The 129,295-nt window shown below is 44.1% G+C and overlaps 7 protein-coding genes and 1 non-coding gene across 11 annotated transcripts in view; 3 read left to right on the top strand and 5 right to left on the bottom strand.

Annotated features, from left to right (window-relative positions):
- Positions 1–7,736: 7,736 nt before the first annotated feature.
- On the bottom strand, positions 7,737–21,312 carry LOC112229624 (nuclear receptor subfamily 1 group D member 2). The gene is made up of 8 exons (XM_024395561.2): positions 20,727–21,312; positions 16,119–16,322; positions 15,892–15,980; positions 13,726–13,882; positions 12,632–13,494; positions 12,088–12,273; positions 8,991–9,201; positions 7,737–8,651 (listed from the first exon to the last, which is right to left on the bottom strand). The coding sequence occupies exons 1-8, from the start codon at positions 20,743–20,745 to the stop codon at positions 8,455–8,457; spliced, it is 1,926 nt and encodes a 641-aa protein (XP_024251329.1). The 5' UTR covers positions 20,746–21,312; the 3' UTR covers positions 7,737–8,454.
- A 3,339-nt stretch (positions 21,313–24,651) lies between these two features.
- Positions 24,652–27,521, bottom strand: LOC112229626 (60S ribosomal protein L15). The gene is made up of 4 exons (XM_024395566.2): positions 27,460–27,521; positions 26,565–26,746; positions 26,044–26,180; positions 24,652–25,009 (listed from the first exon to the last, which is right to left on the bottom strand). The coding sequence occupies exons 2-4, from the start codon at positions 26,734–26,736 to the stop codon at positions 24,704–24,706; spliced, it is 615 nt and encodes a 204-aa protein (XP_024251334.1). The 5' UTR covers positions 26,737–26,746; positions 27,460–27,521; the 3' UTR covers positions 24,652–24,703.
- On the bottom strand, positions 25,486–25,575 carry LOC112230050. Its single transcript, XR_002950267.1, has one exon. It is a non-coding gene; the product is annotated as a small nucleolar SNORD12/SNORD106 (small nucleolar RNA).
- Positions 27,522–27,883: 362 nt separating the features above from the next.
- On the top strand, positions 27,884–33,945 carry LOC112229627 (NF-kappa-B inhibitor-interacting Ras-like protein 1). Its single transcript, XM_024395568.2, has 4 exons — positions 27,884–28,038; positions 28,205–28,315; positions 31,642–31,883; positions 32,209–33,945. The coding sequence occupies exons 2-4, from the start codon at positions 28,222–28,224 to the stop codon at positions 32,449–32,451; spliced, it is 579 nt and encodes a 192-aa protein (XP_024251336.1). The 5' UTR covers positions 27,884–28,038; positions 28,205–28,221; the 3' UTR covers positions 32,452–33,945.
- Positions 33,946–34,124: 179 nt separating this feature from the next.
- On the bottom strand, positions 34,125–48,681 carry LOC112229310 (ubiquitin-conjugating enzyme E2 E1). The gene is made up of 6 exons (XM_042310529.1): positions 48,527–48,681; positions 47,558–47,706; positions 46,962–47,012; positions 37,615–37,747; positions 34,907–35,054; positions 34,125–34,714 (listed from the first exon to the last, which is right to left on the bottom strand). The coding sequence occupies exons 2-6, from the start codon at positions 47,698–47,700 to the stop codon at positions 34,617–34,619; spliced, it is 573 nt and encodes a 190-aa protein (XP_042166463.1). The 5' UTR covers positions 47,701–47,706; positions 48,527–48,681; the 3' UTR covers positions 34,125–34,616.
- A 1,829-nt stretch (positions 48,682–50,510) lies between these two features.
- On the bottom strand, positions 50,511–101,885 carry LOC112229629 (ubiquitin-conjugating enzyme E2 E2-like). 2 transcript variants are annotated; one of them, XM_042310528.1, is made up of 6 exons: positions 101,851–101,885; positions 99,422–99,625; positions 96,387–96,437; positions 64,889–65,021; positions 54,540–54,687; positions 50,511–51,711 (listed from the first exon to the last, which is right to left on the bottom strand). In XM_042310528.1, exons 2-6 carry the CDS (start codon positions 99,616–99,618, stop codon positions 51,614–51,616), a joined length of 627 nt encoding a protein of 208 aa, XP_042166462.1. In that variant the 5' UTR covers positions 99,619–99,625; positions 101,851–101,885; the 3' UTR covers positions 50,511–51,613. The 2 variants fall into 2 exon arrangements, with proteins under 2 accessions (XP_042166462.1, XP_042166461.1); XM_042310527.1 differs by lacking the exon at positions 101,851–101,885 and adding an exon at positions 101,176–101,719.
- Positions 101,886–101,951: 66 nt separating this feature from the next.
- On the top strand, positions 101,952–112,884 carry LOC112229628 (splicing factor 3A subunit 3). The gene is made up of 15 exons (XM_024395569.2): positions 101,952–102,175; positions 102,547–102,594; positions 102,749–102,801; positions 102,907–103,012; positions 104,560–104,632; positions 104,718–104,809; positions 104,895–104,977; positions 106,481–106,619; positions 106,723–106,859; positions 110,172–110,279; positions 110,376–110,445; positions 110,649–110,813; positions 110,903–111,013; positions 111,221–111,311; positions 112,096–112,884. The coding sequence occupies exons 1-15, from the start codon at positions 102,080–102,082 to the stop codon at positions 112,227–112,229; spliced, it is 1,506 nt and encodes a 501-aa protein (XP_024251337.1). The 5' UTR covers positions 101,952–102,079; the 3' UTR covers positions 112,230–112,884.
- Positions 112,885–120,891: 8,007 nt separating this feature from the next.
- Positions 120,892–129,295, top strand: part of LOC112229630 (metal regulatory transcription factor 1) — a 22,966-nt gene continuing 14,562 nt past the window's right edge. For 2 of the 3 annotated variants that reach the window (XM_024395574.2, XM_024395572.2), the window contains exons 1-2: positions 120,893–121,074; positions 123,437–123,948. In XM_024395574.2, the coding sequence (XP_024251342.1) occupies positions 123,481–123,948 (468 nt within the window). In that variant the 5' untranslated portion in view covers positions 120,893–121,074; positions 123,437–123,480. Of the gene's footprint in view, positions 121,075–123,436; positions 123,949–129,295 lie in introns of all 3 variants that reach the window. The other variant, XM_024395573.2, reaches the window with a different exon arrangement.

The raw sequence follows: 129,295 nt of genomic DNA, 5'->3' as shown, positions 1-129,295 counted from the left end.
GCACGCCTCAGCTAACATGCTAACCAACTTCGAAATAGAGAAACCGAAACACGTAACACAAACAATCTTTGGATTCGATTTTCGACAGTCAGATCTACTATATACTGATCATGATATTGCGGTGAAGATGGTGTTTAATGACAATTCAGTTCATGAGTCAATGTGATAATTGTGCAAATCTCCTGCCATCCATGAAAGGCTCAGAGCCCTAAAAGCCGCTCTCTTTTTGTGTTTTTTTATTTTGTCATTTTACCCCCTTCTCCCCATTTTCGTGATATCCAATTGGTAGTTAAGTTCTTGTCTCATCACTGCAACTCCCCAACGGGCTCGGCAGTGGTGAAGGTCGAGTCATGCGTCCTCCGAAACATAACCCACCAAGCCGCGCTGCTTCTTAACACCTGCTCGCTTAACCCGGAAGCTAGTGGCACCAATGTGTCGGAGGAAACACCGTTCAACTGACGACTGAAGTCGGCGCCCGGCCCGCCACAAGGAGTCTCGCTAGAGTGCAATGAGACAAGGAAAGCTCCCCGGCCAAACCCTCCCCTAACCCGGATGATGCTGGGCCAATTGTGTGCCGCCCTATGGGACTCCCGGTCACTTCCGGCTGTGACACAGCCTGGGATCGAACCCCAGTCTCGAGTGATACTTCAATGCTGCACCACTAAAAGCCTCTCTTGAATGAAAATGAAGTGCTACAGGTGTGGTATCTTAATTTGATCCCTTTCTCACAGCAGAAGAATAATCCTGCAGCAACAGGAAATGTGAATTATTGTGTGGATTATAATTCATGGGCATTTTTGTAGGGGTTGATACATTTTTGGTTGGGCAAATCAAGTCTGGCATTTTAAAGTGGAAATTACAAACTTTAAAAGCCTTTTTAAACATTATACACTACAAATGTGCATTTCCTGCGCAACCGGGTGATCAAATTATGATCCTACACCTGTAGGGCAGCCAGCTCTAGGAAGAGTCTTGATGGTTCCAAAAATGATGGAGGCCAATGTGTTCTTGGGGACTTTCAATGCTGTCTCGGAGCTCTACGAACAATTCCTTTGACCTCATGGCTTGGTTTTTGCTCTGACATGCACTGTCAATAAAGCTACATTTTGTTCAGTGGTTCATTTTCTATAAAAAGACAGACACAGGATCAAAGATTCACCTTGTATCTGCTGTCTGTAAAAATAAAAATAAACTATTATTTCGGTTGGTTATAAGAGCAACACTGCTCTCTGCTGGTGGAAGGTTGTACCAGGCCGAGGGACGATGGCGTCATTCTGGCGGGGTTGCATTAAATTATTAATTACGTTCAAATCAATAATTCGATTTTGTACTTGAATTGTTAAAAGCTAACTCTGCTAGTAAAGTAAGTGTGAGAATTGCTATCAAGAGAAGTGCAATAAAAAGTCTGATTCCTTTTTATAGCTATAACCAGTTTTCCATCCAACATTGAAAGTAAAGTAGACTACATGTCATGGCAGGCCTGATGGAAACAGCTCATTTGTAGGTAAACTTTCCAAACGTCAACAAAATACGCTAGACAATGTGGGATCTTTTTGTGTCAGTAAAATGTATTATACGAGAAATGGCGGTGGAAATGCTTATATGAAAGTAAACTTGGAGTCAGTTGCGCGGTCCTCCCACTACGACTCGTGAAAGCATGCAGTTTATTAGGCTACAGATTAAATCATTTATGAATTTCACAGGATGATGAAAAAGAAAGGTGATGAGTTTGATGCTTCTTTCCAATAAATAGCGTTTTATTCTGGTGTTATGATGATCGATGCTTGGCTGCCATTTAATAAATAAAAATAATTTTGCTATTTTGTCCATATTAATCTCATCCACTATATCTAAGAGTTGTTGGCTAGAGCGCATGTGCCAATACCAGATTGGGCACATTCGCTATATAACACCATTTTGGGGTGACAAAACCACCAGCCGAGTAGAAAATGCGTTGGAAACCAAACTTGTATTTTTTTAATCTATCTAACTACATAAAAGTTATTTTTTGTGCACTATGCCCCGAATTCCGATCCGGAGTTAAACTTTCGGGGTGGAGGTACCTTAATTCCCTCATAATTCAACCACCTTTATGCACGACAAAACCGTGAATAAGGTCCAGCGATCCTGCCTGTTGCAAGTGGGAAAAGCATATTTTCCCCATAGAAATAACAGAATTCTCCATGCACTGTAATTTATAAATGGATAAGAGCTATTGATAAGACCGAGGTAAATTACTAATCAGTTTATACACTATGCCCTCCGACGAACCATCAAACAGGCAAAGCGGAAATACAGGACAAAGATTGAATCCTACTACACCGGCTCTGATGCTCGTCGGATGTGGCAGGGCTTAAAAAATATACAAAAGGAAACCCAGCCGCGAGCTGCCCAGTAATGCGAGCCTACCAGACGAGGTAAATGCCTTTTATGCTCCCTTCGGGCAAGAAACACTGAAGCATGCATGAGAGCACCAGCTGTTACGGACGACTGTGTGATCAAGCTCTCCGTTGCCTATGTGAGCATTAACAAGGCCGCGGGGCCAGATGGATTACCAGGACGTGTACTCAGAACTTGCACGGACCAACTCCAATTTGCATACCGCTCCAACAGATTCACAGATGACGCAATCTCAATCGCTCTCCACACTGCCCTTTCCCACCTGGACAAAAGGAACATCTATGTGAGAATGCTGTTTATTGAGTACAGCTCAGTGTTCAACACCATAGTGCCCATAAAGCTCATCAATAAGCTAAGGACCCTGGGACTAAACACCTCCCTCTGCAACTGGGATCCTGGACTTCCTGATGGGCTGCCCCAAGGTGGTAAGGGTAGACATCAACATACCTGTCATGCTGATCCTCAACACTGGGTTATCTCAGGGGTGCGTGCTTAGTCCCCTCCTGTACACCCTGTTCACCCATGACTGCATGGCCAAGCACAACTGGCTACCCGGACTATTTGCATTGTGTGTGCCCCCCCAACCCCTCTTTTTAAGCTGCTGCTACTCTGTTTATCATATATGCATAGTCACTTTAACTATACATTCATGTACATCCTACCTCAATTAGGCCGACCAACCAGTGCTCCCGCACATTGGCTAACCGGGATATCTGCATTGTGTCCCGCCACGCACCACCCGCCAACCCCTCTTTTACACTACTGCTACTCTCTGTTCATCATATATGCATAGTCACTTTAACCATATCTACATGTACATACTACCGCAATCAGCCTGACTAACCGGTGTCTGTATGTAGCCTCGCTACTGTATGTAGCCTCGCTACTGTATATAGCATGTCTTCTTACTGTTTTATTTCTTTACTTACCTATTGTTCACCTAACACATTTTTTGCACTATTGGTTTCACATTAGCATTTCACCGATAGGTTCACACCTGTTGTATTCGGCGCACATGACAAATAAACTTTGATTTGATTCCAACACCATCATTAAATTTGCTGATGACAGAACGCGTCTCCTTCCTGAGCGGTATGACGGCTGCGTGGTCCCATGGTGTTTATACTTGCATACTATAGTTTGTACAGATGAAAGTGGTACCTTCAGGCGTTTGAAAATTGCTCCCAAGGATGAACCAGACTTGTGGAGGTCTACAATTTTTATTGAGGTCTTGGCTGATTCTTTTGATTTGCCCATGATGTCAAGTGAAGAGGCACAAAGTAGGCCTTGAAATACATCCACAGGTACACCTCCAATAGACTCAAATGATGTCAATTAGCCTATCAGAAGCTTCTAAAGCCATTACATAACTTTGTGGAATTTTCCAAGCTGATTAAAGGCAGTCAACTTAGTGTATGTAAACTTCTGACCCACTGGAATTGTGATACAGTGAATTAATTTGCCTGTAAACAATTGCAGGAAAAATGACTTGTGTCAGGCACAAAGTAGATGTCCTAACCGACTTGCCAAAACTAGTTTGTTAACAAGAAATGTGGAGTGGTTGAAAAATGAGTTAATGTCTCCAACATAAGTGTATGTAAACTTCAGACAGTATCTCATGTTTCCAGTCATGTCTTTCTCTCCCTGCTGAAAGTTGAACAAACCCAAAACTATTTTTCAATTATATAATGGTTGAGTGTGTGTGTCCTGAATAGAACTTCTAAGAATCAAGCTCTTCAAGTGAAAGTCAATTGAACTGGATCTGTGAAGGACTCACGCTTGTCAAGTTGATTTCTAAATAGCAGTGAGATTTAACCTGAGTAAATGTTGCCTATGTTATTGGTTCTTAAAGTTTCCTGATCATTCTTGGACTGTGGAGAAAAATCCACTGCAAAGGAATGACAACACTATATACAGATATTCATATATATATATATATATATACACACTGCTCAAAAAAATGTAGGTAACACTAAAATAACACATCCTAGATCTGAATGAATTAAATATATTCTTATTAAATACTTTTTTCTTTACATATTTGAATGTGCTGACAACAAAATCACACAAAAATTATCAATGGAAATCAAATGTATCAACCCATGGAGGTCTGGATTTGGAGTCACACTCAAAATTAAGTGGATTAAGTGGAAAACCACACCTTTGCTCAATTGGATTCAGGTCTGGGGAATGGGCGGGCCAGTCCATAGCATCAATGCCTTCCTCTTGCAGGAACTGCTGACACACTCCAGCCACATGAGGTCTAGCATTGTATTGCATTAGGAGGAACCCAGGGCCAACCGCACCAGCATATGGTCTCACAAGGGGTCTGAAGATCTCATCTCGGTACCTAATGGCAGTCAGGCTACCTCTGGCGAGCACATGGAGGGCTGTGCGGCCCCCCAAAGAAATGCCACCCCACACCATCACTGACCCACCGCCAAACCGGTCATGCTGGAGGATGTTGCAGGCAGCAGAACGTTCTCCACGGCGTCTCCAGACTGTCACGTCTGTCACGTGCTCAGTGTGAACCTGCTTTCATCTGTGAAGAGCACAGGGCGCCAGTGGCGAATTTGCCAATCTTGGTGTTCTCTGGCAAATGCCAATCGTCCTGCACAGTGTTGGGCTGTAAGCACAACCCACACCTGTGGACATCGGGCCATCATACCACCCTCATGGATTCTGTTTCTGACCGTTTGAGCAGACACATGCACATTTTTGGCCTGCTGGAGGTCATTTTGCAGGGCTCTGGCAGTGCTCCTCCTTGCACAAAGGCGGAGGTAGCGGTCCTGCTGCTGGGTTGTTGCCCTCCTACGGCCTCCTCCATGTCTCCTGATGTACTGGCTTGTCTCCTGGTAGCGACTCCATGCTCTGGACACTACGCTGACAGACACAGCAAACCTTCTTGCCACAGCTCGCATTGATGTGCCATCCTGGATGAGCTGCACTACCTTTGCCACTTGTGTGGGTTGTAGACTCCATCTCATGCTACCACTAGAGTGAAAGCACCGCCAGCATTCAAAAGTGACCAAAACATCAGCCAGAAAGCATAGGAACTGAGAAGTGGTCTGTGGTCCCCACCTGCAGAACCACTCCTTTATTGGGGGTGTCTTGCTAATTGCCTATAATTTCCACCTGTTGTCTATTCCATTTGCACAACAGCATGTGAAATGTATTGTCAATCAGTGTTGCTTCCTGAGTGGACAGTTTGATTTCACAGAAGTGTGATTGACTTGGAGTTACATTGTGTTGTTTAAGTGTTCCCTTTATTTTTTTGAGCAATGTATATATGTGGCAATGCTTTCAGAGAGGAGAAAACAGACTGACAGACCACAGGGCAGGTCAGCGATGAAACGATGCACACATGATTGACAGATGAAGAGCAGGCGAGTTGATAGAAGAGAAACTAGCGGTCTGAAATCAATCAACCTAATAACGGGAATTCCTGCAAGTCAATTGATTACAGGCCGTGCAGACTCTTGCTGTTATTTACAATCATACTGTATTTGAGTAGAATCCACCTATTTACATTACTTCATGACTATATCTGTAGTCTGTGTGTACAGATTTGAAAAAGTATGGTAGAGGACAAAAGCATCAATCTATTCAAGTTTGGTGGTCCTCTGTTGAAACATTTGAGACAGTGGTATGTATAAGAGTCCAACTGAATGACAAAAACATTCCTACAATGTTTCTCTCCCTTCTCACAACCACCGACCCTACAGCAACATCTGCATAGCCTCCATGTGTTTATGTGTAATGATAGGAAAAAAAGTCGTACACCAATTGGTGCCCAGCCTGAATGGGCTTCGAAGACACGATATCAAGTATGTGCGCACAAAACATTTTTACAGTAAACAAATTAAATGCATAATTAGCAATCAAAGTACAGTTTTCACCTGTAAAATCAAACCGCATGTTTTGATTTAACAATTTGCACAAAAATGAAAAATATGAAATGGGTATAACAAGTGTAAAATATGAAATGTCTCCTTTTGACATGGAAATAACTAAAATGTCTCCAAGTGGAGATGTGTTGATAGGTTATACTGGTTAGCAACGTTAACCTTTGGCAGTTCGAATAACCTCCATGTATTTGACTTCCTGTCTGTTTGCTCCCCTATTCTTCAAATGGGAGGTCTATCACAATACACTATAATGATTAAGTGACGGGAACACGTCTGTCAATGATGGACTTCAGTTAGTTCATAACCCAACATCATTACCTACAAGAACATTTCATGATTTACAACATAACCCCCTCTGGAAAATGATAGCGTGTAAAACATATACACCAAAGGATGTTGCTGAGGGGAGGACAGTTCACAATAATGTCCGGAACGGGAGCGAATGGAATGGCATCAAACACATGGCCATCCTCCCCAATTAAGGTGCCACCAACTGTCTGTGATATACACACATACAACTGCTGCACCATCAACTCAAACTGTAAGCTTGAAATTAGAGATTCCTCTCAACAACAAATAAAAGACATTCAAAGCTCTTCCTCAGGTGACTAGCTAAGGCCACACTGAGACAGATGTGAAGTAGCAGTGTTTACCCTGATTACATAGGTCTACCTATGCTTTTACCACATTCCCCTTGTCTCAACACAGTTTAGAAAGGAGGCTTAACACTTCTCTGTGGTCATTCATTGTCATTGTCAGTTTACTTTGAACTAGAGGGGTTGAGTTTAACTAGCCCTAACCCCCTTTAGAATCACCCTCTCTTTAGGCAGTAAGCACAACATCCTTTTGGATTAGTCTGCCTAAATAAACCTCAGACATACACCCAAGGTGTAGAACGGGGCTCTCTAATCCTGTTCTTGGAGAACTAGCTTCCTGTAGGTTCTAACACCAACCCCAGTTGGACCTAACCTGATTCAGTTTATCAACCAGCTAATTGTTAGAATCAAGTGTGCTAGATAAGGGTTGGAGTTAAAACCTACAGGAGGGCATCTCTCCGGAAACAGGGTTGGAGTTAAAACCTACAGGAGGGCATCTCTCTGGAAACAGGGTTGGAGTTAAAACCTACAGGAGGGTATCTCTCCGGAAACAGGGTTGGAGTTAAAACCTACAGGAGGGTATCTCTCCGGAAACAGGGTTGGAGTTAAAACCTACAGGAGGGTATCTCTCCGGAAACAGGGTTGGAGTTAAAACCTACAGGAGGGTATCTCTCCGGAAACAGGGTTGGATTGGCGCAGCGGTCTAAGGCACTGCATCTCAGTGCTAGAGGTGTCACTACAGACACCCTGGATCGAATCCAGGCTATATCACAACCAGCCGAGATTGGGAGTCCCATATGGCGGCGCACAATTGGCCCAGCGTCGTCCGGGTTTGGCCGGTGTAGGCCGTCATTATAAATAAGAATTTGTTCTTAACTGGCTTGACTAGTTAAATAAAGGTACAATTAATAAAAACCTACAGGAGGTTAGCTCAACAAAAAAAACAAAAAGTCTAAATAGTCAGTCACATATCATATTGCACAAATGATGCAAAAATGCACATTACACAATGTTAATAAAAGATTATTCTCTAAGAAGAGTTGTACAGTCGCAAACGTGTCCTGCACACACAGAAACAAGACAAAGAAACATTACACATCCATCTTCTGCTTGCGTCTGAACGTTTACATTCATGGTTATTACTTCAACAATAACAGTACAATAACTTTTAAGGCTTAAGCCTCCCTCCCCTGTAACCGTGACACATTTGCCCACTAGTTCAACTTGCTTGTGAAGGAAAAAGATCACGTGAAGTGAGTGGCAGAATAAGAGGGTTCTCTTGGGAGGTCAGGGTTCATAGTTCATTGGGATAGCTGGTCGAGGTGTGTCAGGGTGGGTGGATAAATGGGCTTTGTGGTCCTCAGGCCCAGTGTCCATGGTCATATTCATTAGGGTACACCTTAGCAGAAGGTTTTGCAATGGGGGGTGGGACGACGACAACGACAAGCATTTCTTATTGGACAAGTTCAGGTAGTACCTCCCCATTTCAGTAAATGTTCTTCCATTTGGTGCCTAATGAATACACCCCAGGTTCTGACCTTAGTTCTGGTCTAGGGATGGACCTTGAAGGCCAGCAGCTGCTCAGAGTGCATGTTATTGAGGGAGCGGAGGTCGGGCAGTCTGAGGAGCAGCTTGGTGAATATGGCCGACTCGTTAGGGTGGTTCTTAGTGATGAGGCCCCTCAGGTGCCGGATCAGAGTCTCCTGAAGAGCCTCCACAGAGTTTATGTTCTCAATCCCTGAGCGATCTAGAACACAAAAACCACAGTAGAACGTTATTAGACTTGGTTCCTATACTTTTCTCTGATCACCATGCATCCTGTATGTCTCTATGACATGAAGCTCGACCAACTGATATGGATAGAAGATGTAAGTAAGGAAACACTCACTATAATACAATGCATGCTTTCCAACACAACAAACATAGATAGTTACACTACTCTCTTGGTAGGAAGCCCTACACAGCACCATAACAATTCACAGTATTAAGTCAGTTTTTATGGGACCTATAAGAAAGTCTATATAAAAAGGGACAGGAAGTGCGAATCCTGTGAGTGGGGTCACAATGTCACAGTTCGTGAGCCTACCGGCAGAGATGAGGACGACAGCGGTGAACAGGCTCATTTCCTCCTCGCTGAGGCCGAGCCCCATCAGCTTGTCGCTGAAGTCCATCATGGAGGTCAGGAAGTCGCCGGCGCCCATGGCTTGTAACGTCTCCACGCTGTACTTGTTACCACCCAGAAACGTCACTATGCGGTCTTTCACGTCAAACAGGGACGCAAAGCGAACCACTAGCACCTGGTGAAGTGACAGCAGACACTGGGATAAGTCTGGGTGAAGTGACTGCAGACGCTGGGTGAAGTGACAGCAGACACTGGGATAAGTCTGGGTGAAGTGACTGCAGACGCTGGGTGAAGTGACAGCAGACACTGGGATAAGTCTGGGTGAAGTGACTGCAGACGCTGGGTGAAGTGACTGCAGACACTGGGATAAGTCTGGGTGAAGTGACTGCAGACGCTGGGTGAAGTGACTGCAGACACTGGGATAAGTCTGGGTGAAGTGACTGCAGACACTGGGATAAGTCTGGGTGAAGTGACTGCAGACGCTGGGTGAAGTGACTGCAGACGCTGGGATAAGTCTGGGTGAAGTGACTGCAGACACTGGGATAAGTCTGGGTGAAGTGACTGCAGGCACTGGGATAAGTCTGGGTGAAGTGACTGCAGACGCTGGGATAAGTCTGGGTGAAGTGACTGCAGACGCTGGGATAAGGCTGGGTGAAGTGACTGCAGACGCTGGGATAAGGCTGGGTGAAGTGACTGCAGACGCTGGGTGAAGTGACTGCAGACGCTGGGTGAAGTGACTGCAGACGCTGGGTGAAGTGACTGCAGACGCTGGGTGAAGTGACTGCAGACGCTGGGATAAGTCTGGGTGAAGTGACTGCAGACACTGGGATAAGTCTGGGTGAAGTGAATGCAGACACTGGGATAAGTCTGGGTGAAGTGACTGCAGACACTGGGATAAGTCTGGGTGAAGTGACTGCAGACACTGGGATAAGTCTGGGTGAAGTGACTGCAGACACTGGGATAAGTCTGGGTGAAGTGACTGCAGACACTGGGTGAAGTGACTGCAGACACTGGGATAAGTCTGGGTGAAGTGACTGCAGACGCTGGGTGAAGTGACTGCAGGCACTGGGATAAGTCTGGGTGAAGTGACTGCAGACGCTGGGATAAGTCTGGGTGAAGTGACTGCAGACGCTGGGATAAGGCTGGGTGAAGTGACTGCAGACGCTGGGATGACTGCAGGCTGGGTGAAGTGACTGCAGACGCTGGGTGAAGTGACTGCAGACGCTGGGTGAAGTGACTGCAGACGCTGGGTGAAGTGACTGCAGACGCTGGGATAAGTCTGGGTGAAGTGACTGCAGACACTGGGATAAGTCTGGGTGAAGTGACTGCAGACACTGGGATAAGTCTGGGTGAAGTGACTGCAGACACTGGGATAAGTCTGGGTGAAGTGACTGCAGACACTGGGATAAGTCTGGGTGAAGTGACTGCAGACACTGGGATAAGTCTGGGTGAAGTGACTGCAGACACTGGGATAAGTCTGGGTGAAGTGACTGCAGACGCTGGGTAGGTCTGGGTGAAGTGACTGCAGACGCTGGGATAAGTCTGGGTGAAGTGACTGCAGACGCTGGGTCGGTCTGGGTGAAGTGACTGCAGACGCTGGGAAAGTCTGGGTGAAGTGACTGCAGACGCTGGGTAAGTCTGGGTGAAGTGACTGCAGACGCTGGGTAAGTCTGGGTGAAGTGACTGCAGACGCTGGGATAAGTCTGGGTGAAGTGACTGCAGACGCTGGGTAGGTCTGGGTGAAGTGACTGCAGACGCTGGGTCGGTCTGGGTGAAGTGACTGCAGACGCTGGGTCGGTCTGGGTGAAGTGACTGCAGACGCTGGGTCGGTCTGGGTGAAGTGACTGCAGACGCTGGGTAAGTCTGGGTGGAGTGACTGCAGACGCTGGGTAAGTCTGGGTGAAGTGACTGCAGACGCTGGGTAAGTCTGGGTGAAGTGACTGCAGACGCTGGGTAAGTCTGGGTGAAGTGACAGCAGACACTGGGTAAGTCTGGGTGAAGTGACTGCAGACGCTGGGTAAGTCTGGGTGAAGTGACTGCAGACGCTGGGTAAGTCTGGGTGGAGTGACTGCAGACGCTGGGTAAGTCTGGGTGAAGTGACTGCAGACGCTGGGTAAGTCTGGGTGGAGTGACTGCAGACGCTGGGTAAGTCTGGGTGAAGTGACTGCAGACGCTGGGTAAGTCTGGGTGGAGTGACTGCAGACGCTGGGTAAGTCTGGGTGAAGTGACTGCAGACGCTGGGTAAGTCTGGGTGAAGTGACTGCAGACGCTGGGTAAGTCTGGGTGAAGTGACAGCAGACACTGGGTAAGTCTGGGTGAAGTGACTGCAGACGCTGGGTAAGTCTGGGTGAAGTGACTGCAGACGCTGGGTAAGTCTGGGTGGAGTGACTGCAGACGCTGGGTAAGTCTGGGTGAAGTGACTGCAGACGCTGGGTAAGTCTGGGTGGAGTGACTGCAGACGCTGGGTAAGTCTGGGTGAAGTGACTGCAGACGCTGGGTAAGTCTGGGTGGAGTGACTGCAGACGCTGGGTAAGTCTGGGTGAAGTGACTGCAGACGCTGGGTAAGTCTGGGTGGAGTGACTGCAGACGCTGGGTAAGTCTGGGTGAAGTGACTGCAGACGCTGGGTAAGTCTGGGTGGAGTGACTGCAGACGCTGGGTAAGTCTGGGTGAAGTGACTGCAGACGCTGGGTAAGTCTGGGTGAAGTGACTGCAGACGCTGGGTAAGTCTGGGTGAAGTGACAGCAGACGCTGGGTAAGTCTGGGTGAAGTGACTGCAGACGCTGGGTAAGTCTGGGTGAAGTGACTGCAGACACTGGGTAAGTCTGGGTGAAGTGACTGCAGACGCTGGGTAAGTCTGGGTGAAGTGACAGCAGACGCTGGGTTAGTCTGGGTGAAGTGACAGCAGACACTAAGTAAGTCTGGGTGGATCAACTGCATTTCAATGATAGCCTTATCAGTTCGGTTTTTCTACTGTTTTCATTCACATACACGTGAGACAAAGGGGTATAGAAGAGAATACAATAAAAGATTGTAAGTGAGTGTTCTGAGGGTGGTCTTTACCTCAAAGGTACCAGCCTTGAGCAGGCTGACCTGGTCATGTTGGGAGAGGTCTCTGAAGCCTGGGATCCGCTTGGCAAATTCCACCACCTCCCTGACAGCTGGGGTGAAACTGTGGCTGAACTCCTCCCAGATCCCATGGCCTGAATTATGGGGGTTCACATGGGGAGACGTGTTCATGGGACACAGCTGAGGATGGAGAGAGAAGGGAAAGAAGGACTTGGGTTAGGAGGAGGCATACGCGACATATCATTCACATACTTATTAAATGGTAGATAAGGCGAGTACCCCAAATACAATGTGTTTTGTTAACCCAATCTAAAAGGTGTGAACACGCCCCCTCTAGAGATCAACTGTGGTGTTCCACAGGGATCGACTCTTAGACTCTTATTTGATGTCAAATGCATCAATACTGCTTTCTCAAGTGCTTTGAGAATAAAGTGTTATATAAATCTAGTTGATCATTATATGACAAATCATAACATGTATATTAAATTAATTATAATATATCATACAATCCTTCTCCATCTGTCTATCTTGGACTCACCAGATGCATCCTGTTGCCCCTGTTCCACAGTAGTCCACTGAATCCTCCATGGGAATTGGAGGTGGCCTGGCTAGTGCTGTTGTTGCCTCCTCTCAGGCCATGTTGGTCGTAGGATGGGCAGTGGCCACTAGGGGAGCAGGTGGGCAGTCTGTCCCTGCTGTAGGGGCAGTAGTTCTCGCTAAGGCTGGTGGTGTAGTCCTCCTGGCGATGGTGGCTGTCAGTACCCTGAGGCCCAGTGTTGGTGGGCCTCTCCTGAGCCTGGTAATGGGCCTGAGCGGCTGTGAATGAGGCCAGGTCATTTTGGTGGTTCTGGTTCTTAATCTGCTGGTTCCCGTCCTCCTGTTGGTTCCGGTTCCTCTCGTCTATCCTCTTTCCAGTGTCACTGACATGTTGCTCCGCCCCCGGGGAGGTCAGCTGGGCGTAGGCCTGGGACTGGGGGGAGGGGCTACCTTGCTCCTGGTTGTAAATTAAGGTCTCCTGGTGGGCCCGGGTCACCGAGCCAATCACCTCCTCTGACCCGCAGTCTGAAGCACTCGATGGAGACACAGAGTTAGGGCTGGGGCTTTTATTCTTGGTGACCGCAGGCTCGCGGTCAGAGCTGGTCTCCTCAGATTGGTTGGACCTGGGGGAAGCGGCGGGAGAGGTGGAGGAGGAGGGGACGGAGCCTAGGCCAGAATCAACATATTGGGGGCGGGGCTCCACGGGGCAGGCTGGCGACTGAAGCGGATTGGCCAGGGGGAAGGGTGTGTTGCAGTGGAACTGGCTGTGTAGCTGGCTGTTGTTCATCATGTTGTTCACGGCACTCTGCATCTCTAGCAGCATGCGCTGCTTCTCACGCTTTGGGATGCGGCCGAAACGCACAGCTAAGGAGGAGAGAACATTTAGAAAGGGTCCTTGCCAAAATATATGCTTGTCTACGGATAATCAAATACTGTAAATCCCGGTTTGAAATTATCAAACTAACTCTTTTCTTCATCTACTTCTTTCTCAATCATATATTTATCTAACCCATGACAACCAACAATAGCGGTAATACACCATGTATTATTGTAACTGAAGAGGAGATGTAGTTATATAAGGTAATAGAAACATACAGTCCTTGGACATGCCGACAAGCAGACACTTCTTGAAGCGACACTGCTGGCAGCGGTTCCTGTTGATCCTCATGATGGCACAGCTCTCGTTCTTCAGGCATTTCTTATACTGGATGTTCTGCTGGATGTTCTGCTGGATGCTCCGACGGAAGAAACCCTACAGACAGACAGACACACTGGTTAAGTCAGAGTTTTCATAAATGTTTTATAAGTGGGCCTTTTTCTAGAGTTACATCTGTGTTGGGGGGTTTTGCACTTTGTCGATTTGTATGCTGAAATCTAGAAGATATTATTTATATGAAAAAGAAAAACGAGCCCCCTAAAACAGAGTGTATTAGGGTGCATGGCGCCTCTCAGCTTTAGAGGTAGAGTACATGTATTTATTTAGTGGGTAGATCAGCTTTAATATTGCAGATTGGTTGTGGCTTCCATCAATGTAATTGTCTGCATCATTTCCAATCCTCCATATTTATTATTTTGTAAATAAATCATTTATTTTGTGTATATATATATATATTTTCCCCAAACCCTACCACCCCTAATAGGAGTAAACTAATGGAAAACAATACTTAAGCTTCTACTTTTAGCTTATACATACTATACACATTTTACGGACACCGTATATTTGACAATAGTTATATATTGTTTGTTTTTAGTCCCATCCTTCAGCTCCACTCAAACCCTCCCATCATTCTCTGAAGAACATCACTTTTTGATTTATATTTGCCATATATTTTTCAACTGTGCTGTGATGTTTCACAAAAGTTATGAACCTTTCTCTTCTACAGATTGTAAATTAAAGATAAACATTTTGCTAAGAGTATTATTATATTATTGATCAATTGACTATAGCTGTGTTAAAATACCCATACTAACATACTGTATAATACATACTTAATGATTATATACTACATACTATTAGTTAGTTTGTTTACAGTATACTAAAACTATCATTTCAGTTGAGTGTACTAGCGCCTCGCCCGTCTACCGGAAGTTGATGCTCTTGCTATGCAACCTCTTACTAGCTTGTTAGTTTAACAAATGACTAGATAGTTGAAATTTCTTCCGAAGTCATAAAATGTCTAACTTTCTATGGCTTGTTTTAAAAATAGCAATATTTCGGAGATTATTTCATTTTCAAATAACCGAAAGTGAGATGTTGTAATCAGAATAAAGGGGAAAAGGCCATTTTAGAACATGGGTGAGACATTCATACTAATCTGCTACAGAACCAGTTCGGATTTAAGTACAACTTTTGTATGACTGAAGCCTTTAGTGAGAGGTCTAATGCTTTAATCATTTCTGCCCTCTGAAAGCATATTCATTATATAAATAGGCCAGTTTAATTTAGTCTGGCTTGCCGTTCCAAATAAAATGGAATATATTTTCCTCATATAATTTGAAAAACAAATCTCTAGGTGTAGGTAAGGCCATAAGCAAATAGGTCAACTGGGATATGACTAAAGAGTTAATCAGGGTGATTTTTCCACAAATAAACAGGTATTTTCCTTTCCATGGCAGCAAGATCTTATCCATTTTTGCTAACTTGGGCGACGGGGTAGCCTCGTGGTTAGAGAGTAGGACTAGTAACCAAAAGGTTGCAAGATCGAATCCCCGAGCTGACATGGTAAAAATCTGTCGTTCTAGGCCGACATTGAAAATAAGAATTTGTTCTTAACTGACATGCCTAGTTAAATAAAGGTAAAAAAAATAAAAAATCATGTTAAAATGTATTGTAGCAAGATCGTTGTTTTTCTTTTGGATATGAATACAGAGTATATCCACTTCACCATTAGACCATTTTTAAAAGCTGTATATTTTCGTGATCCAATACGTAATATTGCATTTATCATAATTTGGTTGTATTCTAGAGAGGTTAGAAAAAGTATCTAGATCCGCTAGATGAGGGGGTGGCAGGGAGACTTTTGCTTGTCCCAGTGCTCTGACAGCAGAACTAGGTCATTAAGAGAGGAAAGAGTTAGGGGCTGTGGATAAAAATAAGGCAGAACTACTTAAAGTTGTATGGGTTCGATGAGGATGGCTGCTGTGATGATTTGACCCAGTTAGGCTACCATACCATTATGTCACCATGCCCTCTCTCTCACGTAACTATGATATTGAGGAACAACATGATGCAACATTGATTAGGCGTGTGTGTGTTCTCACCTTGCAGCCCTCACAGGCATGAACCCCATAGTGGAATCCAGATGCAATGTCTCCGCACACCTTACACAGCAGCACCAGGCTGTTGATTTCTGCAAAAACATCTCATCAGCACCCACTGAGGAATTACCTCTACAAAAATGTAATAGACTTTATTCATCCACAAATGATATAAGCAAATCGTAATGGAATAGACATTCAAGTTATTACACATCAGAGAAACCACTCACTAGTAATGTCGCATTTTGCAGTGGAGGCCGTGCTTCCGGTCTTTGCGATAGTGTGGGCCAGCGGGAGGGTGAGGCCTGCCATGTTTAGGGGCTTGTTCACCACGTTGTCCTGGTGACAGCTGTGGGAGGAGTTATAGCTGCAGTCATTTGAGTCACTATGACATGACTCAGGGCTAGAGGAGCTGATGTAGGCTATTACACCCCCTAAGTGGAGAGAGAGACATGAAGATTAGGCTAATAGTTTGACAGGATTAAATCTCTATGGACAGGGTTGCCTACTGGGGTAGCAGAGGTTCAAGTTACACAAAGAACAATGCATTTACATGATCATATAGAGTGAGTGTTTGAAAGGAATTGAATAAATGTTGTTTCTGAACATTTTTGCAGACCGAAGGATCTGTAAATGGTACAGTCCAAAACTATTCTTAGCATTGAATTATTCCATCTATAAAATACTGCTGCACCTATTCAATACAACTATCAGAACCACCCCACTCCAAACTATCATTAACAGCCCCCATTTTACAAGCACTCAGTTTCCCTGAGTCACATATAGCAATCAAGTGACACTGTCACATGTTTCTCCTATAGAAACCAAATCTGATCCTGATTGAACCATAGCATAAAGAGGCTGTTTTATATTCGTAGCCTAGTGCCTACCCATAATTCCCTGGTGCTAGTAGCTCTGAGCCAGGAAGAGAGGCTGAGCACCCGCCCAGTCAGACAGCCTTGTTTTTTTATTCCCCCTTTTCCAGATCAGACTGACCTGGTTTCTCTCCCTCAATTCGGGTTAGATAACGCTCCTGTTACATATTGTCAGCAGGGTGTGTGGAGAAAAGCCTGGCTATATGGCAATTGTTAGATTCATTGTTAAATATTGCTGCACTGTTGGAACTAGAAGCACAACCATTTCGCTACACTCAGAATAACATCTGCTAACCATGTGTATGTGACCAATAACATCTGCTAACCATGTGTATGTGACCAATAACATCTGCTAACCATGTGTATGTGACCAATAAAGTTTTATTTGTTTGAACACACACACGGCTCAAGATGGAAGCTCATCATCATTCAATCAAGAGGCAGGGCCAACATGGACGGATTGCGATTAATGCCTGCCAAATGTTATGTGGTCTAATGGAAGTATAACCTAATGTGATGTGTTCATGAGTTGGTCGTCTGCATGTTCCTTGTTGATCGAATTGCATTACAGAAGTAGTTTAGGCAAAATTCTAAAACAATCTCAAAAGGCACAACCGCCCTATTTTCAACAACCGAGGTAAAGTTGGTTTTATAGTAACACATTCAGACATTCGCCAAAAGCCATTTAAAAATGTAAAAATCAATAACTAAATCACTGTGTCACAGAAACATCAAACTATGTATGATTTATTCTATAAATGTCTAGCATACCTTTACAACATTTGTTTTGAGGTAAAATTTCAGTTGACTTGATTGAAATAAATAATATATACACTGCTCAAAAAAATAAAGGGAACACTTAAACAACACAATGTAACTCCAAGTCAATCACTTCTGTGAAATCAAACTGTCCACTTAGGAAGCAACACTGATTGACAATACATTTCACATGCTGTTGTGCAAATGAAATAGACAACAGGTGGAAATATGCAATTAGCAAGACACCTCCAATAAAGGAGTGATTCTGCAGGTGGTGACCACAGACCACTTCTCAGTTCCTATGCTTCCTGGCTGATATTTTGGTCACTTTTGAATGCTGGCGGTGCTTTCACTCTAATGGTAGCATGAGACGGAGTCTACAACCCACACAAGTGGCTCAGGTAGTGCAGCTCATCCAGGATGACACATCAATGCGAGCTGTGGCAAGAAGGTTTGCTGTGTCTGTCAGCGTAGTGTCCAGAGCATGGAGTCGCTACCAGGAGACAGGCCAGTACATCAGGAGACGTGGAGGAGGCCGTAGGAGGGCAACAACCCAGCTGCAGGACCGCTACCTCCGCCTTTGTGCAAGGAGGAGCACTGCCAGAGCCCTGCAAAATGACCTCCAGCAGGCCAAAAATGTGCATGTGTCTGCTCAAATGGTCAGAAACAGACTCCATGAGGGTGGTATGAGGGCCCGACGTCCACAGGTGGGGGTTGTGCTTACAGCCCAACACCATGCAGGACGTTTGGCATTTGCCAGAGAACACCAAGATTGGAAAATTCGCCACTGGTGCCCTGTGCTCTTCACAGATGAAAGCAGGTTCACACTGAGCACATGTGACAGACGTGACAGAGTCTGGAGATGCCGTGGAGAACGTTCTGCTGCCTGCAACATCCTCCAGCATGACCGGTTTGGCGGTGGGTCAGTCATGGTGTGGGGTGGCATTTCTTTGGGGGGCCGCACAGCCCTCCATGTGCTCGCCAGACTGCAATTAGGTACCGAGATGAGATCCTCAGACCCCTTGTGAGACCATATGCTGGTGCGGTTGGCCCTGGGTTCCTCCTAATGCAAGACAATGCTAGACCTCATGTGGCTGGAGTGTGTCAGCAGTTCCTGCAAGAGGAAGGCATTGATGCTATGGACTGGCCCGCCCGTTCCCCAGACCTGAATCCAATTGAGCACATCTGGGACATCATGTCTCGCTCCATCCACCAATGCCACGTTGCACCACAGACTGTCCAGGAGTTGGCGGATGCTTTAGTCCAGGTCTGGGAGGAGATCCCTCAGGAGACCATCCGCCACCTCATCAGGAGCATGCCCAGGGGTTATAGGGAGGTCATACAGGCACGTGGAGGCCACACACACTACTGAGCCTCATTTTGACTTGTTTTAAGGACATTATATCAAAGTTGGAGCAGCCTGTAGTGTGGTTTTCCACTTTAATTTTGAGTGCGACTCCAAATCCAGACCTCCATGGGTTGATACATTTGATTTCCATTGATAATTTTTGTGTGATTTTGTTGTCAGCACATTCAACTATGTAAAGAAAATAGTATTTAATAAGAATATTTCATTCATTCAGATCTAGGATGTGTTATTTTAGTGTTCCCTTTATTTTTTTGAGCAGTGTAAAATGCCATTTAAAACTGTTTAATTAAATAAATCAATAACTAATTTCCACTTGAAATTAACATTTCTTTAAAGTTATTGCAAATAAATGCATAGTTTAACTTTTTTCTGTGACAATCACTGAATTAGTTATTGATTTCTTCATCTTTAAATGCAATATTTGAGCTTTTATGCATTTCCATCAAATCAAAACTGGAATTTCTACTCAAATTGAAGGTTGTAAACTAGACAGTTATAGAATAAATCCTACCTAGTTTAATGTTTGTCATAATCAGTGAAAAGGTTATTGATTTACACCACTTTAAATGGCATTTTATAGATTATGTATTTCTATCAAATCAAAACTGGAATTTGCATTAAAAAAAGGTTGTAAAAGTATGCTAGACATTTATAGAATAAATCATATCTAGTTTGATTGTGACAAATGGTGAATTAGTTACTGATTTATACAGCTTTAAATTGTATTTGAAAGATGATTTTAAAATGTAAAAATCAATAACTAATTAATTGATTGTCACAGAAACATAAAAATAGATGTTTTTTTCTATAAATATCTAGCATACAACATTTGCTTTTAATAAAAAATAAAGTTTTGATTTGAAGGAAATTTTGTCTAATGTCTATTGAGTGCCTGTTGAGTGTCCGAATATAAAACCAACTTTATCTCGGGTTTTCACCGTTCATAAAGCATGAAAACCATAGCAATCCCATATAAGAGTCACTTACATAATGGATAGTTGATTAGGTTGTGAACGTTTTGGCCTAATGATCAACTATAATTAACTTGGCTCATTGATGACGTTTTTGGAACGTCATTGGAACCCACCCCCACGTGGAACAGGCATTCTTGAAATACCCAGTGGTAGAAAACTATGGTACGCCGTTTGAGTCTTTGCAAGTTAACACTATTTGACGAGTCAAAATAACAATATGTAAACTATATGCAAATGTTGGCCAATCACTGTATGAAAAACCTTGTCATTCATTATCACCAACAAACTATGAAAAATGGGTGCAATCCTATAACTGCATGCAGTTTCACGTGTATCTACACCAGCTCCCAGGGCAGGATCTTTGGCAGAATTATGCAATGGTAACTTCACATCGCTTCTTCGCCAACCAGAGGACGCAAGGGGAGTGTACCTCACAGCGCTCCTCAACCAATCAAATAGAGCGTATACAGAGTCGCACATGGCTAGCGACCGGTCCATGTGAGAAAAGGGACCTGCAACACTGTCCCAGCCTATTGATTCTAAAATAATACACTCATTGACACTCCTAACCCACTTTAACCCAGTTTGCATTAAGGCTGATTACAGTAAGAAAGATCGGACATTAATGAGCAGGTTATTGCAAACCATTAGCTTATGTTTTGATTCAGAATATCACGCAACCCTTTAAAATCAGGATACTGACAAGAAGACTTGAAGTTGTAACATTCATCTAGGTCACAAAAAAACAAATTAAACACAATCAAGATGCAATGTCACAAACAGTTATTGTGTAGACACTAAAATATGCTATAGGCCTACAAATACATCTTTATAAATATATTGAGCATAAAATGATCTTACCTGCTTTTGTAGATTCCATGTCCTCTGAATGAAATCCCCTTCTAGCAACCTGAAGTCTGATGACGTGTTAGCTTGTTTTCAGCAACTTTTTCGGTCGCTGGTTGATACTATGATCAATGAATTGAAGCGTTCAGAAAATAGTCGGCAAACGCATTTAGGCCTACTAGTTCCGCAGATTACATCTATAGACTGATTCGGACTGAAATCAGACTGATTTCGCACCGTGATATTTGACTACAACCATATGTCAAAACTAATCACATAAATTCAAATGTATTCGTTTTTTTTTTTAAACGCCCCGAATCAAACCAAAGATTGTAGCCAATTTTTTCGCTTCCGAATGAATCGAACCTTAGGAATTCCGTATCTTTTTCTTTCCGTAGAGCGCTCCAAAAAGCTGTCCGTCTGATGCTTTTTTTCTGTAGGCTAAAGATAGGCCTATGTATATCTATAGCATACAAAATATGTATTTTCTTGAAGGAAACGATAGCAAGGAGTAGAAAGTTATCCTCTGCCAGAGAGATTCGTTGGATGACTGTTTCGATTAGAGCTCTCGACTCAAACTGCTATGCTACCATGTGACCCATTACAGCGGCTCCTCCTTCACACACACACACTAGCGCTGGTGTCAATGGGTAGATTAGCTTTGCATGGCCCGGTTCCCCGGGGGCCTAATTTCGCTTAAGGACCAATGGAATTGTCTCACCCGGGCACCGGACCATGCAAAATGAACAAGCCCAATGTAACCCACTGACACACTTTTTACAGTTCAAAGTGGGGTGTGGCTATCCCAGCTTTGATGCACCTGTACTGACCTCGCCTTCTGGATGGAAGCGGGGTGAACAGGTAGTGTCTCGGGTGGTTATTGTCCTTGATTACCTTCCTGTGATATCGGGAGTTGTAGGTGTCCTGGAGGGCAGGTAGTTTGGCCCCAGTGATGCGTTGTGCAGAACGCACCACCCTCTGTGGTTGTGGGCGGTGCAGTTGCCTTACCAGGCGGCGATACAGCCCAACGGGATGCTCTCAATTGTGCACATGTAAAAGTTAAATGAGGATTTTCGGTGACAAGCCATATTTTTTCAGCCTTCTGAGGGTGAAGAGGCGCTATTGCTATTGCGCCTTCTTCACCACACTGCATGTGTGCGTAGACCGTTTCAGTTTGTCGTTGATATGTACACCGAGGAACTTAAAACTTTCCACCTTCACCGCTGCTGTCCAGTTGATGTGGTCAGGGGGGTGCTCCCTTTGATGTTTCCTGAAGTCCACGATTATCTCTTTTGTTTTGCTGACATTGAGTGAGAGGTTATTTTCCTGACACCAACACTCCGAGGGGCCTCACCTCCTCCCCCTAGGCTGTCTCGTCGTTGTTGGTAATCAAGCCTACCATTGTAGTGTCGTCTGCAAACGTAAATATTGAGTTGGCGCGATCATGGCCATGCAGTCGTGGGCGAACATATATTGCTGATGGGTTCCAGTAGTATATCGTATAGCATCAAAACACATGATAACATTTCTCCAACATATTGAATGCACTGAGGCATAAAATCAGAAATGATTATAACAAGATTTTTCCCACATATATTGAGCTCTCAGGATTTTAAGAACGAATAAAAGAAGAATAAATATATCAAGCAGTTTATATTTATTCTAAATGGCATATATTATTATTATTATTATATTATTAAATGCATTCTTACATTGGCAGCAAAGGCTTCTTCACACAGTCCAATATAAAACATTTAAAAATTCAAATTATTTTGATTATTAAAAAGAATTCAACAATGTAATGTGCGTAATAGAGCATGCCAGCTTGTAGTCCTAAAACCCGGTTCGTTCAGCCTTTCCTATGGGGGAAATTAATTGGGAAAGAATAGTTTGGGATAAATGGCGAAAATAAGGTTTGAGATTAACACCGGTTTAGATCTTATACGTTTTGTTCTTTGAGCTAATATCAGTCAGTTAACACGGCCTTTATTAATTATGAAGACTTTATGTGCTTTTTATTTAATTTTTTACATAAGTGCTTAAAAATTCACAGAAAGTGACATTAGCTGATTTAGATTATCTCATAGAACCACAGACCTTATCTTCAGTAAAGCTGTTTTGATACTGTAACAATTCTTCTCACAGTCTCTTTGGTAACCTACACTCTCACTGTGCCCCCAGATAGGGCATGTTAGGAGAAAAGTGGTCCTCCTGTCCAAGAGGTGAGGCAGAGGCCACAGAGAGGGGAGGAAACATGCAGAATGACACACACACAGGTAACAGCTTGGTTCTTTACTCAGTAACGAGGGCAAAATGTAGATATCTGGGTGTAGGTCTGCATGTGCATTCAAAACACATGCAGCAAAGTAGATGTCACATGTAGCAAAGCACAGCAATCACAGATAAGTACACTAGTGTTTTCACATAGCTAACCAAGGAGGAAAATAATGAAGTAGTTGTTTATCAGGACATTGAGTAGCTGGTTGACTTTACTGCAGCATCCTCTGGATATATTGGAGGTGTTATGTTCAACCGGACAAATGGAACCCAAAGGGTTGTTGAAAACCTCTCATATCTTCACACACTTTGTTCCTGAATCCATGCACCTTGGTTGAAATGGGATGAACCACATAATTTCTCCATCAGCACCCTCTGTCCCAGAACAGGTCAAACTGACTCTGACATGAGCTGTTTCACTAGATCTCCCACTTTCTTGTCATATTGTTCAACAAGAAAGAATAAGGTGTCTACCTTTTCAACCAAGGTCAGCGAAATAATGAGGAGCAAATTTGAAGATAAGTAAAACAAGGATTTTTAAACAACTCAGAGGACAATGGAAGTTCACTTCAAATACGACAGCTTTATAGATTCCCTGCTTCACTCAGTTGCCTGACAGACATGCAAACCACCACCTCACGGTATCAAGCTGCCTTGATGGGTTTGGAAGTCCCATAGGGTAGCACACAATTGGCCGAGCGTCGTCCGGGTTTGGCCGTCATTGTAATTAAGAATTTGTTCTTAACTGACTTGCCTAGTTAAATAAAGGTTAAAAAAAGGCAGGGAGAAATGTGAGAAAGTTCTATAAATAACCACATCGTTCTCCAACTCAAGACCCTTGCTCCTCTAGCTTGAGTCCTTTCAAACAGTGTTGTCTTTGAAGCTTGCGTCTTTACGTTGAACTGAGTAGTGGTGCAACAGGTTAGGGGAAGAGGGCAGCGCTTCACATCGTGTTACTTTACCATTTATCTGAAAACCTGTGCTTAACGTTGAGCAATTTATGATATTAAGGCGTTATCTTAAAACGTGAAAATTTCTTCCAGTTTAGATGAATTAAACTGACATTTAGCCCTTATGTCAATTGAGCAAAAAATATATTTTATTCAATGAGAAGGCAACTATACTTTTTCATCTTTGAAAATACATTTTCCCTTCTGACCTGGGACTTGAACCAACCACCCTCCAGATGCTGTCCCACTTCTTTAACCTCTAGATCAGGAATCTTCAACAGTTCCTGGAATGCTACCCTTCTGTAGGTTCACTCCAACCCGTTACCACCAACTTGATTCAGCTCATCAACCAGCTAATTATTAGAGTCAGTGTTAAAGAGAATCTATAGGACCGTAGCACCCCCGAATCGTGTTGAGTGCTCTGCTCTAGTACACTCACAAGGTCACTTACTATTATCCCTAAACACACTTTAAACCCATCCTGGGGATAACCCAGATAATGACAAAAATCCATTCCACTCAGTCATATTGGTCAATTGTTTTTACAGGGTGCCTTTTCATGAATCACTTCACAAGTTTGTGAAAACGCTAGTATGTCAATGTTGCTTATCATAGTTACTAACCACTATAATCACTTCCTCGCCTAAGACATCAAATAGCAGCTTACACCCAAAATGAATAGCCCTTACAAATACAACACATCAGACCAACAATTTGTCACCATAAAAAGGCATATGTTTATTTCTTTAAATGTACAGACACCCTCTAGCGGTAGCGGTGCAGCTGCAGGGTATTGCGTCTCTTCCAGGCTGCCCGGCGGGAACCACCCATGGTCAGGTGGAACTTGTGGCCCTTGCCCAGGCCGCGGCTCTTCTTGCCCGCGGACGTCAGGCCACGCATCTCCCTGTGCTTGTGCACAGGCCTGGTGATCCATTGGGTGTCGGGGTTGCGTCTGATAGTCTTGTGGAAGGTGTCGATCAGGATCACCTCGAAGAACTTGTAGGTGGAGTCCTCTCCTACCCAGTAGGAGGCCAGCACCCTCAGGCCTCCACAGTGACGTCCAGCACGCTCCTGTTGGGGAGACCGAAGACCAAACAGGTCAGACAAGTCACATCCAGAAACATAGGTGTAAATGTAAATCACTGATATGCAGAGATGTTACACAACCACAATAAAAGCAGGTCAAACTACTCAACAGATAGAACGTTATACCAGGGGCTGGTCTAATGATGACACTGCTGACCCCAGACTGCTCACGCCCCCCAAGGCAGTAGGGTTGTTATCCCCACTTACAGCACCTTCAAGTCTGTCTACCTCATCCACACTATATACCATCCGTTGAGAAATTCTAGCTGTATGCCTCAATCTAAACTGCATGGGAAAGATCTGAAATGATGAAATCAGTGGCCAATGTCACATTAATTTGAGAGTGAGGCACATACAAGATAAAGTAATCACAAAATCCAATGTGAAGAGAATATTATTCACTTAGTTTCCAATACAGTTTTAAATACAACCAATAAACTTTTGTGAATGATGCATTATTTTCTGTGGTTTCAGACAAATTGGCTTATTTCAGACAGGTTTCACCATAGTCGATAAGATGGGGAAAAAAGTTGAGCATCATTAACCACATTGAGAGAATGCATTATTGGTGTTGAAGAAAGGGGTACCATTTGGAATATGAGCCTTGTTCCAGAAAAGAAACAAAGCAAAAAAAATGGCAAATTCCAACATGCCTATCAGAGGGCAATGGTGCCAATATGAAATGACTTGTACTTATCCTATGAACTAATATCTGCACAAGTGTCGAGAGGCAGGGGGAATGGTAGATTTGGAATTGAGCATAAATTTGTTAAAATGAAGACAGATCAGTGACATACTTATGCAGTTCTTAGTAACCTCCCCGAAGCGTGCAATCATTCACCACCCTCATGGATTTAAAATAAATACGGAGTAAAATTGTATAGAAAAATTAACTGTAGCCCAAGTTTACGCCAATCCTATGCTTTAAGTCCTAGAACAAAGTGAGCAAGTACAACATTGGGGAGAGAGATGAGAATCAGACCACAACCTGGGAGATGCACCTGTACAGGAGCTCTTACCTCAGCAGTGGACTGGAGGCTGCGGGCGAACTTGATCTGGTTGACACCATGGTGGACGGGCTTGCCGTAGGTGGCACCCTTGGGCACGGGGCGCTTGCGGCCTCCACGGCGAACGCGGACACGGTAGATGACGTAGCCTGTTATATGGAGAGAAGTCAGGAAGAGAACAATGATGTAAATAACAATCTGGCATAAGAGATCAGCAACACGTCAAATAATAAAATACAATATAAATGGCACAACCACTTGGTCCACCTTTAATGTGAATAAACACTTATAAACGGATAAGTGACTCACAGATATTAATGAAAGCACAAACAAGCGGTCAGAATACCATTACTGCCTAATCACATCAATAGGGCTCCAACACTTTACATATTTAACTTATCACACCATTGCATCTGACAACATCTTATGCCCTGCCTCAGACATGTGGCAAACTTGAGGAGCAAAGGTGACATGATAAACGATCAACTATGAAGCACAAGCATGCAACAGATTTGAATGGAACAGACACCCACCTTGTTTGCACTTGTACCCTAGTCTGCGGGCCTTATCGGGTCTGGTGGGTCTAGGCGCACGGTGGAGACCAGAGAGCTGACGGTACTGCCAGCAACGGACGCGCAGGAGGAAGCGCATCACGTCGGACTGCTTCTTGCGCCATAGCTCCTGCATATATTTGTACGCTCCCATGTTAGACTAACTGTGAGAAAAGGCAAAGCGAAATATGTAACCAATGACCACCATTCAATGTTGCGATTTAGCAGTTAGAGAGAAATAAAACACCGACAAGTAACATTTGGTAGTTAGCTAATCTTCATTAAAAGCCATGATTTGGCCAAGTTGGCTAGCCAGCCATCCAGCACGTTTAGTTTGTTTACAACGTACCTTGAACTATTCAAGTCATGAATGACATCTTCGGGATACATTTAATTTAGCGGGTATTAAATTGGAGTCTACGGGGAAGTGCTTTTGGGCTAATTTCTGTTAAATTCCAGACCCGCTGGAAATCGGTCTTCTGGAAGCAGGAGGCTCGCAGTAGGCCCCGATGCTTACAGTCCTACACACTGGATAGATGGCCAACACTACATAGTAAGCAATCACTTAGCACAACAAAAACACACCAAATAGACACAAGAAAAACCTCTTAACGCACAAAATACACACATCTTAGAAACACAGAATGTCAATGGCTATCAACTTTCTAACCTCGCTCCGTGGCAGTACATAGAAGACAGATCCGTGCACAATGCAATATTCAAATTTACATCAATTCAAAATTAGAAATTGAGGTACTGTGTTATTAACGACGAACCCCACCAACTAAATCCACAACTATACAACCTGATGGTAATGATTTAATTCTGATTTTTGATGGATTGTACATTCTGAAAAACCACAAAAATACTCGCTTACATGATGGCGTACCAGCCGGAAAGAAAGAGAAAACGTACCCAGCATGCTTTATGAAAACGTCAGTGACACCGTTCAGGTCAGACACGCCTGGGTATTGTAGTTTATTACAATGACGTTAATATTTTTCATATACATTTCACCTAACTTCATAACCTGGGATGTTGATGCTTTTTAAATTTTAGAATTGAAAATCACCACCAGATTGAAAGAAAATAAACTAATTTTGTACATTGTGCGTTGAAATTTGGTCCACTACACTTTTATCAATTTTACCATTATCATTGGCAGCTGGTAATATACCCTTTTTTCTTTTACATTTATCTATGCATATTACAAATAACATGTATATATTTTATTTATACCGTGCATTTTTTCCTCAAAGTTTGACCCCCACCCCTTGCCTCTGCACAAGCGCAGATAATCATTGGGATTTCCTTGTTGTCAAAACACAGAATGGATGCTGTGATTTTAGCTAACGTTAGCTAGCTAAATCACTTCAAAGTTACGTAGATACCCAGTTTATTGCAATAATAATTGTAATCTCTCCATTTGTCCAACTCTGTCAGCTTTTAAACCAAGGTACTTATTTTATTGCATCAAGCTAACGTTAGCTAGGTAACTTTGGATGCGATGTTTACGAAGATGCTTCCATAGATAGAACAATGAGCAAATATTTGATGCTTCCCGCTAGTAGTTAGCCAGTTTATCTTCTAGCTATTTTACGTTTCATTTTCTGCTGTTGCAGGTTTTTGCGTTATCGAAATGGGGAAAGGTTGCAAAGTTGTGGTGTGTGGTTTGGCATCTGTAGGAAAAACAGCCATCCTTGAACAGCTGTTGTATGGCAATCACGCTGTTGGTAAGTTGACTGTAAACTTGAACTTGCCTGTGGTTGTGAGAGATGAACACTGTAAAATGTGCTTGTAGTGTTCAAAGGGAATTCGCATTGTATTGGAAAATGTAGCCTATAATGTCCAGTTATTTGGAGCAAGACAGCGTTCTACTTTTCTTTCACTGTGCAACTTTAGCAGGTTAAATCTGTGACTAAGTATATGCATGGCTTCATATGAAGGTGAATTGAAGACCATGATCTGGGGTGAAGCAGAGAACTGATAAAGACCATCCAGCATGGTGTGGGCTTGTTGTGGCCTTATAACCAATGAAGAGACAATTTATGCTTGATCCGAAAATGTGGTCAGAGGCGCCTTATGGATGGTGTGACCCAATGAGCTACATACTACATTGCTGTGCTCATCTCAAATGTTGTAACAATGCAGAGGGCTCCACATAACTCTGCATTGACATGATTGGCTGATGGTAGGGGAGGGAGGGAGGTCCTGTTTAAACACAAACTCACTTACTTCACAACAGCTCTGCATTGCTCCTCGAAGCCAAGAAGTATGAATGCCCTGACTTCTGCAGAGGCCGTATCACTGTAAATGCTGCACGGCCAATGCAGACGTCGGATTGCTGTTCATTTACTATAGCTCAGGCTTCAACACCACAGTACCCTCTGTAATATTCATATGTGTAAACATACTGAATTGTAATTGGATGCATTTTACCGCCATATCATACTGTGCTATGATTGGTTAAGACCACCCAAATGGTTAGGTCATGGTCAGTTTGATCCTGGTTGGCGATACGTGAACATGCCAGTTATAGCTAGCTAATAAAGAGCTACGTTAAGAAATATCCTGTAGTACTGCATTTTATTATTTTGTACAAAGTGTGCAAAACAAGACACCCTCCAAGGTCATCATTAAGCTCTGGGACCTGGGTCTGAACCCTGCCCTGTGCAACTGGGTCATGGACTTCCTGACGGGCCACCCCCAGGTGGTGAAGGTAGGCAACAACACCTCCACTACGCTGATCTTCAACACAGGGGTGCCATAAGGGTAAATGCTCAGCCCCCTCCTATACTCCCTGTTCACCCCTGACTGCATGGCCACGCATGCCTCTAACTCAATCATCAAGTTTGCAGACGACACAACAGTAGTAGGCCTGATTACCAACAATGATGAGACAGCCTACAGGGAGGAGGTGAGGGCCCTGTCGAAGTGGTGCAAGGAAAATATACTCTCCCTCAACGTCAACAAAACAAAGGTGCTGATTGTGGACTTCAGGAGACAGCCGAGGGAGTACCCGCATTCACATCATGAAGGTGAAAAGCTTCAAGTTCCTCGGCGTACACATCACTGACAATCTGAAATGGTCCAAACATACAGATAGTGTGATGAAGAAGGCGCAACAGTGTCTCTTCAACCTCAGGAGTCTGAAGAAGTTTGGCTTGGCCCCTAAGACCCTCACAAAATTTTACAGATGCACCATTGATAGCATTCTGTTGTGCTGTATCACCGCCTGGTACGGCAACTGCACCGCCTGCAACCGCAGGGCTCTCTAGAGGGTGGTGCGGTCTGCCCAACAGATCACACTGCCTGCCCTCCAGGACACCTACAGTACCCAATGTCACAGGAAGACCAAAAAGATCAAGGACATCAACCACCTGAGCCACGGCCTGTGGCCAGTACAGGTGCATCAAAGCTGGAACCGAGAGACTGAAAAACAGCTTCTATCTCAAGGCCATCAGGCTGTTAAATAGCCATAACTATCCGGCCTCCACCCAGTACTCTGCCTTGAACTTAGTCACTGTCACTAGCTGGCTACCACCCGGTTACTCAACCTTGCACCTTAGAGGCTGCTGCTCTATAGACATGGAATCACTACTCACTTTAATAATGGAACACTGGCCTCCCGAGTGGCGCAGCCGTCTAAGGCATCACTAGATACCCGGATTCGATCCCAGGCTGTGTCACAACCAGCCGTGACCGGGAGTCCCACAGAGCAGCGCACAATTGGCCCAGCGTCGTCCGGGTTAGGGGAGGGTTTGCCCGGGGGGGCATTACTTGTCTCATCACGCTCTAGCGACTCCTTATGGTGGGCCGGGCGCCTGCAGGCTGACTTCGGTTGTCAGTTGAACAGTGTTTCCTCCGACACATTGGTTCGGCTGACTTCAGGGTTTGGCGGGTCATGTATCGGAGGATGCATGACTCGACCTTTGCCTCCCCCAAGCCAGTTGGGGAGTTGCAGTGATGAGACAAGATTGTAATTGGATATGACGAAATTGGGGGGGAAAAATACAACAAAACATCTAAAAAAGAATAATGATGGAACACTGGTCACTTTAATAATGTTTACATACTGTTTTACTCATTTCATATGTATATACTGTATTCTAGTCAATGCCATCGTATTCAACTATTGGTGTATATGTACTATTCTATCCTATGTATTCTACAGATATACTAAATATTCTATCCACATACTGTCCAGTGTCTATACATTCCATCATATATACATATATACACACACAAACACTCCGACATTGCTCATCCTAATATTTATATATTTCTTAATTCCATTGTTTTACTTTTAGATTTGTGTGTATTGTTGTGAATGATTAGATATTACTGCACTGTTGGAGCTAGGAACACAAGCATTTCACTACACCCGCAATAACTACTACTAAATACAGTGGGGCAAAAAAGTATTTAGTCAGCCACCAATTGTGCAAGTTCTCCCGCTTAAAAAGATGAGAGAGGCCTGTAATTTTCATCATAGGTACACTTCAACTATGACAGGCAAAAAGAGAAGAAAAAAAAAAATCCAGAAAATCACATTGTAGGATTTTTATGAATTTATTTGCAAATTATGGTGGAAAATAAGTATTTGGTCACCTACAAACAAGCAAGATTTCTGGCTCTCACAGACCTGTAACTTCTTCTTTAAGAGGCTCCTCTGTCCTCCACTCGTTACCTGTATTAATGGCACCTGTTTGAACTTGTTATCAGTATAAAAGACACCTGTCCACAACCTCAAATAGTCACACTCCAAACTCCACTATGGCCAAGTCCCCCTGCTTAATAAGCCAGTACATGTCCAGGCCTGTCTGAAGTTTGCTAGAGAGCATTTGGATGATCCAGAAGAAGATTGGGAGAATGTCATATGGTCAGATGAAACCAAAATATAACTTTTTGGTAAAAACTCAACTCGTCGTGTTTGGAGGACAAAGAATGCTGAGTTGCATCCAAAGAACACCATACCTACTGTGAAGCATGGGGGTGGGACTAGACTGTTGTGTTGAACACAACCATTGAATGATCCATTGTCTCCTGTCTGTTGCAGGTTCAGAGTCCACTGAGACCCAGGAGGATGTGTATGTGGCATCGGTGGAAACGGATCGTGGTGTAAAGGAACAGTTACGTCTCTATGACACCAGGGGGCTCCACGACGGCCTGGACCTTCCCAAGCACTACTACTCTGTGGCAGACGGCTTTGTGCTGGTCTACAGTGTGGACAGCCTGGAGTCCTTTAAGAGGGTGGACGTCCTCAAGAAGGAAATAGACAAGTCCAGAGACAAGAAAGAGGTACTGGGATTGTGAATGATTGAAACTCTCCCTAAGGATTGATAAGTGTGTGTGATTTTATCATTGTAGTCAAATGAGCCAGGTTTCATTTATTGTTTTGGTCACAAACAGCTAATCAATCAATCAATCAAATGTATTCATAAAGCCCTATTTACATCAACAGTTGTCACAGTGGTTTTATTCTAACCCGGCGTAGACTCCAAATGGCAAGCAGAAGCACATTGTCCAGAAAACCCCCAAATGTAAACCAAAACACAAACCAGAACCTCATACTATTGTTGTTGAGTTTAGTTGGAGTGTCCCCTCTTCCGCCGTCTTCCTCCAGGTGATGGTGATCGTGCTAGGGAACAAGACAGACCTGCGTGAGCGTCGTCAGGTGGAGCAGGAGGCAGCGCAGCAGTGGGCGCGGGGGGAGAAGGTCAAGCTCTGGGAGGTCAGCGTCACTGAGAGGAACTCTCTCATCGAACCCTTCACCATGCTCACCAGCCGCCTCACACAGCCTCAGAGCAAGTCTGCCTTCCCTCTTCCAGGACGCAAGAGCAAGGGCACGGCGTCCAACGACATATGAACTGAACTCAACCTCAAGAGCACCTAAGTTCCAAGTACTTCAGGGGGGAGATGTTACAGAGTAGGGTTGATGAGTTAGCCAGCCAACTTCAATTAATATTCTGACTTCATATCACCATGACTCTACATTCCATAGACAACCAACAACCCATATTAAGAGCTTTTTATTTAATTTTTTATTGACTAGCAAATCAAGAGATGTATCTTAATGTTTATCAAAGTGAGCTGGCTAAATGAGTGAGCCTGCTTTGTGGTGTCATACACCCCTCTGGTTTCAGTGTGTCCCATCCTATGCGATGGCTATAGTAGCCGCTGTACAGCAAGGTCTAGGCCCATCTAATGCGCCTTTAGAGTGAGGCATATTACCTAGTGTATGGCCTACTACCATATAGTGTACGGCATATTACTAGATACTACCTAGTGTATGGCCTACTACCATCTAGTGTACAGCATATTACTAAATACTACCTAGTGTATGGCCTACTACCATCTAGTGTACGGCATATTACTAGATACTACCTAGTGTATGGCCTACTACCATCTAGTGTATGGCATATTACTAGATACTACCTAGTGTATGGCCTACTACCATCTAGTGTACGGCATATTACTAGATACTACCTAGTGTATGGCCTACTACCATCTAGTGTATGGCATATTACTAGATACTACCTAGTGTATGGCCTACTACCATCTAGTGTATGGCATATTACTAGATACTACCTAGTGTATGGCCTACTACCATCTAGTGTACAGCATATTACTAGATACTACCTAGTGTATGGCCTACTACCATCTAGTGTATGGCATATTACTAGATACTACCTAGTGTATGGCCTACTACCATCTAGTGTATGGCATATTACTAGATACTACCTAGTGTATGGCCTACTACCATCTAGTGTACGGCATATTACTAGATACTACCTAGTGTATGGCCTACTACCATCTAGTGTATGGCATATTACTAGATACTACTTAGTGTATGGCATATTACTAGATACTACCTAGTGTATGGCATATTACTAGATACTACCTAGTGTATGGCCCGGTAGCAATAAAAAAAACAATGGTACGACCTTGATCAGGTATGTTGCTCATGTCTGATTATTAAATGTCTGTAAATGGTTGTTTTTGTGTATTTGTTAATACAAAAGCTGTGTAGTTTAGCTTTGTACATGTTTTATTTACCTAATTTATTTGTCACTTTACTAAACTTAATTCCTAGCGGGTAGGAATGGGATGAAATGTGGCTTCTGTCATGTGTCCAAATAATATCCTCTCTCCTGAGGTGTACACTCGTTCAGTACTACAAACGTAGAAGCATTGGATTGGTGGAGGCATAGGCCAGGAGTTTCCACCATATTTCTGAAAGTAGTTTTCTTTCAATTCAGTGAATTGAACACTGAGGATGGAGGGATAATTTGAACATTGCCTGTGTCCTTCATGTCTTGTGTGAGACCTAGCTAAATAAATGTAATATTTTATGCTGCTACTTAGTTGGTTTTGTTTGTTGCTGTCCATCTGCTTCCTGACATATGCACATTTCTGTTTGAACGTCATTGAACAATGACTGTATATCAGCAACACACCTAGACATTATCTGCTGTATAGGCTAAATACCAATGTTTCAGCAATATGTTATAGCAGATGAAATGATAGATATGCAAGAGCTCTTACACCAACGGTTACTTTATTATGTGAAATTCACGTTGACATGAGATTAGGAATTCTACCAGAAAACCAGTGTCACACCTTTATACAAGCAGTCCAACAATTTCAAATTAATTTCATTTCGTAGTACAATTAGCAAAAAAATCATTTACAGAACGTTAAGGAAACATTGAAAAGCATTATTACCAAAATCTTCATTATAATATACGGGCCGAGAACTTAAAGACCATGAACAAAATATCAGGAGATAAGACAAATTTCAAGAAAAATCCTTCCCTAGTCTCCAAGCTCCCGTTTCCCCCAACCTGACAGTCCCCGAGTCATCCCAGAAAGACGACACCTCCCCCTCATGTTGCCCCGGATTGTAGTCATTAGGACATGCAACAGAAAACGTTTTGCAATGGGAAACAGAAATGAACGTTTCTTATTGGACAATTCCAAGTAGTTCCTCCCCGTTTCAGTCCCTAATGAATACGACCCAGTCCTGTGTGTCTATGTGGCGTATCTCTTGGTCCACTGTTTGGCTATCCTGTCGTGCTCTGGTCTGTTGGTTGTGTACTGGGTGGCGATGCTTCCTACCAGAGGGTCAGCTGTGAGGGGTGGAGATAACAGAGTTATAGATAAGGCATCAACTATAGCTTTGACCAGCCAGCACGTATACACATGGAATTCCACATGACAATGTTTGAAATAAGACTACCATGCTCGTCAAATCAGCCACTGTAATTAATTCATTTAAATTGAACACGCATTACAGTAGTATATGGTGTCTTAATTCTTACCAGGGTTGCAGTCAGTGAGCAGGGAGCAGATGGACAGCAGCACCTTGGAGATGGTGAGGGCGGGGCTCCAGTTGTCCTTCAGGATGTCCAGACAGATCACACCCTGACTGTTGATGTTACAGTGGTAGATCCTGGTACGGAATGTCACCTAGGAAACAACATTTCTCTAGAAATCAATACACCCGACTGTCATTGGTGTTACACTGGTAAATCCTGGTACGGAACGTCACCTAGGATACAACACAGTTAATCTACAGTTGAAGTCAGAAGTTTACATACACATAGTCATTAAAACTTGTTTTTCATCCACTCCACAAATTTCTTGTTAACTATAGTTTTGGCAAGTGAGTTAGGACATCTACTTTGTGCATGACAAGTCATTTTTCCAACAATTGTTTCCAGACAGATTATTTCACTGTATCACAATTCCAGTGGGTCAGAAGTTTACATACACTAAGTTGACTGTGCCTATAAACAGCTTGGAAAAGTCCAGAAAATTATGTCTGGCTTTAGAAGCTTCTGATAGGCTAATTGACATAATTTGAGTCAATTGGAGGTGTACCTGTGGATGTATTTCAAGGCCTACCTTCAAACTCAGTGCCTCTTTGCTTGACATCATGGGAAAGTCAAAAGAAATCAGCCAAGACATTAGAAAAATAATTGTAGACCTCCACAAGTCTGGTTAATTCTTGGGAGCAATTTCCAAACGCCTGAAGGTACCACGTTCATCTGTACAAACAATAGTACGCAAGCATAAACACCATGGGAACACGCAACCGTCATACCGCTCAGGAAGGAGACGCGTTCTGTCTCCTAGAGATGAACGTAATTTGGTGCGAAAAGTGCAAATCAATCCCAGAACAACAGCAAAGGACCTGGTGAAGATGCTGGAGGAAACAGGTACCTAAATCCACAGTAAAACGAGTCCTACATCGACATAACCTGAAAGGCCACTCAGTAAGGAAGATGCCACAGCTCCAAAACCGCCATAAAAAGCCAGACTACGGTTTGAAACTGCACATGGGGACAAATATCAGACTTTTTGGAGAAATGTCCTCTGGTCTGATGAAACAAAAATTGAACTGTTTGGACATAATGATCATCGTTACGTTTGGAGGAAAAAGGGGTAGGCTTGCAAGCCGAAGAACATCATCCCAACAGTGAAACACGAGGGTGGCAGCATCATGTTGTGTGGGTGCTTTGCTGCAGGAGGGACTGGTGCACTTCACAAAATAGATGGCATCATGAGGTAGAAAAGTTATGTGGATATATTGAAGCAACATCTTGACATCAGTCAGGAAGTTAAACCTTGGTCGCAAATGGGTCTTCCAAATGGACAATGGCCCCAAGCATACTTCCAAAGTTGTGGCAAAATGGCTTAAGGACAACAAAGTCAAGGTATTGGAGTGGCCATCACAAAGCCCTGACCTCAATCCCACCGAAAATTTGTGTGCACAACTGAATAAGCGTGTGTGAGCAAGGAGGGCTTACAAACCTGCCTCAGTTACACCAGCTCTGTCAGGAGGAATGGGCCAAAATTCACCCAACTTATTGTGGGAAGCTTGTGGAAGGCTATCCGAAATATTTGACCCAAGTTAAACAATTTAAAGGCAATGCTACCAAATACTAATTGAGTGTATGTAAACTTCTGACCCACTTGGAATGTGATGAAAGAAATAAAAGCTGAAATGAATCATTCTCTCTACTATTATTCTGACATTTCACATTCTTAAAATAAAGTGGTGATCCTAACTGACCTAAGACAGGAATTTTTACTAGGATTAAATGTCATGAATTGTGAAAAACTGAGTTTAAATATATTTGGCTAAGGTGCATGTAAACCTCTGACAAACTGTAGATCAATGCACCCTGTGGTTTATGTGCTTTTTCCAGTCCTTCGGGAGCTGAGCATCTCTTTGTGCCAGTAACACAGAAGAAGAGGAGTGAAACATTAGGAAGACAAGAGACTAAACATCATTAGGGAGCCACCTCTGACCTCCGGGCTGCCTGCCTGAACAGTGGAGGGATCAGAGTGGGAGTGACATTGGAGACGCACCCATTGACTCAATCACACTCTCCCCCTCTATCTCCCTAGCTGACTCATTCTCTCTCAATCACTTCATGAGTGACTAACCATGCTGGCCTGCTTGTGGAAACTGTGCTCCATAACTGTGCTCCCAGGCTATCCCTAGGTGTGGAGTGGATCTGCTAGTCTAGTCTGTGGTGTTTGTGTACCCTGTTCTCAGACAGCAGCTATAGGAGTGCGTGTGTCTGTCTGTCTGTCTGTATGAAGCCCTGTGCACAGCCAGGCAGTAAATACAAGGAAACAACTAAGTTTCTCTAGATCAATACACCCTGACTGTTATTGACGTTACACTGGTAGATCCTGAAAGAAACACCAAAATAATCTGCTCAACAATGCTTGGAGGATGGAAACTCAGTCTAATCATGGAAGCCACATTTCTATTCAAGCCTTTGGAGTCTGGTTTGGTTGGTTGGTTTGGTTAAATTGACCATTAACTGTTTGCAATTTGCAGAAAGAACTAGAGACCCTGCATTTCAATAACATCCAAGTGCAATCGCTCCCTCCAGCGGTCAACTTTGCAATAACAAGTTCCCTTCTCTAGTGAGAAAGTGGTAGCCTACAAAGCTGTGTAATCGAGGAGTGTTCTATTCATTGTTTGAGTTGTTTTGACTGGAGTCTTTACCTTGGGTGGTTTGAAGGGGTAGTCTGGTGTGAAGGCGATATCTAGGAAGAAGACTCCTCCCTCGTATACAGAGCCTGGTGGTCCCAGGATGGTGGATCTCCACTCATAGATGTTGTCTCCTTTTGGACCCGCACTGCAAACACACAAACAGGCAACATAGGTACATTGCACTGTTTCATGGCATTGGAGAAATGAAGGGTGAAAGACAAGATGACAGAATGTGATGAAGGAATGCAATAATATAGTGCTTTACACTTGGTTTCTCTGTAGAACATACAAACACACAGGCTATATGATTTATAGAGATTGAGGCTTTTAAAATATCTGATCTCAAACTAATAACTAGCTCACAAAAGTGAAGGTTAACTAACACATTAAAATGCTAATACTTGTGTATCAGAAAACAGAAAAACTGAAATGTAGGCATCATTGTAATAATAATTCCTTATATATATATATATATTAATATATATAATCCACAGCATTATCGATGTAGCTCATTACCAGCGCAACCTGCCACGAGTCAGGTCATCGCCTCGTAGTAAAACCAAAACAAAGCTATAGTGCTATGCAGTTTATTTGCTCAGTGACATAAGACAAGTTGACAGGGGTTGAATGGAGCTTCTGATAGTCCACTGGATTAACGCCACCCACCAGTATTGAGTAATGTAAACACAGAAATAGTCTACGACGAAAAACGCCTTGTCATTACTCATCGACCAAAATGCATGTTTTGCATTGATGCTAACAGCAAAGCTAATTAGAAATCAATGTGAAAACATAACACTTAATTTTATGCCTATCACCCCCCAAAAATACTTTGATGCCAAAAACACAGGACAGTTTCTTTATAAAATACAGTACTTATTTCTATGCCAAAAACACAGGACAGTCTCTGTATAAAATACAGTACTTAATTCTATGCCAAAAACACAGGACAGTCTCTGTATAAAATACAGTACTTAATTCTATGCCAAAAACACAGGATAGTGTCAGCCTAAAATACAGATCCTAATTCTATGCCAAAAATCTGTATATAGAAGTATTGTATCATTTCACATGAAAACATCCAGCCTGTGTGGTTTCTCTGCCTGACAACAGATGTGTGTGATACACAGCAGAGCCACAGAAGAGAGTCTGTTCTCCACCCCAACAGACAAATGTCACGTAGTGTTCCCGGCAGGGGTGATATGGCATGCTGCAGTCAATGTAGTCGTTCAGTTCAATATGCCACACTAATAGTCACTGTTGTGTTGTCATTCAGTTCAATAACAGGCAGGGGCTTCTTTTCTGACCTCAGAAAGGATACAGACAGAGAGAAAGGAAAGGTGGGGCAAGATCAGTCCACATTTCAGCTGGGAGACTGTGTTTGTGATGAAGAACCATCAAAATGTCTACACTCAATGCATCAGTCAGGTAACAAGTGGAATAACAGCTTTTTCTGATTCTCCAAAACGCTTTTGTTTACTTCTGTGATACTGTGTCTTGTTTGTTTATTTGGACTCTTTTTGCAAACAACAGGGGATAATCTTCCAAGTGTAAATATAAATGGTCATCCCTGTGAGAGTACAGGCCAGTTGTATCAGGGGCCAGCATAATGCATGCAACTCCTGACTTCAGTCTGTATCTCAACTCTCACTTGACACCTTGGCTTGCCAGGGATATGTCTAAGTGCAGATACTGTCCTCTTTATGTGTCATCACATCATCTCGAACCCATTAGCAGCTGCTAGCACTACCTCTTTATATAGCACTAACCAGAAACAGTGCAATGTACACTAGGCTGTCATAACAAAATAGATAGCATAATGATGCCACTTCAACAGAGCGGCTGAAAGACTGAAGACACACTACCCATTCCTGATAATGGCAATCGCACAGAGATGCAGTATACATAGAATAATATCTAATATTTTTTGGGGGGGGTAATCGGCCTGTGAGTGAACCTTCTTTTCAGTAACGTAAAGATAATATTTACCAAGCATTCCAGGAGTAATGGGAATGCTTCAAGGCTGTTTTCTTCATTCAGAGATTTTATAGGAATAGGTCATGCCTTTCATTAAATAGGAGAATACAAATAATTCAGTCGACATTCATATTATTATAGACTATGGGGATATTGTGTATAGGATTATGAATACAGCTGCCACTGTATTGAAGCCAATGGACAGTTTATCATAGCGCACTACATTTTATTACGGGCAATAGGCTGGCCCTCTTTGAAGTCTCGTAGATCGATGCGTTGCACTCTAGTTTATAAAGCCCTCCTGCTTTAACAATGAAGTAAGATACTTCCTCAGTATCTTACTTCATTGTTAACTTCTAGAAGTACGAGATACCAGACCCGGCCTCAGGGATGGCCATCTCTGGAGATCCCTTCCAGTTCCACTGAGTTGGGTCCAACTGCTTTTTGTTTTTTTTGCACCTTACATGTGGAATGATCGCCAATGCCCTTTAAAATTGACGGAATTGGTGCCTCTAGGGCAGGGGTATACAACCGGGGTCTATAGGCTCCCTATGGGTCTATATAGGTACTGCAGTGAAAATATATATACTGAAGAAAAATATAAAACGCAACATGTAATGTGTTGGTCTCATGTTTCATGAGCTGAAGTAAAATATCCCAGACGCATAAAAAGCTTATTTCTCTCAAATTGTGCACAAATTAGTTTACATCCCTGTTAGTGAGCATTTCTCATTTGCCAAAATCATCCATCCACCTGACAGGTGTGTCATATCAAGAAGCTGATTAAACAGCATGATCATCACACAGATGCACCTTGTGCTGGGTACAAAAAAAAGTCCACTCTTAAAATGTGCAGATTTGTCACACTACACAATGCCACAGATGTCTATATTGAGGGACTGCACAATGGCATGCTGACTGCAGGAATGTCCATTAGCGCTGTTGCCAGATAATTTAATGTTAATTTCTCTACAATAAGCCTCCAACATTGTTTTAGAGAATTTGGCAGTACGTAATTTGAACCGGCCTCACAACCCCAGACCACGTGTATGGTGTTGCGTGGGTGAGAGGTTTGCTGATTTTTGCTGACGTTGTGAACAAGTGCCCCATGGTGGCGGTGGGGTTATGGTATGGGCATTTTATTGATGGACATTTTAATGGCAATTGTCGTGCCAGTCATCTGCAACCATCACCTCATGTTTCAGCATGATAATGCATGGGCCCCATGTCGCAAGGGTCGGTACACAATTCCTGGAAGCTAAAAATGTCCCAGTTCTTCCATGGCCTGCATACATACTCATCAGACATGCCACCCATTGAGCATGTTTGGATGCTCTGGATCGACATGTACGACACCGTGTTCCAGTTACCGCCAATATCCAGCAACTTGGCACAGCCATTGAAGAGTTGGACAACATTCCACAGGCCACAATCAACAGCCTGATCATCTCTATGCGAAGGAGATGTGTCGCACTGCATAATGGTGGTCACACCAGATACTAACTGGTTTTCTAATCCATGCCCCTACCTTTAATTATTATTTTTTTTTTCATCTGTAACCAACAGATGCATATCTGTATTACTAGTCATGTGACATCCATAGATTGGGGCCTAATGAATTCATTTCAATTATCCGAGTTCCTTATATGAATTGTAACTCAGTAAAATATTTGAAATTGTTTCATGTAGCGTTTATATTTTTGTTCAGTATTGTACTAAAGCGATTAAAAAACAACTCATGTGTTTTAATGTGTTGTTGTGCTAAACAGGGCTCTTCTGGAAAACAGACCTTGGTCTCAATATTGACTCCCTGTCAAAATAAAGGTTAACTAAATAAAATAAGGCAACACTTTCCCAACGGACCATGAACACAGCAAGCAAAACAGCCTCCATTATCCCAACACTGGGTCCCACTCCAATGATCATGACTCCCGAATAAACACAACTCCTTTCAGAAATACCAGCTCAGAGGTACAGTAGGTAGCAGCAGTACTTTGGGTTTTTAACGCTCGCTAACAACACAGCATGGGCTAGACACTTCCTCCCCAGTGGGGAGTCCTTTTTAGAGATATGAAAAGCTTTACAGAGACTTAGACAGCAGCCATCACAGTCACACATACAACAACTTCAACACTCTGGAACAGTAACACTCCATTTTGTGTCAAGAGGAGAAAAAAATCCTTGGCTCGCAATCTCTCACTCTAAACATTAGCTCAGAGTACACTAGAGGGAGTAAACAAAGAATCACAAGCACCTCAGATGGCTTACAATAACTACTGGCACGCTTCCTGAAGTGAAAACACCTTTAGAAGCACACACACAGACACAACACTCATTAGCCAGCAGTCAATGCTGGGGCTACACAGTGAGGGGGGTGAGAGTGAGGGGGTGAGTAAGAGGCAGTAAGAACACAATTGGAACCCACTGTTTTCTCTTCTCATCTGATCTAGGAAGGTAAGCAGGGTCGGGCCTGGTTAGTACTTGGATGGAAAACTGCCTGGGAATACCAGGTTCTGCAAGCTTAGGGCGGCAGGTAGCCTAGCGGTGAGAGCATTGGGCAAGTAACCAAAAGGTCACTGGCTCAAATACCCGAGCCAACAAGGTGAAAAAGCTGTCCATGTGCCCTTGAGCAAGGCGCTTAACGCTAGTTTGCGCCAGGGGTGCCGTACTACTATGGCTGACCTTGTAAAACAACATTTCATATTTGTTTTTTTGACCACTATCCCAGTCACAGAGCAGTCACACACACACACACACCAAGCTTTCAATGTTCAATTACTATCATGAGCCTTAACTCTGAGAATGTCAAGAATCCAATGAGACGCCACCGCAAGGCCAGACACCCAGGGGCTACATCCTGAAGGGAGGGACAGGGAGGGAGAGTGTGTTTGTCAAAGAAAGGAAAACAAGTGCTAGAAAAAAAAGTGCAAGGGAGTAGTAGCCAAAGAGCAGCTAAGGAAACAAATGAAGGTGAGAGAGCATGTGAGGGGGAGGGAGAGAGAGCATGTGAGGGGGGGAGAGAGCATGTGGGGGAGGGGGTGAGGGGGGAGAGAGAGCATGTGAGGGGGAGGGAGGAGAGAGCATGTGAGGGGGGAGGGAGGAGAGAGCATGTGAGGGGGAGGGAGGAGAGAGCATGTGAGGGGGAGGGAGGAGAGAACATGTGAGGGGGAGGGAGGAGAGAACATGTGAGGGGGAGGGAGGAGAGAACATGTGAGGGGGAGGGAGGAGAGAACATGCGAGGGGGAGGGAGGAGAGAACATGCGAGGGGGAGAGAGAGAGCATGTGAGGGGGAGGGAGAGAGAGCATGTGAGGGGGAGGGAGAGAGGGGGTGAGAGAGCATGTGAGGGGGAGGGAGAGAGAGCATGTGAGGGGGGGAGGGAGAGAGCATGTGAGGGGGAGGGAGAGAGAGCATGTGAGGGGGAGGGAGAGAGAGCATGTGAGGGGGAGGGAGAGAGAGCATGTGAGGGGGGGGAGAGAGAGCGGAGGGGAGAACATGTGAGGGGGAGGGAGAGAACATGTGAGGGGGAGAGGGAGAGAACATGTGAGGGGGAGGGAGAGAACATGTGAGGGGGAGGGGGAACATGTGAGAGGGGAGGGAGAGAACATGTGAGGGGGAGGGAGAGAACATGTGAGGGGGAGGGAGAGAACATGTGAGGGGGAGAGAGAACATGTGAAGGGGGAGGGAGAACATGTGAGGGGGAGGGAGAGAGAACATGTGAGGGGGAGGGAGAGAGAACATGTGAGGGGGAGGGAGAGAGAACATGTGAGGGGGGGAGGGAGAGCGAACATGTGAGGGGGAGGGAGAGCGAACATGTGAGGGGGAGGGGGAGAGAACATGTGGGGGGAGGGAGAGAGAACATGTGAGGGGGAGGGAGAGAGAACATGTGAGGGGGGAGGGAGAGAGAACATGTGAGGGGGAGGGAGAGAGAACATGTGAGGGGGAGGGAGAGCGAACATGTGAGGGGGAGGGAGAGAGAACATGTGAGGGGGAGGGAGAGAGCATGTGAGGGGGGGGGAGAGCATGTGAGGGGGAGGGAGAGAGCATGTGAGGGGGAGGGAGAGAGCATGTGAGGGGGAGGGAGAGAGCATGTGAGGGGAGGGAGAGAGCATGTGAGGGGGGAGGGAGAGAGCATGTGAGGGGGAGGGAGAGAGCATGTGAGGGGGGAGGGAGAGAGCATGTGAGGGGGAGGGAGAGAGCATGTGAGGGGGAGGGAGAGAGCATGTGAGGGGGAGGGAGAAGGAAACGAGTGTGTGATGTTAGCACTATGACGACACAAGACCATTTAAAAATAGAACAAGGCTGGAGTGTGTGTGTGGCATTCCCCGTGTCAAGTATAATTAGCTTTTGATGAATGTCATCTGAGGAACTTGCCATGTAGTGGCCAGAAAACATGACATGCTTGCTATGGCAGAAAACATCCAGTTCAGGAAAACCAACTGATAGATTAATGAAAACTACTGACTAAACCACTATATAAATTCCCTCGTGCAAAGAATGTATAGTGTATCTAAAGATAGGTCCAAGGCCACAAATATCCTTTTCACACTCACTACCTGCACTGTAGGCATACTGGGCTGGCTTGGATGTTTTCACATTGTCACTCCGAGCCATAAGACTGTACTAGTCTGATGAGCTAAAGCCTAGGCATTAACTCAAGAAGCTAATGCCCGTCTTCAGGTCTCAGGCAAGGCGACTCGTCACACAAGCATGGTTCACTCAATTACTTCCATTCTATGACACAACCGTCAAGTCACTAAGGTGGCAGCAGAATGTCTGGTTGGAACATAGTTCACTGGGTCAGCCCCTCCAAAACCCCCTCTTTAGTTCACTGGGTCAGCCCCCCCAAAACCCCCTCTTTAGTTCACTGGGTTCCAAGCATCTGGGCAACACGTGGTGATGTGGTTATAAACCCCCATAATCCCTCTGGATTAACCAGAGCTCCTTCCACTTTCCAATACCACAGCAGCACCATAGTAGCCCACTACACTAGACTAGAGCAGGCCACAAAACCCACCAATGGATAGAATGACTAGAGTCAGTCAAATAGGATTCCTTCCTTCATGGTCCTTTCCAGCTGCAGAGCACAAAGCTCCTGTCTCAAAACATGCCATTACTCTCTGACATGTTGAGTGAGCCAGCCTCTGCCAAATCCATAGCAGTCATATGCCAGGGTCATCAGCTAGCTAAATGTCTGTTTTGGAACTGGTTTGTATGTGTGTCCAACTGGTGGTCTGGAGAGCTGCGCCAACATGTAATCAGCTCACTTCTCAGGGTCTAGACAGGATCATCATGACCCACAGTTCCCTAAGTGTGTGTAGACTGGCAAGTGTAGACTGACCGCAGCACAGCAGCTTGTCAGCAGGTGAGCATAAATTCTGACCTCATTGAAGATATACATACAGAGATTAACTCCCTCAGTGGCCTTCAAGGTTCAATAACACACGACAAGGAACTGCTTGTACATCTCCTGTCTCTCTAGAGAGAGTGTGTGTGTGTGTGTGTGTGTGTGTGTGTGTGTGTGTGTGTAGCACATCTCTTCTCTCCCACTTTACTGGCCTTCCAGGATGCATGTCAGAAGAACTGTGTGCATCATGCCTCTGAAAATACGGAGCGTAGGGGTTAGTAATGTTCTCTAATTGCGCCGGGATTGGCTCAATGTTCTGTCACTCATGGGGACACTAAGTCACCGGCAAATCTAAGGCCAGAGGTCGAAAAATTCAAGCCCCTTGGGTGCTGCCATAGAGTTACATTAGAAGTGCCCATCCAAGAAGGCTCAAGGTCATTGGCCACAGATAAAATGACGTCAAATCACATTATATCTACAGTAGCTTTGATTGGACATCATACTTATAAAATCTTAGCTAGCAGTCACCATCAAAGTCGACAATCTACTGGCAAATCCTTTTTGATCCTTGTCATATGAAGAGAAATTATAGATAAAACGTATCGGTGCTCCTCGGCCATTGGACATAAACATTACACAACAAGTTGGAAATAGCAAATTCAACAATGAGTGGTTTGGAAGGAATCAGTGGCTAACTGCAAGCATTTCAAAGCAATCACTAGCCTACTCTTCAGTGGAGTGGGTTGAGTGGATTTATGGTCCCAATTCTGGGTTTAAAGGGTCTTCCAATGATAAACATTCAACATTGGCCATGCTGTCAATCGAGCATGATTTCTAAAAAAACAACTTAACTCATAACTGGGAAATCTGACTTCAGTGAGTGCAAGACAACTGGGAACTCAGGAAAAAAAACTGGCTCCGACTGGCAAAATACGTTTTGTACGGTCATCCAACTCGGAAATGTAAGTCGGAAACTCAGACCTCTTTCTAGACCTGAAGATCACTGATGTCATTGTGATTCGACCTTGTTTTTTTCAGAGTTCCCAGTTGTCATGAAAGCACCATAAATCCAGAGAATGCCAGACTTTGATGACAAAATTTGCCCATGAAGAACCGCCGCGCCACCTTCCTGTTCAAGTGGGCACAGCACATGGTGAGTCCAAAAATGTATTTTATACTGCTGTATAAATTATGTAATATGCTGGGGAGATATATATACTGTAGCTAAGAAAGTAATATTAAGTATGTTGTGTAGTAAGCTGTTAGTAGCCCATATGCCTCACCCTAATAATTTGGTCTATTTTCCCCTCTTAATTTCACCTATTGTTCTGACTAGGTGGTGCACATGAAGCCTATAACCTGTTTTAAAGAAATGTAATCATCAAATATTTTAAGAGCTTTCAAATCAAATTTTGTTTGTCACATACACATGGTTAGCAGATGTTAATGCGAGTTAATGCGAGTGTAGCTAAATGCTTCAATGTCTGCTTCTATGCCCCCTTTATTTATCCTACAGTTCTGACTTGGTGTACAGAGAGAACACTGTAAGAACGGCCCATGTTCTGAATTCTGGTACTGTACATTTCAAAAGTGCTGAACAAATAGTTATTTTGACTACGTCCGTTCTAGCTCGCTCATTAATGTCTTAATCGAAAATTACGGATTGCCTCTTATCCGCTTGTCATCCACTTATGCCATAGTTTGTGCAACTCAATTGACAGTAGAAACCACATTTGTTGAAGCAAGTCAGCCATATCTGCTATGTTTTTAAAAAGGCAGTAAATGAGGCTGAATAAACTGTTTCGCTGTCAGACAAGGCTCCGCTGATAGCCAGGTGTAGCAGTGGTAAGGTGTTTGGACTGCTGTTGGGACAGCTTTATGTAGGCGCTAACAGTTTGTGTGCACCGTTATAGCGCAATTAATCTATTGTTCAGAGTTGTGTAGTGGCTTTACTAGCATGCACCCCCCCCCACCCCCCCAAAATGTTGTTTTCCCCACCAACATTTACATGCTAAAATCACACACACACGCGCCTACCTGCAGTTCGGTGGCGGATCCAAAGTAATGTCAGCCAACTCCTTCTGAATTCTGAAATAATGCACAAAAATGAAAATGGTCACTCACATAGTCCTTCTTGATTCTAACAGAAGATTAATAATAGGGAACAAGATACATTGTCACGGCAGACACTCAAAATATCCTGAATGTTAATTTTACCAAAGGATCAAGACAGACAGTAAATCAGGATGAGGACAAATATAACTATAGATAAAAAAATCTGGCACAGTGCAGTCTATTTTATTTCCTCTAGTCTTACCACAATAAACACTGAAAATAAATATGCAAATAAGTTAGTCATCTATTGAATCATAGGCTATTTACAGTTTGACAACAATGCACTAGGAAGGTTAAGAACATATTCAAAACGGTAAACAAAAAAAAACATTATTCGGAAGTTCATATTTATATATACAGAACCGAATTCAGAAAATGGTCCACTGTAAATTAAACACTATAGTGACACGCGCCAGTCAATGACAAGACGATACATTGTAACAAAAGTGGCCGCGAGTGAGCTACGGTATTATAAAATATCAACTCAGTGAAACGTTGCATTTTTTTGACAGCCTTACCTTTTGGCGCTGGTGGAGAGGAGTTTGGAAGTCTTGCTCATGCTGGCTTTGCTTTCTTCTCGTTTCTTAGGCGCGTTTTTTTCTAACAGCTGATGAGTTGAGGAAGAAGAACTAATGCTGGCACGCGAATCCTCATCCGACATACCGATCTGTACAGACAAAAACAAAAAGCAACATTCAGGCCACAGAAAAACAACAAATACACCTAAGATCCCCCCCCATTTCAGCAGCACTGCAAATATTCAATGTAGGCTATCAATAACCAGCGCCATCAATACGACCTTTAGCCTATTGTTGTTAGGCTCCAACCAACGATGTGTTCATAGGTTTACAGACACAATTCAACATGAGTTTATCGTCAAACCATTACCCCCAGTCTAACAGATTAGCCTACTGACCTAAAGCTAATGTTTGCACTGAAGCGTTATTTTAGCTGAGTTGTGCTACAACAAAGGAGCCCACTCCGCTCTTATTGTGAAATGATTACATTTCATTACAGCAAAATAAGAACGACGAGGAGGTAGCCTGTAGCCTAATTTCCTCAACTGATCAAATAGCCCAATGTAGCCTAAAATGTATTGGGCGATGTCGCATTCGTTTGGGGAACCTTCCTCATTCTTCATTCCCACTGAGCATTCGTTGACTTGATGAAACTTTCACTTTGAAATCAGATGCTCTTCAAATCACCCATACGAGAATATGCCGAACATGTATGCCAAACTAGTTGAATCTGTAGACCGAAGCCAATGTGTTTTACAATTAGATTTTATATTGGCATCCCTCGATAGGCAGCTAAAGCTGATCTCAGTCCAGTCTTTAGGACGGACCGTTTTCCTCAATTTCAACCCCAACGGCTATAACCTATCCACGGTGGAGATCCAAATGTCGATCCCTCAGACGCGCCAAACAATACAATATAGATATGTATTTCTCGATTTTAAAAAAGCATTTAGTGTTAGATAGGCCCACCTTTCTTTGTGTCTGTGAGTGCCTCCGTCGCCTGGACGCGTGCCTTTTGCCTCTCGCGGAGCGGAAGTGTGGGTGCAGAGGCAGCAGCAGACGAAGCTAGAGTTATCCAGGGCAATGGATTCCGTCTCGGTTGGGCACACTCGATGACAATGTCAAATTGAGAGAGCTAGCTGAGCACTACTCTATAATTGGAAAGGGGGGTGGGGGCAACAAAGAGGTGTGAGATGATTCTGACCATTGTGGATACCATAAGCCTATATATAATGTTATCAATGCATCATGTAAAAGTGAAGTCCACCTACACTCCCAATAATCAGCAGAGGGTGACAGAAATATTAGATGTTCTTATCTCTTCTTTATGATGGTCATATTAGGCTACATGAAGTTTCCTGCATTGCAAAGCATTCCTGCTAAATTGGCACGCATCCTCTTGTTGCAGATAGAAATGGACCATGTAGGGTAATGGATAACCTAGCGGAAGAGGCTAACTTGCAGGTACATGCAGGCTACTGCTTTATACCGTCTGAACTCACCTGGTGTATTTGCTTCTTCAATGTGACGATGGCAGTCCATACAATGTCCACTGAGCTGCATTTTGAATGTAAACATGACCAATATTAGTCTTAAAATGGTTCATTTGAGTTCAGTAGGCTACAGGGCAAACAGTCAACCTCTCCAGTCAGAGGGTCTGATTGAGCCTAACATTAACCCATTGACCAACACCAACAACCTGTGGGATTTACTGTCCTCAAAGGAGGAAGAACACACCATACTGGCAGCTAGCCCATCAAAAAAGAGGTTGAGAAATAAGACTTTAAGTGGTATTGTCTTTACCAACCAATCCCCCCTGCCCTGGTCTCTTAGGACAAGCTGGGGGTTGAGGAAGAGAACCAGTGAGGTTATGAGGCTCTGCATCAGAAACAATAATCATTCTTCTTCTCCCTGTGGGGTAAAGATGAGGAGGTGGGGGAGGTAGAGTCCCAATGTCCCCCTTCCATTCCCTGCCTGTCAACAATAATTACATCCCTTTGCTGGTCTCTCTACACTTTGCCGCTTCTCTTTGACGAATAAGAATTAGGATCCAACCTACACCAAATCATTTACAGCAGCAAAACACAGAATGTTAAGGCCCGACTCCACTCCTTTCAACACTGGCTGTCAAAAGGCAAAGATTCTACTAATTCATCCTGGATCAGTTCTCTTCTCACCACTAATGCTGCAACAGTCTCTCTAGCGAGAGATGAGAAATCCATGTGCAAGAGGGAGGATGTGGTGCTGGTTTATATTGGAATAGGCCTACAATGACTGAGAGGCCATTGTCGTAATTAGCAATAACAAGCAGCATTGCTGCCTAATTAATAATGGATGAACTCTTAACTAATAAATAATTTTCACAAAACAAGACTCCACAAAGCACAAAACCAAACATTTCATTTGGAATGCCAAGGCTGCACAGGGTTCAGTATTCCAGGTGCTGTTCCACAGGCAGACTGGATCCTTTCATGAAAACCTGCAACATATTAGGAGTGAAGGGATGCATCCAGATGTTCCATTCGGTTGCAGGGGGCTACATTTTGGGACTGGAATGTCAGGAACTAAACTGCCGTAGTTATACTAGTCGGGACTCAGAATTGTAGAATTAGCAGCAGATCCTTCAATAGAGCTCTGTATTTGAGGCAGCCAGCCAGCTATCAAAGAGCTTTTAAACTTGTCATGAAAATACACGGGACAAGATGAGAGTTTTGAACTTGAACAAACAGTAGCTTTAACTTTCATCACTGATCACATAAAAAGGAAATGTTCTTGACAGTGGAGCTTTAAAATGTGACATGAGAAAATAACATAAATCATCTAAAATGGGTGTATAATATTAATATTTTAATGACCATTAAATATGATAGATTATGCATTGAAATCCCCAACTGTTAACCCAGTGAAGAAGACAAACAGTGAGCACATTAGCAACAGATTAGCCAAGCCAGAGTTAACATTACAACCAGTGTTTAATTGAGTATTCAATCAGTATGTATTCTCACAAGGCAAATGTACAGCAAACAACTGCCAGCTGACTAGTACCACAGGAGGTGAGCAGCAAGACCAGCTACACACAGATCCAGACAGACTTACTGTCATGGCAATAACTTCTGGGGGCAGAAAAATAATAACAACAAGTGATTCAATCATAGAAAAAGGTCCACTCTGCATCTGTAAACACTAATTCTGCAGACAGGCTCTAACTGAAGATGACCTCTTAAACAAAAACGCTCAGCATGGACTGTATCAATAGAATGTATCTAGAATGCTCTAGAATAGAATGCATTTTTCATCAATCACATAAAAAGGGCCTAGGATGATAATGCAATAAACAATGTACTAATAATAACAACAACAAACAATAACAACAACAAGAATAACAGTATTAAAGCTTTTCGTGACCATATCAACATTCAGTGTATTGGGGAAAAAAATCCAATATACTCTTTGTATATAAAAAAGAAGCGATCAAGTTCATGTTCTCAGAGGAGGGGTAGTGGGGGGGGACTGAAGGTGTGAGCACAGGAGACTGGTGAGGAGAGGACGGCTTATAATAATATCTGGAATGGTGTAAATGGAATGGCATTAACAACACATGGTATCCATGGGTTTGATGCATTTGATACATTTCTATTTACTCGTTCCAGTCATTACTATGAGCCCGTCCTCCCCAATAAAGGTGCCACCAGCCGCCTGTGATGAGGAGGGGGGATCAGGTCAGGTGCTTCCACACATGTGGGGCTCAGAGAGAGGGGCTAGTAGCTTTGTCCCAAATCTGTTTGTGCTGTATAGCCAACTACTAAGGTCTAACTAAGTCGCTCTGGATAAGGGTGTCTACTAAATGACTAAAATCTAAATGTAAATGTCATTGTCATGCCAAACATGCCATTAATAATTCATTGTTTGGCATGCAATGACCACAGGAGTTGGCTATACAGCACAAACAGATTTGGGACCAGTCTAGGAGCGGAGGGGCGAGGGATGGGTGTGCTCAACAGATTTTGGGTGGCGGAGGTGGGTCAGAGAAGGGTGGTGGAGCTCCTTGATGTCCGTCTATGTGGCGTATCTCTTGGTCCACTGTTTGGCTATCCTGTCGTGCTCTGGTCTGTTGGTTGTGTACTGGGTGGCGATGCTTCCTACCAGAGGGTCAGCTGTGAGGAGGGAGAACAACATGGATTAGAGTATTTTAACCACCATTAAATCACATTTCATCACATCCATTGGGTGTTTGTCTACAGTCAGAGAAACGGTCACCCCAACGGTCACCCCAACTACTTAGATACATTTCATACCATTAACTCTGATTTTTATAGCCTTTAACAACCCACATTTAAAAAACCATTAATTTGCCATGTCATCAAGCCTAGTTTATCTGAAGTAGGATACTCCATAATTATATGACATTTAGAGATCTAAATCAAGTGTTCACAGCAGGTTTGTCTAGTAATACAGGACAGCAGGGCGAAGCACGATGACAGAGACAGGTTCCCTTTACAACACATCATCACAGTACTCTGACCTGGGGTGTATTCAGGGAGGTGAAACACTCATTCAAATGGCAGGCCCCCTGCCGAGCTCCTTGTGCAAGTTGAGTAAGCAGCAGTGGGGCCTCAGCCTCAGCAGAGCCAGGTTCAGGTCGGGAGTGAAAACACACTAGAGCTGCAGAGCACCGTACAGGGTCTCCTTGTGGCACCCCGTCTCAGGCAGCCAGGAAATATACAATTATTAAGCCTGCGAGGGTTAATTAACTGTCATTCTGCTCTCTCCTTCTTTAATGAACTATATCCCATAATATCCCATTGATCCTCTAGACCCCTACTACAGCATGAAAAAAGACACATTCAGGGGAGAGAAGGGGAGGAGGGGGAGTTGGTCGCGGGGAGGCAGTGGGAAGGGCATTTAGACTCATGGTTGGTCCACAGCGACAGCGCCAAACCCACTATGCAGTGTGGGAGGGAGCCTGGGGGGAGGGGCCTGGGGGATAAATAATGACCAGACCGATTATGAGAAGGGTTGAGCGACTGCCCTGTTATTATATTTTTAAAGGATCACATTATTGTTTTATCTATATTATGTGTACATGTAACATTTTGTGGGTCTGTGTGGTCTGTGGGAAATATGCATCTTTAATGTGGTCATACATTTAGCAGGAGGTTAGGAAGTGCAGCTCAGTTTCCACCTCATTTTGTGGGCAGAGGGCACATAGCCCGTCTTCTCTGCCTATGGCAGCCTCTCTAAATAGCAAGGCTATGCTCACTGAGTCTGTACATAGTCAAGCATTTTCTTAATTTGGGGTCAGTAACAGTGGTCAGAAATTCTGCAACTGTGTATTCTCTGTTTAGGGCCAGATAGCATTACAATGTGCTCTGTTTTCTGGTTGATTCTTTCCTGTGTGTAAAAATCTTTCCTTTTGCTTTCTCATAATTTAGTTGGGTCTAATTGTGTTACTGTCCTAGGGTTCTGTGGGGTCTGTTTGTGTTTGTGAACAGAGCCCCAGAACCAGCTGGCTGAGGGGACTCTTCTCTAGGTTCATCTCTCCGTAGGTGAGGGTTTGTGGTGGAATGTGTGGGTATCGCATCGTTTTAGGGAACTGTAGAATTTAACAGCTCTTTTCTGGATTTTGATAACAAGCGAGTATAGTCCTAATTATGCTCTGCATGCATTGTTTGGGGTTTTGCATTGTATAAAAAGTACATTTTTGCAGAATTCTGCATACAGAGTCTCAATTGGGTGTTTGTCCCATTGTGTACATTCTTTGTTGGTGAGCGGACCCCAGACCTCACAACCATAGAAGGCAATGGCCTCTATAACTGATTGAAGTATTTTCAGCCAGATCCTAATTGGGATGTTGTTTTATGTTCCTTTTGATGGCATAGAAGGCCCTTCTTGCCTTGTATCTTAGGTCGTTTACAGCCTTGTACAAGTTACCTGTGGTGTTGATGTTTAGGCCGAGGTAGGTATAGTATAGTTCTTTGTGTGCTCTAGGGCAACAGTGTCTAGACAGAATGTGTATTTGTTGTCCTGGCTACTGGACCTTTTTTGGTCTTACTGAGATTCACTGTCAGGCCCTAGGTCTGACAGAATCTGTGTAGAACATCTAGGTGCTGCTGTAGGCCCTCTTTGGTTGGGGACAGAAGCACCAGAGTCTAGTAGGGTGAGGCCGGGTGCTGCAGACTGTTCTAGTGCCCTCGCTAATTCATTGATATAAAGTGAGCTCCAAAATAATTGGAACAGTGACATTTGTTGTTGTTGTTTTGGCCCTGTACTCGAGTACTTTGGATTTGAAATGATACAATGACTATGAGCTTAAAGTGTAGACTGTCAGCTTTCATTTGAGAGTATGTTCATCCATATCGGGTGAAACGTTTAGAAATGACATATTTGTGCGTGTAACTTTCTCATTCATCATTACTCACAATTCATTCAGGATTATTTGTAATCATGGTAGCATCCACATTAATTAGAAGTGTTCAGATATATTCTATTCTTATTTACAATAAAATTGACTCCAAAATGACACAATACACTATTTACCATTCATTTATATTGGGCACAAAATAATACGTTACTGTCCCAATACTTTTGGAGTTCACTGTACTGTGTCACCCCACGGCCCGAAGGAAAGAAGTCTGTATGTTTATTGCCCATTTTAACTGCACACTTGTTGCTTGTGTACATGTTTCCCCCCCAACACAGATTTCCATTCATTTGCATAGCAGACCCTCATGCCACATTGACTCAAAAGCTTTTTTGAAATCAACAAAGCATGAAAAGACTGCTTTGGTTTTGGTTTGATTGCTTGTCAAGAACGGTGTGCAGGGTGTATACATGGTCTGCCGTACTGTATTTGCTCAGGACATTGTTTTCACTGAGGAAATGTTGGAGTCTGCTGTTGATGATACTGCAAAGGATTATTTTTGTTCGATTTTTTCAGAGAGAATCTCTCTCTCTCTGAATGGGTGATAGGGGTGTCACTCACCAGGGTTGCAGTCAGTGAGCAGGGAGCAGATGGACAGCAGCACCTTGGAGATGGTGAGGGCGGGGCTCCAGTTGTCCTTCAGGATGTCCAGACAGATCACACCCTGACTGTTGATGTTACAGTGGTAGATCCTGGTACGGAACGTCACCTAGGAAACAACAACGTTTCTCTAGAAATCAATACACCCGACTGTCATTGATGTTTCACTGGTAAATCCTGGTACGGAACGTCACCTAGGATACAACAAAGTTTCTCTAGATCAATACACCCTGTGGTTTATGTGCTTTTTCCAGTCCTTCGGGAGCTGAGCATCTCTTTGTGCCAGTAACACAGAAGAAGAGGAGTGAAACATTAGGAAGACAAGAGACTAAACATCATTAGGGAGCCACCTCTGACCTCCGGGCTGCCTGCCTGAACAGTGGAGGGATCAGAGTGGGAGTGACATTGAAGACGCACCCATTGACTCAATCACACTCTCCCCCTCTATCTGCCTAGCTGACTCACTCTCTCTCAATCACTTCATGAGTGACTAACCATGCTGGCCTGCTTGTGGAAACTGTGCTCCATAACTGTGCTCCCAGGCTATCCCTAGGTGTGGAGTGGATCTGCTAGTCTAGTCTGTGGTGTTTGTGTACCCTCTTCTCAGACAGCAGCTATAGGAGTGTGTGTCTGTCTGTCTGTCTGTCTGTCTGTCTGTCTGTCTGTCTGCAGCCCAGTTCACAGCCTAAACCCAGCGGGAGGCCTAACTCTCAGAGCAGCAGATATGTTTCCGTTCGTCCTCAGTCAGCAGAGGAAAGAGAGAGACAAGGAAAGGAAGAGACAGATGGAAAAAGAGAGAGAGAGAGACAAGGAAAGGAAGAGAGAGAGAGACAGACAGGAAAAGGAAGAGAGAGAGAGAGAGAGAGAGAGAGACAGGGAAAGGAAGAGAGATGGAGAGAGAAAGAGAGAGACAAGGAAAGGAAGAGAGAGAGAGAGACAGACAAGGAAAGGAAAGGAAGAGACAGATGGAGAGAGAGAGACAGACAAGGAAAGGAAGGGAGAGAGAGAGACAAGGAAATGAAGAGACAGATGGAGAGAGAAAGAGAGAGAGAGAGACAGGGAAAGGAAGAGACAGATGGAGAGAGAGAGAGAGAGAGAAGGAGAGAAAGAGAGAGAGAGAGACAAGGAAAGGAAAAGAGATGGGGAGAGAGAGAGAGAGAGACAAGGAAAGGAAAATAGATGGGAGAGAGAGAGAGAGAGACAAGGAAAGGAAGAAGACAGATGGAGAGAGAGAGAGAGAGAGAGACAAGGAAAAGAGACAGATGGAGAGAGAGAGAGACAAGGAAAGGAAGAGACAGATGAGAGAAAGGAAAAGAGACAGATGGAGAGAGAGAGAGACAAGGAAAGGAAGAGACAGATGGAGAGAGAGAGAGAAAGGAAAGGAAGAGACAGATGGAGAGAGAGAGAGACAAGGAAAGGAAGAGACAGATGAGAGAGAGAGACAAGGAAAAGAGACAGATGGAGAGAGAGAGAGAGAGATACAAGGAAAGGAAGAGACAGATGGAGAGAGAGAGATACAAGGAAAGGAAGAGACAGATGGAGAGAGAGAAGACAAGGAAAGGAAGAGACAGATGGAGAGAGAGAGAGAGATACAAGGAAAGGAAGAGACAGATGGAGAGAGAGAGAGACAAGGAAAGGAAGAGACAGATGAGAGAGAGAGACAAGGAAAGGAAGAGACAGATGGAGAGAGAGAGAGACAAGGAAAGGAAAGAGACAGATGGAGAGAGAGAGATACAAGGAAAGGAAGAGACAGATGGAGAGAGAGAGATACAAGGAAAGGAAGAGACAGATGGAGAGAGAGAGATACAAGGAAAGGAAGAGACAGATGGAGAGAGAGAGAGATACAAGGAAAGGAAGAGACAGATGGAGAGAGAGAGAGAGATACAAGGAAAGGAAGAGACAGATGGAGAGAGAGAGATACAAGGAAAGGAAGAGACAGATGGAGAGAGAGAGAAGATGGAGAGAGAGAGAGATACAAGGAAAGGAAGAGACAGATGGAGAGAGAGAGAGAGATACAAGGAAAGGAAGAGACAGATGGAGAGAGAGAGAGAGATACAAGGAAAGAAGAGACAGATGGAGAGAGAGAGAGATACAAGGAAAGGAAGAGACAGATGGAGAGAGAGAGAGATACAAGGAAAGGAAGAGACAGATGGAGAGAGAGAGAGAGGAAAGGAAGAGACAGATGGAGAGAGAGAGAGAGATACAAGGAAAGGAAGAGACAGATGGAGAGAGAGAGATACAAGGAAAGGAAGAGACAGATGGAGAGAGAGAGAGATACAAGGAAAGGAAGAGACAGATGGAGAGAGAGAGATACAAGGAAAGGAAGAGACAGATGGAGAGAGAGAGATACAAGGAAAAGAAGAGACAGATGGAGAGAGAGAGATACAAGGAAAGGAAGAGACAGATGGAGAAGGAGATACAAGGAAAGGAAGAGACAGATGGAGAGAGAGAGAGACAAGGAAAGGAAGAGACAGATGAGAGAGAGAGACAAGGAAAAGAGACAGATGGAGAGAGAGAGAGACAAGGAAAGGAAGAGACCGATGGAGAGAGAGAGAGAGACAAGGAAAGGAAGAGACCGATGGAGAGAGAGAGAGAGACAAGGAAAGGAAGAGACCGATGGAGAGAGAGAGAGGTCATACTCATCTCATATGTATATACTGTACTCGATATCAGCTACTGTATCTTGCCTATGCTGCTCTGTACCATCACTCATTCATATATCCTTATGTACATATTCTTTATCCCCTTACACTGTGTATAAGACAGTAGTTTTGGAATTGTTAGTTAGATTACTTGTTGGTTATTACTGCATTGTCGGAACTAGAAGCACAAGCATTTCGCTACACTCGCATTAACATCTGCTAACCATGTGTATGTGACAAATAAAAGTTGATTTGATTGGATTTGATTTGAGAGACAAGGAAAGGAAGAGACAGATGGAGAGAGAGAGTTCACCAACCCAAACCAACCCCATAGAGCCTCAGGACAGCACTCAGAAAATCTGGCTCAACCAAATCATCACAAAACAAAAATAAAAATATATCACCTATTGGAAAGACACCACAAAAAAATCTAAGTAAACTTCAATGCTATTTGGCTCTAAACAGACAGTACATGGTGGCAGACTATCTGACCACTGTGACTGATAGAAAACTGAGGAAAACATTGACTAGGTACAGACTCAGTGAGCACAGTCTGGCTATAGAGACCGGTCGTCACAGACAAACCTGGCTGCCCAGAGAGGACAGGCTGTGCTTACTCTGCTCCAGGGGAGAGGTAGAGACAGAGCTGCATTTCCTATTACACTGTGACAAATACTCAGACCAAAGAGAATATTTATTTCCCAAAATTATAATTCAATACAAAGAATTTGAAACTATAAAAGATGAAGAAAGAAATCCAGTATTTTTTGGGTGAAAAGCCAATTTTGAGACAAGGAAAGGAAGAGACAGATGGAGAGAGAAAGAGAGAGAGAGACAAGGAAAGGAAGAGACAGATGGAGAGAGAAAGAGAGAGAGACAAGGAAAGGAAGAGACAGATGGAGAGAGAAAGAGAGAGAGAGACAAGGAAAGGAAGAGAGAGATGGAGAGAGAGAGAGACAAGGAAAGGAAGAGACAGATGGAGAGAGAAAGAGAGAGACAAGGAAAGGAAGAGACAGATGGAGAGAGAGAGAGAAAGAGAGAGAGACAAGGAAAGGAAGAGACAGATGGAGAGAGAGAGAGAGAGAGACAAGGAAAGGAAGAGACAGATGGAGAGAGAAGAGAGAAAGAGAGAGAGAGACAAGGAAAGGAAGAGACAGATGGAGAGAGAAAGAGAGAGAGAGACAAGGAAAGGAAGAGAGAGATGGAGAGAGAGAGAGAGACAAGGAAAGGAAGAGAGAGATGGAGAGAGAGAGAGAGAGATAAGGAAAGGAAGAGACAGATGGAGAGAGAAATGTCAAATTGGCTTTTTACCAAATTACCGTACAACAGACCATGTATTCACCCTGCACACCCTAATTGACAACCAAACAAACCAAAACAAAGGCAAAGTCTTCTCATGCTTTGTTGATTTCAAAAAAGCCTTCGACTCAATTTGGCATGAGGGTCTGCTATACAAACTGATGGAAAGTGGTGTTGGGGGTAAAACATACGACATCATAAAATCCATGTACACAAACAACAAGTGTGCGGTTAAAATTGGCAAAAACACACAAATTTCTTCACACAGGGTCGTGGGGTTAGACAGGGATGCAGCTTAAGCCCCACCCTCATCAACATATATATCAACGAACTGGCGCGGGCACTAGAAAAGTCTGCAGCACCCGGCCTCACCCTACTAGAATCCGAAGTCAAATGTCTGCTGTTTGCTGATGATCTGGTACTTCTGTCACCAACCAAGGAGGGCCTACAGCAGCACCTAGATCTTATGCACAGATTCTGTCAGACCTGGGCCCTGACAGTAAATCTCAGTAAGACCAAAATAATGGTGTTCCAAAAAGGTCCAGTCACCAGGACCACAAATACAAATTCCATCTAGACACTGTTGCCCTAGAGCACACAAAAACTATACATACCTTGGCCTAAACATCAGCGCCACAGGTAACTTCCACAAAGCTGTGAACGATCTGAGAGACAAGGCAAGAAGGGCCTTCTATGCCATCAAAAGGAACATAAATTTCAACATACCAATTAGGATCTGGCTAAAAATACTTGAATCAGTCATAGAGCCCATTGCCCTTTATGGTTGTGAGGTCTGGGGTCCGCTCACCAACCAAGACTTCACAAAATGGGACAAACACCAAATTGAGACTCTGCACGCAGAATTCTGCAAAAATATCCTCCGTGTACAACGTAGAACACCAAATAATGCATGCAGAGCAGAATTAGGCCGATACCCACTAATTATCAAAATCCAGAAAAGAGCTGTTAAATTCTATAACCACCTAAAAGGAAGCGATTCCCAAACCTTCCACAACAAAGCCATCACCTACAGAGAGATGAACCTGGAGAAGAGTCCCTAAGCAAGCTGGTCCTGGGGCTCTGTTCACAAACACACCCTACAGAGTCCCAGGACAGCAGCACAATTAGACCCAACCAAATCATGAGAAAACAAAAAGATAATTACTTGACACATTGGAAAGAATTAACAAAAAACAGAGCAAACTAGAATGCTATTTGGCCCTACACAGAGAGTACACAGCGGCAGAATACCTGACCACTGTGACTGACCCAAAATTAAGGAAAGCTTTGAATATGTACAGACTCAGCGAGCATAGCCTTGCTATTGAGAAAGGCCGCCGTAGGCAGACATGGCTCTCAAGAGAAGACAGGCTATGTGCTCACTGCCCACAAAATGAGGTGGAAACTGAGCTGCACTTCCTAACCTCCTGCCCAATGTATGACCATATTAGAGACATATTTCCCTCAGATTACACAGATCCACAAAGAATTCGAAAACAAATCCAATTTTGAAAAACTCCCATATCTACTGGGTGAAATTCCACAGTGTGCCATCAAAGCAGCAAGATTTGTGACCTGTTGCCACGAGAAAAGGGCAACCAGTGAAGAACACGCACCATTGTAAATACAACCCATTTCTATGCTTATTTATTTTATCTTGTGTCCTTTACCATTTGTACATTGTTAAAACACTGTATATATATATATATAATATGACATTTGTAATGTCTTTATTGTTTTGAAACTTCTGTATGTGTGATGTCTACTGTTAATTTTTATTGTTTATTTCACTTTATATATTATCTACCTCACTTGCTTTGGCAATGTTAACACATGTTTCCCATGCCAATAAAGCCCTTGAATTGAATTGAATTGAATTGAGAAAGAGAGAGAGAGACAAGGAAAGGAAGAGACAGATGGAGAGAGAGAGAGTGAGAGAGAGAGAAGGAAGGAAGGAAGGAAGGAAAGGAAGAGACAGATGGAGAGAGAGAAGGAAAGGAAGAGACAGAGAGAGAGAGAGAAGGAAAAGAAGAGACAGATGGAGAGAGAAAGAGAGAGAGAGAGAGAGAGAGAGAAGGAAGGAAGGAAAGGAAGAGACAGATGGAGAGAGAGAAGGAAAGGAAGAGACGGAGAGAGAGAGAGAGAGAGAGACAGAGGAAGAGACAAGAAAGAGACAGATGGAGAGAGAGACAAGGAAAGGAAGAGACAGATGGAGAGAGAGAGAGAGAAGAAGAAAGGAAGAGACAGAAGAGAGGAAGACAGATGGAGAGAGAGAGAGAGAGAGACAAGGAAAGGAAGAGACAGATGGAGAGAGAGAGAGAGAGAGAGAGAGAGAGAGAGAGAGAGAGAGAGAGAGAGAGAGAGAGAAGGAAAGGAAGAGACAGATGGAGAGAGAGAGAGAGAGAGAGAAGGAAAGGAAGAGACAGATGGAGAGAGAGAGAGAGAGAGAGAGAGAGAGACAAGGAAAGGAAGAGACATGGAGAGAAAGGAGAGAGAGAGAGAGAAAGGAAGAGACAGATGGAGAGACAAGGAAAGGAAGAGAAGAGACAGATGGAGAGAGAGAGAGAGAGAGAGAGAGAGAGACAAGGAAAGGAAGAGATGGAGATGGAGAGAGAGAGAGAGAGGAAAGAAGAGACAGATGGACAAGGAAAGGAAGAGACAGATGGAGAGAGAGAGAGAGAGAGAGAGAGAGAGAGAGGAAAGGAAGAGACAGATGGAGAGAGAGAGAGAGACAAGGAAAGGAAGAGACAGATGGAGAGAAGGAAAGGAAGAGACAGATGGAGAGAGAGAGAGAGAGAGGAAAGGAAGAAGAGACAGATGGAGAGAGAGATGGAGAGAGAAGAGAGAAGAAAAGGAAGAGACAGATGGAGAGAGAGAGAGAGAGAGACAAGGAAAGGAAGAGACAGATGGAGAGAAAGACAGAGAGAGAAAGAAGAGAAAAGGGGGCAGATAGATAGAGACAGACAGAGTGAGAGGCCCCACATCCTGAGGCAATTACTAAACTAAACTCTCTCAGGGTCGACCCCCAACCAACGCACCTGCATAGAGTATTTTCTCAATAATAACCCTGAACATAGCCACTCGCGTAACGCATATTCTCTGGTCCCCCCATAAGGTCGGAGTCCAGGCCCCTACGACCAGTAGGTCCAGGTTGCGGGCCCGACTATTTTCTATACTGAGTACTGCTAACCAAGAGTCTTTCCTGAGACATTGTACATTATATGTCCATTGCGCTGCACACAATTTAAATTTAGTCTTGAATGATGGTTGCCAAGATACAGTATACCAGAGAAAAGGGACTGCTGATATTGCAACCACATAACTCAAACACTGGTTAACCAGTATGAAAGAAATCATGTCCTCAAGAACTGTTGTCTGCTAAAGATAACAATCTGTTTGCATCTGCCAATTGATTGACTGTCCAGTATCCAGAAGATCTGTCCCCAGAGCTTCCTATACAGTTAGCCTCTTTCCATATCGTGTTGAGTCCGGCAATTAAAGAGAATGAGAGGCTCAAGGACGTTACAGAACTGCTGAAGAACTCTCTGAAGGTGCCATCAAGCTGTTTCCGCCATCCCTGTAACTGTTGTTTCTGCAGACAGATTGTTTTCTGAACCATAACTCAGAAATAACTACCTACGAAGCATTAGACTCTCAGTCTGATATGAGCTTTAGAACACCTGAGTAAACTCCATTTATTCATAGCCTTGACCATGGCATTTGTTCACTGATATTCCCTCATACTTTCAATCAGCTGTGCTTCCCTTTGTAGTCTGTGATAATTTGCAAGCCCTGCCACAGATGATGCAATCTCTACTGCACTCCACACTGCCCTTTCCCACCTGGACAAAAGGAACACTTATGTGAGAATGCTATTCATTGACTACAGCTCAGCATTCAACACCATAGTGCCCTCAAAGCTCATCACTAAGTTAAGGATCCTTGGACTAAACACCTCCCTCTGCAACTGGATCCTGGGCTTCCTGACGGGCCGCCCCCAGGTGGTGAGGGTAGGTAGCAACACATCTGCCACGCTGATCCTCAACACTGGAGCTCCCCAGGGGTGCGTGCTCAGTCCCCTCCTGTACTTCCTGTTCACCCACGACTGCATGGCCAGGCACGACTCCAACACCATCATTAAGTTTGCAGACGACACAACAGTGATATAGGCCTGATCACCGACAACGACGAGACAGCCTATAGGGAGGAGGTCAGAGACCTGGCCGGGTGGTACCAGAATAACAACCTATCCCTCAATGTAACCAAGACTAAGGAGATGATTGTGGACTACAAGAAAAGGAGGATCGAGCACGCCCCCATTCTCATCGACGGGGCTGTAGTGGAGCAGTTTGAGAGCTTCAAGTTCCTTGGTGTCCACATCAACAACAAACTAGAATGGTCCAAACACACCAAGACAGTCGTGAAGAGGGCACCACAAAGCCTATTCCCCCTCAGGAAACTAAAAAGATTTGGCATGGGTCCCGAGATCCTCAAAAGGTTCTACAGCTGCAAACTCGAGAGCATCCTGACTGGTTGCATCACTGCCTGGTACGGCAATGGCTTGGCCTTTGACCGCAAGGCACTACAGAGGGTAGTGCGTACGGCCCAGTACATCACTGGGGCTAAGTTGCCTGCCATCCAGTACCTCAACACCAGGCGGTGTCAGAGGAAGGCCCTAAAAATTGTCAAAGACCCCAGCCACCCCAGTCATAGACTGTTCTCTCTACTAACGCACGGCAAGCGGTACCCAAGTCCCAAGTCTAGGACAAAAAGGCTTCTCAACAGTTTTTACCCCCAAGCCATAAGACTCCTGAACAGGTAATCAAATGGCTACCCGGACTATTTGCATTGCATTTCCCCCCCCAACCCCTCTTTTACGCCGCTGCTACTATCTGTTTATCATATATGCAGTCACTTTAACTATACATTCATGTACATACTACCTCAATTGGGCCGACCAATCAGTGATCCCGCACATTGGCTAACCGGGCTATCTGCATTGTGTCCCGCCACCCACCACCCCCTCTTTTATGCTACTGCTACTCTCTGTTCATCATATATGCATAGTCACCTTAACCATATCTACATGTACATACTACCTCAATCAGCCTGACTAACCGGTGTCTGTATGTAGCCTCGCTACTTTTATAGCCTCGCTACTGTATATAGCCTGTCTTTATACAGTTGTTTTATTTCTTTACTTACCTATTGTTCACCTAATACCTTTTTTGCACGTTTGGTTAGAGCCTGTAAGTAAGCATTTCACTGTAAGGGGTACACCTGTTGTATTGGGCGCACGTGACAAATAAACTTTGATTTGATTTTTTTTTAAATCAGTCCCATTCCTGAAGCCCAAGAAACAAACACTTAGCATCCTAGCACATATGGACATTAAAAAGGTTGATGAAGGACTTTTTGGAGGGTTACTGTCAAAATGATTTATAGACATCAATGACAGGCGTATGGGCTTCCAGAGCTGGTGGACCTCCCAGCTTTACGGGGGCTGCAGGGGTGTCCAGTACTCCAGTGAACAGAGCTGAGAGACTGCATTTACCAGCTTTTCTCTCAGTCAGTTGTTATTTTCTTCTATTCAAATCGTTGTTTTGTTGCTCAACATGCTCCTAGTCCAAAGTTATTTTGAAACCGTCTAGCTCTCAAAATATCTTCTCCAAGGCAAACCATATATCTTTTTAGAGCAGGGCTGCCCAACCCTCTTCCTGGAGATCTACCGTCCTGTGGGTTTTCAGTCCAACCCGCTTCCTGGAGATCTACCATCCTGTGGGTTTTCAGTCCAACCCTCTTCCTGGAGATGTACCGTCCTGTGGGTTTTCAGTCCAACCCTCTTCCTGGAAATCTACCGTCCTGTGGGTTTTCAGTCCAACCCTCTTCCTGGAGATCTACCGTCCTGTGGGTTGTCAGTCCAACCCTAATTTAACACACCTGATTCTACTAATTAGCTGCTCAACAAGACCTTAGCTAGCTGAATCAGATACACTAAATTAGGGTTGGACTGAAAACCCACAGGACAGTAGATCTCCACGAAGAGGGTTGGACAGCCCTATTTTAGAGTATTCCAGTTATCATGATTTTAAAAATAGAACGGAACACATGGGAAACATCCTTAAATACGTGCTAAAAATAAAGATGTACTTGTCTATTTGTGTTTCAGTGGCGCCATTGATGCACCTGTAACTGTTTGTCTCTAAAATAGCCGGTATTTCAAGCCCTGAAAGCCTAACCCAAGGCCCAAATCAAAAATACAAATAAACAGAATCCGTCAACAATCCTGAGCAACCACCAGTCTAGCATACATACCAGTGTGTGTGTGTGTATGTGTGTGTGTGTGTGTGTGTGTGTATATGTGTATACCTTGGGTGGTTTGAAGGGGTAGTCTGGTGTGAAGGCGATATCTAGGAAGAAGACTCCTCCCTCGTATACAGAGCCTGGTGGTCCCAGGATGGTGGATCTCCACTCATAGATGTTGTCTCCTTTTGGACCCGCACTGCAATGGCACAGTAGAAAAAATAAAGAAATTCAGTGTACAGAATGTATTTAGAAAGCAGGAAATTACATTTTAATCGTGTTACTCAATTCCTGATTCAGCCGTGTGTCACGCCCTGACCTTAGAGATCCTTTTTATGTCTCTATTTTGGTTTGGTCAGGGCGTGAGTTGGGGTGGGCATTCTATGTTTTTGTGTTCTATGTTTTCTATTTCTGTGTGTTTGGCTGTGTGTGGTTCTCAATCAGAGACAGCTGTCTATTGTTGTGTCTGATTGAGAACCATACTTAGGTAGCGTTTTCCCACATGGTTTTGTGGGTAGTTGTTTTCTGTTTTGTGTCTTTCTGCACCAGACAGAACTCTTTTGTTTTTTTGTTCATTCTCTTTGTAATTTTGGTTAATCAGTGTTCAGTTCCAATAATAAAGATGAACATGTACCACGCTGCACCTTGGTCCACACATTCTTCCACCAACAGCCGTTACAGAACTACCCGCCACCAACGGACCAAGCAGAGTGGTAAAAAGGAGGAATGGACATGGGAAGACATCCTGGACGGCAAGGGATCCTACACATGGGAGGAGATCCTGGCTGGAAGGGATCGCCTCCCATGGGAACAGGTGGAGGCAGCCAGGAGAGCGGAGGCAGCAGGAGAAGGGAACCAGCGATTTGAGGGAACACGGCTGGCAAAGGAAGCCCGAGAGGCAGTCCCCCCCCAAAAAATTGGGGGGCACACGGGGAGTGTGACAGAGTCAGGTTGGAGACCTGAGCCCACTCCCCGTGCTTACCGTGGCGAGCATGGGATTGGTCAGGCCCCATGCTATGGGGTGATGCGCATGGTGTCTCGGCCGAGTATTCACAGGCCGGTGTGCTCTGTGCCAGCGTCCCGAATTTGCTGGGTGGAAGCTGGCATCCAGCCAGAATGGGTGGGGCCAGCTCTGCGCTCGAGACCGCCAGTGCGCCTCCAAGGCCCAGTGTATCCAGTGCCTCGGCCAAGGAAGAGGCCTCCTGGATGTCTCCCCAGCCTGGGGAGTCCTGTGCCTGCTCCCAGAGCCAGGTCTCGGGTGTCTCCCCAGCCCGGTGGGTCCTGTGCCTCCCTCCAGCCCGGTGAGTCCTGTGCCTCCCTCCAGCCCGGAGCTGCCAGAGTCTCCCTCCAGCCCGGAGCTGCCAGAGTCTCCCTCCAGCCCAGAGCTGCCAGAGTCTCCCTCCAGCCCGGAGCTGCCAGAGTCTCCTTCCTGTCCGGGGCCCGCGGCGAGGGTCCCCAGTCCGGGGTCGGCGGCGAGGGTCCCCGCTCCAGAGGCACCACCTAAGTGGGCCAAGCCTAAGGTGGAGCGGGGTCCACGTCCCACACCAGAGCCGCCACCGCAGATAGATGCCCACCCAGACCCTCCCTTACAGCGTTAGGTTTTGTGGCTGTCATGCCCTGACCTTAGATCCTTTTTATGTCTCTATTTTGGTTTGGTCAGGGCGTGCGTTGGGGTGGGCATTCTATGTTTTCTATTTCTGTGTGTTTGGCCGGGTGTGGTTCTCAGAGGCAGCTGTCTATTGTCGTCTCTGATTGAGAACCATACTTAGATAGCTTTTTCCCACATGTTTTTGTGGGTAGTTGTTTTGTGTCTTTCTGCACCAGACAGAACTGTTTGTTTTTGTTCATCCTCTTTGTAATTTTGGTTAATCAGTGTTCAGTTCCAATAATAAAGATGAACACGTACCACGCTGGACCTTGGTCCTCACCTTCTTCCACCAACAGCCGTTACACCGTTTATGTGTTGTGAAAGATAGAGGTAGGTAGTTACCAGAAGGGGGTCTCTCTTATCAACCATCCAATCTGCTATTCAATCTATTCTGTATACCTCCATATTCATTACCAGATATGTGCCCAGGTAAATAAGAGATTGCATCTGTAAGCAGTTATCTACAAGATCAATTTCAATTCACAGATAACTGAATTGAAGTAGATAATAAACAATAGAAATGAACAGTAAACATTACACTCACAGAAGTTCCAAAAGAATAAAGACTTTTATGCCATGTCTATATACAGTCTCTCACTCTTGCCGCACACAGTGGCAGATTGCCCTCCCTGTAGTACATGACAACTACACTGTAGACGAGAGCAGCTGGCTGCTGCTGAGCTTAATTGTTCCATTGCCTCCTACTACACACAGTGGAGAAAACAGATCACCTAATCCTATTTTCCCAATGGAATCAGGCCAGACACACCTCTGTCTTATACCACTCTTACTTTCATCACTTAGAGAAGAGGGGGAGTGGGAGCGAGCGAGGCAGAGACAAGTAGAGAGAGAAGGGTTAAAGGAGAGAGAGCGGCTGGAAGAGAGACAGAGAGAAAGGGAGAGACAGGGAGAGAGAGAGAGGGGGGCAAAGCAGTAGAAAGCGAGAAAGAGATCGAGAGGGGAGGCATTAATGCAACACCAGTGAGAGTATCACTAAAGTCATTCATGTGAAATGGTAGCCTGCAGTAAAGAGGTAGGCCTCTGTATTTTCTGTCTAGCTCAGTTTGGACAGTGAGGAATTGTGGGAAACAAGCTTAGAAAGGAGAATTCTCTCTTTTGCCAGAGATGACACATTGTGGTCCATGTACTGTAAATAGTCTGAGGCGGGGAGGAGGGAATGAGAGGGAGGGCAGGGGGGGAGAATGAGAGAGAAAGAGGCAGAGTAGAGAATGAGGGGGAGAATGAGGGAGAAAGAGGCAGAGGAGAGAATGAACGGGAGAGAGAGGGGAGAATGAGTGTGAGCGAGAGAGAGAGGCAGAGGGGAGAATGACAGGGAGAGATAGGGGGAGGAGAATGACAGGGAGAGAGAGGGGAGAATGAGAGGGAGAGAGAGGGGAGAATGACAGGGAGAGATAGGGGGAGGAGAATGAGAGAGGTGTGCCTCCAGGAGACAGACAGTTTGTCTGTAGTAAATAGTTCTGGACCCCGTCACGCTCTAGCCTGTTGTTGCCCAACATGACTGAATGATTAAGGAGAGATCTATGTTTGTGGGTCGAATCAACCCATCACTGTCGGTGGTTGAGGCAGACGTTTTACATGGCACTCTCTACTAGTCCTCTTATGGTTGGCCAAAATAGTTATTTTCTCCACTCTCTTCCCACAGTAAGTCTATATATAGGCTACAGACCGCATCTGGATATGTTTAGAGCACCACCAACGACACACATTTCTAACCCCGGCTTGTGGAACTACTGGTTTCCCTATCCAGTAGCATAACAAACTACTGTACTGCATCAATGTGTTTAATCACCGGTCCTCACTCTGCCACTGTGGTGGGTAGTAAAAGCCTAACCACACATAAAAGCATAAAAGCATAATTGTGGAGAAACAGGCCTCAGTGACATCAGAGACGGTTGATGATATAATAGTAGTGTCATAAAGACACAGTCTTTCCCCTCTCTATTCATCAACTCCCTCTACCAAGGCTTCCTCATCCCTCACTCCTCCCTACCTTCTCCCCCTGCCCCTCTCTCCCCCACACCCACACCATCGCACAGTCCCCTCTCTCCCCCACACCCACACCATCGCACAGTCCCCCCCCCCAAGAGTCTTCCTCCCTCACCCATCCTCCCTCATCTCCCACGGCTTTTCCTGAAAACTATTTTTACTCAGGCGGCAGCTGGGCATCACATGCAAAGAAACAGGAACTATCACAGACGTCTCGAGAGTTTGGAAACTTACACTGGTAGCAGTGTGGATAGAGGAGATGTCCCAGACTGACAATGATAGCAGTGTGGATAGAGGAGATGTACCAGACTGACACTGGTAGTAGTGTGGATAGAGGAGATGTTCCAGACTGACACTGGTAGTAGTGTGGATAGAGGAGATGTTCCAGTCTGACACTGGTAGCAGTGTGGATAGAGGAGATGTCCCAGTCTCACACTGGTAGCAGTGTGGATAGAGGAGATGTCCCAGTCTAACACTGGTAGCAGTGTGGATAGAGGAGATGTCCCAGTCTCACACTGGTAGCAGTGTGGATAGAGGAGATGTCCCAGTCTGACACTGGTAGCAGTGTGGTTAGAAGAGATGTCCCAGTCTGACACTGGTAGCAGTGTGGATAGAGGAGATGTCCCAGTCTGACACTGGTAGCAGTGTGGATAGAAGAGATGTCCCAGTATGACACTGGTAGCAGTGTGGATAGAGGAGATGTCCCAGTCTGACACTGGTAGCAGTGTGGATAGAGGAGATGTCCCAGTCTGACACTGGTAGCAGTGTGGATAGAAGAGATGTCCCAGTCTGACACTGGTAGCAGTGTGGATAGAGGAGATGTCCCAGTCTGACACTGGTAGCAGTGTGGATAGAGGAGATGTCCCAGTCTCACACTGGTAGCAGTGTGGATAGAAGAGATGTCCCAGTCTGACACTGGTAGCAGTGTGGATAGAAGAGATGTCCCAGTCTGACACTGGTAGCAGTGTGGATAGAGGAGATGTCCCAGTCTGACACTGGTAGCAGTGTGGATAGAGGAGATGTCCCAGTCTGACACTGGTAGCAGTGTCGATAGAAGAGATGTCCCAGTCTGACACTGGTAGTAGTGTGGATAGAGGAGATGTCCCAGTATAACACTGGTAGCAGTGTGGATAGAGGAGATGTCCCAGTCTCACACTGGTAGCAGTGTGGATAGAGGAGATGTCCCAGTCTGACACTGGTAGCAGTGTGGATAGAGGAGATGTCCCAGTCTCACACTGGTAGCAGTGTGGATAGAGGAGATGTCCCAGTCTAACACTGGTAGCAGTGTGGATAGAGGAGATGTCCCAGTCTAACACTGGTAGCAGTGTGGATAGAGGAGATGTCCCAGTCTCACACTGGTAGCAGTGTGGATAGAGGAGATGTCCCAGTCTGACACTGGTAGCAGTGTGGATAGAAGAGATGTCCCAGTCTGACACTGGTAGCAGTGTGGATAGAGGAGATGTCCCAGTCTGACACTGGTAGCAGTGTGGATGAAGAGATGTCCCAGTCTGACACTGGTAGCAGTGTGGATAGAGGAGATGTCCCAGTCTGACACTGGTAGCAGTGTGGATAGAGGAGATGTCCCAGTCTCACACTGGTAGCAGTGTGGATAGAGGAGATGTCCCAGTCTAACACTGGTAGCAGTGTGGATAGAGGAGATGTCCCAGTCTGACACTGGTAGCAGTGTGGATAGAGGAGATGTCCCAGTCTCACACTGGTAGCAGTGTGGATAGAGGAGATGTCCCAGTCTGACACTGGTAGCAGTGTGGATAGAAGAGATGTCCCAGTCTGACACTGGTAGTAGTGTGGATAGAGGAGATGTCCCAGTATAACACTGGTAGCAGTGTGGATAGAGGAGATGTCCCAGTCTCACACTGGTAGCAGTGTGGATAGAGGAGATGTCCCAGTCTGACACTGGTAGCAGTGTGGATAGAGGAGATGTCCCAGTCTCACACTGGTAGCAGTGTGGATAGAGGAGATGTCCCAGTCTAACACTGGTAGCAGTGTGGATAGAGGAGATGTCCCAGTCTAACACTGGTAGCAGTGTGGATAGAGGAGATGTCCCAGTCTCACACTGGTAGCAGTGTGGATAGAGGAGATGTCCCAGTCTGACACTGGTAGCAGTGTGGATAGAGGAAATGTCCCAGTCAGTCAGAGGGAGGTATTATATGACAGAGGATATCCCTGACACCACTACCTCTCCTGTTGAACACATACACACGCACGCACAAACACCCTTATACACGAAATACACACACACACGAAACACACACACACACACACACACACAGAGAGAAGCATTTAATTGGGCTGCAATTTCTGAGGCTGGTAACGCTAATGAATTTATCCTGTGCTTTTCGTCAATCCAGATGCCCAGATATTTATAAGCGGGTGTAACGTGTGCGCTGGGAGTTGGGAAGCAAGTTCAGGGAGTGAATACATTTAATGAATGAACGAAACATAATACAAAAAAAGAAACACGATCAAAGCACAGACAAACTGAAACACAAACAACACCTGGGGAAGGAACCAACGGGAATGACATAAATAGGGCAGGTAGTCAAGGAGGTGATGGAGTTGAAGAGGGTTAAACCAAGGCCTCATACCTTTTAACAGGTTAATAAATTATGTTATGATAAACTGTAAGGTCTCCTCTCCTAAGAGACCTCTGTGTGTGTATTAACACCTGTTTTGAGTGTTGTGCTCTTCAGACATTATCAGATTCATACATACTCATCCTGCCTGGGCCCCACCTGGCTATCTGAGGTTCTGTTAATACGACTGGTTTTCTGAGAACACAAGGCTGCTGCAGGCCTGATGAAAACAGCCACCTGTCAGAAGATGCTTAGACTCGTTCACCTTGTTATGACCCTATACTTGTGATGAAGGGTAGCCTAGTGGTTAGAGCGTTGGACTAGTAACCGAAAGGTTGCAAGTTCAAATCCCGAGCTGACAAGGTACAAATCTGTCGTTCTGCCCCTGAACAGGCAGTTAACCCACTGTTCCTAGGCTGTCATTGAAAATAAGAATTTGTTCTTAACTGACTTGCCTAGTTAAATAAAGGTAAAAAATGAAAGGTCAAGTTTTGGTCAAGCCTACTTCTGAGCTTTTAATTGCTGACAAGATGGTTGCTGATGTCAGGGAGAGGTTAGATTTATTAAAATGCTGTTGCCAGGGAAACTGGACTGGGAGAGGCTATATGAGTTACAGGATGTCTTAGACATTTTGCAGAACCTGGGGAGAGCTATCATATACTGTACTCTGTACCAACTTCTGCCTACAATTGTATTACTAAAGGATCATTTTAATACTTAAACAAAGAGTCTGTGTTTCCTTTCCATTACTAATGTATGTTTGATAATTATATAGACCTGATCATTTGTTGGAGAAATTGACCAACGGAGTCCAGGTGAGTGTCATGAGGCGCTGATGTGCGTGACAATGGTGACAAGTGTGCGCAATAATCAGCAGCCTGGCGACCTAGAGGCTGGAGAGGGGGCACACGTGACAGCTGTGATACGATCAATGAGGGCACCATCCGATGTACAGTACTAGTCAAAGGTTTGGACACACCTACTTATTCCAGGGTTTTTCTTTATTTTTTACTATTTTCTACTTTGTAGAATAATAGTAAAGACATCAAAACTATGAAATAGCACATATGGAATCATGTAGTAACCAAAAAAGTGTTAAACAAATCAAAAGATATTTTAGATTCTTCAATGTAGCCACCCTTTGCCTTGATGACAGCTTTGAACACTCTTGGCATTCTCTCAACCAGCTTTACCTGGAATGTTTTTCCAACAGTTGTGAAGGAGTTCCCACATATGCTGAGCACTTGTTGGGTGCTTTTCCTTCACTCTGCAGTCCAACTCACCCCAAACCCTCTCAATTGGGTTGAGGTCAGGTGATTGTGGAGGCCAGGTCATCTGATGCAGCACTCCATCACTCTCCTTCTTGGTCAAATAGCCCTTACACAGCTTGGAGGTGTGTTGGGTCATTATCCTGTTGAAAAAGAAATGATAGTCCCACTATGCACAAACCAGATGGGATGGCGTATCGCTGCAGAATGCTGTGGTAGCCATGCTGGTTAAGTGTGCATTGAATTCTAAATAAATCACTGACAGTGTCACCAGCAAAGCACCCCCACAACATCACCGGTCCAATGTCCAAAAAAGTATTTTCTTCTTATTGGTGTCCTTTCGTAGTGGTTTCTTTGCAGCCATTCGACCACGAAGGCCTGATTCACTCAGTCTCTTCTGAACAGTTGATGTTGAGATGTGTCTGTTACTGGAACTCTGTGAAGCATTTATATGGGCTCCAGTCTGAGGTGCAGTCAACTCTAATGAACTTATCCTCTGCAGCAAAGGTAACTTTGGGTCTTTCTTTCCTGTGGCGGTCCTCATGAGAGCCAGTTTCATCATAGCGCTTGATTGGTTTTGCGACTGCCCTTGAAGAAACGTTTAAAGTTCTTGAAATTTTCCACATTGTCTGACCTTCATGTCTTAAAGTAATGATGGACTGTCGTTTCTCTTCGCTTGTTTGAGCTGTTCTTGCCATAATATGAACTTGGTCATTTCCCCTTTCATGGAGTGACTCATTATATAAGTGAAGTGTTGTATGTTTTCAGGCCCAAGGGTACTGCATGGATGTCAACAAATCACTAGGGAATAACAACTCTCTAAGGAGCATTTCCTGAGTGCTTACCCTGCATAACTCCATACTAGAGATCGAGGGAGAGAGAGAGAAAAGATGATGGACGGACGGACGGACGGACAGGCAGACAGACAGGTAGGCAGACAGGCAGGCAGACAGACAATCGGAGTACAGTAGTATTACCATGTACTTATACTCCACCATGTAAAGCTAATCCCTCCCATTCCAGATTATGGGCTAACTGGATTATACTTGCCTGTGGATAGATGATACTGCACCAGCTAGCTACTGCGGCACAGAGACACATTGCCAAATCCATCCATACACGTCAGTGACCACTCTCCTCTCCTCTGCCCCCCCACACACACACTCTCATCTCCTCTTCTCTCACCTTGTTTCACTAACACATTGATTCATGGATATAAACCTTAATATTAACCGTGACCTGACCAGTTGTGATTCAACCACAATCATCCCTGTGGTCGCCATATGACCTTTGACCTGGTTTATCCTATTAAATGTCAATTCAGATTGGAATTCCATTACTCAGATTCCATGTTTCTACACTGATCTCTGTGATGTCAATCATCATCAAAGAGAGAACCACCAATGTGATTATTATTGACTGGTCAACGTGAATTGATTACATCGTCTTTTATTGTGCTCATAAATGCCTTGACAATGCTTCAGTTACCGAAGGTCTAGGGGGCTCCTGAAGACTATAAGTAACCAGTCATCAGCGCACACACACACACACAGGATCGTTATAGTGAACAATCAGCAACACAGTCATTGAGTCTCATTGAGGTCTCGTGGAATACTCCACTGTTAAAGGCTCAGAAAGAGGGGAAAATACCCAAATCCCTCAGACAGAAAAGCTCTTTTCAGTGTTTTGTTCCTTCCAGCTAAAAGGCCTGTGTCTGCTTGGTACTGGTCTTTGTGTGTCCTCGTTTGGCCAGCTAAATGCTCACAATGCACACTTTCATCAGGAGCAACATACAGGCTGGGAGGAGGGAGAAAGAAAGATCCGATGCCCTCTGACCTTTCAATGAGCGGTAAACCAATTGTGTTCCCATTGTCTTCGGCCCCATCGCCTAGCAACCCATCCCTGGAGTATGTGTGTGACTGTGTGTGTTCCATGACTGGAATAAATACTGAATTGCTAATAGTCACGCATCAATGGTTTGTAATTTGGTTCATATCTTCCACTTACATGACATCCATCAATTGAATTATTATGAACAGATCATGTGGAAATCAAGTGACAACTTTATTAGGTACATATTGCCTACAGTATCAGCCAGACAGCAAGCGATGCATTAGGCCTACATGCCACTCACGCTTACTCAACTTACCCCCATATAAAGAGAATATTACAGTATCAGCCAGACAGCAAGCGATGCATTAGGCCTACATGCCACTCACGCTTACTCAACTTACCCCATATAAAGAGAATATTACAGTATCAGCCAGACAGCAAGCGATGCATTAGGCCTACATGCCACCCACGCTTACTCAACTTACCCCCATATAAAGAGAATATTACAGTATCAGCCAGACAGCAAGCGATGCATTAGGCCTACATGCCACCCACGCTTACTCAACTTACCCCCATATAAAGAGAATATTATCAACTTCAATCATCAGAAGGGGATGAAATCAACTATTTTGGTTTGTGAATTATTTGGTATGACAAGATCTAGACATTTAAAGGTAATTTCCCATTGAGCCGACATATACAGGGTTTACAATGAATGTGGTCTTTGCGAACATGGTAACATTGCATTTTGTCCGCTATGTACGTTTTAAAGGCAATCGGGTTGAATCTAGCCCCTAATCAGGATTTCAGCTTTCTCTCACAGTGCAGTCACAAGCTTCATAACCATCAACCTTCGTATTCTCCTCCTGCTTCTTCCCTGAATGACATGGAAAGAAAGTCTGTCTACGTCTCTCCACTTCTGTCTCTGTCGTCTGTGTTTTGTTTACAAACATGCAGCAACAACTCCCTAGCTACAGTAACCTATTACCACTCTCCGAATACTTCACTGCCCTGTAAATAAATGGACAAGACACAACGGTCTCAGTCCAGTCCAGGTTAATACCCTGCTTCCCAAGCTTCCCCAGTGATCACTTGAGTGATGATAACCTCTCATGTTGCCATTACTGCACCTTACAGGTCATTCATTAACATGACTTGTGTAGGTGTTGAAACACTAACAGTGAGCCATAAAACAGAGTGCAGAGAGAGGAGAGGACAGCGGGAGTCAGAGGACGACGGAGAGAGAGAGAGAAGAAAGAGAGGCGAGCAGGGGATTATGTCAACACACACAAGTGCGCACGCAAGTATGCACACACACGCACTCACGCAGTCTGAGAGGAAGAGAGATCAATTGGAGCAGAACTGTGTGTCTGACCTCCAATTTAGCTATATAGCGTGAGGATCAGTTATAGGCTGAGAGGGGCAGACAGGGTGGACCAGGGTCACTAGGGTTTAGAGCTGAGAGGACCGTGGAGACAGACACATTGGTCTGAGGAGTACATCAAATCAAACAGCCTGTGAAAGTAGAGTACAGTATTATAAACTATTTCTGTTGGATCCACAACTACCATTGTTTTGTGAGGAGACTGCCAGGAGACTCAATAGCAATCCATATCTTTTCCAATTTCACACACACACTTCCAAAAACAGCCATTGTAAAAACTACATAGAAGTGTTCCTTGGCAGCATCACATCAGTGAGAGCAAAGCCAGCCTTGTGAGCCCATGGCCAGAGTCATGATTCCTGCTAACTTCTGCTCCTGTTTTTGTCCCAAATCAGACCAGTCCTGGTGGTATCTGTCATGGCTTTTATCTTAACGTCTTTTCAACTTCTTCAAAAACTGAGAGCGAAAGATTGAATCTTCTTTGAGGGAGAGACTAGATCCTTATCTCACAGAGAGATAAAGAGGAGGGTAGCAGTCAGTCAGCAACAATACATCAAGTAACTCTGCAGTTTACACCAGTGGGGGCTGGTGGGAGGAGCTTTAGGAGGACGGTATCAAACACATCCAACATATGGTAACCAGGTTTGACTCGGTTCCATTTATTCCATTTCAGCAATTACAATGAGCCCGTCCTCCTATAGCTCCTCCCACCATCCTCCACTGGTTTACACCTTCTGTGTACTTAGAAGAAACCTTTCCTCACCTCTAAAAACTGCTATCCCTTGCAGTCCAGTCAGCAGGCAAAGCACTTTGGGGCGAGGGAGGTAACATTAAATTAAGGGAAGCAGTGAAATCTCTGTCTTAAATTTTATGCTACAAGCAATGAATGGCTTTAACTGCAACACTTAAGGAGTGATACAGCCAGGCAAGACAAAATAAATAGGAGTGCATGAAACAGCAATAATGTGCAAGAACTAGCCCCTCTGGTTGTTCACAGATCCCAGGGAGAAGGACTGGGAGAAAGGGTGTTTTTTTATCTCTTATCTTCACACTGCACACACAGCAGTGTGTGTGTGTGTGTGTGTGTGTGTGTGTGTGTGTGTGTGTGTGTGTGTGTGTGTGTGTGTGTGTGTGAGGGTGTGAGAGATGGCAGCACAAGACCTGCCGACTCAGTGGTTGTGAGAATTTCCAGAGGAGCTTGTTACCTCTCACTAATTAGTCAACAAGGACTTAGCTTCTGATTACTGTCCCTTTCTAGCCAAATAAATAAACAAATACATAATAAACACGTAAAAAAAAAATGGTGGCTTAGCTTTTGATTAGGTTTCCCTAGTGACTGAAAAATAGGGTAGGTTTCGAGATGCGCACCCAAAAAGTAGACTCCAATATCTTCCTTTAACAAAGACAGTTCATGTATTTTTTGTTGCTGCAGCAGGATATATCATTTTCACATAGATGTTTTGGACAAAGCCGCCTTCTGTGTGTGCATGAATCAGTTTCCACAGGCAAAACCTCGCAACTGTAAAAAATCAATGTTTTTAAAGGACCTTTGGGCTTGAGGATATCCTCTTGGTCTAATGGCTTGGCTTACGAGAAGTCTGTGGCAAGAATCCCACCAGTTACACACTTGTTATGGTATAAATAAACCATCTCTCTCTTGCCTATAGTGATCATGGCTGTATTGATTACACTGCACTGAGAGCATTGATTTCACAACAGTGCTATTGAGATACCTGCCTGCAAATGACACACAGTCTCTGTCCTGTGACGCCTGACCATCCGCTCTTCGACACCTTTTCTTTCTCAAAACTGTACCAGATTGAGTTTGAAGACCTACTCTCACTCTCATCTAGATTGAGTTGTCCTGTATTCCCAAACCCTCTTGCCATTCCACTTATTTGAGCTATTGCAGGGCTTGATGATTAGTTAACAAGTTGAATTAGGTATGCTGGCACTGAAATAGATTAAATATGTGAAATGGCTGCTGCTCCCTGAGGAGATGGGGTTGGGAGACCCTGAACACAGAGATTCCCCACGTTTCCTCTGTTCTCCTGTTCTCCCTCTCAGTGGCAGCTGTGAAAGGCAGGAGGAGAGCCCCCTGAAATGAAAATCAAAGCCCTGGCAGGAATCTGATATCCTGTCTTTGTGAGGGGAGCAAGGCCATGGGCATGTGTGTGTCTACGCTGGACTCCGTGCCAGAATTGTAATAGAATTCCACCCTTGCCAGTGTTTGCATTGGAAGCCATTTGTCCGGGTGACAACATTTCACTGTTTACAGTTAATACACACGAGCAGCAGATACAGTGCCTTGCGAAAGTATTCGGCCCCCTTGAACTTTGCGACATTTTGCCACATTTCAGGCTTCAAACATAAAGATATAAAACTGTATTTTTTTGTGAAGAATCAAAAACTGAAAAATTGGGCGTGCAAAATTATTCAGCCCCTTTACTTTCAGTGCAGCAAACTCTCTCCAGAAGTTCAGTGAGGATCTCTGAATGATCCAATGTTGACCTAAATGACTAATGATGATAAATACAATCCACCTGTGTGTAATCAAGTCTCCGTATAAATGCACCTGCACTGTGATAGTCTCAGAGGTCCGTTAAAAGCGCAGAGAGCATCATGAAGAACAAGGAACACACCAGGCAGGTCCGAGATACTGTTGTGAAGAAGTTTAAAGACGGATTTGGATACAAAAATATTTCCCAAGCTTTAAACATCCCAAGGAGCACTGTGCAAGCGATAATATTGAAATGGAAGGAGTATCAGACCACTGCAAATCTACCAAGACCTGGCCGTCCCTCTAAACTTTCAGCTCATACAAGGAGAAGACTGATCAGAGATGCAGCCAAGAGACCCATGATCACTCTGGATGAACTGCAGAGATCTTCAGCTGAGGTGGGAGACTCTGTCCATAGGACAACAATCAGTCGTATATTGCACAAATCTGGCCTCTATGGAAGAGTGGCAAGAGGAAAGCCATTTCTTAAAGATATCCATAAAAAGTGTTGTTTAAAGTTTGCCACAAGCCACCTGGGAGCCACACCAAACATGTGGAAGAAGGTGCTCTGGTCAGATGAAACCAAAATTGAACTTTTTGGCAACAATGCAAAACGTTATGTTTGGCGTAAAAGCAACACAGCTCATCACCCTGAACACCCCATCCCCACTGTCAAACATGGTGGTGGCAGCATCATGGTTTGGGCCTGCTTTTCTTCAGCAGGGACAGGGAAGATGGTTCAAATTGATGGGAAGATGGATGGAGCCAAATACAGGACCATTCTGGAAGAAAACCTGATGGAGTCTGCAAAAGACCTGAGACTGGGACGGAAATTTGTCTTCCAACAAGACAATGATCCAAAACATAAAGCAAAATCTACAATGGAATGGTTCAAAAATAAACATATCCAGGTGTTAGAATGGCCAAGTCAAAGTCCAGACCTGAATCCAATCGAGAATCTGTGGAAAGAACTGAAAACTGCTGAATTCTCTCCATCCAACCTCACTGAGCTCGAGCTGTTTTGCAAGGAGGAATGGGAAAAAATTTCAGTCTCTCGATGTGCAAAACTGATAGAGACATACCCCAAGCGACGTACAGCTGTAATCACAGCAAAAGGTGGCGCTACAATGTATAAACTTAAGGGGGCTGAATAATTTTGCACGCCCAATTTTTCAGTTTTTGATTTGTTAAAAAAGTTTGAAATATCCAATAAATGTCGTTCCACTTCATGATTGTGTCCCACTTGTTGTTGATTCTTCACAAAAAAATACAGTTTTATATCTTTATGTTTGAAGCCTGAAATGTGGCAAAAGGTCAAAGTTCAAGGGGGCCGAATACTTTCGCAAGGCACTGTACAACCTGAGCCTCTCAGTGACTGGAGGACCCAGGCCACAAACATTTGACAATATATGTGCTTGTACATGCTTATAATGCATAATGCTTCAAAACTATTTACACCTGTCAGCTTTAAGTAGTGTTACCACTTTTATTAACAAAGCCTCGGAGCGGAGGAGACGGAGAGGTGGAAAGAAGGAAAGGAGGAAAGAAGGAGAGGTGGAAAGAAGGAAAAGAGGAAAGAAGGAGAGGTAGAAAGAAGGAAAGGAGGAAAGACAGAGGGGAGGAAAGAAGGAGAGGTAGAAAGAAGGAAAGGAAGAAAGAAGGAGAGGTGGAAAGAAGGAGAGGAGGAAGGAAGGAGATGAGGAAGGAAGGAGATGAGGAAGGAAGGAGATGAGGAAGGAAGAAGGACAGGAGGAAGAAAGGAGATGAAGAAGGAGAGGAGGAAGAAAGAATCAGAGGTTGAAAGAAGGAGAGGAGGAAGGAAGGAGAGGAGCACTTTGAGAAAGAGTAACCCACCACTGATTTACACTGCTCTTAAAACAGTATTACACCTGTCCCCCCCTCCCTTCCTCCTCCTCCTGAAACAGCCCAGAGATAAAAGGAGAGATAGGCCCACTAAGGGTTACTGGGGTTTAAAGGGGAAGTGTAGCAGCATAAAGGGCACATTAAGAATTCAACAGCCCGGGTATTGAATCCTGTCACAGCCACATCAGCTGGAAAGCTAAACCTAGGCAGGCATGGATACAAAGAAACAGCCATTTACAGGGTGGAGGAGGGCGGTCTCATGAGAATGAGACCTGAGACAAGAGAGGATCCTAGCATTTTCCACCCTGGTGTGTGTGTGTCCTGGTAGGAATGTCTCCCATAGGTTGAATACAGCTGCAGCTGGTGGGAAAGTGACCTCTGTCTGGAGTCCGGACACTCAGCAATGCAGAACTACAGTGCCTTGAAACATTGCTCTCCATTCAAATGAGTGTCTTTCTTCATGTTAGAGGGCACAGCAGCACGAGAGGCTGGAGCAGCCAGTAGTATCTCGGAGGAAGAGATCAGATACTGTAGTGCAATAAGAACATCATCATCATTTCCACTGATTCTCTGGCATTATGTCTGCTGACTGGAGCACATTACAGGGTGATCTGGAGAATGCTATTTAGTCTATTTCTACAGTATGACTGAGTAACACTGTGAAGTCTATTTCTACATTATGACTGAGTAACACTGTGAAGTCTATTTCCACAGTACGACTGAGTAACACTGTGAAGTCTATTTCTACATTATGAGTGAGTAACACTGTGAAGTCTATTTCTACAGTATGACTGAGTAACACTGTGAAGTCTATTCAACAGTATGAGTGAGTAACACTGTGAAGTCTATTTCTACAGTACGACTGAGTAACACTGTGAAGTCTATTCAACAGTATGAGTGAGTAACACTGTGAAGTCTATTCAACAGTATGAGTGAGTAACACTGTGAAGTCTATTTCTACAGTACGACTGAGTAACACTGTGAAGTCTATTCAACAGTATGAGTGAGTAACACTGTGAAGTCTATTCAACAGTACGACTGAGTAACACTGTGAAGTCTATTTCTACAGTACGACTGAGTAACACTGTGAAGTCTATTTCTACAGTACGACTGAGTAACACTGTGAAGTCTATTTCTACATTATGACTGAGTAACACTGTGAAGTCTATTTCTACTGTCACGCCTGCTCCCGCTCTCCCTCTCTGGGGCTCGAGGGTGCCAGGCAGACCTTCATTATGCACACCTGTCACCATCATTATGTGCAGCAGCGCTTATTGGACTCACCTGGACTCCTTCCCTTTGTTGATTGCCCCGTCTACAACTGTCTGCTCCCCCATTTGTTCCCTGTGTCAGCATTAATGTCGTTATGTGTTCTTGTCCAGACGCTGTCCTGTCCTTTTCCATGTCCGACGCTATTAAATGTTCACTCCCTGTACCTGCTTCTCATCTCTACCAGCCACAATCCTTACATCTACAGTATGACTGAGTAACACTGTGAAGTCTATTTCCACAGTACGACTGAGTAACACTGTGAAGTCTATTTCTACAGTACGACTGAGTAACACTGTGAAGTCTATTTCTACAGTACGACTGAGTAACACTGTGAAGTCTATTTCTACAGTACGACTGAGTAACACTGTGAAGTCTATTTCTACAGTACGACTGACTGAGTAACACTGTGAAGTCTATTTCCACAGTACGACTGAGTAACACTGTGAAGTCTATTTCTACAGTACGACTGAGTAACACTGTGAAGTCTATTTCTACAGTACGACTGACTGAGTAACACTGTGAAGTCTATTTCCACAGTACGACTGAGTAACACTGTGAAGTCTATTTCTACAGTACGACTGAGTAACACTGTGAAGTCTATTCGACAGTATGAGTGAGTAACACTGTGAAGTCTATTTCTACAGTACGACTGAGTAACACTGTGAAGTCTATTCGACAGTATGAGTGAGTAACACTGTGAAGTCTATTTCCACAGTACGACTGAGTAACACTGTGAAGTCTATTTCTACAGTACGACTGAGTAACACTGTGAAGTCTATTTCTACAGTACGACTGAGTAACACTGTGAAGTCTATATCTACATTATGACTGAGTAACACTGTGAAGTCTATTTCTACAGTACGACTGAGTAACACTGTGAAGTCTATATCTACTGTCACGCCTGCTCCCGCTCTCCCTCTCTGGGGCTCGAGGGTGCCAGGCAGACCTTCATTATGCACACCTGTCACCATCATTATGTGCAGCAGCGCTTATTGGACTCACCTGGACTCCTTCCCTTTGTTGATTGCCCCGTCTACAACTGTCTGCTCCCCCATTTGTTCCCTGTGTCAGCATTAATGTCGTTATGTGTTCTTGTCCAGACGCTGTCCTGTCCTTTTCCATGTCCGACGCTATTAAATGTTCACTCCCTGTACCTGCTTCTCATCTCTACCAGCCACAATCCTTACATCTACAGTATGACTGAGTTACACTGTGAAGTCTATTTCCACAGTACGACTGAGTAACACTGTGAAGTCTATTTCTACAGTACGACTGAGTAACACTGTGAAGTCTATTTCTACAGTACGACTGAGTAACACTGTGAAGTCTATTTCTACAGTACGACTGACTGAGTAACACTGTGAAGTCTATTTCCACAGTACGACTGAGTAACACTGTGAAGTCTATTTCTACAGTACGACTGAGTAACACTGTGAAGTCTATTTCTACAGTACGACTGACTGAGTAACACTGTGAAGTCTATTTCCACAGTACGACTGAGTAACACTGTGAAGTCTATTTCTACAGTACGACTGAGTAACACTGTGAAGTCTATTCTCAGTATCTGAGTAACACTGTGAAGTCTATTTCTACAGTACGACTGAGTAACACTGTGAAGTCTATTTCCACAGTATGAGTGAGTAACACTGTGAAGTCTATTTCCACAGTACGACTGAGTAACACTGTGAAGTCTATTTCTACAGTACGACTGAGTAACACTGTGAAGTCTATTTCTACAGTACGACTGAGTAACACTGTGAAGTCTATTTCTACATTATGACTGAGTAACACTGTGAAGTCTATTTCTACAGTATGACTGAGTAACACTGTGAAGTCTATTTCTACAGTATGACTGAGTAACACTGTGAAGTCTATTTCTACAGTACGACTGAGTAACACTGTGAAGTCTATTTATACATTATGACTGAGTAACACTGTGAAGTCTATTTCTACAGTATGACTGAGTAACACTGTGAAGTCTATTTCTACTGTCACGCCTGCTCCCGCTCTCCCTCTCTGGGGCTCGAGGGTGCCAGGCAGACCTTCATTATGCACACCTGTCACCATCATTATGTGCAGCAGCGCTTATTGGACTCACCTGGACTCCTTCCCTTTGTTGATTGCCCCGTCTACAACTGTCTGCTCCCCCATTTGTTCCCTGTGTCAGCATTAATGTCGTTATGTGTTCTTGTCCAGACGCTGTCCTGTCCTTTTCCATGTCCGACGCTATTAAATGTTCACTCCCTGTACCTGCTTCTCATCTCTACCAGCCACAATCCTTACATCTACAGTATGACTGAGTAACACTGTGAAGTCTATTTCCACAGTACGACTGAGTAACACTGTGAAGTCTATTTCCACAGTACGACTGAGTAACACTGTGAAGTCTATTTCCACAGTACGACTGAGTAACACTGTGAAGTCTATTTCTACAGTACGACTGAGTAACACTGTGAGGTTTATTATTATGCAGCAGTTGTATTTGTATTTATTATGTCAATGGGAACATTAAGGCAGTTATATACAACATGACATGACCTTTCATAACACTGTTCCCTCAGGCCATTACTCTACTACCACATATCTACAATACAAAATCCATGTGTACGTGTGTGTAGAGTGTGTGTCTTATCATGTGTATGTGTATATGTGCATGTGTGTGTGTCTCTTCACAGTCCCTGCTGTTCCATAAGGTGTATTGTTATCTGTTTTTTAACTATGATTCTACCGCTTGCATCAGTTACCTGGTGTGGAATAGAGTTCCATGTAGCCCTGGCTCTATGTAGTACTGTGTGCCTCCCATAGTCTGTTCTGGACTCTGGGATCGTGAAGAGGCCTCTGGTGGCATGTCTTGTGGGGTATACAGGTATACATGGATACAAGTAGCCTGGGTGCATTCAGAACCTCTGAGCACTATTGCTGAAACCACATGTCAATCCACTAAGAATACAGACCTGACCATTTTATCACCATCATTTTATCACATCGACTCGGTCTGTCCTGCCTTCGTTATTCACTCTTTTATTTATTCCTTGTGTCACTACTTCTATTTATTTACTTTGATCTTTCTCTGCATTGTTTGAAAGGACCCGTAACTAAGCGTTTCACCGTTAGTCTACACCTGTTGTTTACAAAAGCATGTGACAGGTACAGTTTTATGTATTTCCTCCATCCATACCCTGCCTTTCCTCCAGCTTGCTCTGCCCTCCAGGAGCCATGTATCATGTCAATAACATTAGCAGGTATGTACACAGTACAGGGACGTTGCTGGCATTGCTCGGGCGGGAGGCAGCACGCCTCTGTCCATTTCCCCTCACAACTGGTTAGCTGAGTACTGCTGTAACAACAACAGAGGCAGATATAGAGAGAGACAACCAGCCAGGACAGCCTTAGTCCTCTTGCTGTGTGTTTGTCACTGTGTTGAGATATTGGCTGTTAAAGCCAGTGGGGAAGCCAGATAGTTGACAACTATGGCTAAACACATTTACTGACATTTGTGGCTGCTTTGCGTGATGTATTGTTGTCTCTAACTTCTTTGTCCTTTGTGCTGCTGTCTGTGCCCAATAATGTTTGTAGCTTGTTTTGTGTTGCTACCATGTTGTGCTGCTGCCATGCGGTGTTCTCATGTGTTGCTGCCATGCTATGTTGTTGTCTTAGGTCTCTCTTTATGTAGTCTTGTGGTGTCTCTCTTGTCATGACATCAAAACTATGAAATAACACTCATGTAGTAACCAAACAAGTGTTAAACAAATCTAAATAGATTTTAGATTATTCAACGTAATGAATGAAAATGGAAATGTTTAGTTTCTATTTTCTTAGGCCTAGATTTGATCAGATCAAGCGTTATCAAGGATCAAGGAACCATTTGCCTTGATGACAGCTTTGCACACCAACGAGATCAGATCAGGGTTGGGTTATAAAAAAATATCTGAAACTTTGAACATCCCACAGAGCACCATTAAATCCATTATTAAAAAATGGAAAGAATATGGCACCACAACAGACCTGCCAAGACAGGGCCACCCACCAAAACTCACGGACCAGGCAAGGAGGGCATTAACTTCTTGGATATAGGGGGCGCTCTTTTAATTTATGGATAAAAAAACGTGCCCGTTTTAAGCGCAATATTTTGTCACAAAAAGATGCTCGACTATGCATATAATTGGCAGCTTTGGAAAGAAAACACTCTAAGGTTTCCAAAACTGCAAAGATATTATCTGTGAGTGCCACAGAACTCATGCTACAGGCGAAACCAAGATGAAACTTCAACCAGGAAATGGGCAGAATTTTTGAAGCTCTGTTTCCCATTGTCTCCTTATATGTCTGTGAATGCGCCGGGAATGAGCCTGCCCTTTCTATCGTTTCTCCAAGGTGTCTGCAGCATTGTGACGTATTTGTAGGCATATCATTGGAAGATTGGCCATAAGAGACTACATTTACCAGGGGTCCGCCCGGTGTCCTTTGTCTAAATTGGTGCGTAATCTACAAGCTGCACGCAGTCATCCAGTGATTGAGAGGAGAGAGGAGGCTTTCAACGAACGATATATCATGAAGAGATATGTGAAAAACACCTCGAGGATTGATTCTAAACAACCATGTTTCAGTCGATATTATGGAGTTAATTTGGAAAAAAGTTCGGCGTTTTGAAGACTGAATTTTCGGGTTTTTTTGGTAGCCAAACGTGACGCACCAAACGGAGCAATTTCTCCTAAACAAATAATCTTTCAGGAAAAACTGAGCATTTGCTATCTAACTGAGTCTCCTCATTGAAAACATCTGAAGTTCTTCAAAGGTAATGATTTTATTTGAATGATTTTCTGGTTTTTGTGAAAATGTTGTCTGCTGATGCTAACGCTAAATGCTACGCTAGCCGCGCTAGCTGTTACACAAATGCTTATTTTGCAATGGTTGAGAAGCATATTTTGAAAATCTGAGATGACAGTGTTGTTAACAAAAGGCTAAGCTTGAGAGCTAGCATATTCATTTCATTTCATTTGCGATTTTCATGAATAGTTAACGTTGCGTTATGGTAATGAGCTTGAGGCTGTATTCACGATCCCGGATCCGGGATGGCTCGACGCAAGAAGTTAATTAGAGAGGCAACAAAGAGACCAAAGATAACCCTGAAGGAGCTGCAAAGCTCCACAGCGGAGATTGGAGTATCTGTCCATAGAACCACTTTAAGCCATCTGGCACAATCCCAACACCTCTCATCACCATGAGAACACCATCCCCACAGTGAAGCATGATGGGGCAGGATGTTTTTCCATTCTCCAGCATGAAGGAATGATGGATGGCGCTAAATAGAGGGAAATTCTTGAGGCAAACCTATTTCAGTATTCCAGGGTTTTGAGACTGGGAAGGAGGTTCACCTTCCAGCAGGACAATGACCCTAAGCATACTGCTAAAGCAACACTTGAGTGGTTTAAGGGGAAACATTTTTAAATGTCTTGGAATGGCCTTGTCAAAGCCCAGACCTCAATCCAATTGAGAATCTGTGGTATGACTTAAAGATTGCTGTCCACCACCGGAACCCATCCAACTTGAAGGACTTGGAGCAGTTTTGCCTTGAAGAATGGGCAAAAATCACAGTGGCTAGATGTACCAAGCTTATAGAGACATACACAAAGAGACTTGCAGCTGTAATTGCTGCAAAAGGTGTGGGGGGGGGTGAATAGTTATGCACGCTCAAGTTTTCTGTTTTTGTTTGTCTTATTTCTTGTTTATTTCACAAAAAAATATTTTGCAACTTCAAAGTGTTGTGTAAATCAAATGATACAAACCCCCCAAAAGTCCATTTTAATTCCAGGTTGAAAGGCAACAAAATAGGAAAAATCCCAGCCCTTGTCCCCGCAGGAGGCCTTTTGGTAGGCGGTCATTGTAAGGATTCACCACTTTTTTTCAATTTTCACCTAAAATTACATACCCAAATGTAACTGCCTGTAGTTCAGGCCCTGAAACAAGGATATGCATATTCTTGGTACCATTTGAAAGGAAACTCTTTGAAGTTTGTGGAAATGTGAAAGGAATGTAGGAGAATATAACACAATAGATCTGGTAAAAGATCATACAAAGAAAATAACAACCGTTCTTTTGTTTTTTGTACCTCATATTTGAAATGCAAGGGAAAGGCCATAATGTATTACTCCAGCCTAGGTGCAATTTAGATTTTGACCACTAGATGGCAGCAGTGTATGTGCAAAGTATTAGACTGATCCAACAAACCATTGCATTTCTGTTCAAAATGTTGTATCAAGACTGCCCAAATGTGCCTAATTTGTTTATTGTTTATTTATTGTTAACTAACATGCCTACTTAAATAAAGGTTAAATAAAAATATATATTTATAAATGTAGACTATTATCAACAAGTGTGCTCTGTTTTGTTACCTTCTTTCTCTACCTCAGCAGGTTCTCCTTTCCTCAATACACACACTTACACAAGACAGTATAAGCCAAACATGAGTCTGTGGGTAATAAAATGATGATGATGATGTCTGTGTCCATGGACTACCAAAGGATACTGCAGGCAGCATGTTAATGAGGGGCTAATCACTCACCCAACACAGAGACACAATGAGCATCTCTCACAATAACACGGGTGACATCAGTCACATAACTCCACTTCGTCAGAGCCTTTAATCAGCTGTGTCTAACGGCAGAGCAGACTGACAAAAAAGCAAGTAAGGAGATTGGTGAATTGGAAATTATAATGGTGAAATGAGGATCTGTAGTGTGTGAGAAGAAGCATAGCGAGGGAGTGAAGAGCGGGAGAGAAGATAAAGACATGTAGAGTGTCTTTGAAAAGAGAACAGAAGAGCAAAGAAGAGAAAGGCCCTCCACCCAGCTGAGGGTAATTAGATCCATAGTGTGAGGTCACAGCAAGTGGAGGAATCTTCCTGGGCCTCTCTTAGCTTCTGTGGACCAGATGGGACTATGACTATATTCTCTCCCTCTCCCCTCCCCTCACCCCCCCTTCAAATTCAAATAAAAGAGACTACTACAGCCGAAAGGAGAGGCTAGACTCCAAACATCGCCTTGAACTCATTAAAAAAAACATTTAAAGCATGTTGCTTATTCATGGATTTCTGGTGACATATTACTCCCTCTGATGGAATTCTATTAGAATTCTCTGGCAATAACATCCTACCCTCCTAGCTGAGAGAAAGCGTAATGATGTGGAACATGGAATGCTAAGCATATCATAACAATAGCAGTTGCACTCCAATGCTTCCAAATTGACTGTTTAATTCATCTCTCTTTCTCTCAGACTAATTTTTACAATGATGTTCTTCTCTTGTTAAAAATGACTAAGTGCTTGAACTTTTAGTCTCCCTGTGGACTCTGGGATTGCCTGTTTGGCTTGCTGCTGGTTTGTTGGTAAAAACTAAATTCATATGAGTTGACCTGAAGAAATCACTCACTCACTATCTGCCAAGTAAACACTCTTCATATTAAATTATTATATTGACTTGATCATGTTGATATGTGAGTGTGTGCTGTTTATACATTTATACTTTTCACATGAGAGCAGTTCAAATGACTGCTTGGTATGTATGATGATTGTCAGAGACATGGGATATGACACATCACTACTACACCACACCAATCAGAACCCCCCCTTCTACCACCACTGCGATAATCAAAACGCTGTCTTGTTATCTCCTCCCTCTGTCCTCTCCTCACTAAACTCCACCCTCCTCTCCTCTCCTCCCTCTGTTCTTTCCTTTACGTCCTCTCCGCCCTCCTCTCTCCTCTACTCCCTCTGTCCTATCCTCCTCCCCTCCCCCCATCTGTCCTCTCCTCCCGCTGCCTGTCCTATCCTCCTCTCTCCTCTCCTCCCCCCGTCTGTCCTGGCCTCCCCTGTCTTCGCCTCCCCCCGTCAGTCCTCGCCTCCCGCCGTCTGTCCTCGCCTCCCGCTGTCTGTCCTATCCTCCTCTCCTCCCCCGTCTGTCCTCGCCTCCCGCTGTCTGTCCTATCCTCCTCTCCTCCCCCTGTCTGTCCTTTCCTCCCCCCGTCTGTCCTGGCCTCCCCCCGTCTGTCCTCTCCTCCCCCGTCTGTCCTGGCCTCCCCCGTCTGTCCTCTCCTCCCCCCGTCTGTCCTCTCCTCCCCCCGTCTGTCCTCGCCTCCCCCGTCTGTCCTCTCCTCCCCCGTCTGTCCTCTCCTCCCCCCGTCTGTCCTCTCCTCCCCCCGTCTGTCCTCGCCTCCCCCTTCTGTCCTATCGCCTCCCCCGTCTGTCCTCTCCTCCCCCTGTCTGTCCTCGCCTCCCCCTTCTGTCCTATCGCCTCCCCCCGTCTGTCCTCGCCTCCCCCCGTCTGTCCTCTCCTCCCCCCGTCTGTCCTCTCCTCCCCCCCCGTCTGTCCTCTCCTCCCCCCGTCTGTCCTCGCCTCCCCCCGTCTGTCCTCTCCTCCCCCCCGTCTGTCCTCTCCCCCCCCGTCTGTCCTCTCCTCCCCCGTCTGTCCTCGCCTCCCCCTTCTGTCCTATCGCCTCCCCCGTCTGTCCTCGCCTCCCCCGTCTGTCCTCTCCTCCCCCGTCTGTCCTCGCCTCCCCCGTCTGTCCTCTCCTCCCCCCGTCTGTCCTCTCCTGTCCTCTCCTCCCCCCGTCTGTCCTCGCCTCCCCCATCTGTCCTCGCCTCCCCCCGTCTGTCCTCGCCTCCCCGTCTGTCCTCGCCTCCCCCGTCTGTCCTCTCCTCCCCCCGTCTGTCCTCTCCTCCCCGTCTGTCCTCGCCTCCCCCGTCTGTCCTCTCCTCCCCCCCCCCGTCTGTCCTCTCCTCCCCCATCTGTCCTCGCCTCCCCCCGTCTGTCCTCTCCTCCCCCCCGTCTGTCCTCGCCTCCCCCCTGTCTGTCCTGGCCTCCCCCCCTTCTGTCCCTGCCTCCCCCGTCTGTCCTCTCCTCCCCGTCTGTCCTCTCCTCCCCCCCGTCTGTCCTCTCCTCCCCCCGTCTGTCCTCGCCTCCCCCGTCTGTCCTCTCCTCCCCCGTCTGTCCTTTCCTGTCCTCTCCTCCCCCATCTGTCCTCTCCTCCCCGCGTCTGTCCTCTCCTCCCCGCGTCTGTCTTCGCCTCCCCCGTCAGTCCTCGCCTCCCGCCGTCTGTCCTCGCCTCCCGCTGTCTGTCCTATCCTCCTCTCCTCCCCCCGTCTGTCCTCGCCTCCCCCGTCTGTCCTCTCCTCCCCCCGTCTGCCCTCTCCTCCCCCCGTCTGCCCTCTCCCTCCCCCCCCCTGCCCTCGCCTCCCCCGCCTGTCCTCGCCTCCCCTGTCTGTCCTCGCCTCCCCCCGTCTGTCCTTGCCTCCCGCCGTCTGTCCTCACCTCCCCGTCTGTCCTATCCTCCTCTCCTCCCCATCTGTCCTCGCCTCCCCCGTCTGTCCTCGCCTCCCCCGTCTGTCCTCGCCTCCCCCCGTCTGTCCTCGCCTCCCCCCGTCTGTCCTCTCCTCCCCCCGTCTGTCCTCGCCTCCCGCCGTCTGTCCTCTCCTCCCCCGTCTGTCCTCTCCTCCCCCCGTCTGTCCTCGCCTCCCCCCGTCTGTCCTCGCCTCCCCCGTCTGTCCTCTCCTCCCCCCGTCTGTCCTCGCCTCCCCCGTCTGTCCTCGCCTCCCCCCGTCTGTCCTCGCCTCCCCGTCTGTCCTCGCCTCCCCCGTCTGTCCTCTCCTCCCTCCGTCTGTCCTCGCCTCCCCCTTCTGTCCTATCGCCTCCCCCGTCTGTCCTCTCCTCCCCGTCTGTCCTCTCCTCCCCCCGTCTGTCCTCTCCTCCCCTGTCTGTCCTCGCCTCCCCGTCTGTCCTCTCCTCCCCCCGTCTGTCCTTTCCTGTCCTCTCCCTCCCCATCTGTCCTCTCCTCCCCGCGTCTGTCCTCTCCTCCCCGCGTCTGTCTTCGCCTCCCCCGTCAGTCCTCGCCTCCCGCCGTCTGTCCTCGCCTCCCGCTGTCTGTCCTATCCTCCTCTCCTCCCCCGTCTGTCCTCGCCTCCCGCTGTCTGTCCTATCCTCCTCTCCTCCCCCGTCTGTCCTCGCCTCCCCCCGTCTGTCCTATCCTCCTCTCCTCCCCCCGTCTGTCCTCTCCTCCCCCGTCTGCCCTCTCCTCCCCCCCTCTGCCCTCGCCTCCCCCGCCTGTCCTCGCCTCCCCCGTCTGTCCTCTCCTCCCCTGTCTGTCCTCGCCTCCCCCGCCTGTCCTCGCCTCCCGCCGTCTGTCCTCACCTCCCGTCTGTCCTATCCTCCTCTCCTCCCCCCGTCTGTCCTCGCCTCCCCCCGTCTGTCCTCTCCTCCCCCCGTCTGTCCGCTCCTCCCCTGTCTGTCCTCACCTCCCCCCGTCTGTCCTCGCCTCCCGCCGTCTGTCCTCACCTCCCCGTCTGTCCTATCCCCCTCTCCTCCCCCGTCTGTCCTCTCCTCCCCCCGTCTGTCCTCTCCTCCCCCGTCTGTCCTCTCCTCCCCCCCGTCTGCCCTCTCCTCCCCCCGTCTGCCCTCGCCTCCCCCGTCTGCCCTCTCCTCCCCCCGTCTGTCCTCTCCTCCCCGTCTGTCCTCGCCTCCCCCGTCTGTCCTCGCCTCCCCATTCTCCTCTCCACCCTCCTCTACTTCCTCTGTCCTCCTTTCCTCCCTCAAGGCGCCAGCATGCTTCAGTTCGGCTGGCGGCTAGCTTATGTCGGCTAGTCAAACAAAACGAGTGTGCTCGCATAAAAAGCGGCAAAAGTACTGTATGTGCATTTTGAGTCTGAATTTCTATACGATAACTCAAGAAATCTGTCATACATTTTTATGCATTTTTATGCTGAGGAGATCTTATTCGCACAATTTTACATTTATTGAAGAATCCTTACAGTCCTTACAGTTGACCAATCAGAGACGAAGGGGCATAGACTTCGTCTATCGAACTTTGGCTGGTCTCAAGAAAGAAATTGTGCGCCGAACAGCTGAAAAACCCCTCACCAAAGTCCAAAACAAACAAAAAAAACTATTCTGAACTGTTTTGGCTGGGAAGCATGCAGATACTTCTAGTAGAAGCACTAAAAGGACAGCCATCTACTCTACCCTAGACAAAGACTGGTTAACCATCTCTTACCAGAAAACACAGGTGACCTCACATCACTCAGACCCAGAAACAGGAGGGCTCCACCTCACATCACTCAGGCCCAGAAACAGGAGGGCTCCACCTCACATCACTCAGACCCAGAAACAGGAGGGCTCCACCTCACATCACTCAGACCCAGAAACAGGAGGGCTCCACCTCACATCACTCAGACCCAGAAACAGGAGGGCTCCACCTCACATCACTCAGACCCAGAAACAGGAGGGCTCCACCTCACATCACTCAGACCCAGAAACAGGAGGGCTCCACCTCACATCACTCAGACCCAGAAACAGGAGGGCTCCACCTCACATCACTCAGACCCAGAAACAGGAGGGCTCCACCTCACATCACTCAGACCCAGAAACAGGAGGGCTCCACCTCACATCACTCAGACCCAGAAACAGGAGGGCTCCACCTCACATCACTCAGACCCAGAAATAGGGTGGCTCCACCTCACATTACTCAGACCCAGAAAAAGGAGGGCTCCACCTCACATCACTCAGACCCAGAAACAGGAGGGCTCCACAGCAGCCTCTGTTCATGTCATGCATGAAATCTGTGTGTCTCTGAAAAAGCTCCGCAAAGGGTTAAATAGACTCTGCACACTGTGATGTATGCTCCCTCCTTCCCCTGTGCATTATTGACAATGTTTCCAGCCTTAGGTCTTAGTCAAGTCTTTGACTATCTCTGAAAGAGCTAACCCAGACGTTTCCAGCCTCCTATATCCACTTCAACTACAGTATATATACAAGATGATAATAATCAGATCTGAATGCTCATCTCGGAGTATGTCTGAAACTGGGAGAGAGACTGCTGCAAGTCAATTACATTGCAAAGCTAATTGAGGCATATATTAGTCAATCACACAGCACCACCACCCTGATAATCATAGTGTGGAATTAGATATTTTCTCCTTCTGTAGTTCCCCGTTACGATACGCATCAATACTTTCTATTTCACTTCATCACTTCATCAGTCATCACTGTGATGTCTGGAGATGATTACTGGTCTTCATTTAGAATGGATTACTCTGGAACAACACGCTAACACACAATGTTCCTGGGATTATGGAGGAAGGGAGGGAAGGAGAGATAGAGAGAAAGAGGGGGAGTAGTGGCAGAGAGTGGGAGGAAGAAAGAAAGAGAGAGAAAGAAAGAGAGAAAGAAAGAAAGAAAGAAAGAAAGACAGAAAGAAAGAAAGAAAGAAAGAAAGAAAGAAAGAAAGAAAGAAAGAAAGAAAGAAAGAAAGAAAGAAAGAAAGAAAGAAAGAAAGAAAGAAAGAAAGAAAGAAAGAAAGAAAGAAAGAAAGAAAGAAAGAAAGAAAGAAAGAAAGAAAGAGAGAAAGAATGAAAGCATGGCCAATCCTCCAACATATCCACATTGTTTCATTCTGCCAATGGGGATTTCTTATCAAAACGCTGCCAGGACCATCATGAAAGGATATGGTAATTAACAAAAACACACACACTCACACACGGAGGTAAAAAGGCGTGTTGAGCAGTGAGGCAATATAATGTGTCTGTTGAGGGGGAATTTACATAGCCTTGCAGAGCACTTCTCACATTCAATGAATTAACTCTCTGCTCAGGTGACAAAGATGATTAAAAAAGAGAAAATATCCCCTTAGCATCCCATAATATATACTCCACATCCTGTCTGCTTGGCCTGCTTCCTTTCAACATGTTGCGAAATATGTTCTTCAAATGAGACACGTTTCGATGAAAGTTAGATGTGATACTTTCCCCTTGGGAAAATAAAACAACTCCCTCTGCTCTCTTTAAAATAGGGATAAAAAAAACAGACAGAGAGGAAGGGCGAGAGAAAAAGAAAGGGAGAGAGAGAATGTTTATGAGGTGTTCTGTGATCATGATGAGTGGAGTTGGGTTTTATTGAAATGAGGAGGAAGAGCAGAAGCGGTTCGCTGCAGACGTGAGAAGAAAGGATGGAGAAAAATAAAGAGAAGCTAATGAGCTGTGTGTATTACAGTGTCCGCTCCCTCACATCTGACGCCTCTCACCCACCCCGTCCTCCTCTACAGAGACTATTAACACTGTTGTCACGTCAATTAGTCGCTGAGGACAGGCAGAACACACACAGGATTTGATAAACAGCTGGTGGATTTTTCTACTCGTAGCACTATTAAAAAGGAATACAGTTCAAAACAAGAGGAAATTAGCCTCATAACTTCTACTGTACTGTGTAGGCTACCATAAATTATCCTAACGGTTTATTACATCCATATATGAACATTTTTATTCATGCTCATTGCTTTTATCTCACAAAATACATGTTGAAATGTTATATTGTTGTGTCAACATTTGCAAACCAAACACTAGAAAACTACACATGGGTTTATAGAAGACTTGGAGGGGAGCTTGGGCTAGTTTCTGTAAGAATGAACCAAACACCCCAAGGGGATTCAATACAGAGTTCTACGATTCAAGTGTGTCAAAGCTCCCTCACATTGCATTGTACTTGAAGATACTCCAGCAGACTATGGCCAATTATTCACTCATCTCTCTCTCTCTCTCACACACACACACACACACACACACACACCAAACTGCTGCTGCCTGACGCCAAAGTGAATCCACTCGCCATGAAACTGCTTCATAATGGACATTCTTCAAATAACAGGTTTTCATACAAATGTCATTTTCAAAACAAATGTCTGAAATCTATTTTTCCCCCATCTCCCTTTAGCTCTTTGACAGTGAATATGATTGTATGCTTCATTGAGATTCTCTGTATCACTCCGGCGGAAATGGTTTTAGAACTGCCACGGGAGTGTTTTTAGTCGTGAAGTTGATTTTCTCTGAATCACCCACACCTTTTTCAGATCACACAAATTCATATTATCTCTCTCTCTCTCTCCTCAGCTAGTGTGTTTGTGCATTGAAAAGGTGAAAGAGTGCCCTTCCCAGTCGCAAGAGTCAGAGCAAATGCGGTAGCGGCAAGCAACATAACTAGAGTGATCCCAGTAGTGAACTTACTGGCCAATCAGGTCAATCACTTCTCTTTCTTCTTTTGCTGTGACTCACCATGCACACAGCTCTGATAGGTCTATTCATCTCACAGTCAGCCCAACAGACTGACAAACTGCATTGTAAATGCAGGCCGCACTGCAGTAATGTATACCTGTATACCATTCATCTGAGTGACTCAGACAGCACAGCACAGGCTCTTCACAATCCCCATTCATTCTCCGGCATGCACAGCACAGACTGACAAAGTGCCACGGGTGTCACAGATACATAAAACAGGCGGATCAGACAATTAACACGCTTACGCACAAACACATGTGCACACACACACACACACACATATATACAGTGCCTTTGGAAAGTATTCAGACCCCTAGAATTTTGCCAAACGTTGTTATGTTACAGCCTTATTCTAAAATGGATTAAATAAATAAAAATCCTCAGCTATTTACACACAATACCCCATAATGACAAAGCAAAAACAGTTTTTTATACATTTTTGCAAATGTATTAAAAGTTTAAAACAGAAATACCTTATTTACATAAGTATTCAGACCCTTTGCTACGAGACTTGAAATTGAGCTCAGGTGCATTCTGGAGACAGGATCGTGTTGAGGCACAGATCTGGCGAAGGGTACCAAAACAATTCTGCAGCATTGAAGGTCGCCAACAACCCGGTTGCCTCCATCATTCTTAATTGGAAGAAGTTTGGAACCACCAAGACTCTTCCTAGAGCTGGCCGCCCAGCCAAACTGAGCAATCGGGGGAGAAGGGAATTTGGTCAGGGAGGTGACCAAGAACCCGATGGTCACTCTGACAGAGCTCCAGAGTTCCTCTGCGGGGATGGGAGAACCTTCCAGAAGGGCAACCATCTCTACAGCATTCAACCCATATCAGGCCTTTATGGTAGAGTGGCCAGACAGAAGCCGCTCCTCAGTAAAAAGCACATGACAGCCTGCTTGGAGTTTGCCAAAAGGAACATAAAGACTCTCATTGTGAGGTATTGTGTGTCGATTGATGAGGGAAAAAATGATTTAATCTATTTTAGAATAAGGCTGTAACCTAACAAAATGTGGAAAAAGTCAAGGGGTCTGAATATGTTCCGAAGTCACTGTACACACACTGAAGTACAGACAGTCATAAAACAGACAATGAACAAGCTCCTACCTGCAGTTAGGTGGCGGGTCCAAGGTTATCTCAGCCAGCTCCTTCTGAATCCTGGGGAATGAGGAGGAACACACATTACACACACACTTTATATACATTACACACAAACATCCCATACAGATTATATATACGTAATGCTAAACCCACACAGACACACGCGACATACTAGCTAGCCGGTGTGTTGTAAAAATCCTGTCTACACACTGAATAACTTATTGATTTCCTAATGAGCTCCTAGCATTGTGATTGAATACAGGAATACATCCTGTCAAGCTATATCAACTATAGGGACGCACTGTTGAATTCCTCATCTTGTTTCATGGGCCTGTGCAAATTGACAATGACTACAGACAGGCCTTGCTGTGTAAAAGAGTCATATTTGCTTTCTGGACAAATCAACTATGAATCTGATATTGAGATGAGGATTTTAATGACTCAGGGTGGAATAAATCTGACTGATTTAGTCTCTCTCTCTCTCTCCTCCCCTACTCTCCCCTCCCTCTTTCTATCCTTCCCTCTCTCTTACTTTCTCCCCCTTCCTCTCTCCCTACATGTTGGAATCCTTTCCACAGCTAACAGCTAGACTAAATAAAGGTTTAGTTTAGAGAGTAGACGGGATCAAGACAGGGTTCAAATTACACTGTCGTACAAGCACTGCTCATTACATACCTATGCTAATGATTTTCTCTGAGGATTCTAACAGCCAGGTGCTGTTTTTATTTTATTTTTTACAATCAATGACTTCACCATCCATTAAGGCTGCAATATTCCACTCACACTGAGACAACCCTGACAACAAGCTACTCTCCAGGGTTTGGAACTGGTTCAGGGAACAAAACAAAAAAAACAGAAAAGAATGAGAACTGGGAACGAAAGTGATCTATACTGTTCCGGAACAGAACTGTTATTTTAAAAGCATGGGAACAGGTTAATACTGTTCTTTTACATTCCTGGATTTTTTTCCCCCAGTGCCACAAAAAAACACAACAAAGTGCCTATGCAAAGTACTCTCTCTGTCACTCAGAAACGTATTCCAGTGTCTGCCTGCCAGCTGAAAATCTTTAGCAGTGTGTGTGCATGTATAGGCTACCTACCCCTCCGAAGCATAAGCTACTGTAGCCTACCGACGTTACAAGCGTGATTCAGAAATTAGGGAGAGAGATTTTTAATTGGTCCCACATTAAGCCAACTCTTTCTTGGAAGTTCAAAGACATTCAAAGTTCCCTCATAGAAGTCGCTCCTCCATAGGTATAATTCTGTGGGCCTAATTCAGATAATGCATGTCATAACAAGATGCCCAGTGCTTCAAGCCTCCTCCTCCACCCTCTCTCGCTTTCCCCCCACCCGCAAAATTTCAGTCGCACCTCGCGCCCTACACTTGTCTGTCCAATGCATGTAAACAACTAACTATAGCTTGCTGCTCTATCCGCACTGATTGGTGAAGTAATTTAATGTTGATTTCAGAGGTTTAAAAAGGAGCCGAAAGGAACGATATAAAACATAACTTTTTTGGTGTTTGAACTGGTTCAGATATTTATTTTCCTGGTCGGAACAGTGGAACAGAACAACAACAAAAATGGTTCTGTTTACTAAACGATTGGAAAATAATTTTGCTTCAAACCCCTGCTACTCTCATGAATAATCATAAACCTAAAGATTTTGAGATATAAGCCTAGTTCCGAATGTATAAAGCGTCTCAGAGTAGGGGTGATGATGTAAATGAGGTCCTCCCTGTCCATAACAATTTGATTCATTATGATCTAAAAGGCAAAACTGATCCTAGTCTGAGACGCTTCATGTGGCCCCTGGCCCTAAATCATCTACGCACAATGCTCGCAACAAATGTTGTTACTATCTGTCATTGTAAATAAGAATTTGTTATTAACTGACTTGCCTAGTTAAATAAAGGTAAAAATGTTTTAAAAATAAATAAAATAGATATAAAAAATAATAATAATAAACCCCCCCCAAAAAACATATGAACATATAAATATGGTTTAAAAATGCACAAAAAATAATAAATATAAAAAAATTAAAATTAAAAAAGATACTTTCAAAAAAATATTTACATCTGCTAGATGAGCTATACAAATAGTCAGCTGCAGCCATGGGGGAGGACAACGACAAGCAGCCTTCCAATATCAGGAGACAGGGAATCATCACAACATCAGTTGAAATGGCACACCTCCGCTCACCACCCCTACCACCACCGCCGCCGCCACCACCACGGCTCAGAGCGGGAGAGAACCTAAGGTGGTCCTTTTGTTAATTTAACCTGTCATCCCTGTCGCTGTCGACTCATTCCCTCGTTCCTCTCCAAATGTCACGCCATGGAGGAATGTGCACACATACACACACACACACGGACACACACAGAGGAGTGCTGACAGGTAGGCACCACACCTCAAAGAGCGAGTGAGCGATGGCAGAACAAACGACAGCAGATCCCCTCATCTCCTCTGTGTGCTTGTATTGATAATAAAGTCGCTGGTTCATGATGAGAGGAGACTGAGGGTAAATCATTGTGCAGTGGGAAAAGACGTCTTTCTGCAAGGGGCTGTATAACTGTAATACAATCACCACGGTTATGGAGTAAGTCGTTCCCAGGCTTGAATGCACAGTACGCTCTGTAATTTCATCTACAGTATTTTCTCCTGAAGTGGCAAACTTTACCTGGTGAGGCTGCAGGCTGTTAAGAGAGGTTGGAGGGAGGAATAAATGAGAAAATGAACGATGGAATCCATGGGGAAACGGACTAATTACAGAACATGCAGGCCTCCCTTGTTCATGTTCACGCATCCATGGGCTCTCTCTCTGTGACACAAACACTTTGTTTTTCTCTAATGTCCCACAGACCATTGAATTTCATAATAACCCATTGATGGTTATAATAAATCCACTGCTTCAAGGTGCATCTGAGTCAATATCATCTCCATATTATACTGTTTATGAAGTACTTTTGAACAAGACCATTAAGGACACTTCCTTACACAACCTACATGGACAGAATAGAATAGAGAGAATTTCAGCTATACCTCTTGGCGCTGGTGGAGAGCTTGGCAGCGGTCTTGCTGGATATCTTGGCCTCTTTCTTCTTGGGCGTTGTCTGATCTCGCTCCTGACCCAGCTCCTGACCCGGAGGGGCCACCTCTCTCTGCTCCGCGTCCCAGCTGCCTCCACTTGTGTTGGGACTGTCTTCTGGCCTCGAGCTGGGCTGCACCTCACTGGACATCCTGGCACTGGGACACACATGCATTCGGGGGCACACACACACACAAAGGTTTGGGGTTTCCCTAGACACCTTACAAAGCAGGCGTATCACCTGACTAAAGATATAGCAATCAAAGGTTTTAATCCTATTGGTTCGGTGGTTGTCTTTCAGTCAGTGGCTATTCTGTTAGAAGTACAGTATTAAAAACCAAACCACCAGAGACGGCCAGCCAGCCAGCCACAGCCAACAGAATTAAATACTGTTCCCCTCCTAGGTCTCAGGTCTTTTAAAGGTCATTATAGTAAGGCAAGCAGGTTCCATGTCCCCACAGACCAGCTCACACTACAGCCTCTATAATCAAAGCTCCTTCTACAAGGTCGCATTGAGGAAATGTAATTTCCCAACATACCATATGAGCCTTCAAGGTGAAGCTGTGCATTTTAAACATTCACAGAATGAGAAGTAGTTGTTTGAGTAAATGGGGGCTGTGTGCAGTGTGTGTGTGTGTGTGTGTGTGTGTGTGTGTGTGTGTGTGTGTGTGTGTGTGTGTGTGTGTGTGTGTGTGTGTGTGTGCAGTGTGTGTAGGGCTACTGTAAAGGAGCAGATGGTTGCTGAAATGAGCATCACATTCCAGAAAGAGCATGACGACAGACAGCAGATCTTCAATCAACGCAAAGTGCAGCTATACCATACCACACACACTTTGGTCATGAACACTCAGAATCCATTGGGCAACATTCTGCACAGACAGTAATTGGATGCATTAACATATTTTTCTCTTGATGCAGTGATTGGTGATTTCTACTGAGGCAACTGATGAGTGTTGTTAATAGGCTAAGCATACAATAACAATGCATGATCTTCTAGGAAACATTATGTTTCTGTTCGATTTTATTGATTCTACTCTATGAATCATATCTATTTGAAAAGTGAAATACTTATGATCAGTTGAAATACTGTGAGATTTGGCTATCAAAGACCTTGACGCACATACATGTAACAATAACATAACACCATCAATGCAACCCCCCAAATGAGGATATCGTTCTTCTCCCAGGTCATCGGCTCTTTAAACACTTTCAGTGTTCTCCTTTTGAAAAGGACCGGTGATGATAAAAACAGCTGAAAAGTAACGAATCCCGTGCTGCATTGATCTCACAGTCATTCATACAACAACAGATAAGGATGAGCACATTTTTCTTTTGTTGTGTAAATAATCCCTGTTGTCACGCGGGGCTGTCACAATAACTGAGCCAGTAGGTCTACTGCTGGGGGAGCAGCCCTCACATCGCGTGCACCCCACGCAATTGAGGAGGCCTAAAAATGAACACCCCAACAGTAATAGGAGAACCCTCGTGTTCCCTCATTGCCTAAAGATACGCTGCCACACAAAACAAATCGTTTGCAGCAGCATGAGTGAAATATTAGCTGAGAAGCTTTTTAGTGCCCACATCAAGAAGAGTCATCTAGAAACCAAAGACCCCCCCCATATGAGGATATTGTTCTCCTCCCGGGCCATCGGGTCTTTAAACATTACTTTCAATGTGCAGTTGTTACAATGTTTCAGAAAGAGATTACCTTCCAAATAGTTGACGCACAGACGGTCGACGCAAACAATGTTCTATCAACACCTGAAGTAGGCTATATCCTGTGTGTTGCTCGACCGTTCTATTCGATCTTGGTCTCCGCTTTCGTTATCCGCTCTGGCTGTGAGAGAATGAGACAACCGGACCGCCTCTGACGCGCGCTCTCCTTTTTTTCTTACACAGTGGGTACACGAGTACGCGCAACCAAGTGTGTTTGTATTGCGCTGTTCTAATGGGGTAACAAGCATTGGCTGTAGAGGAATAACGGTAAAACCTAACAATATATCATGAATAGGTTACTGTCCTTTTGCTATATTAGGGCATTTTTCCTTCTACTTTTCTGTATTTGCAAAGTTCAAGAAAAGTACACATTACCATCATCTTCAAATCAGACAAGCTGCAGCACCCCCTGAAAAATCTGAATTTAAAAAAAATTCTCACAAAAGTAGTGCGCTGAGCTTTTATTTATTAGCGGACCTTTTATGTGTTAGCGGACCGATATAACGCGAACATATTTTTTAGCACCCCCGCCTGAAAACAATAAAAAAACAAAAATATATGCAGCACTCCCACCCCCAAACTACTCCATGCGGCTATGCATACAAGCATATTGAACAACTGGAAATATTATTTTTCACAGTGAAAAGGTTTCAAATACATTACTCACAAAAAAAATAGGAGAAAAAAAACGGACAATCTCTTCCATACTCAGAAATTCACCGAGCGTGGCGGAACCAAAGTTATGGGAACGATGTCTCCTCACGCGGTGTATAAACTATGAAACTACTTCCTTTCTATCGCAACATGCGCCATTGAAAATCAATGTAGGCCAAGTTTTATGGCATTCATTGTTCAAGTCCGTCTTATTTCTGTAATTTGTGGTTCAGGAAATAACAATGGAGACGATTTTAGAACAACAACGTCGCTACCACGAGGAGAAGGAAAGGCTGTTGGATGCCAAAACAAAGGAAATGATGCATAAGAAAACCACGGTATGTGTTGCATCAATGATAATGCTATTTAATGCTAATGAAGACGTTAATGGATCCAAAGTCAAAGCAAATCAATGTTAGAGTATTAAACAAATTCATATGAGCTAACGTTATTGATGAGGATAGTAGCTTACGTGTTATTATTTTGTTTATTTGTGGTCGACTAACAATTGTATCAGTTACAATTTAGCTGGCAACAATTGTATTGTCAGCCAGCTAACGTTAGTTGTATTAGCTATTTGGCTAACTTGCTATCCAACTAGCTAACGCTAGTAGTGCTAACTAGTAAATACAACCCAATGGGATGGAGTTTGGTCCTGTTTCTGTCTCTGCCAGCTAACTAATATTTATGCATGTTTCTTCTCAATCAGTTACGCGAACAAATAAACTCAGACCATCGAACAAGAGCAATGTTGGATGTGAGTATTCTGTGATATTGAAACAACACAAGTTGCACCTGTATTTTCATATTAACTTGTCTTGTGGCTAACAGTTAGCCTACTTATTTACCTTGCCAAGGACATGAATGATATGACAGTTTTTTTTAAATGACAAGCTTCGTCGTCCTTTCAGAGATACATGGACGTGAGTTCAACTGTCAGGGAAGCATATGAAGACAAAGATGGGTAAGTGTGTGTGTGTGTGTGTAATGTTTCAAGCTCTCATGCATGATTAGCCTTGCTATGTGGAGTAAATCAGAGGGGTAATATTGTTGTGTTCTCTTTCTACAGTATGAGGAAGGATGAACTGAACGCCATATCAGGACCAAATGAGTTTGCAGAGTTCTACAACAGACTTAAACAGATCAAGGAGTTCCACAGGAAGCATCCTAATGAGGTAATTTTGTCAGCTGCTTCCTGTCTGTCCTAGCTATAAACTGAAGAAGTCATGCCAGAAGTATATCTTCTCTGTTGAGAAGGTTCTCAAAACTACAATATGTAGTTCAAGACACAGATCTGCCATTGTTTTGGTAAAGAGCTGAGGGGATGGGGCAGGAGAAATGTTCCCCCCTGAAGCTAGGACAGCAGAGTCCTTGCCCATCTTCTGAAAACATCTGAAACCTTACCTCTTCAAACAGTATCTTAAATAGTCCCCCTCAACAACTAAAAATTAAATGTGAACCAGCACTTTCACTTGACACCCCTCCCCCTTTCTAGCTCTGACTCTATGGATAGCTGCTTTATTGAGGAAACATGTACTTTCTCTGCCTGTGATATGTGGTTGTCCCACCTAGCTATCTTAAGAAGAATGCACTAGCTTTAAGTCGCTCTGGATATGAGCGTCTGATAAATGACTAAATTGTAAACAATGTACATATTTTTATTAAAAAAATGTAATTAAACAATCACGAGACATGTTCACCTGCCCATTTAAGGGCAGGAGATTACAGTGGTAATGTGACTCAAGTCATGTTTGCATGTGAGATTGGGTGACTTTTACTTGAGTCATTTTCTATTAAGGTATCTTTACTTTTACTCAAGTGTGACAATTGGGTACTTTTTCCACCACTGGTAGTAGAAGCGTAAGCGTTGTCTTCTCTTCCCTAGCAGTAGAAAAACCTAGTTTGTGGACTAAACAATGTAAATAGCCAAGAAACACAAGGACAAAGTCTCACTTCAGTAGATGTTGGTTTCAAGTAAATTAAACCAACTTCTATGCCTGTGCGCAGCGCTTCTAAAAAATAGTTTTTTTCACTCAGCTCGTCACTTGAGCACAGCTCCCAGCCAGGCAGTGTTGCAGCGCGGGGTGGAATACGCTATACAGGGTTATTTGACTGTGTGTTTTAATTTACCAGCTATGAAACGAAATGGAAGTAATTTTTTAAACCGCTATTCCTGCATTTATTTTACTATGAATGTGATCATACTTGGCTATTTTTAGTCAACTGCAAGTGACATGCTTGCACTGTGGAGCCAATGTGGCAGGTGAAATGGACACCCGCCAATGCCAAAACCTATCCACATTTGGCGGGTGTTAATTTTAGGCCCTGGAGGTTGTACTCTACAGTGTTTGTTTACAAACAATGGAGTAAAACAAGCTTATATTTTGGCTTCTGGTGGGGTATGACCGTTAAACTAAGCGCATGAGGCATTTTTAAGTTATTCTTCAAGAACCAATGGGTTATGTAATTAATTTATAAGTCCAATAGATACACCATTGCAGATTTCCCCTTTAAATTACTATTATAATTTTATATGTCTATGGATTCTGTATGTAATTCTACAGTTCCATGTGCATGAAAGGAAAAAGTTCCTTGTGTTATTGCATGTTCCACAATAAATGTCTTACACCAAATCTTGAACAAAAGTTTGGGTCAACCAACCTTCATCCGGGTTTATCATGTCTCCTGCTGTGGCTAAATCTGTATGTTATTGTTGTTTCAGATATGTGTGCCCATGTCCATGGAGTTTGACGAGCTGGTCAAGGCTAGAGAGAACCCAACTGAAGAAACACAGAGTGAGCGTATACACTATGGTGATGGTATCCATGTCAGACTCTCAATGTAGGTATTAATGTAATGATTTATGTGGTCTTTCCCCAGACATGGTGGAATTCAGTGATGAGGAGGCCTACGGACGCTACCTGGATCTCCATGACTGCTATCGGAAGTTTGTCAACCTAAAAGGGGCCGAGGTAAGGTGCCCACTCTCCATATCCACCATAATCTTCATAGTCTATTGTAAAACTATACTAAAACCTTCTGGCCTCTCTGTTTCAGAAACTGGAGTACATCAGCTACCTGTCCTCGTTTGACCAGCTGTTTGATATCTCCAAAGACAGAAAGAACGCTGAATACAAAAAGTAAACATAGCTAACTGTTTATCATGCAGATCTTCTCTTTGCGAATGTACTATACTAAACACAACATGCAACAATTTCACTGATTTTACTGAGTTACATTTCATATAAGGAAATCGGTCAATTGAAATAAATTCATTAGGCCTTAATCTATGGATTTCACAGATATATATTTTTTAAAGTAGGGGTGTGGATCAGAAAACCACTCACTATCTGGTATGACCACCATTTGCCTCATGCAGTGTGACACTTCTCCTTCCCATAGAGTTGATCAGGGTGTTGCTTGTGGAATGTTGTCACACTCCTCTTCAATGGCTGTGCGAATTTGCTGGATATTTGCAGGAACTGGAACACGCTGTTGTACACGTAAATCCAGAGCATCCCAAACATGCTCAATAAGTGACATGTCTGGTGAGTGCAGGCCATGGAAGAACTGGGACCTTTTCAGCTTATAGGAATTATGTACCGATCCTTGCGACATGGGGCCCGTGTATTATCATGCTGAAACATGAGGTGATGGTGGCAGATGAATGGCACACCAATGGGCCTCTGGATCTTGCCATGGTATCTCTGTGTATTTAAATTGCCATTGATAAAGTGGAATTGTGTTTGTTGTCCGTAGCTTATGCCTGCCCATACCATAACCCCACCACCATGGGGCACTCAGTTCACAACGTTGATATCAGCAAAACGCTTGCCCACACGACGCAATACAAGCTATCTGCCCAGTACAGTTGAAACCAGGATTTATCAATGAAGAACACTTCTCCAGTGTGCCAGTGGCCATCGAAGGTGAGCGTTTGCCTACTGGAGTCGGTTACGACGCTGAACTGCAGTCATGTGAAGACCCTGGTGAGGATGACGAGGACACAGATGAGCTTCCCTGACAGTTTGTGCAGAAATTCTTCAGGTGTACAAACTTGGTTTCATCAGCTGTTCAGGTGGTTTGTCTCAGACCATCCCATAGGTGAAGATGCCGGATGTGGAGGTCCTGGGCTGGCATGGCCGGTTGGGTTAAATGACAGTGGAGGCGGCTTATGGTCGAGAAATTAACATTTAATTGTCTGGCAACAGTTCTGGTGGACATTCCTGCAGTCAGCATGCCAATTGCACGCTCCTTCAACTTGAGACATCTGTGGCGTTGTGTGACACAACTGCACGTTTTTAGTGGCCTTTTATTGTCCCAGCACAAGGCGCACCTGTGTAATCATGCTGTTTAATCAGCTTCATGATATGTCACACTTATCAGGTGGATGGATTATCTTGGCAAAGGAAAAATGCTCACTAACAGAGATGTAATCAAATTTGTGCACAACTTGAGTGAAATATGCTTTTTGTGCGTCTGGAACATTTCTGGGATCTGTTATTTCAGCTCATGGAACCAACACTTGACGTTGTATTCATATTTTTGTTCAGTATAAATGTTATTCCTATATAATTGTAGTACCTTTTTAATTTGTTTGGTTTTCCATCAGGTTGTGTGACACCTGTGTTATGTTATAACAGGTACTTAGAGATGCTACTGGAGTACCTTCAGGACTATACAGAGAGAGTCAAACCTCTGCTTGACCAGAATGATCTCTACGGCAAGATCCTGGGAGAGTTTGAGAAGAAGTGGGAGATGGGGACCTTCCCTGGCTGGCCAGTGAGTGTCCAAGATGGGGAGGACGTCTACTATAGCGACAGTAGTGTGATGGTCTAGATGGGTGTTTTTAATTTTGTATTTAAAAAAAAAAATTCTCTTATAGAAAGAGACGAGCAGTGCTCTGACCCATGCAGGAGCCCACCTGGACCTTTCTGCTTTCTCCTCTTGGGAGGAGTTGGCTTCCCTGGGTCTGGACAGGTTGAAGTCTGCCCTTATGGCCCTGGGCCTGAAATGTGGAGGGTAAGCAATTGACATGCTCTTCTATGGCTGGGAGGTCGTCTATGGACATGCAATCAAACTGGAATATAGTAATAACAGTATTGTAATTGCAATGTTATAACAGTAACTGGAATAATGTAATATCAAATTCCATCTGTACACTATGAGTATATGTAGACGGTGTAATGATTAGGGCTGTTGAGACCGTATTACCGCCATCCTGCTGGTCACGAAGGCAGTCAAAGTGCATGTTTAAAAAAATGAATTTAAAAAATGTTTTATGACCTTTTATTTAACTAGGCAAGTCGGTAAAGAACAAATTCTTATTTTCAATGACGGCCTAGGAACACTGGGTTAACCTCTCTAGGGTACGTGGGACGGTAGCGTCCCACCTCGTCAACAGCCAGTGAAACTGCAGGGCGCCAAATTCAAAACAACAGAAATCCCATAATTAAAATTCCTCAAACATGCATGTATTTTACACCATTTTTAAAGATACCCTTGTTGTAAATCCAGCCACAGTGTTGATTTCAAAAAGGCTTTACGACGAAAGCAAACCGAATGATTGTTAGGTTTGAGCCAAGTCACAGGAAAAACCCAGCCATTTTTCCAGCCAAAGAGAGGAGTCACAAAAAGCAGAAATATAGAGAAAATGAATCACTAACCTTTGATCTTCATCAGATGACACTCATAACTCATGTTACACAATACCTTTTATGTTTTGTTCGGTAAAGTGCATATTTATATCCAAAAATCAAAGTTTACATTGGCGCGTTACGTTCAGTAATGTTTTGCTTCCAAAACATCCAGTGATTTTGCAGAGTCACATGAATTTACAGAAATACTCATAATAAACATTGATAAAAGATACAAGTGTTATTCACAGAATTAAAGATACTTCTCCTTAATGCAACCGCTGTGTCAGATTTCAAAAGAACTTTACGGAAAAAGCACACCATGCAATAATCTGAGTACAGCGCTCAGAGACCAAAACAACCCAAACAGATATCCGCCATGTTGTGTAGTCAATAGAAGTCAGAAATAGCATTATAAGTATTCCCTTTGATCTTCATCAGAATGCACTACCCGGAATCCCGGTTCCACTGTAAATGTTTTATTTGTTCGATAATGTCCATCATTTATGTCCAAATACCTCATTGTTGTTCGCACGTTCAGTACACAATCCAAACTCACGACGTGCAATCACTAGGAGCAGACGAGAAGTTCCGCTACAGTTTGTAGAAACATGTCAAACGAAGTATAGAATCAATCTTTAGGATGTTTTTAACATAAATCTTCAATAATGTTCCAACCGGAGATTACCTCTGTCTTCAGAATTGCAATGGAACAGAGCTCGCGTGAGACTGAGCTCGTGGCTCTCTGCAGACCTCTGACTCATTCCCCTCTCATTCGCCTCCACTTCACAGTAGAAGCATCAAACAAGGTTCTAAAGACTGGTGACATCTAGTGGAAGCCTTAGGAAGTGCAATATGACCCCATAGACACTGTGTATTCGATAGGCCAAGAGTTGAATAACTACAAACCTCAGATTTCCCACTTCCTGGTTGGATTTTTTTCTTGGGTTTTTGCATGCCATATGAGTTCTGTTATACTCAGACATCATTCAGTTTTAGAAACTTCAGAGTGTGTTCTATCTAAATCTACTGATTATATGCATATTCTAGCTTTTATGGCTGAGTAGAAGGCAGTTTCATTTGGGCATGCTTTTCATCCCAAATTCCCAATATTGCCCCCTACCCTAGAGAAGTTAACTGTCTTGTTGAGGGGCAGAACGACAGATTTTTACGTTGTCAGCTCGGGGATTCGATCTTGCTACCTTTCGGTGACTAGACCAACACTCTAATAAATAGTGTAACATTTTAAGCTAAATCGTTCTGATCTGTTACGTCAGCCACATTTGCGTAAAAAAAGTTTGTTAGTGGTTGTATTAATTTGATCTCTCACATCCCACAACTGTCCGACTATGTTTGGAATATTTATTTCTCGCACCGACTAGGTCAACTTTTGTACTATAGGGGATAGTAGATTAACATAAGATAGTGCTTTTGCTGTTTGTTAGGAAAAGGGGGATACCTAGCCAGTTGTACAACTGTAATGTGTCTTCTGCATTTAACCCAATCCCTCTGAATCAGAGAGGTGCGCGGGGCTGCCTTAATCGACATCCACGTCTTTGACGCCCGGGGAACAGTGGGTTAACCTTCTTGCTCAGAGTCAGAACGACAGATTTTTACCTTGTCAGCTCAGGGATTAGATCCAGCAACCTTTCTGTTACTGGCACAACGCTTTAACCACTAGGCTGCCGTTAGGCCTACTCATCTTGTTGGCTCAGGAAAAGTAAATGTGGACATTTCTTCTAATATCTTCAACTTGCACCTCGGAATTGCGTCCCCCGTCTTCATTTGTAGCCTGTGAGAAAGACCAGAATACGTGAGTGAGAGGTGCTTCGGAGCAGGCAGCACTAGGCATGTAATATTTTAGAGTGCATTATGGCCACGCAAAGGGGATGCTGCCGGGAAATTCGACGCATTATCAAGTGCTTCTCAAATTGTGAATGAGACTGACCGTGTGTACAGCCTGTGCAAAAAAACAACAAAGCAGAGCTCATGCCTTTTCAAGTGAATTTTTATCATTATGCAGCCTTACAATTTATTACAAATCAAAACATATAGCCCAGCGTTTGTAGAACAATTAAAGTTATATTAATAACTTTAAATTGAGCATATAGGAGTACCTATTTTTGTTACCCGCTCAACACAGAATAGCCGCATGTTCGCACTCCCTCAAATCGTTCGGAGAAAATATCCTTTCTATTTTATTCAGCTTTGTTAAATTGTATTCTTCATACTATAAAATGCCACGGAATTCTAAGCAAATCTTGTCTGCTAAATGAACTAGTGTAGCCCACAGCCATTTGGCATAGCCAGATCAGGACCTTACATAAGGACAACTCAGGGTATGCTGCTATTTTCTTCTGAAATAGACTTCTTTTGCTTCATTATGTTTCTTTAGACCGATCTAAAATAAATAATGGATTTATTGTGAAGGTATAGGCTATATTACATGGATTTATTACACTTTTAAAATGTAGATGTTCCAAAGGTCCGCATCAGTGGCTTGTAGGCTGTGTGTGGAAGCCAGAAGATGCTGAATGTGTTTGTTAATTAACGGTCAATTACCGTGAGACAGACAGTTATTTGCTTGACAATCACTGGCTGATGAAATTTCGTGACCGCCACAACCCTAGTAATGACGAATTTAATATCGGATTGGGTGTGTCAGATGAAAGGTTGCTAAATGTGTGTGACCCCACAGAACCCTGGAGGAGAGAGCCCAGAGGCTGTTTAGCACCAAAGGCAAATCTCTGGAATCTCTGGATCCCTCCCTATTCGCCAAGAACCCCAAGTCCAAAGGACCCAAGAAGTATGTGATCGTCAGTTAAACATTTGCATGGTTGTGTTTTTCTGCACCTGGTGGCATGATGTAGCCCTGTTATTGACCAATCTAATCTCTCTGCAGAGATACGGAGCGTAACAAAGAAATCGCCTTCCTGGAGTCTCAGATTTATGAGTATGTGGAAATCCTGGGGGTATGTAAAAGCTGCCAAGGATGATGACTCTTATGACTCTTACATATTTTTACAATCGTATTTAATCAATGTCAGTAGTTGTGAGGACGACTTTTGAAATGGGCCTTTATAAAATGGTTAGCCATTCTATAGGTGTGTGTTACTCCCGATAATCCACACAAACACCTGTTCACAGTTCCATCTGATTGTCTATGGCACTGTAGGAGCAGAGGCAGCTGACCCATGAGAACGTGCAGAGGAAGCAGGCCCGGACAGGAGAGGAGAGAGAGGATGAAGAAGAGGAGCAGCTCAGTGAGAGTGAGAGTGAAGATGAGGACAATGAGATCATCTACAACCCCAAGAACCTGCCTCTCGGCTGGGATGGAAAGGTCAGGACCTCCTTCCATACATCAGACCTGTGTACTAGCTGTGAAAAGCGGTTGCATGCCACCACGCTAACCTTGTTTATCTGTTCTAGCCCATTCCATACTGGCTGTATAAACTCCATGGGCTGAACATCAACTATAACTGTGAGATCTGTGGAAACTACACATACAGGGGACCCAAGGCCTTCCAGAGGCACTTTGCAGTATGTTCAAATTTATTTCTCATAATTATTAGCTTATGTCATTACAATATCATACTGGGTTATTACTTTGTTATATCAATGCCCTCCTTTCATTTTTTAATGTGCATAATGAGTGAAACTGAAGAGGATTCGATTTTAGAAAGTGTACTAATTCTGTTCTCCGCTAATATTGTTGCTAGCTAATATGTTGTCTTGCCCACCCCCCAGGAGTGGCGTCACGCCCATGGCATGCGCTGCCTGGGAATCCCCAACACTGCTCACTTTGCCAATGTCACCCAGATTGAGGACGCTGTCTCTCGTAAGTAGTTCTGTTAAAGCCCAGATAGAGGCTGAGGCAGATGACAAGTAAAAAGAATGAATATTGTTATTTAGCTTGAATAGAGTCATGTTAGAGAAAAAAGTGTTACCAGACGAATAAATATTGGTCAGTGTAGTTGTGCATCCAGATTGCCCTCGCAAAACAGTTTCTGACCGCAAAGGTCTTTACTGGTTAAATAAAGAATGAAAAATGACTGGTCACGGCCTCCCGAGTGGCGCAGTGGTCTGAGGCACTGCAGTGCTTGAGGCATCACTAAAGACCCGGGTTCGTCACGGCCGGCCGTGACCGGGAGGCGGCACACAATTGGCCCAGCATCGTCTGGGTTAGGGGAGGGATTGGCCGGATGGGATTTCCTTGTCCAATTGCGCACTTGTAACTTCTTGTGGCCATCCTGGCACCTGCAAGCTGGCTTCCGGGGTGAAGCTGGCTTCCGGGGTGAAGCTGGCTTCCGGGGTGAAGCTGGCTTCCGGGGTGAAGCTGGCTTCCGGGGTGAAGCTGGCTTCCGGGGTGAAGCTGGCTTCCGGGGTGAAGCTGGCTTCCGGGGTGAAGCTGGCTTCGGGGTGAAGCTGGCTTCCGGCTGGCTCCTGGGGGGTGAAGCTGGCTACAGCTGAGTCTGTATGGGAATTGCAGAGATGGGATAAGACTAACTACCAATTAGATATCATGAAATTGGGGGAGGGGGTGTAAAAATAACAAGACTGGTCTTTCAGTCCATGTACTGGATCATGATGGATGATAATACTAATATGTATTTTTAACCCAGTGTGGTCAAAGCTGAAGTCCCAGAAGTCATCAGAGCGTTGGCAACCAGATACAGAGGAGGAGTACGAGGACTCCAGTGGAAACGTGGTCAACAAGAAGACCTACGAGGATCTGAAGAGACAGGGTCTGCTGTAGAGCGTTGAGACGCGCAACGTGATGCCCACAGAAAAATGTCTTTATTTGACCACCTAATCTGTTGTACCTTTAACTGTAACTTGTAATGTTGTTTTTTAGTAATTCCTCCCTTTGACAACCTTTTTGAAATGAAACAACCATTGATTTTAATAATAAATTTGAGTACCATTTGTCACCATTGTTGTTTGAGTTGTTAGTTCTAGTAGAAAGCAATTGTAATGTCTTATCAAGTTGCTTAGGGCGAGGGTATTCAACTCCTTAAGAGGTCCAGAGCTTGCTGGTTTTCTGTTCAACTTGATATTTAATTGCACCCACCTGGTGTCCCAGGTCTAAATCAGTTCCTGATTAGAGGGGAACAATGAAAAAATGCTTTGAAGTTCAGAGTTGAGTTTGAGGGGCTGAACGACTGCCTCTTCCCTTGTGATTAAACATTTTTGGGATAAATGTACCTCTTCTACATCCAATGGTGCTTTGACAGGACCCATGGTTTGTAAGAATCCTCGCCTTGTCATATGGACAGTCTCTTTTTAAGGGAGTGTAGTAGTGGAAGAGAGAGGGGAGTCTACCTATATCTTTACACTTGCTCATTGATTCCTCTGTTTGCCTGGTATGGAAAATGTAATTTCTCATACATTTATTAAAATATTCAAGGCTTGCTCAGCTGTCTTTTTGGCATTAAACAAATAAGACTTGTACTATATTTGATTGAGTTAGTCAATATTCCTGTAACATGCCTTGCAGTGGCATGCAAATTGTCTTACAGGATCAGTTTGACAATGTAAGAGTACAGTTGAGGGAAGAAAGATGCCTGAATATTACTAAAAGAGTTGATCTGATGATGAATTTGGTCTGTTTAATTGTAATATACACCATCTGACAGTCAAATAGTGATACTCTATAGAAACATGTATTAAGCAGAGATATGGACATAGTATTTCGTTGTTTATCAATCTAGTTGGGCACTAATTCACCACATTATCAGTCTCCAGGCTGCACCCATTAAAGGCTACCTCTCGTTTAAAGAGAACTAGGAGCTAAGCCTTTCCTTGGCTGATGGGTTGAGATGGCAGTTCTGGCTCTTGATCTCGGCTGTTTCCTGGGGGCATCCTAAAACAACTACAGTGTGTTCTGCAAGTGCTCCTGGACCCTAGGGACAACACTCACAAGATGTGTTTGTGTTTATCTCTCATTGAGGAATACTGAGCTCACCAAAATAATGCCTATGCCATCACATGACAGAATCTGAAACCTTCATTAATTAACACCTTTGCTAGCATGAGTGCCAGATCTGTTTGTACTGTGACTCGGGCTACACTTTTGCAGTCGAATTCCCCGCACGTTATTATTTAGTGCTTTTGAATGTAACTATTAGGAAAACTGGGAGATGGAGACCAACTTCCACAAATGACCCCAAACCAACCAACCCACCACAACCATGAGCAAACTGTATCCCATATACACAACCAGGTCAAAGACTGAGAACAGCCAAACCACTCACACCACCATGGTTCCACCAGGAAGAGACTTCTACAATACAGAACGTAAAAAAGTCTTCCCTACATCTGACTGGGGGATAACACACCAAAACTTAAGATTTCATCACGAACATCTCTACACTCAAGACTGAGAGAAACAATACAGAAAAAGATAGAATGAAAGTCACCCCTTCTTTGGGGCTTCCGAGTGGTGCAGCAGTCTAAGGAGGTGCAGCAGTCTAAGGAGGTGCAGCAGTCTAAGGCACTGCATCTCAGTGCTAGAGGTGTCACTACAGACACCCTGGTTCAAATCCAGGTTATCACAACCAGCCGTGATTGGGAATCCCTCAATTGGCCCAGCGTTGTCCGGGTTTGGCCGGTGTAGGCCGTCATTGTAAATAAGAATTAGTTCTTAACTGACTTGCCTAGTTACATAAAAATAAAAAAAATACATCCTTCAAGAATGAGATATTGAACTATAGTGAGGATGATTCCCAACTCCTCCTGTCTCAGCCCCCAGTATTTACAGTGCTTTGCAACAGTAATCATCCCCCTTGGCATTTTTCCTATTTTGTTGCATTACAACCTGTAATTTAAATGGATTTTATTTGGATTTCATATAATGGACATATAATGGATATACACAAAATATGTTGGTGAAATGAAATGAAAAAAATTACTTGTTTCAAAATATTCCAAAATATTCTTCCCTTTGCTATGAAGCCCCTAAATAAGATCTGGTGCAACCAATTACATTCAGAAGTCATATAATTAATTAAATAAAGTCCACCTGTGTGCAATCTTTAAGTGTCACATGATCTCAGTATATATACACCTGTTCTGAAAAGCCCCAGAATCTGCAAAACCACTAAGCAAGAGGCACCATGAAAACCAAGGCGCACCATGAAAACCAAGGCGCACCATGAAAACCAAGGCGCACCATGAAAACCAAGGCGCACCATGAAAACCAAGGCGCACCATGAAAACCAAGGCGCTCTACAAACAGGTCAGATCAGAGACTCATATCTCCCTCACTAGCTTTAAGCACCAGCTGTCAGAGCAGCTCACAGATCACTGCACCTGTACATAGCCCATCTGTAAATAGCCCATCCAACTACCTCATCCCCATACTGTATTTATTTATCTTGCTCCTATGCACCCCAGTATCTCTACTTGCACATTTGTCTTCTGCACATCTACCATTCCAGTGTTTTAATTGCTATATTGTAATTATTTTGCCACCATGGCCTATTTATTGCCTTACCTCCCTTATCCAACCTTATTTGCACATACTGTATATAGACTTTTTCTACTGTATTATTGACTTTGTTTGTTCCATGTGTAACTGGAATAAAAAGACAAAATACTCATCTCTTCAGTAGGTCATATGATTGAGTGTAGTCTGGCCCAGGAGTGTGAACGGAAAGGCTCTGGCGCAACAAACTGCCCTTGCTGTCTCTGCCTGGCCGGTTCCCCTCTTTCCACTGGGATTCTCTGCCTCTAACCCTATTACAGGGGCTGAGTTACTGGTGCGTCGGTTGAGTCACTGACGTGATCTTCCTGTCTGGGCCCCCCCTTGGGTTGTGCCGTGGCGGAGATCTTTGTGGGCTATACTCGGCTTTGTCTCAGGAAGTTAAGTTGGTGGTTGAAGATATTCCTCTAGTGGTGTGGGGGCTGTGCTTTGGCAAAGTGGGTGGGGTTATATCCTGCCTGTTTGGCCCTGTCTGGGGGTATCATCGGATGGGGCCAGAGTGTCTCCTGACCCCACCTGTCTCAGCCTCCAGTATTTATGCTGCAGTAGTTTGTGTCGGGGGGCTAGGATCAGTCATATCTGGAGTACTTCTCCGGTGTCCTGTGTGAATTTAAGTATGCTCTCATTCTCTTTCTCTCTCTCGGAGGACCTGAGCCCTAGGACCATGCCTCAGGACTACCTGGCATGACTCCTTGCTGTCCCCAGTCCATCTGGCCGTGCTGCTGCTCCAGTTTCAAATGTTCTGCCTGCGGCTATAGAACCCTGACCTGTTCACCGGACGTGCTACCTGTCCCAGACCTGCTGTTTTCAACTCTCTAGAGACAGCAGGAGCGGCAGAGATACTCTTAATGATAGGTTATGAAAAGCCAACTGACATTTACTCCTGAGGTGCTGACTTGTCGCACTGTCGACAACTACTGTGATTATTATTATTTGACCATGCTGGTCATGTAAGAACATTTGAACATCTTGGCCATGTTCTGTTCTAATCTCCACCCGGCACAGCCAGAAGAGGACTGGCCACCCCTCATAGCCTGGTTCCTCTCTAGGTTTCTTTCTAGGGAGTTTTTCCTAGCCACAGTGCTTCTACACCTGCATTGCTTGCTGTTTGGGCTTTTAGGGTGGGTTTCTGTAAAGCACTTTGAGATATCAGCTGATGTAAGAAGGGCTATAAAAATTAATTTTTGATTTGACAACTGTGTGTCAAATTGCTTTATCTTGGCCAGGTTGCAGTTGCAAATGAAAACTTGTTCTCAACTAGCTTACCTTTTTAAATAAAAAGGGACAAAGTTGTGAAGTACAAAAGTATAGGGATATCCTTGTCTCATCGCGCACTAGCGACTCTTGTGGCGAGCCGGGCGCCGTGCACGCTGGCCAGGTGTACAGTATATCCTCTGACACATTGGTGCACTTGGCTTCTGGGTTGGATGTGTGTTGTGTCAAGAACCCGTGCGGATTGGTTGGGTTGTGTTTCGGAGGACGCATGGCTCTCGACCTTCACCTCTCGGGTCCATGCGGGAGTTGCAGCGACGAGACAAGACTGTAACTACTACCAATTGGGGAGAAAAAAGGGGTTATAAAAAAAAATATCAGAAACTTTGAACATCCCGTGGAGCACCATTCAATCCATTATTTTTAACCCGGTTTTTCTCCCCAATTTCGTGGTAACCAAGCCGCACTGCTTCTTAACACAGCGCGCATCCAACCCGGAAGCCAGACGCACTAAAGTGTCGGCAGAAACACCGTGCAACCTTTGTTAGCGCGCACTGTGCCCGGCCCGCCACAAGAGTCGCTGGTGCACGATGAGACAAGGATATCCCTACTGGCCAACCCCTCCCTAACCCGGACGACACTAGGCTAATTGCGGCCGGTCACGTTCTCTGGGAGTCTCTGGAGTCTCGTGAACCCAGAGTCTCTGGTGGCACAGCTGGCGCTGCAGTACAGCGCCCTTAACCACTGCGCCACCCGGGAGGCCCTTCATTCATCCATTATCATTCATCCATTATCCATTAAAATTTAAGAATATGGCATAGCAAACCTGCCAAAGTGCCACCCACCAAATCTCAGAACAGGCAAGGAGGGAATTAATCAGAGGCAACAAATAGATCCCTGAAGGAGCTGCAAAGCTCCACAGTGGAGATTGGAGCATCTGTCTACTTTAAGCCGTACACTCCACAGAGCTAGGCTTTACAGAATTGTGGCCAGAAAAAAGCCATTGCTTAAAGAAAAAAATAAGCAAACACCTTTGGTGTTCACCAAAAGGAATGTTGGAGACTCCCCCAAACATATAGAGAAGGTACTCTGGTCAGATGAGACTAAAATTGAGCTTTTTGGCCATCAAGGAAAACGCTATGTCTGGCGCAAACCCAACACCTCTCATCACCCTGAGAATACCATCCACTCAGTGAAGCATGGTGGCAGCTTCATGCTGTGCGGATCTTCTTTATCGGCAGGGACTGGGAAACAGGTCAGAATTGAAGGAATGATGGCTGTTGCTAAATACAGGGAAATTATTGAGGGAAACCTGTTTCAGTCTTCCAGAGATTTGAGACTGGGACGGAGGTTCGCCTTCCAGCAGGACAATGACCCTAAGCATACTGCTAAAGCAACACTCTAGTGGTTTAAGGGGAAACATTTTAAATATCTTGGAATGTCCTAGTCAAAGCCCAGACCTCAAACTAATTGAGAATCTGTGGTATGACTTAAAGATTGCTGTCCACCACCGGAACCCATCCAACTTGAAGGAGCTGGAGCAGATTTGCCTTGAAGAATTGGTAAAAATACCAATGACTAGATGTGCCAAGCTTATAGAGACATACCCCAAGAGACTTGCAGCTGTAATTGCTGCACAAGGTGGCTCAACAAAGTATTGACTTTGGGGGGGTGAATATAATTTTTAATTTTTTTTGTCTTGTTTGTTTCACCCCAAAAATGATTTTGCATCTTCAAAGTGGTAGGCATGTTGTGTAAATGAAATGATACATAACAATCTCATTTAATTCCAGGTTGTAAGGTAACAAAATAGGAAAAATGCCAAGGGGGTGAATACTTTCGCAAACCACTGTATAGTGCAATAGTTTGTGTGTGGGGGGGGCTAGTGTCAGTCTTATGTCTGGAGTATTTTTCATGTCTTGTCCGGTGTCCTGTGTGAATTTTAAGTATGCTTCCTCTAATTCTCTCCCTCCCGGAGGACCTGTTACACCCGCTGTGATATTTATTATTATTAGACACTGCTGGTCATCTATGAACGTTTGAACATCTTGGCCATGTACTGTTATAATCTCAACCCGGCAGCCAGAAGAGGACTGGCCACCCCTCAGAGCCTGGTTCCTCTCTAGGTTTCTTCTAAGGTTCCTGCCTTTCCAGGGAGTTTTTCCTAGCCACTGTGCTACTACATCTGCATTGTTTGGGGTTTTAAGCTGGGTTTCTGTATAGCACTTTGACATCGGCTGATGTAAAAAGGGCTTTATAAATATATTTGATTACAGATGTCTTCGCTACATCTCAGAGTGAGAGTAGCTTGATTTACCACGACATTACAGATGTCCTACCAACATCTCAGAACAATGGAAACCGTAATGAAGATGTCAGTAACAAAGAATTCCCCAAAGTCAAGACTGACAAAGACTCTAAGGCCCATCACAAAAACAACCTCCCTATCTGTCTATTCAGGGCTATGATGCAGATGATGTCTTCCCCACAACAGAGAAGGGGAACAGTTACTCTGACGTCAACATCCTGGCACAGGCCGACAGACATGACCCCAATGACTTTCAAGCCACTGTTTCTTACTCAGGACTAGACGATGGAAAAGACATTGATGATCAAGGCGCCACTGCCTCCAATATGAACCAAACTGAGTACTAAACTAACTTCATGCTCTTAGGCAAAGATAAAGGTGAATCAATTTACACACATTTGTAAAAAAAAAAAAAAAAAAAACGTGGGACCAAATGTTCACTGTTTGCATATTGCTGATCCTTGTGTCTTTTTTTTCTTCATCAGTTATTATTGTTTATAATACAGAGTCTACTACAGCTGCTGCACAATCCACCATATCTAACATGGGAAGCATGACTGTAAATGCTGCTTTGACAGGAATAAGGTACAAGAACAATTGTGTTGTGTATTTTACAGAGTGTTCAAGCTGCATAGCGCTCTCTAAGATCCTTTGAATTACTTTGCAGGTGAGGTATTGTAAAACATTTAGCTGCATTGGCATAAAATGCCACATGCATAAGAAGTCCGTGGAGGATGTGTTTGAGGAGGGCATGGACTTCTGTGAGATGAGGAGAGACCCATTCCTATTATCGCTTTCAAAACGAATTTGTCTTTAACATGCAATGTCAATATACTTGGTTATCACCATGTCAGTAGTCTGAAACTAAACTGTTAATGGATGAAGTATTGTTGATGATTAGTCTGCTGCTGATGATCACTGCTATTGATGGGGATAATGATGATGATTCAACTACTGCTGTTATTGATGATGATTCTACTGCTGCTGCTTGTTAACACAACTGATACACCATCCCACAGCTCAAGAAATCCTCAAGCCAGGTCACCTGGAATATATACAGTGCCTTCGGAAAGTTTTCAGATCCCTTGACTTTTTCCTCATTTTGTTACATTACAGTCTTGTTCTAAAATGGATTAAATAGAACATTTTCCTCAGCAATCTACACACAATGGTGGTGTGGCATGTTGGATGCTTCAGAGACTGCAGACAGAGTACTAAGTGCTCTCCCTTTAACTCGTACCAATGCCACCAGGAGTGCTGTGAGGCCTGGTCTATCTCCAGTCTCAGACTTGACGGTTCTCTAAACATGCCTGTCAACTCTGCCTGCTTAGGCCTGGAGAGTCTCTCCCTACTGGCCCTGAGTGTAACTCGACTGGGCAGTCTACTCGTTAATCTACTAACCTTCCTGTGACAGTATAATCACTTTCCAATATGCATATTTCAGGTTTGTCAGATCCACTGCTTGATTGTCATTAGTTCTTTCATGTTTTCTTGACCTGTGAATATTAGGTATTGTGAAAATAAAACATGTTTTTCCTTTATGGGGGGTCCATGGGTTTGAGTGGGCTGTTCAGTTGTGGGGGTTACTGCCAGGGGATAGGTAGGCCTAAAACTAACTATCTATGGACCAACTACTGTTCACAATTATTTCTACTCAGACAATTAAACTCATACCTCAACTATGTTGACCCTTATATTTCTACGTATTTCATCAGGATTATATCACTGTCAGGTTTACAAAAATAGGTATTTCAGAAGGTGTGCAGTGTAGCTTTGGCTAAACCTTTAAAAGCCTGTTAGAGTAGTGGTCAGAAATAATTAATATTCACAAGATGGCGCTGTAGCACACTTCTATCCCAGAGCTATGGCTGTACAGGTAACTGCCAGAATAATAGAAACACTTGAGTAAATGAGGGATACAAAGTATATTGAAACCAGGTGCTTCCACACCGTTGTGGTTCGTGAGTTAATTAAGCAATTCACATCCCATCATGCTTAGGGTCATGTATATATTGCTGGGCAGGCAATCATTTTGGCTACCATGGCTATGCCACCGGCTATAGGGTGACAATGCACCCATCCACGGGGCACAAGTGGTCACTGAATGGTTTGATGAGCATAAAAACGACGTAAACCATTTGCCATGGCCATCTCAGTCACCAGATCTCAACCCAATTGAACACTTACGGGAGATTATGGAGCGTTGCCTGAGACAGGGGTTTCCATTAACAAAACATCAAGTTATGGATTTGCTCGTGGAAGAATGGTGCCGCAACCGTCCAATAGAGTTCCAAGCACTTGTAGAATCTATGCCAGGGTGCCTGCCTTGAAGCTGTTCTGGCTCGTGGTGGCTCATGTTGGTGTTTCCTTTCTTTTGGCAGTTACCTAGTAGTTTATTTCACGGTTGAGTGAGTTAATTCTGGGCGGAAAGAGGAAGCTGGATAAGTAGGCTGCTAGGGTAACTACGATGTTGCAACAGTGTAACAACGGAGGAATTGCTGATTGAGTCCGGGTAAACAAAGCAGAAGACATTTTATAAATACTTGGATGACCTTGTAGTTGTTCTTGACTGCATTTACGTGGTGAACTTTCAAAATGGTGAGTAGTTTGGAATTGTTATTGAAACATGGCAACATTTATGTGTTGCGCCTGCTGGGTGAGTGCTAGTAACGTTAGCAACAAGTAAAATAGTTTTGATGATAGCTAGAGCTCCCCGAGGAATGTCAAGAACGTCGTTGACTTTGTATTAGGCTACTGTTGTTTCAAACTGTTTAACTAAAAGTACGTTTAACCAATAGTATGTTTCTCATTTTTATGTGAAAAAATAATATGTGTATGTATTTCTCATGATTGGTTACTGTTACTTGATTGGTTACTGTTACCAGTGGCGGTCGGTGCTGTTTAAGATGAGGGAGGACGATTTTTACTTTTCATGAGCATGGCCTTATTTCTATTACAGCACATTGGATGACTGTCATTCATATTCCGTTCACCCAGTTCAGTGTAACATCGATAGGTTTAGGCTACTACACGATTCTCTAATTTTTCCTATACCCATCATGGCTACAACCTAGCCTATGAATGAACGTTTACAAGGTAGGTGCACACAGGTGGAGAGAATTATGAGGAGACTGACAGTGACGAATGTACAGACAGTGACACATTCAATAACACCTTGCACACTCTTGCCTGCATCTAGCAATCTAGGGTGTAAACATTAGTCCAACAGTTGCAAACAATAGTTTTTTTTATTGGACAAATTCAGGTATGTTTATCCCTGATCCATTTGCTTCCGTTTAAGAAAGGTTTTTCAACAAAATCGACTGAATGAATCACACGTATTCACGGTTCACTTTCATAGCAGGCACATTGTATTCCTTCTCGCATCTATGCACTCCCCTCCTCTCACCTTTCCCCTTCGCTTTTGGACTTCAATGCACAACACAACAGCCTACATAGTCACCATATTAGCTAAGGTAATGTCATAGTCAACATAGCTAATAGAACTAACGCGTTATTAAACCTTCTATAATCATGCAGTAGTCATTAAGCAGTTTAACACTTTTTAAAATAATCTTTATTTGAACCTTTATTTAACTAGGCAAGTCGGTTAAGAACATGTTATTTTTTACAATGACGGCCTACCCCAGCCAAACCCAGACAACACTGAGCCAATTGTGCGCCACCCATTCATGGCCGGTTGTGATACAACCTGGAATCGAACCAGGGTGTCTGTAGGGACGCCTCTAGCACTGAGATGCAGTGACTTAGACCTCTGCGTCACTCGGGAGCCAACACAACACTTACACCGGCAGGCCCCGGTGGCAATAAATTAAGAAAACCAAAAGCATACTGTAGCAGGCTCAAGAGTGTAGGGTTTCCACGTCACCAAGTTCAATAACCAAACACGTACAGGGAGCACAACAAGAATGCAAATGGGGAATTTATTAGGGATATTTGCACACGGTGGTAAAAGGGGGGGATCCAGTAACAAGTTCACAACGGGTAATTGTACATGAGAATTCTCCCGCTTCTCACACTCCATAACACGCGTTTCCCTCTCAGCCCTCTCCCTCTTTGTGCAGCCCGCTTCTTCTTTTATCCCCAAGCTCTCAATGGCTTAATGATCCACCGGCTTGCCTCCTTGGGACAAGAAGTCCATATAAGGCTCGGGGGTGGAGTCAGCGGGCTGCAAGATATCTTCCTTCAATCACCACTCCCCTCACCTCTCCCTGCCATCTGCCACAATACCTTGACTTGGAAGAGTTCCAATGTTGTGTTGGCTAGTCACAGCCAGCATAGCAAACATAGCATCACTCTGTTTGAGCAGGCTGTTTGAGTAGGTTACACTAGCTAGCTGCATTTGCTAGCAGTAAAACTGAAAGTGAAAAAATATTATGAAATCTTTCTTGCTTCTCCTTCATTTTGGAATAAATTCATTTGTTCAAAACTGTTCAACTATTGTCTTTCTCTCTTTTTGAGTCAACTACTCACCACATGTTATGCACTGCAGTGCTAGCTGTAGTTTATGCTTTCAGTACTAGAATAATTCTCTGATCCTTTGAGTGGATAACATGGCAGTTCATGCTGCAAGAGCTCTGATATGTTGGAGAACGTCCTCTGGAAGTTGTCATAATTACTGTCTATGTGTATGGAAGGGGGTGAGAACCATGAGCCTCCTAGGTTTTGTATTGAAGTCAGTGTACCCAGAGGAGGACAGAAGCTTGCTGTCCTCCAGCTACACCATGGTGCTACCCTACAGAGTGCTGTTGAGGCTACTGTAGACCTTTTTTTCAAAACAGTGTGTTTAAAACTGTTATTTGGTGATGTGAATATATTTAGTATAGTTTTATCTGAAAAGGATAACTTTTTGAATGTTTTACAATTTGTATTTTTATTAAATTAAGTGAGAGCCTCAACTGATTGATACATTTTCTCCCCTCTTCCTCTCTCCTTTCAGTGGCAAACCAGTTAGTGTGTGTGTGTGCACATTTGTTACCATGCATGAGGATGAATGTCCATTCCAATGAGACCATGCTCTTTGAGGAAGAGGTGGACAAGACAAGTCGGGAGGTTGAAGCGGACAATGTGTCCACGAAGATGGTTACTGTCAACTGGGACCAATGGGACAGGTTACTGCTGCCCTCTCCACTGGACTCTGGTGTGCACAGTCTGGACACAGTGTACGACAGAACCACCGTGATGATTGAGCAAGACCCTGTGGGTTCTACAACTGACAATAAAGAGGAAGAAGAGGACCTGATGATGTATCTAGACGAGGGATTTGAGACTGAGGACCGTGGAGGTCTGGAAGACCACTGGGAGGCCATGTCACAGGGGTACATCCACCACACCATCTCCCAGGACCAGATCCAGTTCACCATCAACCCTGGTTCCACACCCATGCCCCGGCACATCCAGGGGGCCACCATCACACTACACTCTGAGTGCCCAGATACCCACCACAGCGAGGTAAGCCTTTATATCCAAAGACCTGAAGACTTGTGTTAGCTCCTTGAGCTAATGCCAAGGCAACCCGTTTCAACCATAGTTGGTCACATAAGACAGTTAAAATAAAATAAATGTATGGGGTAGATCAGCTTTAATATTGTAGATATTGTAGAACCCAGCCCCTATTGAATACACAGTGGGTTATTGGTTATGTTGCACTTCCTAAGGCTTCCACTAGATGTCAACCGTCTTTAGAAACTTGTTTGAGGATTCTACTGTGAAGTGGCACCGAATGAGAGAGGAATGAGTCAGAGGTCTGCCAGCAGTCACGAGCTGGTCACGCGCATTTCACATGAGAGGTAGCTGCGTTCCTTTGCTTTTCTGAAGACAAAGGAATTCTCCGGTTGGAATATTATGGAAGTTTTATGTTAAAAACATCCTAAAGATTGATTCCATATATCGTTTGACATGTTTCTATGGACCGTAACGGAACTTTTTGACATTTCGTCTGCAACTAGGGAACGCGCTTCATGACTTTGGATTTGTTTACCAAACGTGCTAACAAAAGTAGCTCTTTGGACAAAAATTATGGACATTATCAAACAAATCAAACATTAAAAGGGGAACTGGAATTCCTGGGAGTGCATTCTGATGAAGATCATCAAAGGTAAGTGAATATTTATAATGCTATTTATGACTAATTTTGACCACCCAATATGGCGGATATCTTTTTGGCTGCTTTGTTGTCTGAAAGCTGTACTCAGATTATTGCATGGTTTGCTTTTTCCGTAAAGCTTTTTTGAAATCTGACACAGCGGTTGCATTAAGGAGAAGTGTATCTATATTTCCATGTCTAACAATTGTATTTTCATAGACATTTATAATGTGTATTTCTGTAAAATGATGTGGCTCTGCAATATCACTGGATGTTTTTGGAACTAGTGAACATAACGCACCAATGTATACTGATATTTTTTTATATAAATATGCACTTTATCTAACAAAACATACATGTATTGTGTAACATGAAGTCCTATGAGTGTCATCTGATGAAGATCATCAAAGGTTAGTGATTCATTTTATCTCTTTGTGCTTTTTGTGACTCCTCTCTTTGGCTGGAAAAATGGCTGTGTTTTTCTGCGGCTTGGCTTTGACCTAACATAATTGTTTGTGGTGCTTTTGCTGTAAAGCCTATTTGAAATCGGACACTTTGGTGGGATTTACAACAAGATTACCTTTTAAAATGGTATAAGATACATGTATGTTTGAGGAATTTTAATTGTGAGATTTCTGTTTGAATTTGGTGCTCTGCACTTTCACTGGCTGTTGTCATATCAATCCCGTTAACGGGATTGCAGCCCTCAGAATTTTTTACCAAAAAAAGGTCAAACAAATCTAAATATATTTTAGATTTATCAAAGTAGCCACCCTTTGCCTTGATGACAGCTTTGCACGCTCTTGGCATTCTCTCAACCAGCTTCACCTGGAATGTTTTTTCAACAGTCTTGAAGGAGTTCCCACATATGCTGAGCACTTGTTGGCCAGGTCATCCGATGCAGCACTCCATCTCTCTCCTTGGTCAAATAGCCCTTACAAAGCCTGGAGGTGTGATGGGTCATTGTCCTGTTGAAAAACAAATGATAGTACCACTAGGCGTGAACCAGATGGGATGGCGTATTGCTGCAGAATGCTGGGGTGACCATGCTGGTTAAGTGTGCCTTGAATTCTAAATAAATTACAGACAGTGTCACCAGCAAAGCACCAACACGCCATCACACCTTCTCCTCCATGCTTCATGGTGGGAGCCACAAATGCAGAGATCATCCGTTCACCTACTCTGCGTCTCACAAAAACCTGGCGGTTGGAACCAAAAATCTGAAATTTGAACTCATCAGACCCAAGGACAGATTTCCACCAGTCTATTGTCCATTGCTCGTGTTTCTTGGCCCAAGCAAGCCTCTTCTTATTATTGGTGTCCTTTAGTTGTTGTGTCTTTGCAACATTTCGACCAAGAAGGACTGATTCACATCTATCACTCCAGTGTTAAAGCTAAATTGTAATTATTTTGCCTCTATGGTCTATTTATTGCCTTACCTCTCTACTCTTCTACATTTGCAAACACTGTACATGTATTTTTTCTATTGTGATATTGACTGTACGTTTGTTTGTAACTCTGTTGTTTTTGTCACACTGCTTTGCTTTATCTTGGCCAGGTCGCAGTTATAAATGAGAACTTGTTCTCAACTGGCCTACCTGGTTAAATCAAATTCACACGGTCTCTTCTGAACAGTTGATTTTGAGATGTGTCTGTTACTTGAACTCTGTGAAGCCTTTATTTGGGCTGCAATTTTTGAGGCTGGTAACTCGAATGAACTAATCTTCTTCAGCAGAGGTAACTCTGGGTCTTCTTTTCCTGTGGCGATCCTCATGAGAGCCAGTTTCATCAGAGCATGAAGAAAACGTTCAAAGTTCTTGAAATGTTCCGTATTGACTGACCTTCATGTCTTAAAATAATGATGGACTGTCATTTCTCTTTGTTTATTTGAGCTGTTCTTGCCATAATATGGACTTGATCTTTTACATAACATTAACATAACATTTTATCATAACATAGTGTCTATTAATTGTCCAAATGCACGGCCACTTTCCCGCTCTATATTGCTGTAGAATTTTCACAAATGCGTTAGCATAAGTAATTCCCAAACATTCTAAGAATTTATGAAAATGTGAAAATGACCATATCTAAGTGCTTGATTAATGTTTAAAAGGTGTCATATTCTTCCTGTGGAGAATATGTACAGATTTTAATATGATTTCAAGTTGCTAAAATGCTGTTAGTTCCACTTTAATGGTGCTGTATTAGTGGACCGATATAGCATCCTGTAGCGCTGGAAAAAATATTTTTTCAGCACCCCCCTTGAAAATACAATTAAAAAATATTTGCAGCACTTACAAACTACATACTTCCAGCGGCTATGCCTGCGACCAAAAACAAGCTACATATGGGCAGTACCAAAACAAGTGATATAATGATTCTGTCTTTTTGCAGCAAAATCTGCAGAGCTGGGATGGTTGTATCCCCCATATACAGTGCATTGGGAAAGTATTCAGACCCCTTGACTTTTTCCACATTTGTTACTTTACAACCTTATTCTAAAATGTATTAAATAAATTTTTTCCTCATCAATCTATACACAATACCCCATAATGACAAAGAAATAACAGGTTTTTAGAAAGTTTAACACATTTTTTTTTTTAAATACCTTATTTACGTAAGTATTCAGACCCTTTGCTACGAGACTCGAAATTGAGCTCAGTTGCATCCTGTTTCCAATGATCATCCTTGAGATGTTTCTATAACTTGATTGGAGTCCACCTATGGTCAATTAAATTCATTGGACATATAAGGTCCCACAGTTGACAGTGCATGTCAGAGCAAAAACCAAGCCATGAGGTCGAAGAAATTTTCCGTAGAGCTCCGAAACAGGATTGTGTCGAGGCACAGATCTGGGGAACTGTACCAACAAATTGCTGCAGCATTGAAGGGTCCCAAGAACAGTGGCATCATTCTTAAATGGAAGAAGTTTGGAACCATCAACACTCTTCCTAGAACTGGCTGCCCAGCCAAACTGAGCAATCGGGGCGAAGGGCCTTGGTCAGAGGATGACCAAGAACCCGATGGTCACTCTGACAAGAGTTCCTCTGCAGAGATGGGAGAACCTTCCAGAAGGACAACCATCTTTGCAGCACTCCACCAATCAGGCCTTTATGGTAGAGTGGCCAGATGGAAGCCACTTCTCAGTAAAAGGCACATGACAGCCCGCTTGGAGTTTGCCAAAAGGCACCTAAAGACTCTCAGACCACGAGAAACAAGATTATCTGGTCTGATGAAACTAAGATTGAACTCTTTGGAATCAATGCGTAGTGTCGCGTTTGGAGGACACCTGGCACCATTCCTACGGTGAAGCATGGTGGTGGCAGCATCATGCTGTTGGGATGTTTTTCAGCAGCAGGGATACTAGTCAGGATCAAGGGAAAGATGACGGAGAAAAGTACAGAGATCCTTGATAAATACCTGCTCCAGAGTACTCAGGATCTCAGACTAGGGCAAAGGTTCACCTTCCAACAGGACAACGACACTAAGCACACAGCCAAGACAATGCAGGAGTGGCTTGGGGACAAGTCTCTCAATGTCCTTGAGTGGCCCAGCCAGAGCCCGGAGTTGAACACAATCGAACATCTCTGGAGAGACCTGAAAATAGCTGTGCAGCGATGCTCCCCATCCAACCTGACAGAGCTTGAGAGGATCTGCAGAGAAGAATGGGAGAAACTCCCCAAATACAGGTGTGCCAAGCTTCTTGCGTCATACCCAAGAAGACTCCAGGCTGTAATCGCTGCCTAAGGTGCTTCAACAAAGTACTGAGTACAGGGTCTGAATAAGTATGTAAATGTAATATTTCTGTGTTTTTATTTTATAAATTTGCAAAATGTTCTAAACAGTTTTTCCTTTGTCATTATAGGGTATTGTGCTTACACAAAATCTATTTGATCAATTTTAGAATAAGGCTGTAACGTAACAACATTTGGAAAAAGTCAAGGGTTCTGAATACTTTCCGAATGCACTGTATATAACATTATATTGGTTGCAAGAATGTTGTATTATAATTTTAATTGGAAAAAATTTACCCTTTTGAATCTGGTGTTTTGTGTATCAGTTCATAAACAATGTGCCATGGAATCGGTACATCGCAAATCTTTTCCTAACTCTTTTGCAATCTATATGGCACAGTTGTCATTTTTTTTATCCTTAAATGAAACTGGTATACTTTTTTTATTTATCACAATTGTCTTTAACCGATTTTGGTCTTTAATGCAGGGACGACAGACAAGTTCCTTACTTTCTCCCCTTTCTACTTGCCTCCTCCACTTTTGCGGTAATGCTGCAATCAGTTGGTTGTAATTTTGGATAGAGCAAAAATGTCCATATATTTTTGTTAATTGTTTGTGACATAATTCCACCAGTCCTATTTATGATATAATTTACAAGGATTATGCCATTTGTATAATTTTTCACAATTATATATATATATATATATATATATATATATTGAAATCAATTACTGTATTTGAGTTTAACCATAATATTTGTTGTAATTTTGTTCTGTGTCCGGAAAACACACTCCTGGTATTGTGGTTTTGAGGAGGAGAGGCGCCGTTGCTCATTCACATACACTGATTATACCAAACATTAGGAACACCTTCCTAATATTGAGTTGAACCCCCCCCCCCTTGATGTTCTTTGGTTGGTGGACCATTCTTGATACACACAGGAAACTGTTGAGTGTGAAAACCCCAGCAGCGTTGCAGT

Source organism: Oncorhynchus tshawytscha, linkage group LG31 (assembly GCF_018296145.1).
Source record: "Oncorhynchus tshawytscha isolate Ot180627B linkage group LG31, Otsh_v2.0, whole genome shotgun sequence".
Lineage (NCBI taxonomy): Eukaryota > Metazoa > Chordata > Actinopteri > Salmoniformes > Salmonidae > Oncorhynchus > Oncorhynchus tshawytscha.
Note: the sequence above shows the minus strand (reverse complement) of the source record. Positions and strands in the feature narration are given on the sequence as shown.

Excerpts from the sequence above, each read along its gene's own strand:
- LOC112229626 (XM_024395566.2), bottom strand. The coding sequence starts at position 26,736 with ATGGGAGCGTACAAATATATGCAGGAGCTATGGCGCAAGAAGCAGTCC. Across the intron at positions 26,181-26,564 it reads AGGGTACAAGTGCAAACAAG|GCTACGTCATCTACCGTGTC; the intron begins GTGGGTGTCTGT and ends TCCATATAACAG. Across the intron at positions 25,010-26,043 it reads GCCTCCAGTCCACTGCTGAG|GAGCGTGCTGGACGTCACTG; the intron begins GTAAGAGCTCCT and ends TCTCCCCAACAG.
- LOC112229627 (XM_024395568.2), top strand. The coding sequence starts at position 28,222 with ATGGGGAAAGGTTGCAAAGTTGTGGTGTGTGGTTTGGCATCTGTAGGA. Across the intron at positions 28,316-31,641 it reads GTATGGCAATCACGCTGTTG|GTTCAGAGTCCACTGAGACC; the intron begins GTAAGTTGACTG and ends TGTCTGTTGCAG. Across the intron at positions 31,884-32,208 it reads AGTCCAGAGACAAGAAAGAG|GTGATGGTGATCGTGCTAGG; the intron begins GTACTGGGATTG and ends GTCTTCCTCCAG.
- LOC112229629 (XM_042310528.1), bottom strand. The coding sequence starts at position 99,618 with ATGTCCAGTGAGGTGCAGCCCAGCTCGAGGCCAGAAGACAGTCCCAAC. Across the intron at positions 54,688-64,888 it reads ACCCCTTCAAACCACCCAAG|GTGACGTTCCGTACCAGGAT; the intron begins GTATACACATAT and ends GTTGTTTCCTAG. Across the intron at positions 51,712-54,539 it reads GCTCACTGACTGCAACCCTG|CTGACCCTCTGGTAGGAAGC; the intron begins GTGAGTGACACC and ends CCCTCCTCACAG.
- LOC112229624 (XM_024395561.2), bottom strand. Across the intron at positions 15,981-16,118 it reads TGCAAAATGCGACATTACTA|AAATCAACAGCCTGGTGCTG; the intron begins GTGAGTGGTTTC and ends ATGTTTTTGCAG. Across the intron at positions 13,883-15,891 it reads ATGCCTGTGAGGGCTGCAAG|GGTTTCTTCCGTCGGAGCAT; the intron begins GTGAGAACACAC and ends GTCTGTCTGTAG.
- LOC112229628 (XM_024395569.2), top strand. The coding sequence starts at position 102,080 with ATGGAGACGATTTTAGAACAACAACGTCGCTACCACGAGGAGAAGGAA. Across the intron at positions 103,013-104,559 it reads ACAGGAAGCATCCTAATGAG|ATATGTGTGCCCATGTCCAT; the intron begins GTAATTTTGTCA and ends TTGTTGTTTCAG. Across the intron at positions 110,280-110,375 it reads AAGTCCAAAGGACCCAAGAA|AGATACGGAGCGTAACAAAG; the intron begins GTATGTGATCGT and ends ATCTCTCTGCAG.
- LOC112229310 (XM_042310529.1), bottom strand. The coding sequence starts at position 47,700 with ATGTCGGATGAGGATTCGCGTGCCAGCATTAGTTCTTCTTCCTCAACT. Across the intron at positions 47,013-47,557 it reads CTCTCCACCAGCGCCAAAAG|AATTCAGAAGGAGTTGGCTG; the intron begins GTAAGGCTGTCA and ends GCATTATTTCAG. Across the intron at positions 35,055-37,614 it reads ACCCCTTCAAACCACCCAAG|GTGACATTCCGTACCAGGAT; the intron begins GTAAAGACTCCA and ends GTTGTTTCCTAG.